Source organism: Pan troglodytes, chromosome 5 (assembly GCF_028858775.2).
Source record: "Pan troglodytes isolate AG18354 chromosome 5, NHGRI_mPanTro3-v2.0_pri, whole genome shotgun sequence".
NCBI lineage: Eukaryota > Metazoa > Chordata > Mammalia > Primates > Hominidae > Pan > Pan troglodytes.
In genome coordinates this window covers 49,978,112-50,110,936 of record NC_072403.2, presented here as the reverse complement: position 1 = coordinate 50,110,936, position 132,825 = coordinate 49,978,112, and the positions used below count along the sequence as shown (strand labels likewise).

The window sequence follows — 132,825 nt, the reverse complement described above, 5'->3', positions numbered from 1 at the left end:
TCAAGACCAGCCTGGCCAACACGGTGAAACCCCATCTCTACTAAAAATACAAAAATTAACCAGGGGTGCTGGCATGCGCCTATAGTCCCAGCTACTCAGGAGACTGAGGCAGAAGAATTGCTTGAACCTGGGAGACAGAGGTGGCCGTGAGCCGAGATCATGCCACTGCACTCTAGTCTGGGCAACGGAGTGAGACTCCATCTCAAAAAACAAACAAACAAAATTCTCACCACCACCCTGCAGGGGAGCAATTATTATAACCATTGTACAAACGAAGAAACTGGGGATCAGGATGGTTAAGCAACTCACCTAAAGCCTCACAGCGGATAAACAGCCTGATCTTCCTCTACATCTGCTCCTTCTCCTTCCCTAGGCTTTCCCATCTCTAAGTGGCAATTTATATCTTTCTAGTTACCCTGGCCAAAATCTTAGAAGTTATTCTTGACTCCTCTCTTCCTATTATAGATCACTACCCACATTAGCCAATCCTGATGGCTCTACTTTCAAAATCTTCAGAATCTCACCACTTGTCAGATACTAGTGTGATTTCCCTCATCGGAACATCCATCATCTCTTGCCAGAATCATTGAAGTATCCACCTAACTGATGTTCCTGTTTCTCTTTTCTACACAGTGGCCTGAATGATGCTTATAAAACATGAGCTGAATCTGATCCTTTCCCTGCTCAAATTATCCAATGGCTCACATCTCACTCAGAGTTAAAGCCAAAGGTTCTGACTTTTCAGCCCAGGATTTCAAGACCAGCCAGGGCAACATAGTGAGACTCTGTCTCTACAAAAAAATAAAAAATAAAAAAATTAGCTGAGCATGGCAATGCACACCCGTAGTCCCAGCTACTCAGGAGGCTAGGGTGGGAACATTGCTTGAGCCCAGGAGTTCAAGGTTGCAGTGAGCTATGTTCATGCCACTGCACAGCAGCCTGGGTGACAGAGTAAGACCCTGCCTCAAAAAAGAAATAAAAATTTATTTAGAATTTAATTTTGGGAAGTTGTAAAAAATGTCAAAATCTTTAAAACTCTTGATTAAATAGGATCGCTTGTCATTATGAAACAATACTAGAGACCGGGTGCAGTGGCTCACGCCTGTAATGCCAGCACTTTGGGAGGCCAAGGCGGGCAGACCACCTGAGGTCAGAAGTTCGAGCAGCCTGACCAATATGATGAAACCCCCTGTCTACTAAAAATACAAAAATTAGCTGGGCATGGTGGCACGTGCCTGTAATCCCAGCTACTTGGGAAGCTGAGACAGGAGAATCGCTTGAGCCCAGGAGGTGGAGGTTGCAGTGAGTGGAGATCGCGCCATTGCACTCCAGCCTGGGTGACACAGCGAGACTCCGTCTGAAAAAAAAAAGGTAAAGAAAAACCTTTTGCAATCTCTTTTATTTTATTTTATTTTATTTTATTTTATTTTATTTTATTCTTTTCTTTTCTTTTTTTGTTGCCCACGCTGGAGTGCAATGGCGTGATCTCAGCTCACTACAACCTCTGCTTCCCACGTTCAAGTGATTCTCCTGCCTCAGCCTCCCGAATAGCTGGGACTACAGGCATGCGCCACCACGCCCAGCTAATTTTTGTATTGTTTTTAAGTAGAGGGGGTTTCATCATGTTGGCCAGAATGGTCTTAATCTCTTGACCTCGTGATCCACCCACCTCCACCTCCCAAAGTGCTGGTATTACAGGCGTGAGCCACGGCGCACAGCCAGCAATCTCTTTTCAAGAGCTGACAAAAGCTCCTAGAAAACCTTGTCATTTATTGATTTATTCATTTATTTTTATTTTTATTTAGAAACAGGGTCTTATCCTGTTTCCTAGGCTAGAGTACAATCACAGCTCACCACAGCCTCGACCTTCTGGGCCCAAGCCATCCTCCCACCTCAGTCTCCGCAGTAGCTGGAACTACAGGTGCATGCGTGCCCAGTCAAGTTGTTTTTTTTTTTTTTTTTTGGAGAGACAAGTTCTCACTATGTTGCTCAGGCTGGTCTTGAACTCCTGGCCTCAGGTGATCCTCCTGCCTCAGCTTCCCAAATGGATGAGATTACCGGCATGAGCCACCAAGCCCAAATTCTAGCTTTGCATAAGCGTATTTTTTTATATTAAGGCTAATTTGTAAAACCTTTTAAACAAATTCATTAAATTTTAGTCAGTTTGACTATACAAAATTCTCTTTCTCCCAATGTTCTATATCCATTCAGGTTTTTTTGTTTCATTTTATTTTAATTGATAAATAATTGTTTATATTTGTGGGATACAAAGTGATATTTCAATACATGTATACATTATGGAATAATCAGATCAGAATAATCGGCTTATATGTCACCTCAAATATTTATTATTTCTTCGTGGTGACAGTACTTTATTTTTTAAAATTTTTATTTATTTATTTATTTATTTATTTTTTGAGACAGGGTCTTAACTCTGTCACCCAGGCTGGAGTGCAGTGGCATGATCATGGATCACTACAGCCTCAGCCTCCTGGGTTCAGCTGATCCTTCCACCTCAGCCTTCCCAGTAGCCGGGACTACAGGCACACGCTACCACGCCCAGCTAATTTTTGTATTTTTAGTAGAGACATGTTTGGCCATGTTGCCCAGGCTGGTCTTGAACTCCTGAGCTCAAGTGACCCTCCCGCCTCAGCCTCTCAAAGTGCTGGAATTACAGGCATGATCCACCATACCCAGTAGACAACATTTTAAATCCTCTCTTTTAGCCAGGCATAGTGCTACATGCCTATAGTCTCAGCTACTTGGGAAACCGAGGCAGGAGGATTGCCTAAACCCAGGTGTTCAAATCTAGCCCAGCCAACATAGCAAAATCCTGTCTCTAAAAAGAAATTCTAGATTAGGCACGATGGCTCGCACGGGTAATCCCAGTACTTCGGGGGGAGGAGGTGGCAGATCACTTGAGGTCAGGAGTTCGAGACCAGCCTGGCCAACATGGCAAAACCCTTTCTCTACTAAACACACACACACACACACACACACACACACACACACACACACACACACACACACACAAAACCTAGCTGGACATGGTGGCGTGTGCCTGTAATCCCAGCTACGCAGGAGGCTCAGACACAAAAATTGCTTGAACCTGGGAGGCAGAAGTTGCAGTAAGCAGAGATCACACCACTGCACTCTAGCCTGGGCGACACAGTGAGACTTCGTGTCCAAAAAAAAAAAAAAAAAAGAAAAGAAATAATGTATTTTAGTTATCTTGAAATATATAATACATTGTATTAACTATAGTCACCTTGCTGTGCAGTAGAACACCAGAATTATTTCTCCTATCTAGCTATAGCTTTGCTCTCATTGAGCAATGCCTTCCCTTTCCCCATGCACCTCCCCATTTCCTTCTTTCATTCTGAAACAACCTTAAATAACCTCCAAACTAGACAAAATTAATATTTTCCTTTACCCCCCAAAAATTCTTATACCTTATAAGTTTCCTAACCGAAATATGCATTAGTTTTCTTGTATATTTTGCATACAAACTTGTTTCCCTTATTATTTCTAGTTTTAACTACACATATTAATTAAAATTCTTAACCCTTAGTAACCTTAATTTCTAGCGAAAACTAGGAAGTAAGCAGTTACAAACTGTTACAGCAGCATTCGTAGAATGACAAATCTATAAATACATCATTTTATAATTTCTAGAAGTATGTGCTTTTATTTACTTGTTTGTTTATTTATTTATTTAGACAGGGTCTTGCTGTATTGCCCAGTGGAGCCATCATAGCTCACTGCAACCTCAAACTCCTGGGCCCAAGTGATCCTCCCACCTTGACCTCATGAGTAACTAGTACTACTACGGGGTCTTGCTCTGTCGCCCAGGCTGGAATGCAGTGACATGATTATAGCTTACTGGAGCCTCAAACTCCTGGCCTCACGTGATCTTCCTGCTTCAGCCTCCCAAAGTGCTGGGATTACAGGCGTGAGCCACTGTACCCTGCCCCATAGTACAATTTTGAAGTGGCAAAGGACATATTTACTAACAGACCCAACTATCTCTAGTTCCTTTATAATAAGAAGACAAAAGTAGATAAACTTATGTTCAGCAATTAATGTTTCAGTATTTTATCTTGTTGGGAAATGATCTAGATATACAATGAATAGCCATCACTTAATTTAACCTAGTATAACTTTAAGAGAGTAAGTTACCGAAGAGATTTGGGAAATTATTTTTAAACAGACATATTATAAAACATAATTATTGGCCAGGCATGGTGGCTCACCTGTAATTCCAGCATTTTGGGAGGCTGAGGTAGGAAGATCGCTTGAGGCCCCCAGGCCTTGGAGACCACCCTGGGCAACATAGGGAGACCCTGTCTCTACAAAAATAAAAATAAAACCATCAGCCAGGAGTGGTGGTGCACATCTGTTACTCAGGCGGCTGAGACAGGAGGATCACTTCAGCCTGGAAGTTCGAGATTGCAGTGAGCTATTATCAAGCCACAGCACTCCAGCCTGGGTGATAGAGGAGATCCTGTCTCCAAAATGACGAAAACAAAACAAAACAAAACATGATTACTGTTAAAAGGTATATATATTGGCCGGGCGCGGTGGCTTACGCCTGTAATCCCAGCACTTTGGGAGGCCAAGGCGGGCAGATCACAAGGTCAGGAGATCGAGACCATCCCTGCTAACACGGTGAAACCCCATCTCTACTAAAAATACAAAAAATTAGCTGGGCGTGGTGGCAGGTGCCTGTAGTCCCAGCTACTCGGGAGGCTGAGGCAGGAGAATGGCGTGAACCAGGAGGCGGAGGTTCCAGTGAGCCGAGATCGTGCCACTGCACTCCAGCCTGGATGACAGAGCGACACTCCTTCTCAAATAAATAAACAAATAAATAAATAATAAAAATATATATATATATACTTTTTTGTTTTTGACACGGAGTCTTGCTCTGTTGCCCAGGCTGGAGTGCAATGGCGCGATCTTGGCTCACTGCAACCTCCACCTCCCAGGTTCAAGCGATTCTCCTGCCTCAGCCTCCTGAGTAGCTGGGATTACAGGCACCTGCCACCACGCCCAGCTAATTTTTGTATTTTTAGTAGAGACAGGGTTTCACCATGTTGGCCAGGATGGTCTCAATTTCTTGACCTTGTGATCCCCCTGCCTTGGCCTCCCAAAGTGATGGGATTACAGGCACAAGCCACCGCAGCCTGCCAAAAGGTATATTTTAAAACTTTTATCCTACTTACATATATTTAAGTCACTTGTTCTTAACAATTATGCTTGGGCAACAATTATGCATGAAAATCTTATGAAACATTAGACAAAGCTAGCCATCATCAAGTTGTTTCCCTGATAACTGTTTTACAGCACATGAATGTTGAGCAAATATCATGAAAGCAAAAACCTACAAGTTAAATACATGGGATTTTGGCCGGGCGTGGTGCCTGCAATCCCAGCACTTTGGGAGGCTGAGGCTGGTGAATCAATAGCTATCCATGGCTCCGAGAATGAATCTGGGGACTATTTGCCTGTTATCAGAGATCAATCTTTTGGGGGTCCCTGAGTCCTTTAAAAGCAGGAAGCCAGGTACAGTGGCTCACACCTGTAATCCCAGCACTTTGGGAGGCTGAGGCAGGAAGATGGCTTGAGCTTAGGAGTTCAAGACCAGCCTGGGCAACATAACCAAACCCTCTCTCTACCAAAAATACAAAAATTAGCTGGGTGTGGCAGCGTGCGCCTGTAGTCCCAGCTACTCAGGAGGCTGAGGCAGGAGGATCACCTGAGCCCTGGAGGCAGAGGTTGCAGTGAGCTGAGCTCATGCCACTGCACTCCTGCCTGGGTGACAGAGCAAGACCCTGTCTCAAAAAAAGAGAGTGAGAGAGAGCAGGAGAGCCTAAAGTTTAGTGACTGAGTGGGAAGAGGGATTAGTTCATAGGGCCTATTCCTAGGTGATCTGCCACTGTGTAGAGAGGTGCTGTGTCTTCTGAACTGGTGAAAGGGCAGACACAGCATGGGGAGCATAAAGGTGAGTGGGGAGTCCCCTGAAGTGGGCAGAGCTTGACTGCAGAGTTCTGGCAATGGGAGCCTTAAGGAACAGCAAAGTGATCCTTGCCACTCACCCTAGGTGCTTCTGCCAAAGTAACTCAACCTATATGTCCCAGGCCTGGAGACCAGTGCTCTCTGTAATTCTTTCAGGGAAAGGGAAGTTAAAACAGGCACCTAGTGTTTAAGGAATTTTCTGGGGAAGCTGGAGGAGCTTGGGGAGTTTAAGGAATTTGCTGAGGAAGTGAGGCCAGATTTTGAGGAGGGCAGTTTAGGGGGTCTAGAGATCCGAGAGATCTTCTGGAGGGCCAGGGCCAGGGAGTTGGGGGTAAACAGGAGTATAAGAAGGTAGAGAAGGGGATTTATGGTGGATTTGGATTTCAACTTAGTTCTAACTGATTTCTGTGTTCTTGTTTTTTGATCTCATTAAGGGAGTTCCCAAGGTTAGCCTTTATACCTCTTTTCAATTTGATCTTCCCATGGGTATTAATAAGACAGTTGTTTAGGAGGAGAGCTGTAAATGTTTTTTTCTTTCTTTCTTTTTTTTTTGAGACAAGATCTCACTCTGTTGCCCAAGCTGGCATGCAGCGGTGTGATCAAAGCTCACTGCACCCTTGACCTCCTGGGCTCCAGCGATCCTCCCAGGCTTAAGCGATCCTCCTGCTTCCGCCTCCAAAGTAGCTGTGACCACAGGCATACGCCACCATGCCTGGATAATTTTTGTATTTTTTGTAGAGATGAGGTTTTGCCATGTTGCCCAGGCTGGTCTTGAATTCCTGGGCTCAAGCAATCCACCTGTCTCGCCCTCCCAAAGTGCTGGGATTACAGGTGTAAGCCACTGCACTTGATCAATTTTTTTTTCTCAAATAGTGCCAATTTGTTTATTCCAGAAGTGACTCGAACCAATAAGCTTTTTCATTTAAAGCCCCAGAGGAAACGTTCCAGGCTTAGAATAAATCTTTACTGACCGGGCACAGTGGCTCATGCCTGTAATCCCAACACTTTGGGAGGCTGAAGTGGGCGGATCACCTGAGGTCGGGAGTTCGAGACCAGCCTGACCAACATGGAGAAACCTCGCTCTACTAAAAATACAAAATTAGCTGGGCGTGGTGGTGCATGCCTGTAATCCCAGCTACTCAGGGGGCTGAGGCAGGAGAATCGCTTGAACCCGGGAGGTGGAGGTTACAGTGCACCGAGATCATGCCATTGCACTCCAGCCTGGGCAACAAGAGTGAAACTCCTAAAAAAAAAAAAATCTTTCCTGTGGGTACAAATAGCATTCCCGATGTGGATGCAGAAGTTGCAGCCCTATGATCCAAAAAGTTCAGTCCCAGAGACAGCCAAAGAAAGCAAAGACCACCAGGCACGGTGGCTCATGCCTGTAATCCCAGCATTTTGGGAGGCCGAGGCGGGTGGATCACGAGGTCAGGAGATCGAGACCATCCTGGCTAACACGGTGAAACCCCATCTCTACTAAAAATACAAAAAAATTAGCCAGGCGTGGTGGTGGGTGTGAGGCTGAGGCAGGAGAATGGCGTGAACCTGGGAGGCGGAGCTTGCAGTGAGCGGAGATCGCACCACTGCACTCCAGCCTGGGAGACCGCGAGACTCCGTCTCAAAAAAAAAAAGTAAAGACCTTCCCTGTCACAGGCAGTTAAGGATAGTGTTTGTGAAAATGAAATCTTGGTTTGCCAAGGAATGTGGGACGACTGTAGTCATTAACCTGCTAATCTGCTCATCTTTGACAGCAGTTGTCCTCTCTCTGGGCAGGCATTAATTGGAGGGGACTTTCCCAGCACTAACCAAGCAATGGAGGTTGAGAGGTCATAGGCCCCTTATAGACTGGGACCTCTTATTAAGACAAACACCTCGAGAGCTGGCAAGGCCACACGGAGAGAATGCTCCTGTCACTTCATGTCTCGGGCTCCCAGCCTGTTAGACTGGCTGCCTGATGCAAGCCAACACTTGCACCCCTGGCTGGCAGAGACCACAGAGAATACCCTCACTGGTCACAAAGCCAAGCCATCAAGACATAAAACAAGACAAAAGGAGACCCTCATTCCATGATTCTCCTCCTTATGACAAAGGACACAAAAGATAGAGGCAAAAAACAAACAAACAAAAATGACTATCCCCAGGAGGCAAGGGATCAGAAACAAGTACTAGACCAAAAAATAAAAGAAAAAACCCCAAACCCTAGTGTGCTACACAAGAACACACAAATGTTTTATCTTGTTAATCTAAATTCAGAAAGGGGAAAAACAGGCCAGGTGCAGTGGCTCACGCCTGTAGCCCCAACACTTTGGGAGGCCGAGGCAGGTGGATCATTTGAGGCCAGGAGTTTTAGACCAGCCTGGCCAACACGGCAAAACCCCGTCTCTACTAAAAAAATACAAAAATTAGCTGGACGTTGTGGCGGGCGCCTGTAATCCCAGCTACCCGAGGCTGAGACACAAGAATCACCTGAACCCAGGAGGCGGCAGTTGCAGTGAGCCAAGATTGAGCCACTGCACTCTAGCCTGGGTGACAGAGTGAGACTCTATCTCAAAAAATAAAATAAAATAAAAAATAAGTAAATAAAGAGAAGAAACAAAACCAAAGACACATTTACCAATCTCACTTTGACCATACCCTGCAGGCAGAGATCTAGGAGCCTAATATGATAAGAATCTTACCTGGAATCCTGCATTGTGGCAGTACTGGAGCTAGCAGGTCCCAGACAGTAAGGTCCCTTTGTAACAGAGCCTATATTACTAAAAAAGAAACAACAACAACAACAACAACAACAACAACAACAAAAATGAGGTATTCTTTTTTTTTTTTTTTTTTTGAGAAAGGGTCTGGCTCTGTCTCTCAGACTGGAGTGCAGTGGTGTGATCTTAGCTCATTGCAACCTCTGCCTCCCAGGCTCAAGTGATCCTCCCACCTCAGCCTCCCAAGTAGCTGAGACTACAGGCATGCACCAGTACGCCTGGCTAAATTTTTTCTTTTCTTTTTTTTTGAGAAGAAGTCTTGCTCTGTTGCCCTGGCTGGAGTGAAGTGGAGCGATCTCAGCTCACTGCAACCTCCACCTCCTGGGTTTAAGCAATTCTCCTGCCTCAGCCTCCCAAGTAGCTGGGATTACAGGCGCCCGCCACCATGCCCGGCTAATTTCTGTATTTTTAGTAGAGATGGGGTTTCACCATGTTGGTCAGGCTGGTCTTGAACTCCTGACCTCGTGATCCACGCACCTTGGCCTCTCAAAGCGCTGGGATTACAGGCATGAGCCACCGCCCCCAGCTGCTAATTTTTGTATTTATTTATTTATTTATTTATTTGGTAGAGATAGGGTTTTTCCATGTTGCCCAGGCTGGTCTCAAACTCTTAGGTTCAAGCGATCCACCATCCTCAGCCTCCCAAAGTGCTGGGATTATAGATGTGAACCACTGCTATTTTCCTTTTTCTTTGTCCTTTTCCTCTTCCAATGGATAATTGCTTATACATAGTCATTTTGGTAGAGGTTAGTCACTAATAATTGATTAACTTCATACCCTGACCCTGGGGGGTTGCCCGCAAGACTAATGAATTTTTTTTTTTTTTTCAAAGAACGATGATCTCTAGGTCATGCAGACCTCCTTGAAGGCATCCAGAAAGTTTGATCGACCTGGGGCTGTTAGCAGCTTTGATCACCGGGGAATATCACCTCCCACAACCTACCTTACTTATAAAAGCCCCCAGTTATGTTCAAAGGCAGGTCAGATTTGAAAGTTTGTCTCTCCCATGCTCACCCGTTGGCCAAATCAAATAAACCATTCTCTCTTCTGAAGCACTGATGTGTCACTGTTTGGCTTCCTGCACATCAGGTACTCAAACTGAGTTTTGGGGTTCTACAACTATAGAAGAGAAAAAAATATTGCTTCTTGGTACCCTTCTAAGTTCTTTGGCAGGTCTATGAATTAAATTGACATAGACAGATTTACAGGAGAAAAACATTTTTAATTTCATATGTATGCACAGGAGTCCCACAAAAATATAAGACCCCAAGAAACAACCCAAAAATTAAGGCTTATGTACTATCCTGAGCTACACAATAGGGGTTTGGGGCCTCTAGGGGTGATGGAGACATAGGAGGGTCGGGGGAGGAAATGGGTGGTGAATAAAGGGTGCCTTGCTATGTAGATACAAGTCTCTCAGGTGATAAAAATTGTCTGGAGTAAATCTCTTCCTGATATAGATACCCTCTCCCGTGAAAATTTCCTTGTTAAATGTAGATTTCCTTTATAAAAGAACAGCTTTTCAGAGCAACTCCCATGTCTGCAGTTTCTTAAAATAACCAGCTTGAAATAATCAATATCCCAAAGAGGTATATTTTGGGGTGGCATAGTCTAGTCACTGGCAGTTCTGTTTTGGAGTGGTGTGTCCTGAGCCCCTACTCAGGCTCAAGCACCTACGAAAAGGGTCTTTATCCAGAAATCTACGTGGCTTCATCTGTGACCTCCTTCAAATCTTTGCTCAAATATTACCCAACCATCCTATTTAAATGTACTCCACCCCACCTCCAGCTGCCCTGCCATCCTTTCCTCTACTATCTTTACCTCTCTGCTAAATCATTGTCAGACATGCTATATATTTTACTTCCTTATCATGTTGGTTATCTGCCTCCCTTACTAAAACGTAAGTTCCACCAGGCGCAGTGACTCACTCCTGTAAACCCAGCACTTTGGGAGACCGAGGCGGGTGGATCACCTGAGGTCAGGAGTTTGAGACACCAGCTGGGCCAACACGGAAACGCAGTCTCTATTAAAAATACAAAAAATTAGCCGGGCATGGCGGTGCATGCCTGTAATCCCAGCTACTCAGGAGGCTGAGGCAGAAGAATCTCTTGAACCTGGGAGGCAGAGGTTGCAGCGTGCCGAGATCATGCCACTGCACTCCAGCCTGGGCGACAGAGCGAGACTGTCTCAAAAATAAATAAATAAATAAATAAAAATAAATAAATAAAACATAAGTTCCTTGAGAGAAGGGACTTGAGAGTAGGAACTATTTTGTTGTGGCCCAGTGCTTGGCAATAAATACTAGTAAAAAATGTTGTAAGAAATGTGAAAGGAAAAGAGACCCCAAACTCACAAAGGGAAAAGTTAAGCTTGGGAACTGAGTCACACAAAAACTGCCTTATTTTGGTTCCTAAACAGACAGCTGCAGCAATGGAAGGCCGCATATTTCCCCAGGTGACCTTTCTCACAAATTGCTCAGGAGGAATTCCTTGTGGGCTCCAAAGTCCTCACCCTAAAGCCAAGTTCTGTTGAATCTCACCAGTAATGGACTGTTCCTCTTTTCCCTCCTGCCGCTCTTTCCCCTTTAAGAATGGAAATCCTGAAACTCTCTTTGGAAAAAGGACAGGCCACAGAGCCTTCTGTAACTTTTGTCTCTTTTTCCCAGGCTTATCGTCAACCTTGGCAAAATAAACCGCTAAGTTGATGGAGATCTGTCTCACACACTTTTTTTTTTTGGTTTATGGAACAAATAAATGAAGGTTCTGTGGCAGGATCCAAACCCAGGTTTGCTTGCCCCAGAGTCTGTGCAGCTGGGTTCCAGGGCTCCACTGATCTAAACACACTCCCAGGATGTGTGTGAGAACCCCTGGGCTGCACAGACAGCTGGAGAGAGTCTCGAGGGGAGGAACGGCAGGCCCTGATGGCTCCCTCTGAGAACCACAAAAGTGCGTACTCCACGGGGAACCGTGGAGGCCCCACCAAGCACTGGCCCACATCTGTGGTTGCTGTGACCTTGGCTAAGTCACATCCCACTCCTCCCAGCCTCAGTTTCCATAGCTGTGGGATCTTCCAGCGGTGAGATCCTTGGACCCTGGGGTGAGGCCCAGATACTCCTACCCCACCGCTGCCTCTTGTAAACAGAGTGAGAGATTCCTGGGGACTGGGATGATGAGGCAGGTAAAGGAAACTAGCTATTGTCTCTGGGAACAATGGGGAACTCCAGAGGGGTTTGGGCAGGGAGGTGGGGGAGGGGCAGTGGCTGGCTCCAAGGAATGGATCCAGTCTTAGTTTACTCTCTAACCCCTGACCCTTCCTGGGATTAACTGCCCTCTCCACCACCTTCCCATCCTCACCTCCATTAGCTCCACCCCACCTCCCTTGCCTGCCCCAGACATTTTCTCCAAGGCGGGAACACTAAAGCTGCTGTGGATTTCCTCAGCATTCCTGGAAAAATAACCATCCTCGTCAGCAACAAAGCCGCCAGGGAGCGGTTTCTTCCAGTTCCCAGTTTAGCCTTGTGTCATGGATCCTTCCTGTACTGCCCTGACCTCTGCCTCCCATGCTCTGCAGGCAACTTTGAGGAAACTGACCAAATCTCCTGTTTCCTTAAGGTCAATTGAAAAAAAAAAAAAAAAGAGAGTATCTGGATACCAACCTGTGAAGGTGAGGACTGTGGGCTGGCACTAAGTGGCCCCTGGGATCTGCCTTTGTGGTCCACTCCCCAGATGCCCAGGGCCATCCAGAAACATTCTGGATGATGCCCATACACAGGCATCAGTTAATCGGGCCAGAGATGACAACATACATTGCGTGCCAACTGTGTGAAGGCCCGTGCAAGGCTCTGGGTCAATGGTGAAGAGGACAGACACACCAAGAGCCACCAGAGTGACAGACAGCAGATGGGGAAAGCAGGAATGATAGCAAGAGTTGCACTAGAGCTAATGGGTTCTTGCCAGACCCATGGGCACCGAGAGTCCTACCTTCCCACCCCTTCTGCATGTCTCCACCCAGGCGCTCAAGAGCATGCTGCGACAGGCCACTGCCTCCGCATGACTTGCATTAAAAACACGTGTCTGGGTCCCAGCTCGTGAAGTTGGCTGGAGGTGCTTCTGAGTTGGTCGCTCTGGAACCACATGCTGGCTCTGGGACCCTCTCTCAGGGCCCCTCTGGATGCCAGAGCAGGCTGTATATTGCACAGCGGGAGTTGAGAGTGGCACCTTCCGGAGCTGTGCTATGGGGTGGTCCCCCTCCCTAAAATGGGAATTATAATAATACCTACAGCTGACCAGATAAAGAGATGAGGAGAATGTGAGGCTCAGAGTTTGGCTACTAGGTAGGTGTCTCATAAATATTAGTTTCCTTCCTTCCACCCTTATGTCAGAGGCCAGCGGAGAACTTGCTGCTCCTTGGAGGCCTGATGCAAGGCACCCTGCTGCTCGTGGGCAGCACTTAGATCAGAGGCTGGGGCTCTGTTAATGCTTGAAGAATCAAGGGAGGCCTGCGGAGGCTGTGGCCCCTCGCTCTGTCATGTTTCACTGGCCTGTTGTCCTCTGGGAAATCAGCACTGGTGTGGGACCCTTCCTGTTTGTGGGAGGTTGAGGACAGCTCTGATCCCTAAACAAGGAGTTCTGACAAGGAGCCAGGGAGGCCTCATCAAGGGCAGGGAGTGTCAAGGGGTGATGTTACCAAGGAGCAGGTGGGGAGACCTTGGGGCCAGGAACCAGAGCCAGCCAGGTATAGGCAGTGTGGGTGGGGAATGGGCAGAGTTCTAGCCCAGGAACTGGGAGCTCAGCCCTGTCATAATCATAGTGCCTTTCTGCCTGGGACAACAGGCCAGAAACCACCTACCTGAGTGAGGAGCTAGGGCCTGAATGTGACCACTGAAAGAAGAGGTGATGCGCTTTGGAGAGATGGTCCTTTATCCATGACCATCATTCCTCTGCCCACCAATTCCAGGCAATGATAGACCCATGCACAGGCGACCGGGCAGTGGGACACACACTGGATATGCCGTAAGACATGAGCAAAATGGGCCAGGGAGTTGGAGGTTGCCTGAAAGAGTAGCTAGCACAGACAGATGGGATTCCCCAATCCACAAGAACAGTTGTTCTGGCCAGGGAGGAGGAGGTGGCCCAGGAAAGGAGCTTGTATAGAATACAGCCATTGTCCCCACTGCAACAGCTGTTGCCCACTGCCCCCCACCCCCCACTCAGCTGACAGGACCCTGAGGGTGGGAGGTGGGGGCCCTACCCTCTCTGGCAATGCCTCAGAGGGAACAGTCAGTTGTTGGGGCAGGAGACAGCTGTTTCCTGGACTGTGAGAGGGATGAGGGTGGACAGAGGAGCTTGAGGAGAAGGTAAGGAAGGACATGCCTAGCATATCTGATGTGGGGAGGGAAAGCAGCAAAAACCACAATGCCACAGGGAAAAAAATCTAATAAAAACCTGGTGGCCAGGCGCGATGGCTCACGCCTGTAATCCCAGCACTTTGGGTGGCTGAGGCAGATGGATCACCTGAGGTCAGGAATTCGAGACCAGCCTGACCAACAAGGTAAAACACCATCTCTACTAAAAATGCAAAAATTAGCCAGGTGTGGTGGCAGGCGCCTGTAGTCCCAGCTACTTGGGAGGCTGAGACAGGAGAATTGCTTGAACCCGGGAGGTAGAAGTTGCAGTGAGCCCAGATCGTGCCACTGCACTCCAACCTGGGTGACAGAGCGAGACTCTGTCTAAAAATAAAAAAATAAATAAAATAAAAAAAACTAGGCAAGACCTCAGTGGAGACACAAATTTTTTATGGAGAAACCAAAAAAGAAGACCTAAATATTCGAATATTTGAGTGAATGAGGCAAGGTAATGGTCAGTAAAGTATTATGTTATAATTTTTTTTTTTTTTAAGAGGTAGGCTCTTCCTCTGTCTCCCAGGCCTGGAGTGCAGTGGCACAATCATAGCTCACTGTAGCCTTGACCTCCTAAGTTCAAGCAATCCTCCCACATCAATCTCCTGAGTAGCTGGGACTACAGGAACAGGCTACCATGAGCCACTGTGCCTGGCTATAATTGTTATAAAGATGTTAGTTCTGACCGGGCACGGTGGCTCATGCCTGTAATCCCAACACTTTAGGAGGCCAAGACGCTTGGATTGCTTGAGCCCAGAAGTTTGAGACCAGCCTGGGTAACATGGCAAAACCCAGTCTCTACCAAAAAATACAAAAATTAGCCAGACATGATGGCTTACTCCTACAGTCTCAGCTACTTGGGAGGCTGAGGTGGGAGGATGGCTTGAGCCCGGGAGATTGAGGCTGCAGTGAACAGTGATCATGCCACTGGACTCCAGCCTGGGTGGCAGAGAGAGACTGTCTCAAAAAAAAAAAAAATTAGTTCTCCCCCAAATTAATTTAGAAATTCAATGCAACTCTGACCAAGAATCCACCAATCTGTGTTTTTTGTCTTTCTGGAAGCTGATTATAAAATTTATATGGGAGTCTCAAAAAAGAATAAAATAAAATTTATATGGGAAAAAAAGACCAAGAATAACCAAGTTAATGCTGAAGAAGAAAAAGAAGAGGGGGGCCAGGCGCGGGGGCTCACGCCTGTAATCCCAGCACTTTGGGAGGCCGAGGCAGGCAGTTCACTTGAGCCTAGGAGTTCGAGATCAGCCTGGGCAACATGATGAAACTGTCTGTACTAAAAATACAAAAGAAAATTAGGGGGCACAGTGGCACACACCTGTAGTCCCAGCTACTCAGGAGGCTGAGGTGGGAGGATCACCTGAGCCTGGGAAGTCTAGACTACAGTGAACCATGATAGCACCACTGTACTCCAACCTGGGTGACTGGAGTGAGATCCTGTCTCTAAAATAAATAATGAAAGAAAGATAACAAAAATAAGAGGGCACTAGCCCTATAGATACCAATCTGGCCAATCTGGTAATATGGGAATGAAAACAGTGTGGCAAAATGCAAGAATAGACACAGTGACTAAGGAACAGAATAGAGAGATTAGAAACAGATCCAAGAACATGTAGGGGAGAGGGGGAATTGCTGGTCAGTGAGGGGACAAAAATGGTCAGAAATAGGGCTGGAACAGTTGGCCATCCCCAAAAGGAAAAATAAGATTTGATCCTCTGGCACATCAATTACAAAAATAAATTCTGGGCCGGGCGTGGTTACTCACGCCTGTAATCCCAGTACGTCTGGAGGCCAAGGACAGATCACTTGAGGTCAGGAGTTTGAGACCAGCCTGACCAACATGGAAAAACCCTGTCTCTCCTAAAAATACAAAAATTAGCTGAGCATGGTGGTGCACGCCTGTAATCCAGCCTGGGCGACAGACCAAAACTTAAAAAAAAAAAAAAAAAAATTCTGGTGGCATTAGAGATCTAAATGTATAAAGTCAAACTATAAAATATAGGCACTGGTGCCTGTAATCCCAGCTACTGGGGAGGCTGAGGTGGGAGAACTGCTTGAACCTGGAAGGTGGAGGTTGCAGTGAGCTGAGATTGCGCCACTGCACTCCAGCCTGGGCAACAGAGCAAGACTGTCAAAAAAATAAATAAGTAAATAAATTAAATTAAATATAGGCACAGATCTTTAGGAATTTGGGATAGGCCGGGCACGGTGGCTCACGCCTGTAATCCCAGCACTTTGGGAGGCTGAGGCGGGTGGATCACGAGGTCAGGAGATCGAGACCATCCTGGCTAACACGGTGAAACCCCATCTCTACTAAAAATATAAAAAATTAGCCGGGCGTGGTAGTGGCGGGCACCTGTAGTCCCAGCTACTCGGGAGGCTGAGGCAGGAGAATGGCATGAACCCAGGAGGCGGAGGTTGCAGTGAGCCGAGATCGCGCCACTGCACTCCAGCCTGGGTGACAGAGCGAGACTCTATCTCAAAAAAAAAAAAAAAAAAAAAAAGAGGAATTTGGGATAGTAGAGAATTATGTGTTGTATAGATTCTTACAAACTTTTTGTTATGGCAATTTTTTAAATTATGAGAATAGTATAATAAACTCCTATGCATGAGCCACCTAGCTTCAATAGTAAGTTGAGATCTTTTGATACTACAAAAGATACTACAAAGTGAAAAGACAATCCCCCGCAGGCTGGAAGGAGATATTTGCAGTCCATATAATTGAAAAATATTTAGTATCAATTACAAGTAACATACTTTTATAATCAATAGGGCCAGGAGTGGTAGTTCACCCCTGTAATCCCAGCATTTTGGGAGGGTGATGCAGGAGGATCACTTGATCCCAGGAGTTCAAGGCCAACCTGGGCAACATAGTGAGGCCCTGTCTTTATTAAAACATAATATAATATAATCAATAAGAAAATGACAGAAAAAGAAACAAAGGATCAGAGGTGGCAATCTCCTGAAACATGAGTAAGTAATCCATAAATGTGAAAAGCTAGTTATCCCTGACAATGCAGAACTGCAAACTATACCCAGAAAGAGTTACCACATCATACTCCTGAGAAGTGGCAAGTCATAGGGTATTGGAAGGAGAGGTGGTGCTTTTTTGTTGTTTGTTTTTTTGAGACGGAGTCTCACTCTGTCCCCCAGGCTGGAGTGCAGTGGCATGATCTCAGCTCACTGCAACCTCCGCCTCCTGGGTTCAAGCGACTCTTCTGCCTCAGCCTCCGGAGGAGCTGGCATTACAGGCGTCTGCCACCACACCCAGCTAATTTTTGTATTTTTAGTAGAGATGGGGTTTCACCATGTTGGTCAGGCTGGTCTCGAACTCCTGACCTCAAATGATCCGCCTGCCTCGGCCTCCCAAAGTGCTGGAATTACAGGCGTGAGTCGCCGTGCCCAGCCTGTTTGTTTGTTTTTGAGATGAAGTCTTGCTCTGTCCCCCAGGCTGGAGTACAGTGACTCGATCTCGGCTCACTGCAGCCTCTGCTTCCTGGGTTCAAGTTATTCTCCTGCCTCATCCTCTGGTGTAGCTGGGATTACTGGCTAATTTTTGTATTTTTAGTAGAGATGGCATTTTGCCATGTTGGTCAGGCTGGTCTTGAACTCCTGACCTCAGGTGATTTGCCCTCCTCAGCCTCCCAACATGCTGGGGTTACAGGCATGAGCCACCATGCCCAACCTGTTTGTTTGTTTTGACACGGAGTTTTGCTCTTCTTACCCAGGTTGGAATGCAATAGCGCCATCTCAGCTCACTGCAACCTCCGCCTCCCAGGTTCAAGCGATTCTTCTGCCTCAGCCTCCTGAGCAGCTGGGATTACAGGCATGTGCCACCACATCCGGCTAATTTTGTATTTTTAATAGAGACAGGGTTTCTCCATTTTGGTCAGGCTGGTCTTGAACTCCTGACCTCAAATGATCCGCCCACCTCAGCCTCCCAAAGTGTTGGGATTACAGGCATGAACCACTGCGCCCGTCCTGTTTGTTTGGAGACCGAGCCTTACTCTGTAGCCCAGGCTGGAGTACAGTGACGCAAATTCCGCCTCCCGGGTGCAAGTGATTCTTGTGCCTCAGCCTTCTGAGTAGCAGGGATTACAGGTGTGCATCGCCACGCCCAGCTAATTTTTGTACTTTTAATAGAGATGGGCTTTCACCCTGTTGGCCAGGCTGGTCTCAAACTCCTGACCTCAGGTGATCCGCCAGCCTCAGCCTCCCAAAGTGCTGGCATTACAGGTGTGAGCCACTGCTCCCAGCCTAGAGAAAGAGTTTATAACACAATGATTTCAGAGGGCAATTTGGCACTATCTGATAAACCTGGAATTGCATGTTTATTATTTCCCTGGAACCCAGCAATTCTAAACTGTAGGGGTGGCTCTAGAGAAACTCCCATAGATGTGATACGGAGACATGTACAAGGATGTCCAGGCTGGGAGTGATGGCTCTTGCCTATAATCCTAGCACTTTGAGAGGCCGAGGCAGGAGTTTGAGACTAGCCTGGCCAACATAGTGAAACCCTGTCTCTACTAAAAATACTAAAATTAGTTGGATATGGTGGCAGGTGCCCGTAATTCCAGCTACTCAGGAGGCTGAGGCAGGGGAATCGCTTGAACCTGGGAGGCAGAAGTTGTAGTGAGCTGAGATCATGCCACTGCACTCCCGGCCTGGGCAACAGAGTGAGACTCTGTCTCAAAAAAAAGGAAAAAAAGAAACCAAAATTGTCCCTTCATGTTCTTTATAATAACAAAAAAAATGAGAAACAACGTAAGTGTCCATGAATAGGAGAATAGAAAAGTAAATTTAGATTTATTCATAAAACAGAATACAGCAGATAAAATGAAAGTACTATCTCATGTATCAAAAGGGATAAGTATCAAAAACATGATACATAACGTGAGTAAAATAAAACCAAATGGCAAAAGGATATGGGCCAAATTACATATTTGTAAGAATTTATGATACATGAACAATAATATATATTTTTGTGGGTGCATATCCATGTAGTAAAAGTAGAAACATAGCCAGGTATAGTGGCTCATGCCAGTAATCCCAACATTTTGGGAGGCTGAGGTGGGAGGATCACTTAAGCCTGGAAAGTTGAGGCTGCAGTGAGCCACAATCATGCCATTGCACTTCAGTCTGGGTGACAGAGTGAGACCCTGTCTCTCACGCACATAAAAAAAAAATTACAGCATAGATGGGAAAGACAGAATTTCAGGAGAGTGGTTCCCTTTCAGGGAGAACGGGCAGAGACGGCGATGTTCCACAGGGACAGGAGGAGACTATAGCTGTTTCAGTAATGTGTTATTCCTTTAAAAAAGAAAGAAAGTGGCCAGGCGTGGTAGCTTGTGCCTGTAATCCCAGCACTTTGGGAGGCAGAGGTGGGCAGATCACTTGAGGTCAAGAGTTGGAGACCAGCCTGGCCAACATGGCAAAACCCCATCTCTACTAAAATTACAAAAATTAGCTGGGCTTGGTGGTGCGCACCTGTAATCCCAGCTACTCGGGAGGCTGAGGCAGGAGAATTGCTTGAACCCAAGAGGCGGAGGAGGTTGCAATGAGCTGAGCTTGTGCCACTGCACTCCAGCCTGAGCGACAGAGCAAGACTCTGTCTCAAAAATAATAATAATAAATAAATAAATAAAAAGAAAATGGAAAGAAATAAGACAAACTGTTAATACTTTAATCTTGGTGGCGAATATACGGCAGTATTCTGTTTATTATTTGCTATCCTCTGTATTTTATTATTATTCTGCACACCATCTATGTAACATGGTGTGAAACATGTACTGGTCTCCCTAACCACTGCAGTCTTTCTCTAGATCTCCCAAACTCTCTTCCATCTTTTTCCCTCCCTTTCCTTCCCGACCTCCCTCAAGTTTCTGGCTCCCCAGAAGTCGAGGCAGTGTGGCCTGGCAGTTAGGGAGTGCGGTGCTGGCAGGCAGGCCTCTTGCTTCCAGCTGTCCCCGAGCATCCTCCTTTCTGTCCTCAGTGTCTCCTTGGGTGTCTAGAGCTGACCCCTTTCCACCCTGCCTTTCCTCTCCAGCCCCCATAGGCAGGAGTTGGCTCTTTGTGCCAGGGATGAGGGATCCTGCTGGAGGTGAGGCTGCCATCAAGGGAGTGGAACAGGATGGGCAAAGAGGGAGGCTGGGGGTGACCTTGCCACGCCACGCCATGCCATGGCAATCCTGGGAGTGCAGCCTGCCCCCTGCATCATGGCCCAGAAGGACTGCAGGTGCCCAGCAGAGCTCTGCTTATCACTCTCCTCCTGCTCCTTGAAAATCCAGTGGATGCCCCTGCCCAGGCTAGCCTATTTTCTTCCCCCCTTGCCCCATCTTCCTCTTAATAAGAGAGTTCTGGAAATATGAGGGAAGGGACTAGAGACTTCATTCTAAGAGTGATGAGGACCTGGAATGGTGGGTTTGGGGAAAATACATTTTTCAATACCACTAAAGGCAAGTCCATACCAATTATGACAACAGATGTCGTTAAACTTCTCTGTGTTTAGTTCACCTGATGAGTATTCTATTTGGATCTGATAACATATATATCAAAGAACAGAAAATATTGGAATAGTTCTTTTTAAAGAGCTGCTACATTTTGAACATATCTCCAAGAAAGTGGGTACCTGCACAAAACTCTACCTATGGAAATTACTTTTTTTTTTTGGAGACGGAGTTTTGCTCTTGTCTCCCAGGCTGGAGTGCAAGGGCACGATCTCAGTTCACGGCAGCCTCTGCCTCCTGGGTTCAAGTGATTCTCTTGCCTCAGCCTTCCGAGTAGCTGGGATTACAGGTGTGTGCCACCACGCCCGGCTAACTTTGTATTTTTAGTAGAGACAGGTTTTCACCATGTTTTGGCCAGACCAGTCTCGAACTCCTGACCTCAGGTGATCCACCAGCCTTGGCCTCCCAAAGTGCTGGGATTACAGGCATGAGTCACCGCGCCTGGCCAGAAATTACTGTTAGAGTTAGAATCATGCTAGAAGAGAGCGGCTGTGTGATTGGATTCATTTTAGGTGGAGAGGGCAGCTCTGAGACCAAATAATAGTAATAGTATTATTTCATAGAAAGACAATATGGGGTGATAGTTAAGCAAATGGACTCTGGAGCTATGCTGCCCACGTGCAAATCCCAGCTCCTCTACTGCCAGTGTGGAATCTTAGGCAAATAAGTCATTAGCCATTCTGTGCCTCAGTTCACTTTTCTGTGAAATGGAGCCAATTTGTTAGGATTAAGGGCATAATACAGGTTGAATGTTAGAATGGTACCTGGTATAGAAAACATGTCAGGTGCAGTGGCTCACACCTGTAATCCCAGCACTTTGGAATTACACCCAGCCTGGGTGACAGAGCGAGACTCTATATGGAAAAAAAAAGAAAAAGAAAACATAACAATGTAAATATTCAATGACTAGTAGCACTCTTTGTTATATCCCATAGCTCATATTCATTTATCCTATTATTATTTACAAGTATATGGTTCAATTGGCCCTTATAATTTTCCCCTGAGTGTTCTCTTCCTTGACAGATGAGTAAACTGAAGTTCAGAGAAGGCCTCGGTGACAGAAAAGGGTGGTAGGAAGACAGTCAAGGTAAAAAAGTTTGCGCATCAGACCTGGGAGGGTTCCAATTCCAGCTGGGGCACTTTGGCCCTTAAGAGGCATCCTGGATGGAGAGCTTTGAAGTTCAAAATAGGAAGCGGTCACGTTAGCTGGGACCGCCATTGGTTGCTTTAGTCAACACACTCTTGTGCAGGCTCTCGAAGTACATCAGAGAAAAAGACAGTCCTGCTCTCAAGATATGGTCAGTAGGAGAGGCAGGAGGAAACAGGAAATTACAAGACAGAAAAAGAAATGGCCTGCACCTTAGGAGTCCAGGACACTTGGCCAATGTGTGAAAAGTGAGAGCTGGCTTCCTGGAGGGTGGAGCTTTAACCCGAGGCCTGGAGGAGTGGCCAGAGAGAGAGGAGGGCTTCCAAGAAGAAAAGAGGGGGTGTCCTGGGAATGAAGAATGGGTAGAATGTGACAAACAGCCCCTCTATCCATGCTGTAGGGAGGGGGTTAGGGTCCAGGTGAGGAAGAATAGGAGCAGACGGGAGCCAGACAGTGGGGTGAATTCAGGAAATGCTTAGCGGACCTGAGGCGTCAGCCAGCCACAATGCTCAGGCGAGTCCTGGACGTCCTTCCTGGCTGTGTCACTTACAGAAACAGGGAAACCAGGACCCTTTTGGGCAATGAGGTGATGATCCAGGTTCCCAACAGGATTCTGAAGCCCTGTGAAACCTAGCGTTTGACGTCTCTGGAGGGAGTGGATGGGGGGCAAGAGAAAAGTGGGTGGGGGAAGGGGGGTCAAGGAGAGAATGAAGCTGTTGTGGGGATGAGCAGGATGGGAACTTGGAGATTCCCACGTCAGCACCTCATTCACCTTCCTTGGAAGACAGAATAAGCTCAGAGAGCTGTCCAACAGGTAGGAAAGTGCAGTTACAGACTCCCACAGGGATGGAGTCAGTTTAAGACAATTATTTTGTAATTACTTTGTAAATAAACACACACACACACACACACACACACACGCAAGCGCGCACACACACACACACAGAGGCACTGATAAAGAGCAAGAAGAGGCCGGGTGCGGTGGCTCACACTTGTAATCCCAGCACTTTGGGAGGCTGAGGTGGGCAGATCACCTGAGGTCAGGAGTTCAAGACCAGCCTGGCCAACATGGAGAAACCCCGTCTCTACTAAAAAATGCAAAAATTAGCCGGGCATGGTGGCACGTGCCTGTAATACCAGCTACTCGGGAGGCTGAGATAGGAGAATCGCTTGAACCCAGGAGACAAAGCCTGCAGTGAGCCAAGATCCCGCAACTACATTCCAGCCTAGGAGACAGAGTGAGACTCTGTCTCAAAAAAAAAAAAAATTATAAGAAAAAACAAAAACGGGCTGCGCACAGTGGCTCACGCCTGTAATCCCAGCACTTTGGGAGGCTGGGGGGAGCTGATCACCTGAGGTCAGGAGTTTGAGACCAGGCTGGCCAAGGTGGTGAAACCCCATCTCTACTAAAAATATAAAAGCCAGCCAGGCGTGGTGGTGGGCACCTGTAATCCCAGCTACTTGGGAGGCTGAGGCAGGAGAATCGCTTGAACATGGGAGGCAGAGGTTGCAGTGAGCCTAGATCACACTATTGCACTCCAGCTTGGGCAACAGGAGCAAAACTTTGTCTCGAAAAAGAAAAAGAAAAAGAAAAAGAAAAAGAAAAAAAATGTCCAGTACAAAAATGGGCAAGGACAAGAGGCTCAGGCAGGAGGATCACTTGAGCCCAGGCGTTCCAGGCTATAGTGCCTGATGACCCCCCCTGTAAATAGCTGCCATACTCCAGCCTGGCAACATAGTGAGACCTTTAAAAAAAATATATATATATATATATATAAAAAATATGTAACTCTATATTCTTTGGGAACATATATATAACATATATGTTACATATAATATTATCTATATTTAATATATAACATACGTTATATATACACATATATGTAACATATATACCATATGTTATATATAATATATATTTCATATATATAACATATATGTTCCCAAAGAATATAAAGAGATAGTTCATAGAAAATAAAATGCAAGCAAAAGCAAAAAATGAACAGTTGCTCAATCTCATTTGCTGTAAGAGAAATGCAAATTATGGCTATGCTGAGATACCATTTTTCTTCTACCAGATTAGAAATATGTAAAAACTTGCCCACACACGGTGTTTATGAGTCTGTAGGGGAAAACGGCAGTCTGTTATCTTGCTTGTGGGAGTACAAATTAGTATTACCCTTATAGAGGGGAATTTCCTTTTTTTCAGAATTACTGATATACATACTCTTTAGCCCAATAATCCTACTTTTAGAAATTTATTGTATAAAAATATTTTACTGGGATAAAATAACATGTATAGTGTTATTTATTGCAGCACTATTTATAATAATGAAAGATTGGAAAAAACTGTCAACAAAGAACGGCTAAATAATGAGACTTTAATCCAGTGCAATACTATGCAGCTATAAAAAAAATAAGGAAGCTCTCGGCCAGGCACGGTGGCTTATGCCTGTAATCCTAGCACTTTGGGAGGCCGAGGCGAGCAGATCACTTGAGGTCAGGAGTTCAAGACCATTCCTGGCCAGCATGGTGAAACCCAGTCTCTACCAAAAATATAAAAAATTAGCCGGGCATGGTGGCGGGTGCCTGTAATCCCAGCTACTCGGGAGGCTGAGGCAGGATAATCGCTTGAACCCGGGAGGTGGAGGTTGCAGTGAACCGAGATGGCGCCATTGCACTCCAGCCTGGGCAACAAGAGCAAAACTCCAACTCAAAAAAAAAAAAAAAAAAGGAAGCTCTCTATATACTAATAGAAAAATATCTCCAAGATATATATTTTAAAATTGCTTTTAAAAATAAGCTAGCTATTGGGCTAGGCACAGTTGCTCATGCCTGTAATCTCAATACTTCGGGAGGTCAAGGCAAGAAGATCATTTGAGCCCAGGAGTTTGAGACCAGCCTGGGCAACATAGTGAGACTGTCTTTACAAAAAATTAAAAAAAAAAAAAAAAGCTGGCCATGTTGGCGTGCACCCATAGTCCCAGCTACATGGCAGAGTGAGGCAGAAAGATCACCTGAGCCCAGGAGTTCAAGGCTGCAGTGAGCCATGATTGTACCACTGCACTGCAGCCTGGGCGACAGAGGGAGACCCTGTGCCTAAACAAAACAAACAAAAAGCAACCACAAAAAAACAAAAGAAGCTAATGAGCTCATCCTGCTTTACTTTTTCTTCACTCAGCATCTTCTCAGGCTCTACAGCTGTGGCTGGGTGGCATCTAGTCTGCTGCTTCTGTTGCATGGCATTCCATGGTTTTCAAGCACATTTGGGACCCAATTTTCTCAGAGACCAGAGGATGAAGCTGCGAAGATATTCTGAGGGAGAAGAGAAGTGGGGTTGAGGCTGTTTCTCTGATGTAGCCTCATTCTTTGCAGTAAAAATGAAGGCTGTAGTGAGAGGTCTGGGGGAAATCAGGGCAGTGGGTGTGGAGAATGGCAGTCAGTCATCAGGAGAAGAAATCTAGCTTGCCACGTGGCCTCCATCGAGGTCAACCAGCATGAATCAGGAGGATGCAGGCAGCATGGTTTAGTGCCCATTCCCAGCAAAACTCAGCCACCTGGTTTTATGAGCAGAGGACTAAAAGGGACTAGAAAGTATGGGCTGCCTGCCTGTGGTTACAGGTCCCTTGGAGACAGCAAGGACATAGTGGGAATGGCCTCCCAGGGCACTAAGGCTGAGCTGGGATGGAGTTGCAGTGAAGTTGGATGGAAATGGAGCCTGAAGGGACTAGAAGAATGGTGTGCCTCATTTTCCAAATGTTAAATAACATTGTATATAGCCATTGCTAATAATATTTAATGCAAGCAAATGGTAAACACTAATGTCAAGGACTATTGTAAATCTAATATGCATCTTGCTTATTCAACTGTATGTCATAACCCTCATGCCATTTGTGTTATTTAGTTCAATGGCTTGATATTTTATTGTGTGTAACATCTAATGTGTATTTATTTATTTATTTTTGAGACAGAGTCTCCCTCTGTTGCCCAGGCTGGAATGCAGTGGTTTGATCAGAGTTCTCTGCAGCCTTGAACTCCTGGGCTCAAGCAATTTTCCTGCCTCAGCCTCCCGAGTAACTAGGACTACAGGCATGACCCACACCACTCCTGGCTATAACATGTTCACAATTGAAAATTTGTTTTTTTTATTTTTTTACTATTATAGATAATATCAAAGTTTTTTAAAAAAAGAATGATATGCCTAAGTGCTTCACTTTCATTATCGCAGTTGTCCATACAACAGCCCTCTGAGATAGGAATTGTCACCTCTAATTGACAGATTCAAAAGGACACTCTGTTAGAAAGGTAAAATAATTTGCCCAAAGACACATAGCTCGTGAATCTTCACCTTAAGCCACTATGCAAATTGTTGGGAAAAGAAAATAACTTTTATTTGGTGAGGTGGCAGGTGCCTGTAATCCAGCTTCTTGGGAGACTGAGGCCTGGGAATCGCTTGAACCCGGGAGGCGGAGGTTGCAGTGAGCTGAGATCGCGCCACTGAACTCCAGCCTGGGCGACAGAGAGAGACTCTGTCTCAAAAAAATAAAAATAAATAAAATAAAAATAACTTTTATCTGAGGAATGCAAATCCTTTTAATTATCAGACCCAGAGAGACAGTAACATGACACACAATTGCACCCTATACCCTGCACTCCCCTTTAAGTTATGTATTCATCTCTTGAAACTGCTTGCTATTTCTACAAGTAGCTATAAATTATCCTAATAATGGGACACCAGACACTATAGCCAATAACTAATCAATGTTATTTCTGAAAACCAGTGAGAATTCCTAACAAATTACTTTGTATCATTCCACTCACTGTCCTCCTTTTTTACCTTTCTTTTCTTTTCTTTTCTTTTTTGTTTTTTGAGACGGAGTCTCACGCTCTCACCCTGGCTGGAGTGCAATGGCGCAATCTCGGCTCACTGCAACCTCCATCTCCCGGGTTCAAGCAATTCTCCTGCCTCAGCCTCCCAAGTAGCTGGGATTACAGGTGCCCACCACCACACCTGGCTAATTTTTTGTATTTTTAGTAGAGACGGGGTTTCGCCATGTTGGGCAGGTTAGAACTCCTGACCTCGTGATCGGCCTGCCTCGGCCTCCCAAGGTGCTGGGATTACATGCATGAGCCACTATGCCCAGCCCTTTTTTACCTTTAAAAATGCATTTTGGGCCAGGCGCAGTGGCTCATGACTTTAATCTCAGCACTTTGGGAGGCTCGGGGGGGTGGGCGGTGGGGCAGATCACTTGAGGTCAGTAGTTTGAGGCTAACCTGGCCAACATGGTGAAACCCTGTGTCTACTAAAAATACAAAAATTAGCCATGCATGGTGATGTGCACCTGTAGTCCCAGCTACTCAGGAGGCTGAGGCAGGAGGATCACCTGAGCCCGGGAGGCAGAGGTTATAGTAAGCCAAAACTGTGCCACTGCACTCCAGCCGGGTGACAAAGAGAGGCCCTGACAGACACACACACACACACACACACACACACACACACACACACACACACACCCCAAAACAAAACAAAACAAAAACCTTTTTGTTTTTTCAGACAAGGCCTCGCTCCGTCACCCAGGCAGGAGTGCAGTGGCATGATCACATTTCACTGCAGCCTCGACCTCTTGGACTCAAGTGATCCTCCCACTTCAGCTCCCCACACAGCTGGGACCACAGGTGTGCGCCACCAGTCCTGGCTAACTTTTTCTTTTCTTTTTTTGAGATAGTCTCACTCTGTCACCCAGGCTGGAGTGCAGTGGCACAATCTCAGCTCACTGCAACCTCCGCCTCCCGGGTTCAAGCGATTCTTATGCCTCAGCCTCCCGAGTAGCTGAGACTACAGCCGTGTGCCACCACGCCTGGCTATTTTTTGTATTTTTAGTAGAGATGGGGTTTCACCATGTTGGCCAGGCTGGTCTTGAATTTCTGGCCTCAAGTGATCTGCCCACCTCAGCCTCACAAAGTGCTGGGGTTATAGGTGTGAGCCACTGTACCCAGCCTAAAAATCCACTTGTAACTGCTGCTAATCGGGATGTATATTCAGAATAATTTGAATCTATTCTCCAGGGTTACAATCCTTAAGTTTAGCCCAAATAAACTCTCTACTTATGTGAAGTTTGCTTCATTTTATGTTTACAGAGTGTTCGTGAGTAACCAGCTTTGTTACAAACCGGAAGGGATAGTCCTGATTTGAGAGTTTTCTGCTTCCTTTCCATCCTGGCTTGAAGTTGGCAGCATTTCACCCTAGGCCATGGAACAAGAGGTGGGGTCAGCATCTTCCTAGGGTTCCCAGAACCAATCGGGACTGCCCGGGACCTCTCAGAGTCTCAAAGGACCTGCTAGGTTTTTGTTTTTAAAAGATGGAGTCTCCCTGTGTTGCCCAGGCTGGTCTCAAACTCCTCAGCCTCCCGAGTAGCTGGGATTACAGGCATGCGCCACCATGCCCAGCATGGACCTGTTAGCTTGAGGCTCTCACTGACCTCTCCCTGCTGTCTCTGGGGACTTTTGCTCATCACTCAGAGAAGCTCTGTGGAGAGCAGGTGGTGGCTGCCATCTCTTAGAGAGAGAGGGAGGACGACAAGTGGGAGAACAGTCTTTCAAAGAGGCTCCAAAGAGAGTGTGACCTATTCTTTCAGGCAGGACTGGAGACGGAGAGGAAGCAGGGAGGGCTGACAGGACAGGAAACGATTCCTCTGAAGGCGGTGTGGGGTGGTGATAATGGAGGGAAGGCGGCTTTATATCCAGGCAGACTAGCTTTAGTCTTTGAAGTCACAAAGAAGGCAGGGGCCAGGGCTGGTGCAGACAATCAGTCACCAGATTAAGGAAGATCAGAATCCCACCTGCCTCACTAAGCACACAAGGGCTGGGTTTAGTGCATGTGGAAGGAAGCTAGCGACCCCAGGAAGCTGCACAGGTACACAGAGACAGGAAGGGTTTAGCTTCATTGGGGATGACAGATCTCTAATCTAGGGGAAGTTGGCGGCGCTGTCTCTACCTGAGAGGCTGAGAAGCACATGTGCTTGGGCTCCAGTGTCCCTGCCAGAAACCAGAAGGGGAGGCTGTGGAGGGCTCTCGAAGGATAGGAGGAGAAGTGCAGTTTAGGGGCTGCTGTGAGTGGCCTGGGTGTTCTCACTACTGCAGGGGGCTGGGGCTGGGGTTGGGGTGTGGGCACCTGGGACAGAGACCCCGAGGTCAAAAACAGGTGGACCCAGAAATAAGTGTTTCTTCCATGCCTCCTGCAAGGACAGTAGCTTGACAGGCAACAAATTTCTTTTTTTTTTTTAATTTTCTTTTTAATTCTCAGCAAGGCAAGTTACTTCTATATAGAAGGGTGCGCCCTTATAGATGGAACAATGGTGAGCACACATTTGGACAAGGGAGGGGAAGGGGTTCTTATCCCTGATGCACGTGGCCCCTGCTGCTGTGTCGTTCCCCTATTGGCTAGGGTTAGACCGCACAGACTAAACTAATTCTGATTGACTAATTTAAAGAGACTGACAGGGTGAGTGCTTTGGTGGGAGTCAGGGCAGAGCAGGTAGCAGGTGATTGGAATAAGTTAGGGTGGAGCAGGTGATCGGAATGAGTCAGGGTGGAATAGGTAATTGAAAAGGTTGCTTTACGAGGAAGTGAAGTTTAAAAATAGAAGGCAAAGAATTGAACATACTGACATATTAATTCTTTGAAAAGAAATTTAGAACTCATATCTAACAATCCCTCCCCTTGTATTTCCTTACAGCTTTCTTTTCATACTTTTTTTTTTTTTTTTAACATGTCTTGGCTTAGTTGCTTTGCTTGATTTTCTAAAAGAAGAAGCTTCTCTGGATGAGGTGGAGGATAGTTAAGGGGGGTTTTAGTAAGTGGACAGGCAACAAATTTCTAACAATAATAATAATGATTTGAATCTGAACACCTTTAAGGCAGGAATGAGTTCACCTATTGCCACAGTCCTCAGCCTTCCCAGTCCCACACCAGGAGGATTTGTTCATTTATTTATTTAATTTGTTTTTGAGACAGAGTCTTGCTCTGTCACCCAGGCTGGAGTGAAGTGGTATGATCTTGTCTCACTGCAACCTCCACCCCCCAGGTTCAAGCAGTTCTCCTGCCTCAGCCTCCCAAGTAGCTGGGATTATAGGCGCGTGCCACTACGCCCAGCTAAGTTTTGTATTTTTAGCAGAGACAGCGTTTTGCCACGTTGGCCAGGGTGGTCTCAAACTCCTGACCTCAGGTGATCCACCTGCCTTGGCCTCCCAGAGTGCTGGGATTACAGGCGTGAGCCACCGCGCCCGGCAGGTTCGTTCATTTATGTGACCTGCTGGCTGCAGGTGTCAGATTTTTAACCTTTGAGGCTCCTGCAGTGCCACCTTTGGGGACCCCAGTTTGAAGCAGCAGATGAGAGTCCTGCCAGCCCTGGCTCAGCCCCCGTAGAGGCGCTCCACCATAGGGCACACCACACAGTTCTTCACAGGGAGGGACTTGTGTGCTTAGCATCTGGCACTGCCCATAAACGCCAACTATGGCCTCTAGTTATTGTGACAACTGCACATTTCTATATGCTCCCTATCACCCTTGGCTGAGAGCTACCCAATCCTTTGGTCCTGGGTAAGTGACTTCCACCCTCGCCAGTCTTTTCTTGGCATAAAAACACAGAGACATGGAAGCCAATGGCATGTGCTATTTATTAGAATAGTATCCACAGATGGGGAGGAAAACAGAGGCTGTGCCAGGATGGGTGGTCAGCAGGTAGGTGTGAGCAGGACAGCAAGCATGGAGGGTAAGAAACGGGCTACAAGTCCCTTCCGTATTCTTGGCCTCCCCAGCCAGGGGGACCCTGGGGAAGCATCAACTACTCTTTAGTAAAATATACTCTGAGAGAGCGATGGTGGGAGAAAGCCAGCCATCAGAAGCCGGGTTGGGGAAAAAAGAGAAAGCCTCTGAGCTGGGGGAGTGGGCACGGAGGTCCCACTGCTGCAGTAAACACGGCACCTGGGACCCAGGCACTGCCACCTGGAGCCCATTTCATCAGCAGAGACCGGAGAGCTGAGGGCTACAAGAAGCACCCCACCCTCCTGGGCTAGAACCTTGCTGCTGCTGCTGCTGGTAGAGATGACCAGGCTCCTACAGCGCCTCTATCCCCACATGGTCATCTGCAGCCACTGTGGAGACAGGAAGCAGATCCCAGGGTGGGAAGAGACGGGGGCAGGATGCTGGCCCAGGGACATCAGAGCTGGGTGGGGGTGGGGTTGAGGGGCAGGCAGGTGCAATCCTGCAGATTCCTTCCCACCCTTCTCCAAGTACCTGTTCCAGGTTCAAGCAAATATGGCCAGTATTCTTGGGGTCCATGGTTAGAAAGAATGCTGCGTTACAGAGGAAGCGGGGGAGAGGGGCTGAGTGCTAAGTCAGTGTTCCGAAAGAACCACTCCCAACTAGGTAGGAAGGGGCGACACCAGGTGTTCCTGGCTGTTCCCCACATAAATCCCCTAGCCAAGTGGGGAATTAATGATAGCAACTCACATAGCCTCACCAGAAGCCAGGCCCAGTTCTGATTGCCTTCCATAGACTAACTGGTTTAACCTGCACCTCAGTCCTTTGAGGGCAGTACTATTATTATCCACATTCTAAAGAGGAGGGAATGGAGGCACAGAAAGTTTAAGTGACTTGCTCAAGTCACCTCTGCCAGCAAGTGGCGGAGCTGGGCTTTGAACCCATTTCATGTGTGCCTTGTAAGGGGGAGGGGATCTGGAGCAGCACCCATCAGCGTGGGTGTTTGGGAAAGGGCCCGCGGCCCCTGGCCCAGGCTGGGGAGTGGGTAGATGCCTAACTCACTGAACATGGTCTTTAGCCTCAGGAAACAGCTGATGAAGCTGTCAAAGTCTATGATCAGGTCATCATCTGCATACCTGGCCACCAGGACCTGCATTACCTTGTTGTTCAGCTTGATGCCTGAGAGAGAGAGAGAGAAGTGGGGAGGGGAAAAGTCTGGGCCTCTGGACACTGCCATCCTCTTCCCTGCCCCAAGGCCCACTCCTGACCCTTGGCCACCTGCTTTCTCAATAGCCAGGCGCATCTCATAGGAGTTCAAGGTGCCTGAATGGTCCTGGTCACACTCTCTGAAGATGTCCTGAAGAGACAGACAGATATGGTAGGGCCACGTGCATGGCATGGTGGTTGAAATAATGAAATACTGAGGCCTGGCGTGGTGGCTCATGCCTGTAATCCCAGCACTTTGAAAGGCCGAGGCAGGCGGATCATCTGAGGTCAGGAGTTTGAGACCAGCCTGGCCAACATGACGAAACCCCGTCTCTAATAAAAATACAAAAATTAGCTGGGTGTGGTGGTGCATGCCTGTAATCCCAGCTAGTCAGGAGGCTGAGGCAGGAGGCGGAGGTTACAGTAAGCAGAGATCGCACCACTGCACTCCAGCCTGGGCGACAGAGTGAGATTCCGTCTCAAAAAAAAAAAAGAAAGAAATACTTTAGGACAGTTGGCTCACAGCAGTGGCCTAAGACCCCATGCCCCCCTCCAACCCTGGCCCACTCCTGATATTCCTATCATCTGGTGACCTAAGGGTTAATTCCAAGCATGGGTTGTCGGGGGGCACTGGTGCCCTGCCCAGCGCTCTTTGTGTGCATCCTTCATGACTAGATGATACCTGAGCTATACTTGTTATAAAATATTTTGACTGGGTAATATGCCACACACACACACACACACACAGACCCTTTTCGTGTGTGTGTGGTGTGGTTGTGTCTGTATGTGAGTGTATGTGTGTGTGTGAGTGTGGTGTGGTTGGGTGTGTGTGTGTGTGTGGTTAGGGCTTGGGTTCTAGCTTCCCCTCATTAGTTCCATCTCTCCTAAGACCCTCTTTTCCTCACCCCTGGAGGCTGCCCCTTTAGTGCCTCTTACCATCCATTTCTTGAGTTTTTTCCACAGGATCTTGAACTCTAGAAGCCCCAGCTTGCCAGAGCCATCTTTCTGGAAGGTGGTCAAGGACATCAGAGAAGGGAGTGAAGAAGGCATCCCAGGGGATAGGGAAGCAGCGGGGGTTCCTGAGGGGACACACAAGCCCTGGGGTTCCGGTACTGTAGCAGCCAGAAGAACTGGCATCTTCTGCTACCCCAGAGCCTAATCCCCATCAGGGAGGAGGATGTGGCTGGCCCAGGGTGGCCATCTCTGGGCCAGGCTTGTGGGCAGGGGACAGGGCCAAGAGAGCACTGGACAGGAGGATACATCCATGAGGTTGATCATGCAGCGGCAAGCATCCAGGCCAAAGCCCTTGGTCTTGAAGCTTTTGACTGTGAGGAAGGGAAGGGGTAGAAAGGAGAGACAGGGTAAATGAGGTATCGTGGGGGCACTGGGAGTGATCAAGAGGGGCACAAAATATGGGGGAGGGGTCGTGTGCAGCAGGAGCGGAAGACTCACATTTGATGGCTATCCTGTTGAGCAGCCTCTGGAGCTCATACACCCCTATCTCCTTGCCCTAGGAAGGGGAACTGTGAACCCCACTCGGGCCCCTCCAGCCCCTCATCCCCCTCCCGTCAGCCCTCCGCCCATGGCCTGCTCACCTCTCCTGCCACTATCTTAAACAAATGTAGGAAGTCCTGGTCCATGTCATCCTCAGAGACCTTTTCCTGGGGGCCGGGGAGCAGGAAAGGGACCTGGTCAGAAAACTTCTTTCACAGGCCCAGGAGCTTCCTTCCAACCCCCAGCCCTACAGTCTCCCCTCACCTCTTGGAGTTGCTCAGCATAGTTGACTTCATCCAATTCCCTGGGCAAAATGATTGAAAGCTCAAGAGTTACCAGGGGGAGGGAGGTGGGGGTTTCAGTGGGGTGCTCTGGGGGTCATGTCACATCTTTGAAGCAATATAGGGCAGCTCCATGGAATATGGGTTCTAGTTCTAGTTCTGGTTCTGCCACTAACTGGGACTTCACCTTCTCATGCCTCAGTTTCCCTGACTGTAAAATAGGGACAAAGTGAGGGAGGACCCGACAGCAGCTCCCTGAGCTTGATATCCTGCAGCTCTTGGGTGGCGGGCCTTGGAGCAGTGAGCTGCAGCCCCTTACCATGACTCGCTGTGCTTCTCGGTGAAGACCCGAAGCAGGAAGTCAGCATCTCTGTGTGGCTCAAAGGTGGAGGGAATAATGATATATTCCCCCGGAGGCAGCCGGAGTTGGCTGCTCACCTCCCGTGAGTTGGCAAAGATCTCTGAGAAGCCGTGGTCCTGATACTTCGTGAAGAATTCCTTCTTCAAGTGGACATCCTGAATGTTCTGAAACTATATGCATCCTGGAAGTGGGTACAGGACTGGCATGGGAGGTTAGGGAGGGAGGGTCCCCCAGGGTGAACAGCCTGGCCAGGCAGGGTTGGAGGTAGGTGCCACCACCAACTGACCTGGCCTGGACACCATCTAAGTGGCCTGCAACTCCAACAGGGTCTCTTCCTTTCCCGACCCCTACCAGCCCTGAAGAGGGCTGGAATCCTAACCCAGTGACCCCCAGAGCCTCTCGCCAAATTCCACCCTTTGCCAATCCACTTGCAGCCAGGGGTGGAGTGGGTATGTGTCCAGGAACAAGCCCCACATCTTTATCTTCTGTACCTCTTTTGGGACCTGGGAAGGGAAGAAAGAGGAGAGTCAGATCTCTAGGGTGGTGAAGGGCCTCAGGCCTTCAGAAGCCAAGTGGGATGTGTATAGTGTGTGTCTGTGTGTGTGTGTGTTGTTGGAGGGGTATTAAGGGCACTGGGATACTGGTGGTGGAGTGGGGCACGGGCTCTGACAGTTCAAAGGTCCTGGCATTAACAATCCCTCTGCTGCAGAGGTGGGAGGATTGCTTGAGCTGGAGGTCAAGGCTGCAGTGAGTCACGATCATGTCACTGCCCTCCAGCCTGGGCAATAGAGTGAGACCCTGTCTCAAAAAAAAAAAAATTCCTTCAGCTTTGGATAGGAAAGTACAGTTTATGCAAGGTAGATTTTTATCATTCCAGGTTAAGGGAAGGAAACAGAATCCCAAAGATGTGAGGTGATTTGTCCAACCTCAGATGGCTGAAAAGTGAAAGGGTTAGGATAAAAATCTAGGACAGTGTTTTGCTTTTCCGTGGAACACTCATATCCTGCAGGAAGTGAATAGAAGATTACTAAAATTGAGGATCGAGGACAAATAAGTTTGTAAAAATGTGAGTTAAACCAAGTTAAACAGGTTGCTCTATTGCAGAGGTGGCTTATCAGCACCTCAGTGTGCTTGTGTGCACCGGAGAGCTCAGGCTGCAGTAGTCTTTCCTGAGCTTTTTTAACCTTGAAGATATCTTTGAGACAGGGTCTCACTCTGTGCCCAGGCTGAAGAGCAGTGGTGTGATCATGGCTTGCCGCAGCTTCGACCTCCTGAGCTCAAGTGATCCTCTCACCTCAGCTTCTCGAGTAGCTGGGACCACAGGTGTGTGCCACCATGCCTGGCTAAATTTTTTTTTTTTTTTTTTTTTATCGAGACAGGGTCTTGCTGTGTTGCCCAGGCTGGTGTTAAATTCTCTGGGCATCCTCCAAGTGATCCTCCCACCTTGGCCTCTCAAAGTGCTGGGATAACAGGCATGAGCCACCTCCCCCAGCAAAAATGTTATCCTGAGGCACCAGTCTGTTAGCCTGGTGGACTAATGGCCCTAAGAGTAGGGCAAGGCTTGTGTCTGTTTTGCTCACTATTGAACCCCTGGAGACTGGACAGGGGCCTGGCACACAGTAGATGCTCCATAAATACTTGCTTATATAAGGGAATGCAAGTGAATGAACAACATTCTTTTGGAGAATGTGGAGAATTTTGCAAAGCATGGTTTGGCTTGGGAAATGCTTATCAGGGCTTTCTCTTGGCTCCTGGAGTGAGTACTGCTGGTGGGGCAGACAAGGGGGATGGATTGTCAGGCGGGGCGTGTGGAAAAGTCTCAGAGCGCCTGGGAATCAGGACACAGGCTTGGCCTCTGACCCTTGGATGTGTGAGCTTGGGCAAGTGACTTCATGTCTCTGGCCCGCAGGCTCCTTCCGCTTCCTTAAAGGCATTAGTAGTTAGTATTCCTAAGACCTTTGGAACAATGCCTGGCACAAAGGATAAAATCTGTGAAGAGAAAACTGCCGGCTCTGGCTTGAAAAGCACAAAGCACCATTCAAGAGTCAGGGCTCAGCCTGGGCAACATAGTGAGACCCTATCTTACAAAAAATTAAAAAAACTAGCAGGACAATCGCCTGTAGTCCTAGCTAGTCAGGAGGCTGAGGTGGAAGGATTGCTTGAGCCTGGGAGGTCAGGGCTGCTGTGAGCCGTAATCACGCCACTGCATTCCAACCTGGGCAACAGATTGAGATCCTGTCTTTAAAAAAAAAATCAGGGCTGTGAAGCCTGTTGGAGCCTGTCCCTCTCCCAGGCAGGAAGTGGCCCTGGGGAGAAAGGAGTGAGGCCAGGCAGCCGGGTGTGGTGGCTCACACCTGTAATTCCAACACTTTGGGAGGCCGAGACAGGCAGATTACCTGAGGTCATGAGTTCCAGACCAGCCTAGCCAACATGGTGAAACCCTGTCTCTACTAAAAATACAAAAATTAGCTGGGCATGGTGGTGCATGTCTGTAATCCAGCTACTGGGAAGGCTGAGGCACGAGAATCACTTGAACTGGGGAGGCGGAGGTTGCAGTGAATGGAGATTGTGCCACTGCACTCCAACCTGGGCAACAGAGTGAGACTCTGTCTCGAAAAAAAAAAAAGAAAGAAAGAAAGGAGTGAGGTCAGGTGAGGGAGAGTGAGTGGCCGGGGAGACCAGCCAGGCACCCACCGAGTAGAGGACAAAGCCAATGGTCTGCAGCTGGGCTCCCTGCTGCCGTGCATGCCGCCAGTTCTTCTGCATTAGGGCCACCAGGCAGGTGCAGACCACAACATTGCCCTCTGCGTCATCCTCTGGGTCATCCCCCTCAGGAAGAGAGATCTTAAACTGGGGGTTGGTCCAGAACGTGCCTGTGGCGGAAGTGGGTCAGCATGGTTATACGGGGGCTTCCCTTGGCCACGCCCTTCCCAGGGTGGACCGAGCTTCCCCAGCCACACTGGAGCTGTCTCCTCCACAGGGGCTGTGAAATCTGACTAACCCTTGACCTCATGGACCCTGACTCCGGTGACTCATGCCCCAGGTCTGGTTTCATGGTGAGCCGTGGCCCATCCTTCACTCCCTGCACACCCCCTCCCCTCTCACCCCCTCACCCACCAGGGTGGTTCCTGCAGCCCCCTGCGGAGCTGCCTCTGCGCCAGCTGCCCTCGTAGAAGGTGGTGTGCCAGTAGCTCTTGTAGTCCCCAGAGAGTGTATCAGGCGTGAGGTTGCAGATCTCCAGGAGCGTGAAGTTGTTCAGGAAATCTTGGTAGGACATCCTGTGGTGGGGTGGGGGTGGAGCCCGTCAGCAGCACACTTGCATCCTCAGTTCCCTCTCCCTGAACCACCCCCCACAACCACCCCAAGCCTCCCCATCCAAGGCACAGAGAGGAGCGGAGCAGGGAGATGAAGGACCAGGGCCTGGGGTGGTGGTAAGAAGCCCACCCCAAGCCACACTGACCAGAACTCCCCGTCCTCCGTCTTGTGCAGCAGCTGCATCTGGATGTCTGAGGCCACCTCTTCCCACTCCCTGGCACTGGAGCAGAGATGGGCGGTGGAAGGAGAGGGGCAGAGGTCACGTGGCACCTCTTTCCTCTCCAGGGGACTGCCTCTTCCCTGAATGTCTGCCTGCTGGGGTGCGGAGCTAGATGGAGAATCTAGAGGGAGGAGCTTTGCCCTGTTGTACAGGTTGTTCTCCTAGATGGGACACCAGTCGGTCCACCTGGCACCGCCTGCTGTATCCTCCGACCACCCCTCACCTGGGTTGGGGACACCTACCTGTCACTCCAAGCTCCATTCCACTCAATCCGGCCCCAGGGATTCCGGATCCGAATCAGTGTTTCCATTTTGCCTCTGTAGTGGACCTGGGTGGGCGGGGGTGGTTAAAGGTCAGAGTTATGGGGTCAGGGAGACGTTCTCCTCCTTCTCAGGGTCCTCGGGGTAGGGCGCATTTCTCAGGACTCACATCCTGAAGGCCAGTCACAGAGTAAGCGTGCCCTCTCACCAGCATCTTGTCAGTCATGGATTCCAGTTCACTATCACTGGTGACCTACAGAACAGAGAGGGAGGGAGAGCATGGAGGGCATGGAGGGCATGGAGGACCTGGACTGGGCACCCAAAGGAAGGGGCGAGCTCTCCAGGTTAATTTTTTTAAACTAAACTTTTAAATTATTATCATTATTTTGAAATAATTGCAGATTCACATGCAATTGTAACAAATAATACAGAGAAATCCCATGTATCCCATACTCAGGTTCCCCCAGTGGTAACATCTGGCAAAACTACAGGGAAATATCAAAACTAGACCGTTTTAAAAATTGTTATTATTATTATTTATTATTATTTGAGACAGAGCTTCGCTCTTGTTGCTCTTGGAGTGCAGTGGTGAGATCTCGGCTCACTGCAACCTCTGCCTCGCAGGTTCAAGTGATTCTCCTGCCTCAGACTCCCAAGTAGCTGGGATTACAGGCGCCCGCCACCACGCCTGGCTAATTTTTTGTATTTTTAGTATAGATGGGGTTTTACCATGTTGGCCAGGCTGGTCTTGAACTCCTGACCTCAGGTGATCCGCCCACCTCGGCCTCCCAAAGTGCTGGGATTACAAGCATGAGCCACCGCACCCGGCTTTATTATTATTTTTGAGACAGGGTCTCGCTGTGTCACCCAGGCTGGAGTGCAGTGGTGTGATCTCGGTTCACTGCAGCCTCAACCTCCCAGGTTCAAACGAGCCTCTCACCTCAGCCTCCTGAGTAGCTGGGACTACAGGCTCTTGCCACCATGCCCAGCTAATTTTTGTATTTTTAGTAGAGATTGGGTCTTGCCATGTTGCCCAGGCTTGTCTCAAACTTCTGAGCTCAAGCAATCTGTCCACCTCAGCCTCCCAAAGTGCTGGGATTGCAGGTGTGAGGCACCGTGCCCAGCCCAGAATGCTGATATGGATGCAATCTGTAAACCTTATACAGATTTCCCCAGTTTTACAAGAGCTCACTTTTGTGTGCTTTTGTATGCAATTCCATTATGTGTAGTTTCATGTAGCCACCACCACTGTCAAGATATAGAACATTTCTATCACCACAAGCATCCCTTGAGTCGCCCTTTTATAACCAAACCCATCTCTTCTCATGACTCCCCCTCCCTAAACCCTGGCAACCACTCATCTGTTCTTAATTTGTATTATTTTGTCATTTCAAGAATGTCATTTAAGGCCAGGCACAGTGGCTCACACCCGCAATCCCAGCACTTTGGGAGGCCAAGGCAGGCGGATCACCTGAGGTCAGGAGTTCAAGACCAGTCTGGCCAACATGGTGAAACCCCGTCTCTACTAAAAATACAAAACTTAGCCATGCATGGCAGCAGGTGCCTGCAATCCCAGCTACTCAGGAGGGTGAGGGAGGAAAATCTCTTGAACCCAGGAGGTGGATGTTGCAGTGAAACGAGATCGCATCACTGCACTCCAGCCTGGGTGACAGAGTGAGACTCTGTCTCAAAAAAAAAAAAAAGAATATCGTGAATCATGCAGTGTGTAACCACCTTTGGAGGGGATTGTCTTTTTTTTTTTCTTTTTTCTCAGCTAATTAATTTCTTTTTTTTTTTTTGGTAGAGATGAGGTCTCACTATATTTCTTAGGCTGGTCTTGAACACCTGGGTTCAAGCAATTCTCCCACCTCAGCCTCCCAAAGTGTTGGAATTACAGGCATGAGCCACTGCACCTGGCTAGGGTTGGCTTTTTTCATTCAGCATAATTCCCCTGAGATCTGTCCTAGTTTCTCTGAGTATCAATAGTTTGTTCTTTTTTATTGCTAAGTAGTATTCCACGGTGTGTAATAAACAGTTTGTTTAACCATTTACTCATTGAAGGACATCTAGGTTGTTTCCTGTTTCGGGGCTATAATGAATAAAGTTGCTGTAAACATTTGTGTACAAACATTTTTGGAGACATGTCTTCATTTCTCTGGGATAAATGCCAAGAATGCAGGGTCATATGTAGCACCCTGGGTTCATGTATTTTGTCGAGCAAATGTTGGTTGGGTGCCTATTGCATGCTGGGCTCCTTCCTAAGTTCCAGGGTCCAGCAGTGAATGAGACAAAGAAGGTCACTGCCCTCATGGAATGTGAGTACTATCTGGAGAAGATGGGCTATGAGTGAAAACATAGATAAGCAAGATAATTTCAGGTCACAATAAATGTTGGGGAGAAAGTAAAAACCAGATAGAAAGTAAACAGGGCTGGCCGGGCACCGTGGCTCATGCCTGTAATCCCAGCACTATGGGAGGCCGAGGTGGGTGGATCAGTTGAGGTCAGGAGTTCGAGACCAGCCTGGCCAACATGACAAAACCCCTTCTCTACTAAAAATACAAAAAACTACGCAGGCATGGTGGCACACGGCTGTAATCCCAGCTCCTTGGGAGGCTGAGGCAGGAGAATCACTTGAATCCAGGAGGTGGAGGTTGCAGTGAGCCGAGATCTTGCCACTGCACTCCAGCCTGGGAGACAGAATGAGACCCTGTCTCAAAAAAAAACAAAACAAAACAAAAAACAAAAAGAAAGTAAATAGGGTGGGGATGGCGACTTTAGACGGGGAGGTAGGGAAGGCTAGTCTGGGGAAAGGGCAGTTGAACTGAATGAGAAGGTGCTGGCCATGCAAATACTGGGGGAAGAGCCTTTTGGGTGACAGCAACAGCAGGTGCAAAGGCCCTGAGGTGAGACCATGCTTTGCTTACTTCAATGGAGCAACCCATGAGGGAGGATCGCTCCACGGCCTTCCTAAGGAGCCTGAGCAGGTTCTGAGGGGGCCTCTGGAGTTGGAAGCTCTGGGCCACGCCTCCTGTGAAGTCCTCAAGGCCCTCCATGGTACTGCCCCCTGACAATGCTTCATAGGACCCACTCAGCCTGTGGGCACAGAGAAGGCACTGTTGGGCTCTAGGATGGAGGTGAGGGGAGGGAGGGATGTCCTGCTACCCCCTCCCCTCCCCCTGATTCCAGCTGTCCAGACAGAGGCAAGGCAAGCCCCCTTCCTCAGCTCCCAGCACTCACTTGGCATACGCCTTCTCCAGCAGGGCACTCCAGAACTCACTGCGTTCGGTTGAGTGCACAAACACCAGCTTGTCATTCTTTGTGGGCAGCCGGTCATCTACCACCACGTTCACCCACTGTCCAAACTGCCAAATCTGTGGGTAGCAAACACACACCCCTTGCGTGGGAACCCTATCATCAGGCGCCTCCTAGTGGCCAGACCTGATGACACGCCAGTGTCAGAGGCTCCACTCTCCAGAATCACTGAATAGAGAGGGAAAGGCAACCCAAAGCCTGAGCCCGGCCCCGCCTCCTCTCCAGCTTCTGCCACGGTCTCCAGAGGGGAATTTGTCCACACGTTGCTAAGTCAAAGGGGCAGATTACAAAAATTATGTGACAGAGACTACCAGTGTCACACACACCCACACACACAGTGGAGAGGAAGAGAAGGAGAAGGGAGAAAGAGCCACAAATTGCTAACAACTATTTTCTTTGGGGACTTAAAAAATTAGCTTACATGATTTCTTTGGTGGGCAGATAGTTCTCTGATAATTAGCCCAAAACCCACCCTAATAAATGCTATTTTTCAAAAGGAAAGAAGGTAAACTTCAAAGCATATATGATTCTTCCCCCGCCCCCCACAAAGCCACAGTGGCTCTCACACTGTCCTTCACCTGAAAATGGAAGATGCCAGCATAGTTTTTCTTGAAGCTCTGTCCTCTGGGCACCACGCGGTATAGCAGTTTGGGGCAGGTGGTAAGGGAGCCGATGGCAGCCAGCAGCCAGCAGTCCCCTGGAAAGACAGGCAGGGCTTTGCCACCCCTGAGCAACCCCATATGTGTGGGTGGGCCTCAGAATCCAAGGCCTAGGGGAGCAGGAACTTGACCCTGTACCCCATTCTCACCCCCCCCGGCAGAGAGGCACCCTCCCTCAGCCCTCCCACTAAAGAGTGTTCAGGAAGGAGGTAAACAGGGAGAAACTGAAGGCAGAGAGACTCTAGTAAGGTGAGTTTCTGTACATTTTCTTTTTTGAGTCAGTGTCTTGCTGTGTCACCCAGGCTGGAGTGCAATAGCATGATCTCAGCTCACCGCAACCTCTGCCTCCTGGGTTCGAGCGATTCTCCCGTCTCAGCCTCCTGAGTAGCTGGGACCACAGGGGCCCGCCACCCCACCTGGCTAATTTTTGCATATTTAGTAGAGATGGGGTTTCACCATGTTGGCCACGCTGGTCTTAAACTCCTGGCCTCAAGAGATCTGCCAGCCTTGGCCTCCCAAAGTGTTGGGATTACAGGTGTGAGCCACAGTGCCTGGCTGTACCTTTTCTGTTATGTGAGAGCCACATGCTTTTGTTTTTCTTGAGTTTGGAAAAGAGGTACTTTTGGCCTCAGGCTCTAGGAACCTATTTTTTTTTTAAAGTAAATTTTTATATATAAGCAGAGACAGAGTCTCACTATGCTGCCTAGGCTGGTCTTGAACTCCTGAGCTCAAGCAATCCTCCTGCCTTGGCCTCCCAAGGTGCCAGGATTACAGGTATGAGCCACTGCACCTGACCAGTAACCTGCTTTCTTTGAGACAGAGCCAATACTCTCCACATTCTTCCAACAGATCCAGTCACCTTCCTGCACCCTGTGAGTAGACTGGTGTGGCTACGAAGTTCCCAAGAGGTCTCTCCCTCATGTCACCCACATTATATTGGGGACCCAGGGCTCAGTATGTGCCCCAGCAGGGTCCCTGGAGCTAGGCATTGAAGTGGGTATGAGGCAGTGTCCCTGGCCTGAAGTTCGGCTAAAGGGAATCCTATGGGAGATGAGCACTACAGACCTCCATTGCCACCTGTCTCCTGGGCATCTCAGCCCTTGCTGGGTGGGGTCCAGGGGCAGGGTGCTGGGCATCCTACGCCAGGCTGAGGTTGAGGGAGCAGAAAGTTTCTATGATTACCAATGGCCTCTTGGCTGCCTGGAGAGAGGAATATCAAGGGCGCTCCAATCCCCCTCACTGTTAGAGTGCCTCGGAGAAGTGAATTCCCTCCTCCAGCCCATTGTCCCTCCAGCCTACTGAGCCACAGCAGCCACAGCAGCGGCCCTGGGATCTAAGGTCTCCTTGGCCTCTGCTCTGCCCACACCTTGCCCTTTTTTCTGCCCCAAGGGGACAGAATTCGGTCTCAGAGAAAGCCCACCCTGGCTTTATCCCTAAAGAGGCAGCGAGGGATCTGGAAGAAACCCTTGAACGGGACCAGACTTAGGGAGAAAGATCTACCCTGGGGCTTTCTATGGGAGCCCTGTGAGAGTGGGCTGAGTAGACCCCGTTGCCCTCCTATTTGATACCCCAGATTGATCAGGTTCTAGCACCTGTAGTGGTTTCCACAAATTCTTTGACCATCCTCCCTTCCAAAGGTAGAGCCTAATTCCTCTCCTCCTGAGTGTGGACCAGATTCAGTGCTTGCTTCTAACAAATAGAATATGGTGGAAGTGATGATGTGCAACTCCTGAGACTAGGTCAGAAAAGGCATTATGGCTTCCTCCTTGTCCTCTCTCTTAGATAACTCGCTTTGGAAGAGCAAGCTACCACGTTGCGTGGACACTCAAGCAGCCCCATGGAGAAGCCTATGTGGTGAGGAACTGGGGCCTCCTGCCAACAGCCAGCAAGGACCTGAGAGCTCCTTCCATGTAAGTGCACCCTCCTAGGAGCAGACCCTCCAGCCCCAGGCGAGCCTTCAGATGATCACAGGTTGCAGACGTCTTGACTGTAACCTCCTGATAAACCCTGAACTAGACCCATCCAGTGATTCTGCTTCTGAATTTCTGACCCACAGAAACCGTGAGATAAGAAATTTTTTTTTTAAGTTGCTAAGTCCTAGGTAATTTATTATGTAATCAAATATAACTAATATTCCCCCCGCAAGACCCAGGCTGCAGCAGGCAGGGTCTGGCATCCAGACTTGGGAGGGGCAGGAAGAATGCACGGTGTTCTCACTGTCATCTCCTCAGAAGAGGAGGGACAGGGGAACAGAAGCAGGCTGTCTGACCTCAGGGCTCCCTGTTTCCAAGCTTCAAAAGACACCCTGGCACCCCTCCCCCAATCCTCTTGCCCAAGTGGAGACCAGCTTCCTGTGCCCCACTCACCGAGGATCCCCTGGCAGATGTCTGTTGGAGAAATCCCATCCATGATGAATAGAGGGTTGCTTATGATATCCTGCAGTGAAGGAATAAAGGTTTCAGGGGGCCCAGGACACCCCCTCCCCACCTTTCTCCCACTTTTGCTGGGGAATGATGCCCACCTTGAAGTTCCAGGGGAACAGATATGAGGGGCAGGGAGAGGGTACAGGACCAACTTGGCATAGCTGCAGCTTGTGATAGCAGAGGTTGGTGGGTGATTTCCTTAGGGTTACCTAGGAGGTTTGGCTTAAGCATATTCAGAACTGTCCCCAGCTCTGATGAAGGTGGGGCCTAGTGCCAGGGTCAGAATGGGGTAGTGGGGGGTTGAAGATTCTAAAAGTGATAGAGGGATCACTACAAGCTCCCTTCCATCCATGAGTCCATGCCTCCCTTCCAGTGCCCACCTTGGGCCGCTGCCAGGAGATGTTCTGCACATTTTTGGAGTTGGGGCCCAGGTCCTTGAAGCCCAGTGAGCTGGGTTCAGCAGGGAATAAGGGGTCCTCGAAGAGCTCCCCCTTTCTTAGACAGGCTGCTCGCAGCTCCTCAAAGCTCTGGTTACCAAAGTTCTGGGCGTTGTCGTGCTGGCCCACGCCCTTGGCCTTGAGCCGGCTGTGGTTTATGTGAGCCACCATTCCCGTATCAGTAAAAGTGGGCTCTGCTTAAGAAAAGAAAAGACAAATAACGCAATTAAAAAATGTAATAAGCTGGGCACAGTGGTTCACTCCTGTAATCTCAGCACTTTGGGAGGCTGAGGTGGGAGGATCTCTTCAGCCCAGGAGTTTGAGACCAGCCTGGGCAACATGGTGAGATCTCATCTCGACAAAAAAATTTTTTTTAATTAGCTGGGCATGGTGACGTGTGCCTGTAGTCCCAGCTACTCAGGAGGCTGAAATGGGAGGATCACCTGAGCCCTGGAGTTCGAGGCTGTGGCAGTTTGAGGCTGCAATGAGATGTGATGGCACATCAATCTGGGTGACAGAGCAAGACCTTGTCTCTAAAAAAAATAAATAAACAGGCTGGGTGTGGTGGCTCACACCTGTAATCCCAGCACTTTGGGAGGCCAAGGTGGGTGGATCACCTGAGGTCAGGAGTTCGAGACCAGCCTGCCCAACATGGCGAAACCCTGTCCCTACTAAAAATACAAAAAATTAGCCGGGTGTGGGGGCAAGATGCCTGTAATCCAGCTACTTGGGAGGCTGAGGCAGGAGAATCGCTTGAACCCAGGAGGCAGAGGTGCAGAGCTGAGATCATGCCACTGCACTCCAGCCTGGCCAACAAGAGCGAAACTCTGTCTCAAAAATAAATAAAAATAAATAAATAAATATCTTTTTTAAATGAAAGAAGACAGTCACAAAGAACCCCATATTGGCCTGGTGCAGTGGCTCATGCCTGTAATCCCAGCACTTTGGGAGAACAAGGTGGGTGGATCACGAGGTCAGGAGTTCGAGACCAGCCTGGCCAACATGGTGAAACCCCGTCTCTACTAAAAATACAAAAATTAGCTGGGCGTGGTGGCGGGCGCCTGTAATCCCAGCTATTCTGGAGGCTGAGGCAGGAGAATTGCTTGAACACAGGAGGCAGAGGTTGCAGTGAGCTGAGATGGTGCCACCGAACTCTAGCATGGGCGACAGAGTGAGGCTCCATCTGAAAAAAGAAAAAAAGAGAAAGAACCCCGTATTGCGTGATTCTATTTATATAAAATGTCTATAGAGAGAGACAGAACGTAGATTAGGGGTTGCCTGTTGCTTAAGGAGATAGGAGATTAGAAGTTGTTGGCTAAAGGGTATGGGGTTTCTTTGGGAGGATAATGAAAACAATCTAAAACTGGTTGTGGTGTTGGATGCATAACTGCGAATATACTAAAAGCCACGGAATTATACACTCTGTTTTTTGGGTTTTTTTCCATTTTTTTTTAAGAGGCAGAGTCTTGCCATGTTGGCTGGTCTTGTACTCCCACCACACCCAGCTGGAATTGTACTTTGGAATTATCCTTTGGTTTTTTTTTTTTTCGAAACAGAGTCTCACTCTGTTGCCCTGGCTGGAGTACAGTGGCTTGATCATGGCTTACTGCAGCCTTGACCTCCTGGGCTCAAATTATCTTCTCATCTCAGCCTCCTGAGTAGCTGGGACCACAGGTGTGTGCCACCACGCCTGTCTGATTTTTTAACTTCTAATTTTTGTAGAGACAGGATCTCACTATCTTGCCCAGACCGGTCTTGGACTTCTGGGTTCAAGCAGTCCTCCAGTCTTGGCCTCCCAAAGTGCTGGGATTACTGGCATGAGCCACTGCACCCAGCCAAATGGTACGCTTTAAATGGGTGAACTGTAGGGTATTTGAATTGTCTCTAAATAAAGCTGTTTTTCTTTTTTAATGGCCTCCAGACCATCTAAACAGATGCTGCTATTTTTTTTTTTTGAGATGGAGTCTCACTCTGTTGCTCAGCCTGGAGTGCAGAGGCACGATCTCGGCTCACTGCAACCTCTGCCTCCCAGGTTCAAGTGATTCTCCTGCCTCAGCCTCCCGAGTAGCTGGGATTACAGGTGCCCACTGCTACATCTGGCTAATTTTGTATTTTTAGTAGAGATAGGGTTTCACCATGTTAGCCAGGCTGGTCTCGAACTCCCGAACTCAGGTGATCCACCTGCCTCAGCCTCCCAAAGTGCTGGGATTACAGTCATGAGCCACCATGCCCGGCCTAGATGCTGCTCTTTTAAGGAGAGTGGAAATAATGGAGTGTAGAGAGCAGAGGGCAGAGGGAAGGGCTGCTGGTGTTGGGCTGGGTCAGGTAATGGCTGAGCGGGTGGCACTGGGCGAGTGTCAGGGTAAGAGTCGAGTCAGGCTGACTGATGGATCCCGGGCCTGCCAGGCGGCTTGGGACTCTGGACATCCTGCCCACACCTCCGCCCCCAGGGGGACTGCAAATTGCCAACATCCCTTCCTGAGGGTAGCCTCCCCTCCCCCCGCCACCATCCCCACACAACACGACTGACTTCCCCCACTAGCAGGCCCAGGGGAAGAGAAGAGAGTGAAGGAAGAGGAAGAAAAAGGGAGGCCACAGAGCCACGACGAGTCTGCAGTCCTACCCGCACATGAACCCCGAGGCTTATCCTCCTGTGATCCATCCAGGCTCTCTGCTGACTCCAGAAGACTCGGCCCTAGAATAAGAAAGAGAGTGGGAGGAGGGGAGGAAGGCTGTGGTCTAAAGTTAAACAGAGCCCAGCTGGGGCTGGGGTGTAGGAAGATTTTAGAATGAGGAAAAGAAGTGGGTTGGGGCGCAGCTACAGGGAGGGCAGCAGGGTTCTGGGGTTGTTTAGAGGTGAGACCCTGATTGAGCCCACAGAAGGGTGAGTCCCCCAGAAGCAAGAGCAGGAGGTCTCAGTTATTCCTCCTCCCCTGAGTGACAGAATCAGGAGACTAGTTATAACAGCAGAGCTGACAGCACTGAGCACCTTCTCTGTGCCAGGCACGCCAGCCCTACAAGGGGGTACCTGCAATACCCTGATTACTGGAAAAGGGAGCAGAGGCCCAGAGGCTAAGCAGCTTGCCCGAGGTCACAGAGTGAGGGTTGGGCACGGGGTGAAGTCCGTACTGCAGACCCTGGACCAAGCTAGCAACCTTCACTCTATGCTGAGCCTCCTGAAGGGAAGTGTTTCTCCTCAGCCTGAAGGCTGGCAGAACCCGCCCCATCTCTGTTAACAAAGGCATCGACAGACGATTTGTTGCTGAACTTATCCCCCTTCCTCTTGCCACTGCCCCAAGCAAACCCCTTCTCCTGTTCCACACGAGTACCTCCTTGGGATTTCCTCAGGTCCTATAATGACCCCCTGTTCTCCTGGTCCCCCAAGATCCCAACACACCGCATCCCACATCAAAACAGTCATGGAGTCCTTCATAAGAGCATCCCCTCCTAGGACCCTAATTTCTCATTGCTGCCATCACTGTCCGAGGCCAGGGCCTTCAGACAACCCCCAGACCTCAAATGGCCTCTTGTCTCCTGAAGACCCTCTCCAATTCATCACATATGCTCCCCCTACCACACACCACACCAACTCCCTTTGAGTGAGGTTTTGAACCCTTTACTGCTTCCGGAAACTTTCAGGACATCGCTTTGCCAGCAGGATAAGGCCAGCCCCCAGAGCCCCCTCCAGCCCTGGGCCCACTACTCCCAGTACAGACCCATCCCTTTGACCCCTCTTGAGTGTTCCAGACTTGGGGAGACCCTGTCTGTCCAAGCAGCTCTCCTGAGCTCTGTGCCCCAGGAGAGACAGTCCCTCCAGCAGCCTCCTCAACCTCATCCTCCCCTTCCCTCCACCTAGCCAGAGAGCTGGGGATCTTCCCAGACCCTGTCACTATGTCCCTTGCATTGTCTACTGCACCCTCTTAGCATCTCTCCTGTCCTCCTCCACACAGCCCGCGATAGGGGCTGCCCCTGTGCAGAGCCATATCCAGTGCAGTAAGCAAGGACTGGAAGCCAAGCATCCCCTCACAGGGAGGCCTCCCAAAACATCACTTTATCTCCCCATGCCTTGGCTTCTCCACCTGTGAGATGGGTGATATTCTAAAGTGTTTGCATTTGTTTCTGACACAAAACTCACTCAATAAATTAACCTTAAATAGCAAAAATCTAGGCCAGAAGAATGATTCCCTAACTGGCCCCTTTCTTCTAACATCCTCCTCCCCCGCTAGTTCTCCACAGTGTTAGCTGAGATTTTGAAAATGCAAACCTGGGGCAGCATGGTGGCTCACCTCTGTAATCTCAGCACTTTTGGAGGCTGAGGCAGGTGGATCACTTAAGGCTAGGAGTTCAAGACCAGCCTGGCCAACATGGTGAAACCTCGTGTCTACTAAAAATACAAAAATTAGCCGGGTGTGGTGGTGCACACCTGTGGTCCCAGCTACTCCTGTGGCTGAGGCAGGAGGTGGCTTGAACCTGGGAGGTGGAGGTTGCAGTGAGTTGAGAGAGCGCCACTGCACCCCAGCCTGGGTGGCAGAGTAAGACGGTGTCTCAAAAATAAATAAATAAATAAATAAAACATAACATAAAATAAAATGCAAACCTGATTATACATACTGCTCCCCCTCCCCAATACTTTAGATGTCTCTCCCTTGTTAGCATGACAAACCCAAACCAGGCTTCCACCTGCCATCTGGCCCCACCCCTTTCTGCACAGGTTACCCTCATTCCTCTTCCCATCCTTGTGCCTCTGCCTGCAATCATTCCTGATCCCATGCTCACACTGGGTCCACTGGGAAAAAGTCCTGTTCAGCCTCCCAGTGCCTGCTTGATGCTGCCTCCTCTGTGAAGCCTCCCCTGTGGTGTCCGCGCAGAACTTGGGCTGCACTAGCATCCTACACTTTTGTTAGGACACCCATCACTACCTGCCTTCCCTGAGTTGACCTGTCTGCCTCCTCTGTGAGGCTGTGAGCTCTCAAGAGGAGAGGGTGAGGCCACCTTGTATACTACTGAGTTTCAAAATGCTGGCTCAATAATGCTTGCAATGAATGAACAGATGCCTTGCTTGGTATTGTGGTTAATTGTTCATAGATGTTTTCTCTCTTCCACCCCTCCCCTACTCCCTATCCTGCAGCAACCCCAATATACTATATATTTTGTTTATTGTTTACCTCCCTCATGAGTGAAAGCCTGTGAGGGCAGGGATTTTTGTCTGTTTTGTTTGCTGCTGTATTCCTGCTGCTGTATTGAGTACATAGTAAGTGTTCAAATAGATACACTTTTTTGAGACAGAGTCTCACCCTGTTCCCCAGGCTGCAGTGCAGTGGCACAGTTATGGCTCACTGCAACCTCAAACTCCTGAGCTCAAGCAATCCTCCCCCCTCAGCCTCACGAGACCAGCAAGGGGAACATGGTGAGACCCCTGTGTCTACAAAATAAAAATTAAAAAAAATTAACTGGGCATGGTAGCATGTGCCTGTGGTCCCAGCTCCTTGGGAGGCTGAGGTGGGAGGATCACTTCAGGCTGGGAATTGGAAGCTGCAGTGAACCATAATCCTTCCACTGCACTCTAGCCTGGGTGACAAAGCGAGACCCCCCATCTCAAAAACAAACAAACAAAAAATAATAAGCTTGAGGAGACTCAGGATCCTGAATTTTGCTTCTCCATAGAGCCTGTAACTTGTGATGAGAAGATATTAGGAATCCTGCCTCAGTTATGAGTAGTGAGCACTTATATAGCATTTCTAAAAATAATAATAGCTAGCAGCATTTGAGGGCTCATGACAATAGAGCCTTCGGCTTGTGATGAGAAGATATTAGGAATCCTGCCTCAGTTATAAGTAGTGAGCCCTTATATAGCATTTCTAAAAATAATAATAGTTAGCAGCGTTTGAGGGCTCACTACATGCCTGGCACTATTCTAAACACCCGATGTGCATTAGCTGATTGAATCATCCCAACAACCCCACTGGTTAGGCTTACTCTTATAACTTCCCTGCTATAGACAGAGAAACTGAGGCAGAGAGAGGCTGAAATTCCTCAGACTCAGTGGGCATTAGAGTCAGGGCAGGCTGCTCTATGCTCTCAGCCATCAGGCTCGCTGCCTTGCTGGGAGGTCGCCATGGTGAGGAGCCATGGCTGTGCTGGAGAGGGATAAGTGAGTCAACTGGCCTCGGTGTGGCCCCTTTGTCCACTGTACTGCAACTTGTGTGTGGTCTTTGTGAAGTCACTTCCCCTGTGTGGAGCAGCTGACAGGGGGTGTTGAGGATGGATAAAGGTGTTGGAAAAGGGGTGGCTTGTCCCTTTTTAGCAGAGCTAATGCCCTAGGCTGCACTGGAGCCAGAGAATTAGCTGTGTGACCTTGGGCAAGTTGTTTGACCTCCCCGAGCCTTGGTTTCCTCACCTGTGTATAGAGGCTGCTGCATTCTACCTGCGAGGGTGTTTCAGGATTGAAGAATGCAACGTGTGAAAAAGACTGGAGTTTAGCAGGTGCTCAGAAAATGTTACTCACCTTCTCCCCACTGACCTAGTTTGTCAACTGGTATTTGTTGAGCTCCTTCTAGGATCACATGGCCCATGCTCTGTGTCACATATGTGTCCCTCCATCATAGGATTTAATGATACTAGTGATATTACTCCAATATTGGAGTCATGTGTGTGCTTGTCTGTCTTTGCCACTGGTTTGAGCTCCTGAGAGCAAACCCTAACTCGTGTTAGGCATGTTTTATGGAGAATTTATTCTGGGCTGGTACTGAGGGGTCAAAGTGAATGCACCCCCAACATGGAGCGTGGAAAAGACCCTCCCATGTGATTCCTCCCCCAGGTTCAGCTCCATGGGCCGCAAAGACAGGAGAAAGTGCCATGAAAAGGGGCCACCAGGTTGATGGGATCATCAGGGAGGTTCTGTGGGGGAATGACTATCCCCCTTTCCCTATTCTAAGCACATCCCATTCCCCTGAGGGTGGGGTGCACTTTGACGTCCTGGTTCTGGAAGCATCAGGGCTGGGAAGCAGGGAAGAGGGTGGGTAGAGCCAGAGTCTGGGAGTTCTCCTCGCTCTTTTCTCCCTCCATTTTCCTCAAACCCTGTCTCTTCTAACCCAAGCCCTCTGGGATTATCTTAGAAATGGTAATGGAAGCTCCCTCACCCCCTCGGGCTATGATTACAGGTGTGTGTGTGTGTGTGTGTGTGTGTGTGTGTGTATGTGTGTCTTTATTCAAACAGACTGTGAGGGGGGCTGCGGGGGCGGGGTTAAACAATGGAGCCCCTTTCAGATGAAGAGGGTTCCGAGGGAAGGGTGGAAAGCAGTCCTGAGAGGGGAGAGCTGAACACTTCTGTTTCAGCCCCTGATCCCTATCTGTGAAGCTGGCAGATCAGGATAACTATTCCCATCTGACCTGGGTGGAAGCCAGGGCCTCCACAGACAGATTGAGTCAGAAGTTCTCAACCCGGGGTGATTACGGCCCCCAGGGAACAGGTGGCAATGTCTAGAGGCAGTGGTGGTTGTCATAACTGGGGCAGGTCTCAGGGGAGCTACTGGCATCTAGTAAGTAGAGGCCAGGGATGCTGCTGGGCGCCCCTCAGTGTAGAGAAAAGTCTCCACAATAAAGAATTTTCCAGTTCAAAATGTCAAGAGAGCTGGGGTTGACAAACCTGGGTTGAGCGAATCATCTAAGGTCATTCACACGATAAGGCAAACCACTCCATGCCCTTCCACCGTGCAGTCACTCCAGGCAGCCTCTACCCTGGCTGCTCCGAGGACTGAGGGTGTTGAGCTCTCCTGGGGGCCTGGAAGGACCAGGGAAGATGCTGTTGTTTGAGAAGACTGAAAGAACATCAGAGGGCAGGCCAAGGCAATTCAGGTTCCATCTTAACTCCCTTGTCTCATTTCCCCAGAGCCCTCTGTCCCCTAGTCACCACCCAGCCCAACAAGCCATTTCTCACTGTCTGGCCCCCAAACCCTGCTTCGAAGCTGCATACCCAGTCCCCAGGGTGTGAGGTCATTACTCAGCTCTGACTTGCAGGAAGGACTGACACATCTATCCACACCACCACAGTTGTCATGGAAAATGTCTTTAAGTTGGGCACTGTGGCTCACGCCTGTAATCCCAGCACTTTGAGAGGCTGAGGTGGGCGGATCACCTGAAGTCAGGAGTTCAAGACCCGCCTGGCCAACATGGTGAAACCCCGTCTCTACTAAGAACACAAAAATGAGTTGAGTATGGTAGCACATGCCTGTAGTCCCAGCTATTCAGGAGGCTGAGGCAGGAGAATCGCTTGAACCCGGGAGGTGGAGGTTGCAGTGAGCCAAGGTTGGGCCACTGCACTCCAGCCTGGGCAATAGAGTGAGACTCCATCTCAAAACAAACAAACAAACAAAAACACCAAAAAAAAAAAAAAACGCAAAAGAAAATATCCCCTTAGAGAGGGCAAAAGATCCAAGCTGTCACATGGGCTAGGAGCGTGAGTAGGCTGAGACAGACAGACCAAGGCTGCCTGTGGGAAGCACAGACAGATGGCCAGAGCAACACAGTAGCTCCCCTTATCCCTAGGGGTACCTTCCAACACCCCCAGTGGACACCTGAAACTGTGGGTGGTACCAAACCCTGTATATATCAATACTATGTCTTTCCTTTATGTACATACCTATGATAAAGTTTAGCTTATAAATTAGGCACAGTAAGCAGTTAACCATAACAAGTAATAAAATATAACAAATACAACAATACAATAACGGTAATGTGAATGTGGTCTCTCTGTCTCAAAATATCCTGATGTTTTCAGACTGCAGTTGACAGCGGGTAACTGAAACTGCGTGGAAAGCAGGGGCTGCTGCATGTTAAAAGGCATGAATGGACAGGAAGCTTTCTGCTGCAGCTGCACATCCTGTCTCCTCCATCAGACTGAGAACCTATAGATCTTTTTTTTTGTTTTTTTGTTTTTTTTTGTTTGTTTGTTTTTTGGGTTTTTTTTTTTTGAGGCGGAGTCTCACTCTGTCGCCCAGGCTGGAGTGCAGTGGAGCGATCTTGGCTCACTGCAAGCTCCACCTTCTGGGTTCACGCTATTCTCCTGCCTCAGCCTCCCGAGTAGCTGGCACTACAGGCGCCCGCCACCATGCCTGGCTTATTTTTTGTATTTTTAGTAGACACAGGGTTTCACCGCGTTAGCCAAGATGGTCTCGATCTCCTGACTTCGTGATCTGCCCGCCACGGCCTCCCAAAAGTGCTGGGATTACAGGCGTGAGCCACTGCGCCCGGCCAGATCGTTTTTAACTAAATCTGTTTTATTTTATTGACAAAAAAAAGCATATATCTGTTGTATACGACATGGTGTTTTGAAATATGTATTCACTGTGGAATGGCTCAGTTGAGCTAATTAATATCTGCATTACTGCACATACTTGTTATTTGTTTGTGGTGAGAACACTTAAAATCTACTGTCAGTGATTTTCTTTTTTTTTTGAGATGGAGTCTCGCTGTGTCGCCCAGGCTTGGGGTGCGGTGGCACGATCTCGGTTCACTGCAACCTCCACTTGCTGGGTTCAAGAGATTCTCCTGCCTCAGCCTCCCGAATAGCTGGGATTACAGGCGCCTGCCACCACGCATGGCTAATTTTTGTATTTTAGTAGAGACATGGTTTCACTATGTTGGCCAGGCTGGTCTCGAACTCCTGACCTCAGATGATCCACCTGCCTTGGCCTCCCAGAGTGCTAGGATTACAGGCGTGAACCACTGTGCCTGGCCTCTCTCAGTGATTTTCTAAATGCATTGTTATTAGGGGACTATAGATTTAAGGACAGTTTGATTTCCGGCACTGGGAAAAAAACTAAGATGTTGTGTCAGGGAACTTTAAAAAAAAATAAATACTAATAAGTAATAATAATAAATAAATAAATTATATTTTGAGATGAGGTCTTGCTATGCTGACCAGGCTGGTCTTGAACTCCTGGGCTCAGGGCACTTCTGAAGAACAAGGACTGGGTTTGGGGTCACCAGCTAGGCCTAAACTTCCTAGGGTCAGGTAAACAGGGAGGGCCTGAGAAGCTGGGAGGCTGGGTCTAGGGGCCCATGGTCTCACGGTGCCCCAGGCTGAGGGTGAGGTACAGGGCTGACCTTCTGCTGGCCAAGGCTGGCTGCCCTCTGTGCACCCCAGCCCCACAGGAACAACTCAGTTCTGCCCAGCCCTCCCCTTCCCCCCAGCCCACTCTCCCCCGTCTCCTGGAGTCTGGTCCCAGGCTTGCCTCAGGTAGTCCTGCCCCTGCCACCCTGAGGAGCTCATCTTCCTGGGCTGAGGGACCTGCTTTTCCAGGCTTAGGAGAGGTTCTCTCTGTTCCCTAAAGTTCTCTTCTCTACGTGGGCTTTTTCACACAAACCCTTTTCCCCAGCAGCCATGACAGTGGGATGGCCGGCCCCTCTCCTCTCCCCAACTCCAACTGTCAGTGGAGAGGAGAAAGAGTTCCTGCCCGGCCTACCACCCAGTCTGACCACCAGTGGCCTATCCTTCCCCAAACAGTCTGAGAATGAGGCCCAGGTCCTGTCCTTAGGGAGCATCCAGTGTGATGGAAGAGTCACTGTCTGTACCCTCAAGGGGAACCCAGTCTGATGCGGGACACAGCTCCTCCCCTGGGGGGAGGCTCTAGCCTGCAGGAGGTACAGGAGTGGGGCAAGGCCCCATGAGTGCCTACCTGGGGAGTACAGCATGCTGGTGGCTAGCTCGGTGCTTGACAGTTGAAGGTTCTGGTGGGAGGGGGAGAAGAGACCCTCCCCCCAGAACTCTCTCATTGCAGTGGGATTCCTAGGTCAGCAGCCCGTTTAACAGCTGCCTTCCCTTTTCTCCTTCTCAGTAACCCAGCCCCTTACCCAGCTGAGGGCTACCCGCTTTAGGGACAGATGACCCAGCACCCCTGCCTTGCACAGCCTCCACCAGCCTGGCTGTCCTCACTGTATCACGGTCATCCCATCAGGGTAGGTCCCAATCCCTTTTTTTCAGCCCAAGGTTTCCGGGAAGGGGTTGTCCCTGACACACCAACCTGACCTTTACATCCAGAAAGGCTTCTCATTCCCAAAACCCCCTTTCTCACTGACCTGGCATTTTTCCTGTGTTGCTGTCTTCACATGGCACCCTCCTCTGTGTCTCTTCTTCTTATAAGGACACCAGTCATATGGGGCTAGGGTCCCATGCATTTCAGTATGACCTCATCTTAATTGAACGAATTACATCTGCAACCACCCTGTTTCCAAATGAGGTCACATTCTGAAGTACTGGGGGCCAGGACTTCAACATGCCTTTTTGGGGGACACGATTCCACCTGCAACACTCTCTTTGCCTAGCCCCAGTCTGGCATGGTTAGGCCACTGGTCTGACCACATGTCCTGCCTCTGCACTGGAAAGTGGGAATGCTCTGAGCTAAGAACTCTGCTCCAGAGTGCAGTCTTCTCTGGAGTGTATGATGGCTGAGGACAGGGACTGTCAAGGTCATCCCAGTGCCCCTCAGCCCTGCCTGGTGCTAATCAGGCACAGAACAGGTGTGAGAGCACCCAATGGGATCAGAGAACCTTGTTCCAAGCTCTGATACAGGAGCTGACCTTGGGCGAGCCCTCCCCCTTTCTCCTTTCTGGGACTCAATCTCCTCATCTACGAGAATATTAATTATGGTTTGTTATTATGTGCCAAACACTGGGCTAAGAACTTCCTACTTATTTAATCCTTAAAACAGCCAGAGGCCATGACATTGCTATTCCCATTTTATAGATGAGGAAAGTGAGGTCTAGAGGTATGATGCAACTTGCCCAGGGTCACACAGCTGTTAAGCGGTCGAGCCAGGATTTAAACTAATAACTTCAGATTTTTTTTTTTTTTTTTTTTTTTTGAGATGGAGTCTCGCTCTTTTGCCCAGGCTGGAGTGAAGTGGTGCAATCTCGGCTCACTGCAACCTCTGCCCCCCGGGTTCAAGCGATTCTCCTGCCTCAGCCTCTCAAGTAGCTGGGATTACAGGTGCCCACCACCATGCCCAGCTAATTTTTGTATTTTTAGTAGAGATGGGGTTTCGCCATGTTGGGCAGGCTGGTCTCGAACTCCTGACCTCAGGTGATCACTCGCTTCGGCCTCCCAAAGCGCTAGGATTATAGGCATAAGCCACTGTGCCCAGCCATAACTTTAGCTCTTATCCGTATCTTCTGCTGCCCCCAGCTGTGAAAGGAGGAAGTGGTCTTTGGGGATCCTGTGGTCTCCCCTGCCCACTCCTGATTCCACTATTGCACCTCTTGGATGCCTCTAATGTGATCTGCCTGGACATGAACTCTGTGACGAGGTGCCAGGGGTAGGGTGCAGGCGGGCACGGGTGTTCCTCTCTATTACAGCCTCCCACCCTGGGGAAGGGCTGTCCTCAGGACTCTTGCTCAGTGTGCTGCTTGGGCATTATCTGGAGTTTCACATTTGGAAATGCTGGAACCTGGTTTTGAACTTCAGGCCCTGCAGGAAAGGGAAGGCATGCTGGGCAGATGAGGAATGAGAGGGTCTCGGCTAACCAGAGGTGGGGGCTGAGGTCTGTCCAGGCCATGCTTTGCAGACAAGGGGGCTTGCCAGGCAAATGGCGGTGGTGTGCCTGCCCATCCATACAGAAAACAGGCTTCGGGAGCACCGGGAAGCCTTCACACAACCAAGGTGCTCCTTTCAAAGCCATGCCAATATTTGTCCAACCACCAGCAGGCACTCCCTTGGCCCCAAGACTTTGGGGACTCTACCTGGGAGCTCATGTTTCACAACTGCAGATCTGACATACATAGGCAGGCTGAGGCCAGGACCAAGGCCTCAACTTTCACCTCCACTGTCACTGGCCCATCCTCCACCCACAGCCCGCCCATAAACACTGACCCTCCAAGCTGTGTTTGCCGCAGCTCCCTGCAGCCTGGGGCTGGACCTTGGGCGCTCTTTGCTCCTGCTCCTTGCTGGCGCCTGGGCAATCTTTATCAGGGTTGCTGTGTTTGCTGTTCCTACTGTTGGTGGTTCCTGTTGACTTCTGTGGAACCTGGTTCTCCTCCTCCTCTGAGGTCTCTTTTCTTCCCTCTAAGAGTTCCTTTTTCTTCCTTTTCTTCAGGGTTGCAAAGTGATTTAGTGACAGAATAAGGACTGGAATGCAGGCCTCCTACAGTACATGCAGTACCTGCTGTGTGTACATGTGTGTGGGTGTGCACCACATGGCTCTGTGGGCCTTTGCAGGGTGAGCTACAGCAGTCACAGGACCTTTTTTCGAGAAGGTGATTTTTTTTTGTTTTTTTTTTGAGACAGGGTCTTGCCCTGTCGCCCAGGCTGGAGTGCAGTGGCATGATCTCAGCTCACTGCAGCCTCCACCTCCCAGGTTCAAGTGATTCTCATGCCTCAGCCTCCCAAGTAGCTGGGATTACAGGGGTGCACCACCATGCCCAGCTAATTTCTGTATTTTTTGTAGAGATGGGGTTTCATCATGTTGGCCAGGCTGGTCTCGAACTCCTGAACTCAAGTGATCCACCCACCTTGGCCTCCCAAAGTACTGGGATTACAGGCGTGAGCCACCGTGCCTGGCGAGAAGGTGAATTTGAGCTGGGTCTTGGAGAATGGGTAAGATTTGACTGGAGGGTGGGAGGGGGCTTCTCACTGAGGAGATCAGGCCCTCCTGGGGAAGGGACAGATGGGCTGGCGCCAGGCTTACTTTGAGGTGCTCAGAAGGGCCTTCGTCCTGGCCCAGCATGGACCCTGTGGCTTTGCACGACCTTTTCTCCCTGAATCTCTGTCCCATGTGTGTTGCTCAGGGACTCAGGGGAATGATCAGAGTGGGCGAGGCTGGTATGGTGGCCACCTGGGCACAGGGGCCCTTCCTGCCTCTGAGATATCCCTTAAGTCTCTCCCCAGCCCCACTCTCTCCTCTCAGTGACACAGAAATGAGACTCTGAACAAGTCCCTTGCCCAGCGTCATGCAGGGACCTCAAACAGGCCCTCCAGATAGGAGGGTGGGGACCTGGCCCAGGTGCCCAGGGCAGCACAAGTCAGACACCTGCCTCAGAGCTTTTCTTTGTTTTTATTTTAAAGGAAAAAAACAAACAAACAAAAAAAACAAAAAAACAAACCAAAAAAAACAGTGCAAAAACCCATTTTCCAGTGTCAGCCTTGCCCACCCCCACCCCCAGGCCACCCCAGCTCTGAGCCTGACTCTTCCTCCCACTCAGCACCCCCTCCCCTCTCATGCATCCCCTAGGGGCTGGAGGCTCCACTTCCCTGGAGGGCCAGATCCCAGGAGGAACTGTGGGGTGGAAAAAACGGAGGGGGGGGAACAGCCCCAGATCCACCTGCCCCCCAGGTCTCCAGCCACCGGCACCAGGTGCACCAGGTACTCCTCTTGGCTCTCATTAACCCTTTCCTGGTCATGCTACTAGCTGGGGAGGGGTGGGGGGTACTGATCTGGGGGAACTCCCTCTGCACCCCTCTTTGCCCCGGGGCCGGCTCGGGGCTCTCCTCACTGAGGTTGGGGGGCTCCCTCCCTCCCTCCATCATGGGGGAGAGCAGTGAAATCCCCAAGTTTAAATACCTTAATGAAAGCAGGGGCTGGGGAGGAAGGGGCTTTAGATCTAATAAATTATTAGCGTTTTAGTGTCCGTGGGAGTGGGGGTGGGGTGGGGCAGGATGTGGCCTCCAGGGCCCCTCCCTCCCCTTACTGGTGAATCTCATTCTCTATGAGGCTGTCCTCGCAAGACTGGAAGTCTGTGTCCGTGAGGGCGTCGGGTGGCATCAGCAACTCCTCATCTTGGGATGAGGATGATGGGGGCTCATCCCCTGAGCTCCCAGGAGCCCCATCCCCATCCCCGTCCACCTCTGAGTCCTGCAGCACCTGAGCGATGTATTTCTGAAGGAGGAGAGGAAATGGGGGCAAGGTGAACAGCTGCCCCTCATGGATTGTGGGAACACCAGGGCATGTAGGACAGCAGAGTGGGCAGGGCCCTGGGGGGCGGGGGCAGCCCTCCAGGGAGACCAGCTCTCTTCCCGCCCCCATGGGGTCTGGCACAGGTTCCCCTTTCTGCAGGACTAAGGGAACACTGGGCTTTGAGGCTGAGTCTGTCAGAGGCCCCTCCCACCCCTTGAGGGCACTCACCGCAGATTTGGGGACAGCAGCAGCAGTGGGGGGCCGTCCATTGCTTCTGGGGTCCACAGTATCTGTCTCTGTGTGCTCAATCTTGAGGGGCCCAGAATGAGTCAGGAAGTGGGGGCATGTCCTCAGCCCTGATCATGACCCCACGCCCGCTTGGCCCTGTTGGCGCTGCCCTCAGCCCTCGCCAGCCCTGTGGCCCTCTGCATTCCTCCCCTTGAGCTCCTGCCCGCAGCCATCCGCCTGCCACCCTTGCCCCACACCTTGTAGTTGTGGGCACTGAGGTATTTGAAGTGTCCAAAGCAGACGTGGCAGAGACAGATGACGATGGTGATGACCAGGACCACAAATGTGAACATAGACGTGGGAGCTAGGAACCCTGGTGTTGGGGGGCAAAGAATGGGGTTGCTATCTCCTGTGGGCCTCCCCACCCCAGCTTCTGATACCCTCTGAATGCAGTCCTCATTCTCCCAGGTGCTACAGACTGGCCCCAGCCTCTCCCAGGCCCCTTGCCTGCCACCCCCAGCCATGTGGCTTCTCCTGTGGCCTGCTCTGGCTGGAATCCACTCTGCTCGCCACCCCCCGTTCCCTGGGTAGGGATCCCTCACCCGTGCGCATGGTGGAAAAGAAGAGCAGCCAGAAGAGGCAGAGGATGGGCGCGGCCACCACCTGGTTCACAGCCCCTGAGTGGATCTTCTTGTCCAGCTTGGCCGGCAGGTAGGCGTAGTAGAGATTGTACCTGTCTACCAGGTGCTTCAGCAGCATGTACATGAGCCCTAAGGGAAGCCACATGGGCCCTGACCTCGGAACCAGTGCTGCCGAACCTTTTGTGTGTCTGTCACAGGTTGTTCTGGTCCTGAGAGTGCTGAAGGGTTGGCCCCCTCCTCCTGCCCGGGCCCCAGGACGGGATAGTGCCCCATGCCCCAGCGTGATCACAGAACTTCAGCTTCCTCCGCTACAACCCCTCATTCTGCACTCCTCATCAGGAATTCTACTATTGGAAATCTAGTCATTTGAATCAACAAGCATCTTCTTAAAACCCATATCATTTTTCTCTAACCCTGTCCCTAAACAGATACGTGTAAATTAAGGGACAAGTTCTATTTCCCCAGAGGCTGAGGGATAGGGAGTTTCTAATGAGGACAAGGAAGTTAGTTTGGGAACTTGGAGCCTTCAATAACCAGGGAGGGTTGGTTAAGGAGTTAGGATGTTATTAGGGAGGAAAGTAGAGGCTACCAGTAGGGGTGATGGTTAAAGAGAAACTTTGCTAAACTTCAAAAAGGAAGAGAGACCTGGCCAAGTCACATAGCTCAGATACAGCAGACTATCTCCATGAGTGGCAAGGACCCACCCTACCCTGGAATCCAAGTCTTTCCTGAGTTTACAGGGTGGTGTAAAAGTGTGCACATGGATGCCTGTGTGGGAGTGTGTGTGTGAACATGTCAGCACGTATGTGATCTGTGTCCAAGCACATCCCGCTGAGGGAAGGCACAGGTGTGGGTAAGTATGGCCATGTTGGTGTGACTTTGCCCTGGGGCCCACATGCCAGCTAGGTCTGGCCTGAGCTGATGGCTCTCCCCCTCCTCCCCATAGGCCAGGCCCCAGACTGAGCCAGGGACCGGGCGGGAGCCCCGAGGGGCCGGTCTCCCAGCCGGGCCCTGTCCACTCGGGGTGGCCTGCATTCCTAGAGTGGAGAGGGTGAAGTCCTGGGTCCCCCCGAGCAGGGCCCAGGTCCCGGCGCGGCGGTGCCTACCGAAGGGCACGATGATGGGGCAGGTGATACTGTAGGTCATGACCACCGTGAAGACGCACATCATCCAGGCGTAGGCTGCGCCAAACTGGAACTCGTAGGCCTGATGCTGGGGGGGAGACGGGCAGGAGGATGGCTCAGGGAGGCAGGGACTGACCAGAGGGGCAGGGAAGGAGGGAGGGGGAAGGGAGCCAGGACCTCTGGGGCCGGAAAAGAAGCCATGGGGAACAGGACCTAATGTCTAGGGTAGGGTAGGGCAGAGCAGATGGAGAGAGGGGCTATGGCCGAGAGGAGGGCCAGGGCGGTTGCAGTGATGGGGCACGAGAGGGGCCTTCAAGGGTCGGGGCCTGGCAGGTAGGGGGCAAGAGTTGGGTGGACTTGAGAGTGGGATGCCCAGAGCCCTCTTATTAAGACAGAGGGACCCTAGCGCTAGGGACCCAGATCTCCCCAACTCCCATCATAGAATGCTACTGTCAGAACTGGCAGGGGCCTTCAGGGTTACCTATGTCCACCCATGGCAGAATACGAAGGCCCCAGATATGGGAAGGGGATGGCCCGGATCCACCGTGAGTCAACTGTACTCCCCAAGTCTCAGCCCTCCTGTGCCCCTCAACCCTAGCGCGATGGCTGCTGTTTCTTGTTGGGCCACCAGGGGGCGCTGTGCGGGCCGCTGCTGCCCCAGGCGGCCGTACCCGCTTCACGTTGCGCCTCTCGGCGGCCGAGCGCGCCAGGCAGAGCCGGATCATGTACATGAGCAGGCCTGGGATGCGCAGCAGGTCCATGGCGTTGCCGATAAAGGCTGAGGCAATGACGTAGTTCACGAAGAAGGCGCCGTTGTCGGGCAGGAACACACACCTGCGGGCACCAGGTGCTCCAGCACTGCACCCTTGGGGTGACCCGGTGGCCGCCCGCCCACTGCCAGAACTACAGCACCCAACACCTCCACCACCAACATGCTTCTTCCATGTGGACACCTCCAGCTTAGCGCCCCAAGCACCTGTGCCCTGTTCCCCCCAGAGACATACAGAGTGGCAACAGACAGCTCCAAGAACTTGTGCCCCATAAAGACCCATGGAGAGAGTGCTCAAGACCACCTAAGGCTGCTAGAATGTTCAGGGGAGAACTGTCCAGGACCCCCAAAGACAACCCAGTGAGACCCTCAAAGAACCCAAAGGCTGACAGCCCCAGGAACACCCAGAAGATTCCCCCACTTAGACCATAACTCGAGTTACCCCCAGAGTGTGACATGAGCCTCAGATACCTCCACAAACAAGCTTTGAGACCCTCCCCCCGACATCTCTGGGGGAGCCCAGGAACCTTTATCAGTGCCTGAGATGCCCCAAGTGTGACTCAAAGATCACCACAGATGGCCTAGAGCAAAACCCCTAGAGTTTGTGCCCACAGCCATGGTGCATGACCTTCAATATATCCTCACATGATTCCCAGAGAAGATGCCCATACAGAACTCCACAGTTACATCTCTGAATAAAAGCCTGAAATTTTAGAGATGTTCCCAGAACTTGTATCGCTAAACATCCCAAAGTGTGAGTCCTTTAGCCTCCCCACCCACAGACACCCCCAGAGTTACAAGGTCAAGAGCCTCCTACACATACCCAAAAATATGGGCTCTAGAGACCTTCAGGGATACCCCTAGTAGCCTCCAAGACACTCCCTAAGTATCACCAAGACCTCCCTAGAGATGGTTCCCCAAACCTCCCAAGTGGAACTCCAGAGACGCCCACAGTTAGTCCCAGAATATGGGCACAAGACACCCCCATAGAAACTACCAGAATGTGGAGCCCCAAGCCCCAAATATACCTTGAGGGTGATCTTAGCATCCAAACAGGTTACCAGAGAGTGAACACCAACACAGACCCCAGGGACTTCTACCATGTATACACACCCAAGACACCTTGTGGGTGCCTTTGGGGTAACCCCGCCAGATCCTCTCTCTTCTGCCCCCTCCAGGAGTTGGAAGCTTTGTTGCACCCTCCCATGGGGCTGGCAATGTCTCTCAAGCATACCCACCCCTGCTGTCTGGTCTCTTTCCCTAGGGGCCCCAGTCACTCACTCAAACCGAATAGCTGCCTCAGCCAAGAATTTCTTATCAAAGAGCCAGCGGAAGAAGAGGTCCAGGCTGGAGGGAAGCAGAGGAGAGATGGGGTGGGAGCTGGAGTGGTGCAGAACACCAGGGGAGGGGAAGTCCCTCCTCTGTGAGCCACTGGGGAGACTCCCAGACATGGGGTGGGTAGCTCAGGAGGCCTGGGGGTGGCCAGGCTTCCCATCTTGGGCCCCTTGCTTTGTAGGGGAGGTAGGGAGGCTGAACTGCTCTCCTCTCCCTATCCTGCAGTCCCCCTACCCTGGCTCCTGACCCATCCTCCTCAACTCACCTGCTCAGTCCCAGCGAGGGTAGGAGCAGCACCATGAAGATGAGGAAAGTGTAGCACTTGTGCATGGTGGTCCTGTTCTCCCCAGAGCTGGAGGGAGGGGAGCAGGGAACGGTACAGGTCAAGTGAGCCCAGGCCCCAGACTTGCTCCCCCAACAAGGACAATGTCCAAGGAGTGTCCCCTGGGAAGGGTGGGCCTCCCAAGGTGAGGGTGCTGGGCACTACCCCTTCCCTACCAGCTGTGGGACTGCCCAGGGCCAGGAGCCTGAAGGGCAAAGTGCTGCCCAGTGAGGATGGGTCATTGAGGGCAGGCCACAGCGAGCTGTGGTGTGAGTGGAGGCACCTTACCGTGTCCAGTGGGCTTCAAAGAAGGCTGAGTAGTAGACGATGGTGGGAAGCAGGGCCGAGAAGCACCACAGCAGCAGGGTGGGGAAGAACTGGGTGATGATGGGGTTCTGCAGCAGGGCACAGGGGGGCGTCAGGCAGGGCAGTCTAGGGGGCCCAGGTGGCTTTGCTTATGTGCCTCCTCCCCAGCTGGGCCCTGGGCCTCACAACTCTCAGGGCTCCCATGTTGGAAGTCCAGAACATCCGGAGGGCTGGGGTGAGGGTGGGGGCCAGGGCCATATGTATAACCCCAGGGTGGATAATACTGATAGTCAGCATTTGCTGAACACCTACTATGTTCTAAGCACTGCTGATGTACTTTCCATGTCTTAATCCTCACAATAATGCTGTTACCCCATTTGACAGATGAGTAAACTGAGGCAAAAAAAAGATTCAATAGCTTCCCTAGCTAGCAAGCCATGAGGTAGGGATTTGAATCCATGCAGTCTGGGTCTTATCTATTATGGTATTATCACTCCAAGTGATTTGCAAACTGTCCTTCTTCAAACTCTGAGGTTCCAAAGAGGTATGCTCTATGCGTGGGAGGAGAGGTGAGGGGAGGCCAGGCAGACATGCATGCCACCCTACTGTCATCGGAGCAGCCCTGCTTTTCCACACTGGGTTTCACACCGATAAAGAGATCAGAATCCAAGTCCAAAGCCACTGATCTAGTCGAACCTTTCCATTTTTTCAGTTAGAAAGACTGAGGGGTGAGGGAAGGGGACTTCTCTGAGATCAGGACTAAATGCAGGCTCTCTCTCTTCCCTGGGTGTTTCTCCAGGTGTTGCACACCTGAGGGTGGCCTCTCTGAGGGGGAAGGTGGCAGGGAGCCCAAGGGAAGTGCACACAGGGGTTTTTGGGAGCTGGTTGGTGGCATGGGGTTGGAACAAGCAGAACGGGCTGGGCTGGGCAAGTGGAAGAGGGATCAGGGCCTGGTATCTGTGTGTTGTGACCCAGCGTGGAAAGTGACAGGGGCATGGGGCCTCACGTTGAGGTACTCCACAGGCTTGGTGACGTTGAACTTGTCCATGGTGGTGATGATGATGGCTGGAGTGGTGAGGAAGAAGAGGAGGATGAAGAGGACGACATTGATGACCAGGCAGCGCAGCCACCAGATGAAGCCTCGGATGGAGAGGTGCTCCCTGGCAAGGTGGGGAACCAGTCAGTCCAGGAACCAAGGGCAGGATTGGCCCCCAGTGACACCAAGACACTCCCTCTCCTCCGCCTACCTACTGAGCCCATCCCAGGCCCTGGAAAGCCTGCCCTGACACCTGTTTGCTCACCAGTAGATGTTCTGGGGGTCAGGGGCATAGGACACGGTCCAGTTGGAGATGTGCAGGGACTCGCTGCAGGATGAGGGGCGTGGCTCCCCACGGCAGGTACAGCCCTGGCATTTACACACGTTGAAGTCCTTCAGGATGCTAGAAAGATGGGCACTGGTTACCACAGGCCCACCTGGAGGCCACACTGCTGGCAGAAGGCCATGAGCACAGGGGTCAGGGAGCCCTGGAGGGCTGCTCAGGGCCGAGGGCCGAGGGCCGAGGGCCGAGTTGGGGACTCACATGGCGGTGATAGTCTCATTGTGGAAGGTGACAAAGGCCATGCCAAGAGGCTTCTCATTCACCTTCTCCTTCTCCCGCTTGTAGTCTTCCTTCAGCTTCTGCTCCAGCTTTGTGTAGTACTCAATGGCCTCCACCTTTGTGGGAGGGTTAGGGACAGGGCCTCTAGTTGGAAAGCCAGGCTGGGGCCTGCAGCATCCAGCCCACGCTGACTTGGGGCTTCCTACAAGCCAGGCACTGCTCCTCTAAGCATTTTTTTTTGGAAACAGGGTCTCGCTCTGATGCCCAGGCTGGAGTGTAGTGGTGGAATCTCAGCTCACTGGAGCCTCAAGCTCCCAGGCTAAAGTGACCCTCCCACCTCAGCCTCCCAAGTGGCTGGGACTACATGTGTGCAGCACCATGCCTGGCTAATTTTTGTATTTTTTGTAGAGATCAGGTTTTGCCATGTTTCCCAGGCTGGTCTCAAACTCCTGGCTCAAGTGATCCACCCGCTTCAGCCTCACAAAGTGCTGGGATTACAGGCATATGCCACCGCACCCAGCACCTCTAAGCTTTTTTATATGTATTACTCACTTTACCCTCACAACACTCTCATAAGGTGGGTACGTTAACCCCATGAGGAAACTGAGGCACTGAGCAGTAAGCAACTTGCTCAAGTCCCCAGAGTCAGTGGGTACAGCACAACATTGTCCTTTTGGCTGACATTTTCTAATTTGAGGTTTGAAAACCTGGTCACTGTAGGGACATTAGACAAACCCAACAGTGGGAACTGAGGCTTCAAGGATTCCAGGGACAGGTGGGGACTCACTGAGGGCAGGGCCCCAGCCTTGCCTGCCCAGGACCTGTCCAACTTCTCCCGACTCAACAGCCAGCCCGCTTCTCCCAACTCAATAGCCAGCCCGCGTCATACCTGCTCACAGCCTCGCACCACACAGCAGCAGAGGTGGCCACAGGGCTTGGGGTTGATCATGGTGGGCACGTTCTCCTTGCTCTGGAGGTTTGTGAAGTACAGCTTTCCCCGCTCGGCCTTCTTCCTGTGGGACCCAGATGCCTGGTCACCTACATCTGGGGCTGGGGCTGGCTCAGCTTGGGGGTCATCTAGCTCACTCCCCAAGGACAGGAGCTGTCTTGTTCTTGTTTAGGATACATGCTTCAGATGTGGCCACATCCCAAGGTCTCCCCACCCATCCCTAGAGGGCCAGAAGTTCTTCCTGCAGGCTGACCTAAATTTCTCATACTGTAGCCAAAGAAGGGCATGTCCTCAGATGCAGTGGGGACCATGGGCCCCCCTTCCCCTCACAACAAACTCTAACCTCCAGGCCTTGCTCTTTCCAGAGCTGAATTAACAGGCACTCCAACGAGTTGAATTAAAATCAAATGCCCTAGGAAAAAATCTAGAAGGGGAGCCTGTGTGGTAGCCAAGATGTCCTCCACAATGGCAGGGGGCCCTTGGTGTCACCCTCCTCTGCCCCCAGTCCCTTACCTCTCTGCATCGAGGAACATTAGGCGAGCCACGTTGTAACACGGGCGGGCTTCGAGAACTGTGCAGTTGGGGTAGGCTTCCCTGAAACACAGTCCATGTATCATCTTGTGCAGGGACCCCACCCACTTGCCCCTGACTTTCATCCATGACCCCATCACCTTCAAGAAACACATCTCTGGCTGGACTTGGTGGCTCACGTCTGTAATCCCAGCACTTTGGGGGGCTGAGGCGGGAGGATCACCTGAGGCCAGGAGTTCGAAACCAGCCTGGCCAACATGGTGAAACCCTGTCTCTACTAAAAATACAAAAATTAGCTGGGCGTGGTGGCACATGCCTGTAGTCCCAGCTACTCAGGAGGCTGAGGCAGAAGAATTGCTCGAATCCGGGAGGTGGAGGTTGCAGTGAGCCAAGATCGTGCCACTGCACTCCAGACTGGGCGACAGAGCGAGACTCCATCTCAAAAAAAAAGACAAAAAAACCCACATCTCCAATTCAAGCTGCCTTTTTCTTAGTCTACAAAACTGAGAGTTCCCCAAGAATAAAGCTTTGGAGTTCCTCCTCATGCTTATCTGAGTGGGGAAGTGGGAGCAGAAGGCCTGAGCACTGTGCGACTGCAGGCTGGGCTAACAAACCAGGATGTGTAGGGACATACTGCATGCAGGTAGGGAAGCCAGGGCTATGGTCTGATTCCTGTCCAGGGCTGTGACCTTTAGGTTGAAAGAAACTGCATCTAGTCATAGGCTATATACTTCCTTAATCCTGTTCCCAGAAGACCTGGTCACAGCCCAACACTTAGCCTTGACCACAGACTGACCTCGACCAACCCATAACCAAGTCTACAAAATGATCTCTAACTTTGGCCCAAGACAGACAAGAGATTGATCCTGACCCCTGACCAGGGTGAGACTGACCTGTAACCCTGGCCAAAGACTGACCCTTAAGCCCACCCTGGCCAAAGACTGACCCCAGACCTGTTACCCAGACCCAAGACTGACCTCCTAACCCTGACCCCAGATTCATCCTTACCTTGACTTAAGACTGACCAGAGAGAAACTGGCACTGACTCACTAGTACCTGGTACCCGGCAGGGCTTGAAGAATGCTTGCTGAGTGAAGGAATAGTTCATTTTTTTGTTTGTTTGTTTGTTTCAAATATTCTGAGATGGGGTCTTGTTGTATTGCCCAGGCTGGTCTTGAACTCCTGGGTTCAAGTGATCATCCTGCCTCAGCTTCCCAAAGTGTGGGCATTACACTAGTGAGCCACCATGGCTGGCGGGAATAGTTTCTTTTTGTTTTTTGTTTTGGTTTTGTTTTGTTTTTGAGACGGAGTCTCACTCTGTCACCCGGGCTAGAATGCAGTGGTGTGATCTGGGCTCACTACAACCTTCGCTTCCCAGGTTCAAGTGATTCTCGCTTCAGCCTTCTGAGTAGCTGGGATTACAGGTGTGTGCCACCACACCCGGCTAATTTTTTTTTTTTTTTTGTATTTTTAGTAGAGATAGGGTTTCAACATGTTGGCCAGGCTGGTCTCGAACTCCTGACCTCAGGTGATTGGCCTGCCCTGGCCTCCCAAAGTGCTGGGATTATAGGCATGAGCCACCATACCTAGCCTAATAGATTTTTTTTTTTTTTTTGAGGCGGAGTCTTGCTCTGTCGCCCAGGCTGGAGTGTAGTGGTGCAATCTCAGCTCACTGTAACCTCCACCTCTTGGGTTCAAGTGATTCCCCTGTCTCAGCCTCTCCAGTAGCTGGGATTATAGGCACATGCCACCACGCCTGGCTAATTTTTATGTTTTTAGTAGAGATGGGGTTTCACCATCTTGGCCAGGCTGGTCCTGAACTCCTGACCTTGTGATTCACCCACCTCGGCTCCCCAAAGTGCTGGGATTACAGGTTTGAGCCACCGCACCTGGCCAGTAGTTCGTTTTTAAATCTGATCACGCACTGTTCTTTGATCCTAATCCTTAATCTAGACTGAGTCCCCATATTTTTATATTTTATTAAAATATTTAGGTTGAACACAGTGGCTCATGCCTGTAATCCCAAAACTTTGAGAGGCTGAGACAGGAGGATTGCTTGAGGCCAGGAGTTCATGACCAGCCTGGGCAACATAGTGAGACCCCATCTCTAAAAAAAGAAAAAAAAATTAGCCAGGTGTGGTGGTGAGTGCCTGTAGTTCCAGCTACTCGGGAGTCTGAGGCAGGAGGATCGATTCAGCCCAGGAGGTCAAGGCTGCAGTGAGCTATGACCACACCCCTGTATTGCAGCACTCCAGCCAGGGAGACAGAGTGAGACTCTGTCTCAAAAAAAATTGTTTTTTTTAAAATGAAAGACCACCAAGTATTGAATGCATGAGTTACTGTTCTAAAGTATTAAGATAGTCCTCATAAACCCATGAGAATTTAGAAACTTAAATCTGGGATAGGGTCCTTGAAATGTACTTCCCAGGAGGCTAGAGACCTTTCCTCTGATATTGTTCCTCAAACCATTTGAGGTTTCCCCTTTGGAAGGGTGAGCTCTCATTCTCACTAAACTCATCTCTAATCCTCTAAATCCAACCACACAGGCCCGTTGATTTGCATGCAAGATATTTCCTAATTGTGCTGAGACAGTCTTCCAATCCAGACAGACTGCAGACTTGGACCACAAGCCCTGCCTAATCCTGACAATGAGCTCAAGGGCTGTCTCTTAGTCCTCACCATATACCCAGCCCTGTCCCAACAGCTTGTATATAGCAGGTGTTCAATACACATGTGGTAAATGAGCGGATCAATGAAATGGCTACTCCATAATGCTCATCCCAGTGATTCAAAAAACTCCAATTAGGACTAGAGTCTCCCTTACCCCTGCTTATAGGCTGACCTCTCCTAAACAAAACTATAGACCAACCCCTGAAACACAACTAGGATCTTCAGCTTCCCAAGGGCATTGATCAGGTCTGATTATACTCTGTCTCCCAGGCATGAAGCACATAGTAGGTATACGATAAATGTGGGCTGAATGAATAGACAGTTGACTAGTAGGGTTCACTCAGATCTCTGTTCAAATGCCACCCTGTCAGAGTCCCTCCCTGTCTATCCCATCAGAAATAGCAACCCTTCCCAACCCCTCTTACCCTGCCTGCTTCCCTGCTGTGGTTTTCTTAGCACCTACCCCTTCTTGACACAGTCTCTATTACTAGTTCATCTGGTCCCTGTCCACCCCTCCCCATTAAAATGAAAGCAAATGAGGGCAGGTCTTCTGTTGTTTACTGCTATACCCCCAGCTCCTCCCCAAGCAGGCACATAGCAGGTGCTCACTAGATATTTGTATCAAAAAACAAAAACAAAAACAAACACCAGATTTCAATACAAGCTGACAACTGATTCCAGCTGGATGGTAATATTAAGATGTCACCTAATTCATTGTTACAAAAGATGGTATGAGAAAAAAAAAAAGATGTCACTAATTCTGAGTACACACTGTCCTTAATCCTGACCCAGAGTGCCCTTTAATGCTGATGACAGCTTGAACCTCAGATAGGACCCCAAATAGTTCTCTCATACTGACAAGAATGATCTAATTTTGACTGCTGTTTTATAGCCTGTATAAGGGCTGGGCTTGTTTCTAATTTATTTGTGCCTGGCACATAGAAGGTTGTCAATAATTGCATGTAGTATGAAAGAGTATCCATCTACTAATGCTGATCACACACCAGTCCTTAATCTTCTAACACAGGCTCTGGAATCTGACCCTGACCAGATAGATGTTCACTCTCAATCCTGCCCAAACACTATCTCTGATTGGATCACACACTGGCCTGACCCAGGACAATGAGTGAACTCTTCTAGCCAACTGACAGGTCTGGACCTCAGATTAAACCTTGATTCTTTACTTTCTTTCTTTTTTGAGACAGGGTCTTGCCCTATTACCCAGGCTGGAGTACAGTGGTGCAATCAGTTCACCACAGCATTAGCCTCTTGGGCTCAAGCCATCCTCCCACCTCAGTCACCTGAGTAGTTGGGACTATTGGTGCATGCTACCATGTCTGGCTAATTTTTATATTTTTTGTAGAGATGGAGTTTCAACATGTTGTCCAGGCTGGTCTTGAACTCCCGGGCTCAAGCAATCTTCTCAAGGGGATTACAGGCATGAGCCACCACACCTGGCCTAAACCCTGATTCTGATGGTAGACTGAGCCCAAATCTCAACCTCAGTCTGGGCCATGATCCAGACCACCAACGTCCTTTATCATGACCACTGGCCAGCTCCTGATTCTGACCACAGACTGACCTCAGAGCAATCTCTGATCAGACCCTGGACTAGCTCCTAAAGCCGATTGCCATACTATGAACCCCCTGAGAACTCAATGATTTTTTTTTCTTTTTTTGAGACAGAGTCTCGCTCTGCCGCCCAGGCTGAAGTGCAGTGGCACGATCTCGGCTCACTGCAACCTCTGCCTCCTGGGTTCAAGCGATTCTTCTGCCTCAGCCTCCTGAGTAGCTGAGACTACTGGTACGCGCCACCATGCCTGGCTAATTTTTGTAGTTTCAGTAGAGACGAGGTTTCACCAGTAGAGATGGGCTTTCACCATATTGGCCAGGCTGGTCTCAAACTCCCGGCCCTCAGTGATTTTTTTTTTTTTTTTTTTTTTTTAAGACATGGGGTCTGACTATACTGACCAGGCTGGTCTTGAACTCCTGGCCTCAAGTAATTCTCCCATCTTGGGCCTCCCAAAGTGTTGGGATTACAGGTGTGAGCCACCGTGCCTGGCCTCTTCTATTTTTTATTTTTTGAAACATTTGAAACAGAGTCTTGCTCTGTCACCCAGGCTGGAGTGCAGTGGTGCACAGGGCTCACTGCAGCCTCGACCTCCTGGGTTCAAGCGATCCTCCCACCTCAGCCTCCCAAGTAGCTGGGACTACAGGCGCACGCCACCACACCTGGCTAAGTTTGTATTTTTTGGTAGAGATGGGGTCTTGCTATGTTGCCCAGGCTGGTCTTCAACTCCTGGGCTCAAGTGATCTGCCCACTTTGGCCTCCCAAAGTGCTGGGATTACAGCCATGAGCCACCATGCCTGGCCTCATTCATTTTTTACAGTCCCAAAGCCCACCACAGTAACTTATGACTAACAGCACTTGAGAAAGTTTGCTGAGTGAACAGATGCCTGTGTGAGAGTAGCCCTAATCCTGTGGTATACAGACTGTCCCTACACACCCCCATGGAGGGGCCCTTCACTGATTCCCCACCCTATGAGCTGCACCCCAAGGTGCATCCCTAGCCATGGGGTGACCAGGTAAGTTCCCTAGTTTTTCTCTAGTTTCTGGCCATCAGTCTGCTCTACCCACCCCAAAACATAATTCTAGAGCTGAAAAAGCCTCAGAGAATACACAGTTCAAGTTCTCCTGGACTCCTTGGAATCCACTGGAAACCAAGGAGCTTCTCCCTGTCATGGCTGCACACAAACTCCAGAATGCTGCTTTTAATTTTGAAGAAGATATGTACTCCAATGGACCTGGGTCAACAACCTATGACCCAGTCTGAGCCAGGAGGAGGTTTGGGGGTAGGGGGTTTGAATGACTCACTCTTCAGGTTTTTGTCTTATTTTTCCTGTTCTTAAAGGGGCCTATCACCCGACCCAAGTGCTAAACCACCCTGGAATTGGACATTTCTTCCTGGATCTAATCTCTATCCCACCCACGGCAGAGCTCCAGGCTAGGGTATAAGGATGTTCTTAGAGTTCAAAGGCAGAGAAGGCTCTGCAGCAGGGCTTGAGGGTAGGGGGAAGCGTGGCTTACTCACTCAAAATGCTTCTTGATCTTTTCTGACTCTGCATATTTGGAGATTCCATTGATGAAGAGGGTCCGCTTCACCTGGGTGACAGGGGAGTGGGTTTGCCTTCTGAGGCTTGACCCCAGTGGAGCCAGGGGATGTGAGGGGTGGGGGGCACTAGAGAAAGAGGCTTTGTTTTGAGTGGGTAGAGAAGTAGGTGAGCAGAGGGGAGCAGATGGGGTGGGAGGAGGCCTTAGTTATGGATAAGCCAGGTCCCAGGGAAAGCAGGGAAGTGTTTCTAACAGAAATCAGGCAGTGAGCCTAACAAAAGAGCTACGCCGTCCCATGCTCTTGAGGGGTTATAGAGGCAGAAGGGGGTACTACTTTCAGCTCCTTAGACCCTGAGGACCCAGCACAGTGGCTGGCATGGAGTAGGTGTCTGGTTCTGGCTTGATGAGTGCATGTAGAAGGGGAAGGAATATTACTATCCTAGGATCAGCCACTGCTATTTCCCCAAGTGCTGAGCACAGCACAGCTGTTTCTGTGCATTCCCCACAACCTTGGGGGAGGTACTGTTGTTATTCCATTTTACAGATGAGAAAATCATGGCTTGGGAGGTTATGTAACTTCAGGATGGGAGCTCCTGAGCTGCTGTGCCAGCATTCAAACCTAGCTGACACCTCTTGGGGCTGAGACAAAAGAGGCCTGCAGGGAAGGGAAGGGAAGGGAAGAGGCTGGGGATGGGGCAGGACCTGGGCTCTGCTCCACGCACCAGATCATCCTCCTTGTAGCGCATCTTGGAGGTGTGTCTACGCATGCTGTAGACGGTGAGCAGCAGATACAGGAAGGCGAAGGAGGTGTGCAGCCATAGCAGGTTGTTCCTGGGAGAAGCAGAGAGGATACATGGGAGCCACTGGGGCTAGGACACACTCAGAGGAGACACCTTAGCCTGTCAGTGTTAAACCCTTGATACAGACAGGGCCCTCTACTGCCACCAGCCTTCTGGCACTGACTCCTCACAAGGCAGGCCCACATCCCACATCCCCTAGACACCAAGATTCTTCGATTCCAATGAAAATATCCCTGATAGGTCACCTTTCTACGCCCTACCCACTGGTTACAGTGTCTCCAACTGCCCCAGCTGGCCCTCCCTGGTTCCTGAGATTTCACCCTCCTCTTCTGTATCCTCTTCATCCTTGGGGGATCCTCAGCAGGCATTTCCCTCTTCTGTCTCCAACCCAAGCCCTCAGGGACCCACAGCCATTCCTGTAGCCTCTGCTCCCATCAACGCAGCTGCCTTTCCTCCCTGTCCCACATCATGGCCCAGACTCTGGTCGTAGACCTTGGCCTGGCCGACCAGCTTCGCATCTTACCCTGATTTCAAGTTGGCAATGGTGGTTCTCCCAAAGCTGTAGGCATTGTTCTCTGCGGGGTGGGAAGAGGGAGAGGATGATGGTGGGGTCAGGGCACATCCCCTCCAGCCCCATCCTCTCTCCACCCTAGCCGTCCTGGCCCTCACTGACCCAGCAGGTCCCCTGAGAAGTTGACAGGCAGCACGATGCCTACGGAGAGGACGCCCACAACCACCAGCAGCCCGATGATGTGCCGCTGAAAGGACAGGTAGTGCACGGCATCGCCCCCACATTTGTCCCGGATCTCATCATCCCTGCAGCCGTACGGGTTGGACAAAGGAATTAGGTTAGGACCAGGGCAAGAAGGGGGCTGCAACTTGCCTGCCCTCACCCACTCCCACCCCAAACCCACCCTAGCTCCAGCTGATCTGGCAGTAGTATAGGGCTGAAATGGGACTTCTTGGTCCCCTATTTTCTGTGAAGGGAGAGGGGAGAAAGGGAGAAGAGAGGGGGAGGGAGAAAAAGGAGAAATGCATGGAGAAGGGGAGGGATGAAGGCAGAGGGCTAGAAGGAAAAAATAGGTGAAAGAAGAGACTGCAGAGACAGGAAGGGGAAGAAGAAAAATGAGGAATGCAGAGAAAAGGGAAGAAAAAAGAGAAATATCTGAGGAGGGAGGAAGACGAGAGAGGAGGAGGACCAGCAGGAGGAGGAGTGGTGAAAGAGGCAGAAGTGAAGGAAGGACGGGAGGAGGGGCAGCAGCACCTCATGGGTGTGGCTGAGCCTGGCGTAGTGAAGCCCGGGTACCCTTGGGGGAGGCCTGGGGGAGGCCTGGGGGAGTGGGTGGCGGCAGTGCTGACCTGTCCCGGCTTCCTGCCTTTCTCAGCGCTCACTGCCTGCCTGCTGGACTCTGGCTGGATCTCCTGAGTTCTGCCTGCTGGACACAGGCTCTGCCTGCAGCTGGCTGGCTGCTCCCAGCCTACTGCTGCCCCCACCCACTGGCTGCACAGAGGCTGAGGCAGGGGCTCCACCCCCTCCCTCAAGGTGGGACGGGGCAGGGAGAGAAGCGGGGGGGGGGGGGGGGGGCCGGCAGGGGGTCACAGAGGAGATTATGGGGTCAAGTGAGTGTTCAGGGTACAGCAGAGGCTCAGGCACCCGAGGCTTGGCCTTTGAGAGCAGGGAGGAGGGTGCTGTGCTGGCGAGGAGTGCTAAGGCCCTGAAAGCTGCTGGCTTCTGAATTTTGTAGGGAGATGCCAGGTTCTGAAGTTTCTCTCTTTCTTTAGAGCTTGAAGATGGTCCACTTACTTTATCCTGAAGATGGCTGTCAGCCAGGAACAGAAACCCTGGGGGAACAGAGGGCTGTCAGCGGGAGTCCCCAGCCCACCAACCCGAACCTCTCTTCTCCCTCAAGTCCCACCCATTCTCATAATTACCTCCAGGCATAGCTTCCACACCCCTCACTAAAAAAAAAATCCTTATACCCTCAGAACTAGCTTATACCCAAAAAGGGAGAGAGAGAGGGAAGGTCTCAGCCCTCAAAGAAAAAAGACCAACACTAAACAGGGTTATCTGTGAATCCTCACGTCCAGATCTACAGATTTCTGCAAATACCCTGTGGCTGTGTGGGCCAGGGTGGGATGGGTGGGGCTTGGGGTTCTAAGGTTAGCAGGACCTCCAGACCTCCGGCTAATAAGTTTGCAACATGGCTGCCAAAAGCAGAGAAGAGGGCCTTGCTGCCTGAATTCTAGCTATTTATCCTCTAGTCTACCCTAGAAGGACAAAAGCCCAGGGTCACTATGAGCTGCAAGGTATCTCCCCACCTCCGGCCAGGTGCGGTGGCTCACGCCTGTAATCCCAGCACTTTCGGAGGCCAAGGCAGGCAGATCACCTGAGGTCAGGAGTTCGAGATCAGCCTGGCCAACATGGTGACACCCCATCTCTTACTAAAAATACAAAAATTAGCTGGGTGTGGTGGTGCGCGCCTGTAATCCCAGTTACTTGGGAGGCTGAGACTGGAAAATTGCTTGAACCCAGGAGGCGGAGGTTGCAGTGAGCCGAGATCACACCACTGCACCCTAGCCTGGGCGACAGAGCAAGACTCTGTCTCAGGGAAAAATTAAAAAAAAAAAAAAAAAAAAAAAGATACCTCTCCCCTCCACCCTCCAGGCATGTAAAGGCAGAGAATGGGGATATTCAGGGGAGGGCTGCGCAGAGGGCACCCTGCCCCAAACTCCATCCAGCAGAAGGTCCAGACATAACACAGGATGGGGTAGAAAGGTGCCTTTCGGCTGTGATTCAGGACCATGCTACCTGTTGCCAACATCACCTGAGTCTGGGGACCATCTGGACACCTCTGGCTAGCAGATGTGACAACTTTGCCACCTACCAGTATGAGTCCAACTCAGGAAGCTGAAGGCCATCTTCTGCTGGGACTGCTGGAAGAGCTGCCACCCCTAGGACTTGCAGCCCAAGAGGGACTGACCAGGGCCACACCATGTCTGAGGATTCGAGTTCTGACTAGGCTCCTTACCCTCATGGAATTAATGATGGAGAGCCAGGCAGGTAACACCTGTGTGTTAGGTCTGATATGAAAGGGGTCTGTAGTCTGCTATGAATTGCCATTCATATGCCTTGTTGAAACGGACCACTGCCACTCAGCTCCAATCCACAAGCAGGTCAACCGGCCCCACACGGCCAGGGGCCACCCACCTGCAACCTCCGAGCAACATGACAGATTCTGTTTTTCTAGGCAGGGCTGGAGGGCTTATTATTTCTTTTTTTGTTTGTTTTGAGATGGAGTCTCGCTCTGTCGCCCAGGTTAGAGTGCAGTGGCGCCATCTCAGCTCACTGCAAGCTCCGCCTCCCGCGTTCACGCCGTTCTCCTGCCTCAGCCTTCCAAGTAGCTGGGACTACAGGCGCCCACCACCACGCCTGGCTAATTTTTTGTATTTTTAGTAGAGACGGGGTTTCACCGTGTTAGCCAGGATGGTCTCATCTACTGACCTTGTGATCCTCCCGCCTCGGCCTCCCAAAGTGCTGGGATTACAGGCGTGAGCCAAGGGCTTATTATTATTTCTAAAACCATGACTACGGAAAAAAGGTGGCCTTAGGATTAATCAGCAGAAGTGGGCACAAAACTCTTTATGGCAAACAAAGTTGGGAATTCATGAATGTTAGGGCTGTGCTAGTTTGGAGACTGTGACATAGAGGACAGCAGCCAGGAGTTCAGGGCCTGGGGGGTCATCCTGTGGCTCCTTGGTTGAATCACTTTCTTTGCTGAGGAGGAGGCCAAACCAGCATCCCTGACTCCACATCACTGAAAGTGAGGGACTTCTCAGCCCATGTGCCCTGGGGGTGGGGTGGGGGACTAAGAAGTTTGGGGGGAGGGCACTCACATTGTCCCTTTGGTCAAAGTCAACGGAGCTGGAGACAGAGGTGAGACGCTCATACCGGTCATGGCTGTCCCCGTGCATAGCTGAAGCCACACTGGGGGTGAGGGAGATGAGAGATCAGAGAGCCTGGTGAGTCTGAGCCCCCCGGAAGCTGGGCTGAGTGCTCCAGAGCTCCAGGGCTACAGAAGGCACAGAAGGCACAGGAAGCGCAGAGGCTGAAGCAGAGAGGAATGACTGCCCTCTACCCTGCTTCCTCAAATATGCCTCTTCCTTTCAGGGGGACTCAGGGTGGGAGCGGAGGTGGGCACTGATGGTGGGCAGTGGGGACTTGAGGGAGGAGGTAATCTTCATCATCTCCCTAAGGAGGCTGAAGCGAGAATGCCAGAGGGCCCTGCAGTTCCAGAGTTGACTGGCAGAGGCCGGGGGCGGGCAACGGAGCCAACATTATGCAAAGAGCAATGAGGAGGTGGAGGAAAGGATGGACCAGGAGAACCTGGAAGGGCTGGGGAGACTGGAAGGTCTCCTGGGTGGGACCCTACCCTCCGCTCCCCTCCCTCTTCCCTGACTCCAACAGCTGTTACAACTCCAACTCCAATCCTATAGACAGAGATGACAAAGTGACAAAAAAGCCCAGACTGGGGGGCTCCTTGGGCAGCCCTCCTCCCAGGCCTCCAGAAGAGGTGGGCAGGGAACCCTGGAATATGAAGAACTAGCTGTTAGCGGACAAGAAGCTGCTGGTGACACCCAATCTTGTCTCTACATGATTGTGCTGAGGATTTCCTGGAGGACAGCCCCTCCCCTCCAGCCAACAAGGGCTGCATAGGCAGGGGCACACAGGGAGGGACTTCTCCCAGGCAGGGAGCCAGAGGGAGAGATGAAGGGGAGGTGAGGCAGAGACAAGCTGGGGAGCCCCCTGCTCTGCAAAGCACACCGCCTGCGTTAATCCGAAACATGAGCCTGCAGAGGAGAAAACTGCAAAAAGAAACCAGCAACTTGGCAGGAAGAGAAGAGAAGCGTGAGAGAAGAAAAGGGAAAGCTGGTTTAGTGGGAATGAGGGGGCTGGTGCCCCACATACTATTCCTGTTCCACTCGGTCCCTCTCCTGCCGCCGAAGCCTGGGGACAGAGAACAGACAGGGTTAGCAGGGGTGGGGGAGAGTCCCTGGGGACAGGTGAGGAACAGGGGCCCAACTTAGGGCCCTCATGCCCCCATTGGGGCTAGTCCCTTCTCATCCCCCCGGCAAAGGGGAATGAGAGAGGGCTGGCTCCTTCCTATTCCTGAGGAGTGTGGAACAAGATGTGTGTGTGGAGAGCTAGAGGGAGGGTCCCAGACCCTTACCTGTCTGCATCTGTCACCAAGGCCAGCCGCCCATAGTCCCAGGCCACCTTCCGGAGGATAGAGAATAAGAACAGCAGTGCCTGAGGGAAGAGGGGGCAGTTGGCAAGTGCAGAGGCTGTCCACCTGCTGGACTAGGGGGCAGAAGCAGAGGGTCCAAAATCTTGTCTAAGAAGGGGATGACCCTGGCTTGGGTGAATGGTCAAAGGCGAGGCTTGGGCTGGATGATGGGGACTCCTCCTGCTTAAGCCTGGGAAACCAGGGGCAGGTGGGAGAGTGGTTAGAGCTGGAAGTGTTTGCCAGGTGTGTACAGGGCATGGATGCCAAGGTAAGGGGTGGCAGCAGGCACTCACAAGGAAGCACATGAAGTCGAGAGCCAGCACGGTGGGGACGCCCCCAAAGGGCAGGCCCTGCAGGACAGTGCTGCGGATGCGGGCGCTGTAGCAGTAGTCCTTGGGGTTGCTGTTGTTGAGGGCCGTGGTGCCCAGTGTGGCCAGCAGAAAGGGCAGCATGGCTGCTACTGCCGCATGGTCCTCCTGGGCAGAGGGTGGAGCAGTCAGCTGGGCTTGCCCCCATCCCCTTCATGGCCCAGTAGGGTGGGCGTGGGGAGGGGGCAGTGAGGACAGATCACCAGGCTGCCTGGGTGGATGGAAGCTCTGGCCTCTGGAGATAAGGGCCTAGGGAGGGGAGAATTGAGTCACATGGATTTACCTTCACTGGCTCTCTGGCCATGACCCCACCCTGGGTCTGGGGAACTCAGTCTAGATGCCAGGCCTGGACTGGGGAGGCTGGTTTCATTAAGCTGGAAGGTATCTGTGATTTTCTGACATCTATCTAAATCCCTCCCTGCCACCGCCACCCCCACACTCTCATTCTCTCTGTCTTAGGGCAGGGGGCGGAGCTGAGTCTGGGAAGACAGGGAGGGGTCTTAGGCCTGAGGACTCAAGGGTAAGATGAGGGGTCTCCACGTCAGGGGAGAATGGGTCAGGAGCCAGCTGCCTCATCCTGATCTTTTCTTTCTATGCCTATTAGAAAAAATGGCATGATTTCATTTGGTTAGAGTTTTGAACTCAATATAACTGGCTTAGGTTCGACGATGGGTCAGAGTAGGAAGTCAAGTAAATAGTAGGACTTCTGGGTTTGAGTTACCTGCCTGGCCCTAGCCACTCCTGCTTATTCTCATTTCTCTTCCCCATACCGTTCTCCTCTCTCCAGTTATTTGCACAGGGATCGCCTGACTGTTATGAGCACTACAACTCCCAGAGTGCCATGCTCCTGCCTCTGAAGCAGGGAAGGCTGGGAAAGCTATGCCCTACGGCAAGCTTTTCCACTGGCAAAGGAGGGGAGAGTGGGTGGGGGCCTCTTAGCCTGCCTGGGCAGCCAAGGTGCTGCCTGGTTCCCTGCAACTGGCCGGCTGCATTGATGCTCAGAGTGGATGGGGTGGGCAGGAGGAGAAAAGGGACAGCCAGCCTGAGTGCCTGGGTTCTCAAAGTGCTTGGGGACAGAGCAGAGTGGGGCCCTGGGGAGGATCCCAGGATAGCGGAGAAGTGTGGCCTCAGCAGATGCAGCACTGCCCCACCCATTTTACTGGGGGGTCCCTGGGGGACCCTTCTGCTGACAACACTGAAGCTCTGCCTCGGGGGCGGGCTGTGGAGCGGGGGAGGAGGTCCTCAGGGAAGAAAAAGGAAAACCAAAGAGAACAACAAAACTAGAAACAGTGACTGCAACTTCGGGAGCAGCGTCCCTTAGCCCCCAGGGGGACTCAGAGGGGTTCACCTGCCTCTTCCTAACACTTCAACCACAGGGCAAGAGGCAGAAGCCCTCAGATGGAGGGGAGGATGGAGTTGTTTATGTGTTTCACTTGGTCCCAGGGAGTCTCTGCAAAGCCTGGATTACGAAGACTAAAGGAGTGTGTGCTGGTGTGTTATGCCTCTCCCTTTTCCAGTCCAAGCTGCCTTTAAAAACACACTAATTTAGTAATTGTATCAGGTACCATTTGTCCAGTGCCCTCAGTTTCAAGAATAATATATTACATGATTTCATTTAATCCTCGACGATCCTGAATTGAGTGTCATTGACATTTTAGGGTGGGGGCACAGGGCCTCAGAGGTTAAGTAACTTTCCCAAGGTCACACTGCTAATAAAATGAGGGACCTAGGACTCAAACCTAGCTCACCTTCTTTCTAAAGCTAGAATGATTTTCAGGGCACCACGGTGCTTTTCTGATGTTCCTAGAACAGGACTCGGCAGACCATGGAAGCTTTATAAATGCTCATTAAATGTTCTCAGGCCAGAGAACTTGTGGGTGCTGTGGAAATGTGTGTGTCCAGGTATGTAAATGTGTGTTGATGTGTGGACCTGTGTCCAGGAGGAGCTAGGTGACTGCATGGCAGTCCACGGAAATGAAGGGAGTTGTTGGCTTCGAAGTGGGGGTGTGAACATGGGTGTGTCTGGGAGCCTGGGTATGTAAACATAAGATGCACAGAACCCTGGGGCACTATGGGAGGTTAAAGGTAGGTATAGGTATCTTGGGTTGGGGGGACTCTAACTAGTTCCCCTTTCTCAATTCTCAACTCCAATGTACTCCAGCAATCTCAACACTCTATTCCCACCCCTTGCCTGTTTCTCTCTCTGAATTCCAAGGCTCCATCAGATCAGAATGAAATGAGAACAAGCCCTGGAGTACCATTCCTATCAACTCCTGTCTTCTCCACACCAAAGAAAGGTAGAGCATTTTGGAAGCTTCTACATGAAGTGGCCCCAGCAGGGTGGACAGGATCTAGCTAGATGGTTAGTAACTGAAATCACCATGCTCCTCTGCTGTCCGCCTCCTTAGGGTCACAAAGTACTCTCCCCTCCACAACAGCATTAATCTTCCCACCTGCATGGGAGGAAGGCAGGGCACACTCACATCACTATCCCCATTTTACAGGGAGGAAGCAGGAACCCAGTAGGGGAAGCAACTTGCACAGTGACAGGACAGGTAAGGGGTGGAGCCTGGGCTGGCAGCTCTGCCAGTTGACAGGGCTGCTCCAAGCTTTTAATTGTGGGGGTGGGGTTGCTGGGTTGAGTTTCATCAAGGGCAGCTGCTCTCAAAGCCAGCACTGGGCTGAGCAACTGAGAAGAGGGAAGACATTGAGGCAGAATACCTTGGGGATGGGAGGTGGCAGTTCTTCCACTCCACGAGGTGCCTGCACCAGCTATATCCCAGTTTCTCTAGTCTGATATTGAGGTTTTGGTTGAGGTGTGTCCAGAGAGTGATGGAGCATTTTATTTCTAGATAACTTTTTTATTTTACCATTAAGGAGTGTGTGCATGGTGGGGGTTGGAGAGCTATAACTTATAAGCTTTTTTTGGGGGGGGTTGTTGTGTATTTTTTTGAGACGGAGTCTCGCTCTGTCACCAGAGTGGAGTGCAGTGGCGCGATCTTGGCTCACTGCAACCTCTGCCTCCTGGGTTCAAGGGATTCTCCTGCCTCAGCCTCCTGAGTAGCTGGGACTACAGACACATGCCACCACGCCCAGCTAATTTTTGTATTTTCAGTAGAGACAGGGTTTCACCATGTTGGCCAGGATGGTCTCGATCTCTTGACCTCATGATCTGCCCACCTCGGCCTCCCAAAGTGCTGGGATTACAGGAGTGACATAAGCTTTTTCAGTGGAGTTACTGGGCAAGATTTAAGTTAGGGCTTTGGATCAAAGCAAGGCCATGTGGTCTGAGGGGAGGAGGGGAAGATGGAAGCGAGCTCTGTTACTACGAAACCTGAGTCTCAGTCTTCCAATCTGTAACAAAGAGATACAAATATCCTTACTCTACCCCTACCCACTTCAGAGAGAAAGGCAAGAATATATCCACAAGTGAGCATAAAAGTAGTAGTAGGTGCCAGGCACGGTGGCTCACACCTGTAATCCCAGCATTTTGGGAGGCCGAGCTGGGCAGATCACAGGGTCAGGAGTTCGAGACCAGCCTGGCCAATACAGTGAAACTCTGTCTCTACTAAAAAAATACAAAATTTAGCTGGGAGTGGTGGCATGCGTCTGTAGTCCCAGCTACTCGGGAGGCTGAGGCAGAAGAATCACTTGAACCCAGGAGGCAGAGGTTGCAGTGACCCGAGATCACGCCACTGCACTCCAGCCTGGGCGACAGAGTGAGACTCCATCTCAAAAAAAAAAGTAGTAGTAGGCAGGGTGGGGTGGCTCACCCCTGTAATCTCAGCACTTTTGAAGGCCAAGTGGGGAAGATACCTTGTGCCTAGGAGTTGGAGGCTGCAGTCAGCCATGATCATGCCACTGCACTCCAGCCTGGGCAACAGAGCAAAACCTTGTCTCGAGGGAAAAAAAAAAAAAAAAAAAGCCAGGCATGGTGGCTCACACCTGTAATCCCAGCACTTTGGGAGGCTGTGGTGGGAGAATCACGTCAGCCCAGGAGTTCGAGACCAGCTTGGGCAACATAGCAAAACCCTGTCTCTACAAAAGACACCCCCCACCACCAAAATTTAGCTGGGCATGCTGGTGCATGTCTGTAGTCCCAGCTACTCCGGAAGCTGAGGTGCGAAGATCACCTGAGCCCAGGGAGTTCCAGGCTGCAGTGAGCCAAGATCATGCCACTGCACTCCATCCTGGGCGACAGACAGAGACCGTGTCTAAAAAAAAAAAGGAAAGAAAAAAGAAAAACAGAAAAAGAAAAAAAAGTAGTAAAATAATACATGTATTAAATGTTTATTTAACTCTTCTTTTGTGCCAAGCACTGTTCTAAGCACTTTACAAATGTAACTCATTTGCTCCCCATCACAACCCCAGGAGGACACTGAGGTACAGAGAGAGTATATGAGCTGCTCAAGGTCACACAGCCAGTCTGTGGTAGACCCAGATAAGGACCCAGGCTGCCTGGCTCGAGTGTATGCTCTTAACCACTGCACTTTGCAGAGTTATCTGCAAACAAGAGCCACTTCCACCAGGGAGCCGGAGGCAGTCAGTTACCACTCTGGAGAAATGCCATACCCTATTTCTACCTGCTTGCCTTTCCTCTTGCTTGTAGCTTCCCTCCACTCAGGCCTTGGGTTTGTGATTTCAGGTTCTGAGGCAGGCATAGGGGACAGGCACCATAGTCTGGTGGTTAAAAGCACAGACTCTAGGATGTGACAGACCAGGCTTCTAACCTGGGAAAATTACTTAGTCACCCTGGGCCTCAGTTTCTTCCTTTGTAAAATGGGACAAGTCATCCTGGGCCTCAGTTTCTTCATTTGTAAAATGGGACAATAATCCAGTTGTGTTGTTGTTCTGGGGATTAAACAAGATGACTTATGTAAAGCTCTTAATATAGTTCAAGGCATATAATGGGCTCTAGGAATTAGTTATTGTTATTAATAAGGTATGGAATAAAAGGGGTTGGTTTAGAGAAAGAAAATTGGTAAAAACAAAAATAAGATAAAAACACAGAATGTAACATGATAGAAATATAACAGAGCCCCTCAGTCAGGTTGGGCTTCTTATTTAGACCTAAGGGTTTACACTGTGTTAGGGACTCTGCCACTGAGTGACAGGGAATATTCTCACTCTTTGAACATACCCCATTCATCTGTGGTAGCCTGGGAGGTGGAGGCATGGGAGAGTAATGGGTCAGAAGTTCAGAGATGATAACCCATTATTGATCAATTACCAGGAAGGATGCCAAGCTCTTTACTTCTGTTACCTTGTTTGATTCCCATGATAAAACTTGTAAGGAGGTGGTAGTAACCACACTTTTTTTCTTTTTCTTTTTTTTTGAGACAGTCTTGCTCTGTCACCCAGGCTGGAGTGAAGTGCCACAATCTCGGCTCACTGCAACCCCCGCCTCCCAGGTTTAAGCCATTCTCCTGCCTCAGCCTCCTGAGTAGCTGGGATTACAGGTGTGTGCCACCATGCCTGGCTAATTTTTGCATTTTTAGTGGCGATGGGGTTTCACCATGTTGGCCAGGCTGGTCTCGAACTCCTGACCTCAAGTGATCTGTCTGCCTCAGTCTCCCAAAGTGCTGGAATTATAGGCATAAACACTTTTTAATGAAAACTGAGGTTCAGACAGGTTAAGTAACTTGTCAAGGTCACACAGCTGAAGAATAGTAGAGCTAGAATTTGAACCCAGGTCTCTAAGACTCTACTATACTTGGAGGGAACTTGAATGATGTCCAAGGGGGTTCTTAGTTACCCACTGCCTGCCTTTTGCCTTGCCATGTCCCCATCCACCCACAGGCCAAGACTGCACTGAGTGAGCCAACAGCAGGCCCCAGCATGTGCCACCTGGGGCATGCCAAGGCCTGGACCCTCTGGTGCCCTGGAGGACAATCATGCTGCCAGCACACCCCCACTTGAAGCCTGGCTGACACTCCCACTCCCCACCTCACCCTGGCCTGGGAGGCAGGATGGGCCCCTCTTCAGCAGGTGTTGGGCACAGCCTCATTGCTCCCCGGCTGCTGCAGACTGGTAATGGGTAGGCAAGCCCCAGCCCCCCAGGGCAGTGGAGTGCTCAGGCTTGCCCCGAGCGGCCAGACCTCTGCCCAGGGGACCCAGGCAGGGGGCAGCACAGCGCCCCAAGGGCAGCCAGCCCCTCTGACCTCTCCTCCCCACTTCCCAAGCGTCCTTTCCTTTTCTGGGGAACAAGGTGCCAAGCTTTGGGACTGTCCGCCTTAGGCGGTCAAGACAGCCAGGAGGGACAAAGCGGCGCCCCCTCCCCGCAACAGGGCCTTTGCCCCACTCTCGGTTTCGCGTCTGAATCTCTTCCCCACCGCACCCTCCAACGCAGGCCCGGGCGGCTCATGAATGAACTGCACTGTGTGGGGCGCAAGGAGAGGACACGCTCCCGGGGCCGGCCGCCTCTCCAGCCCGCCGACCAGTCAGTCCCCAGAGCCGGGGGCAGCGGCCGGCCTCGTGCCAGCACCTGCGAACCCTGCCCTTGCCCGAGCCCGAGCCCCTACCCCGGGCCGGCTTCGGGTGTACTCGCCCCCGGGAGCAGCAGAAAAAATAAAAGGGACACAAGGCATCGGACTTGGCGACCCCGGGGTCCAAAACTCGGGGGCGGGGGTGGCTAGTTCCCCAAACGGCGGCGGACAGGCGGGGCGCAGCTGGCACCCCCGAGGGTCGCGCAGGGGACGCGCACCTGCACCGGGCAGGTGGGAGAAGAGTGTCACTCGGGGGCCGGGGGCGGGGGTCCCACCCTTTGGGATCTCCCCGGGGCTGGGGAGAGCCGGCGGCGCGTATCTGGACCTCCGGCAGGGGTTGGAGGACTCACATTTGCCTCGGGATGGTGCGGGGTTGGGGGCAGCGCGCGCCACCCCTGGGTCCCGCGGGCCCGGGCACCTCTGGGTCCCGCAGGAGGTTGAAGGGAGGGGACGCGCAGCTGAGTCCAGGTTTTTTCTTTGGGTGGTGGTGGGATCTTCGAAGAAAAGAGCGAGGGCTGGGTAAGGGTCGCGTACTCACCCCCAGGCGCAGACTCGGCTCCGGCTCGGAGCCCCGGGTTGGGGCGGGGCGGGGCTGGGGGAGGGGGAGGGGGAGTCGCTGGGCGGCTCGAGCTCCGGGCTCCTGCGGCGGCCGCGGCAGTGTATGGGGGAGGGGGAGCGGGAGGAGGGAGGGGGAGGGGGCGGAGCCCCGCAGGTCCCGCCCCGCACGCCGGCGCACGCAAGGCGCGCGCGCACTCTCAGATCGCGTCCGCCGGGCTGGGCCTAGCGCGCAGGCGCTAGGGAGAGGCCGCGTGGGGCGAAGGCGGCGCTTGGCTGGTGGGGCCCGCGGCGGGATTTTCCCGGGCGGCGAGAGCGGTATGGTGGGGGGCAGGGGTGGGCGTTAAGTCCTCATTCCCTCCTTCTCCTCTTCCTTTCTCTCCAGTAGGGGAGGCCCACTCCCCGGGGTGAGTGAGGAGAGGCCAGAGTGGGAGGCAGAGCGTCAGTGGGAGGGGTCCCGACGGGGAGGGGAGGCCCCTTACCCGGATCATCCTCCCTTCCGCTCTCCGTGGGCTGCTTCTGCGACCCCCAAGTCCGTGGCCGGCGCTCACCTGCTTTACCCGGGTTGCGGCGTCGACTTGGGGAGGGCGGGCTGCGTTCAGCCGTCGCTGGTCACTCCGGAGCGTCTCCTCCGGCTTCTCCGCTTTCCACGCTCCCCTCCCCTTTCCCAACTTGGGTCTGGAGATGAGTTAGCCAGACGCCTCTGTGGTGTGAGGATTGAGTTTTTGCTTTCACTCTGTCAACGCTGATGAGTGCGCCCTCCCCCAGGCCAGGGGGTTCCCTGGTTTCTTATTTCACCAGAGACTGCATCTACCAGTGATTAAGACTGGAAAGATGAAGGGAGAGACTGAGACTCTTTCTATATATCACCCACACAAATAGATCATAAAGGCACAACGGGCACCAACCTGGTCATTTAATTTCTGGTTCCTGGAGGGGACAAAAAGGAAGTATTGCTTTCCACAGCCGACGATAAATGAACTTTGCCACCGTAAGAGACGGACGGGACTGAATTTATAAAGAGGTTAAAAGGGCATATGACAGACACCTCAGGCTACTTGGGAAACTCTGGGAGTTTGGGAGATAATTAACTCTCAGGGCTGGTGGTGGTGGGGAACTGCCACTGCTGAACAGAAGGACACTGCCCACCTGGGGGGTTTGGATCTTGTAGTTGGTCAGCGTCTCTGCTGTATGCTGGATTTTCAAGAGTGCATTAGTAGCTTGTGGAATGCAACTGTAAGGTTTGATTTATTGCAGTGTTTTTCAAACTGAATCCTATTGGTGAGTTGGAAATCAGTTTAGTAGATCACGGCCACTTAAAATGAAATAGAAAATATCAGAGGGTGTTGCACTTAGGGTACTGTTTCTTGACACTTCAGGTGTACACACACGTGTGAGTGTATTAGGTGTTCTACAGTGTGTTTCTGTAGGTCGCAGTGAGAAAAATTTGAAAAGCGTTGTCTCCTGTGCCCTTCTATTTGCCCTCTTGCCTTTCTTTGCCTGAGTTTTCAGTCACTTAAAATTGTCTGTGAGGATGCAGTTAGCATGCCAGGAATATACAGTAAAGAGCAAGGTGGATCTTCTTCACGGAGGTTACTGTGTGAGACGAAAGACAGTTCACTATTCATCACTGGAAATACTGTACGTGCTACTGAAAAACAAGGATTTTATTGAGGTAAGAAGTTGGTTGGCTTCATTAGGAAGGGCAGTTTTTCAACTGTGACAGAAAGGAAGATGGAGATGAAGCCCGTTTTTGGTAAAGTGCTTGGTGGGAAGGGTCTTTGTGGGTTTGGATTCTGGGAGTTGTGAAATTGGTGTAATCTATTGCTTGTGTGGAACAATAAAATTCTCTTTGAGGTCAAATAGCATTATAATGGATATCTGAAAAATGGAAGTGGGAGCCATAGTTGTCTGGTTTTTGGATTTCTGAGGATCACTAGAAGGCTTTTTTTTTTTTTTTTTTTTTTTTTTTTTGTGACAGTCTCTCTTGCCCATGCTGGGGAGATCTGGGTGCAGCAGTGCGATCTCAGCTCACTGCAGCTTCTCCTGGGATCTAGCAATTCTTATGCCTCAGCCTCCCGAGTAGCTGGGACTGCAGGCGCGAGCCACCACTCCTGGCTAATTTTTGTATTTTTAGTAGAGATAGGGTTTCACCATGTTGCCCAGGCTGGTCTCCAGCCCCTGACCTCAATCGATCTACGCAACTCAGCCTCTCAAAGTGCTGGGATTACAGGCGTGAGCCACCTTGCCCAGCCAGAAGGCATTTTTTATATGTTTTTATTTTTTACAAAAAGTATAGTTATGAATCTGAGCATGTGGATTCCTGAACTATTTCTGCCTGTGCCTAATTAGGGTCAGCACCTAATCCTCAAGGAGTGTGTGAGCCATCAAGTGACACTTTCCAGGGCAAGCATTTCAGAAAGCCTGACATGAGAATTAAGTGCCTTGTGGAATCCTTGAAGAACAGTGGCCAAAATATTTTATTATTGCTCCTGAATATTAAAGATAAAATGTTTCCCTTGGGGCGGGGTGGATAACAACAACAAAATTTCCCTGGAGTCCACTTTTCAGGTGGTTGGGCACTGAGCATGGTTATTTAGACTCTCCTTAGCTCCTAGTCTTCAGTGTTGCAAGAATTCTTTAAAACCTATTTTGCTCCATTTATGTCTTTGGGATTATCATGCCTGGGCACACCTAAGGTGGATTTTCCTACTGTCAGGTTACTTGGATAGTTCTTAGGGCTGTAGGGGGGGTCTCGAAAAGCAGGATATGGTTTAGCCTTCTATTTTATAGGCTCATGGTTTGTCTGGGTTGTAGCTTACCCTGGTATGATTTTACATGTGTATTTACAGTGACAACTAGTATGCAAGAGAAGACTGCAGTTCAGATCTCAGAAATGTTGTTCTGGGTCAGGTAATATGCTGAATATTTAAAAAGGTCATAGTAAAGTAGCTTACCATTCACCAGTGAAACAACTCAGAGTAGGAGAGCCCTCTGTTAAAAACTCAAAAAATCTTTTATGTGTTAGAAAAGAGAGGAAGTAATTTACCATGTCCACTCTAAACTGAAAACACTTTCAGGGCTGTGATCTTAAAGAGGCACCTATGGTGCTGCCCTGAGAATCAGGGAACAAGCTTGCTCTTCCTGGCCAGGATCTGGTAAACAAACTATTTATCCTGCAGATCTAGTCTGTACTGGATAATTCAGAGAAGGATTGTCCACATTAAAATGATCCCTTACATGAGTGAAGCTAAAGCACTTCCATTTCCAGACCTCTTTGCTTTTCCCAATATGATCTCTGCTTGACAGAGAGTCGTTGAGACCTGGACAAGTGATTCCAGGGCCACAGACTTGGTGTGAGAGAAGGGGAGGATGGAGTGAAAGAGATATATGCTTTCCATCAGCAGCACCCTCCCACCCCCATTCTTTAACTTTTTCACACTACTCTCCTGCCTATCTGACATCTTAATAAACCTGGAGCCCACCTAAACCTAGCCCAATGGAGGTACTAATAGGAAGGGAATTATGTATATGATTCAGTAGAATTTTACTTTGACTTGTGCAGTTTTTCCTGAGTTTGACCAGATGAAGAATATTACAAATTTATATCTGGATTATAGATGTTTGTACACTTGTGAGGTAGGGATGGGAGGGGGAGCAAAACTGGAGTAGATAAAATATACAAATCTACACATTGAAAAACCATCTTGAATAATTGAGAATTGTCAGATCTATCTAAGTACTACTGCTTACTTTTTTTTTGAGGCAGGGTCTTGCTCTGTCACCCAGTCTGTAGTGTTGTGCTGAAATTATGGCTCACTGCAATCCCCAACCCCTGAGCTCCAGTGTTCCTCCTCACTCAGCCTCCCAAAGTGGTGTAATTACAGGTGTGAACCACCACGCCCTAATTTAAATACTTTTGCAACAAGGTGGGGCATAAGTTATATAAACAAATATAGGACAAGAACCCTAGACATGTTTTCCCTTTGTGAAATGGGGTTGAGAAATGGGGTTTTCTGAGTGGTAGCTGTGGTGGAAACAGCCGATCATGCTATTGAGGGATACTTTACTTATTGATAGTGCTGCTGTGAGAACTCACATCTTGGCAGACCACTCAAAATCAGCTTTAGCTTTGGTCCGAGGCTGTCCTGAGTGTAGTGCAGATATTTAATGAAGAGATGGCTTTTTGTTTCCTGAGTTTTTTAAAGATTATGTTGCAGCCTTGCCAAAGGAGAAGGTGTACTTGCCCTGCATGTGGAACATTTATTTGTATCCATGAAGCTTATTAGTGGCTAAAGCAGCATCTTCACTGTGCAAGTATTGCGCAGTGTTTAATAAAAACAGCCTTGGGCTCTGGTCTGGGCCTTGTTGCCTTGTAACCTTGGACGAGTCAACCAACAAATCTTAGCATTTCTGTCTTCGTTTCTCCAACTCTGTGGAGCCTGCAGAACTATTTAAAATCCTTAGCAGATTCAGCCCCCTTGCAGACTGTTGGTCTTTCCTGTTTGTCTTTGTTTCCATTGGGTGCTAGGACTGAAATCTTCAAAGAAAGTGATCTGTGTGAAAGTACTTTGAGAATTATAACATGCTATTGTGGCTATTGTGTGAGGTTACAAAACCACGCACACACCAAACTTCCTAAAAGGAAATAGTTGGGCAGCAAAAACAGTAATGAGTCTGTAAGCAACAAATGAAAGTACTTACTGGTCCAGAATGATTGAGGAGAAACCTGAGATGGGAGGGGTTGTGTTTGCATGACAGGACAGAGGGTCCCAAGAATTCCTTTTTGTTTTTGATTTATTAGAGCTGCCAGGCCTTTGCTTTTCCTACTTTGATTAAGAAGGACATTTATATCCTCACACTGACAGAGTTTGTCCTTTTTGTGTCTGGGCTTTCCATTTGATTTCTCAGTGTCTCTTTTCCCGTCCGTTACATACTAGCAGAACCTCCTTTAAAGGCTCATTTGTGATTGTGCTGAACTTTTTGTTTTCTCCTTTTTCTGTCATATCTAAGTACTACTTAGAGGCCATTTTCTTTGAAAGGTCTTTAAAATGTAACCGGCCAGGCACCTAAAGATTGAAATTGTTTAGGTAGAAACAATGTGTAATTATATATAGATCTGTGATACTAATTATATTTTGCTGATCCTCAAAACTTAAAGTAATGGTACTTTCCAGCTTTCCACAAAGCATCAGAGGTACAGGGTCTTTGTGTCTGCCCTTCCAACTCAGAGTAGCTAAAAATGAGCTCTCTGGCAGGGCGCGGTGGCTCATGCCTGTAATCCCAGCACTTTAGGAGGCCGAGGCAGGCGGATCACGAGGTCAGGAGATCAAGACCATCCTGGCTAACACAGTGAAACCCCCGTCTCTACTAAAAATACAAAAAATTAGCTGGGCTTGGTGGCGGGCGCCTGTAGTCCCAGCTACTTGGGAGGCTGAGGCAGGAGAATGGTGTGAACCCGGGAGGCAGAGCTTGCAGTGAGCTGAGATGGCGCCACTGTACTCCAGCCAGGGCGACAGAGCAAGACTCCGTCTCCAAAAAAAGGCGGGGGGGAAAGAGCTCTCTGTGCCTATGAGGCTCTCCCAAGTCACTGGGAGCCTGGGTGAAGGGCACAAGAAAAACCACCAACCCCACTGAAATGGAGCCTCTCTGGAGCTGGAGGTTGAATTATAAATCAGTTCTTTTTTTTTTTTTTTTGAGACAGAGTCTTACTCTATTGCCTAGGCTGGGGTGCAGTGGTGTGATCTCGGCTCACTGCAACCTCCACCTCCCAGGTTCAAGAGATTCTCCTGCCTCAGCCGGGCTGTAGCTGGGACTACAGGCACGTGCCACCACGCCCCACTAATTTTTGTATTTTTGGTAGAGATGGGGTTTCACTATGTTGGTCAGGCTGGTCTGAAACTCCTGACCTCAGGGGATCCGCCCGCCTTGGCCTCCCAAAGTGTTGGGATTATAGGCGTGAGCCACTATGCCCAGTCATAAATCAGTTCTGTTCACCTAACAGAGAGTCACTAAGCTGTAGGTGTGCTAGGCACAGTTCTGGGCACTGAGTGTCTGGCACTGAGCAGAGCAAGGGCTGGTCCCTGCTCTCACAGAGCATACATTCCAATGGGATCTGTAGGGCGATGGCAATTCCCCCGTATTCCGTTGAAATCCATAGTCCTCCCTTGCCTCTACAACTGAAGGGAGATCTTAAAGCAAGATGGAAAATTAGCATGGCTTAGATTGTATGAATTTCTTTTTTCTTTTCCTTCCACCCACCCTCTCTTCCCACCCCCCACCCCAGCTCTTTTTAAGGAGAAGTTGTGATTCATATTCTAAAACAGGAGGGTAATACTTAGTGCTGACCAGGAAGTGGCATGAAATGCCATCTCTGGCGCCAAAGTTTTCCAAATACCTGTCCTCCTCTAAGTGAGAGTGTTGTAGAGAAGGAACTGTCATTGAAGTCAGTCTCCTGTGGACAAGATCCAGAGTGACATTGCTTGTAAAACAACCATTATATATAGACTAGGTCTGAAGTGATTCAGGGTCTGTGTCCATAGGGTGGATTTATGCTAGGAAATAATATCAGGGTCCATCAAAGTTGCTTTGAAGTAAATTGCTGCCTCCATTGCTCTTCCCTGATCTGAAACAGTTATTTTAGTGGTGGGATCAGGCATTTTCCATAGTGGGCAGTGTAGGCACCAGGCCCAGGAGGTGAGTCCAGGGGGCCTGGAAACAAAGCACGGGCTAATCCTCCATGATTAGCACCATCATTCTCTTACAGCATGTTTGCCTGACATGTCCTGATTCCAAAAATACAGATAAGAGCTCTGCCGTTTCTGGATTTCCCTCCGTCAGAGCCATGGGGGATCTGTCTTTCTCCTGGCTACCTCATTTATTTTATTCAACAAGTATTTATTGCACTCCTACTGTTATCAGGACTGGCTGGGGTCTTTTGCTAGGGTGGAAGAGGAGGGTATAACAGTTTGTTTTTTTGGAGGGATAAGGGACATATATACAATAAGTGAATATTTGATTCTTTTGTGCTTTCAAGTTCATAGGAATGCTAACTGCTGGCCATTTGATGTCTGAGTCCTTTGGGTTTAGGTCTAGAGGTCAATATCAGATCCACTAAAAAGCTAGTGAAAAGTCACTGAATTGGGAAGTGCTTCCTGGAGACATGAATATATCACTCTTGGGTTTGAGGGCAGTACAGGTAATCCTTTCCATCGAAGTCTGTGTGGCTCCTGAATTCCTGTAGCACGTTCAGATGCCATGTTGTCAGAATATCTGGTTTCTGAATTTTGGATAGTGAGTGGGAAGAAATAGAATGTTAAAGGACATCGGCCTTATCTCAAAGTATACAAATTTACTCATTATGGGTGTTTGGATAGTGAATATTGGTTCAGTGAGAGTTGCACTGGCACAAGGATGTCCCAGTGTTCAGGAGGGGTAGCAATTGATGCTGCCGTTTGACACAAGACTTTGTGGAGGAGATGCTTGTGGAGCTGGGTCACATTTGTCTGGGCAGAGATGAGTGTTGGTTGTGGAGATGGCTTGTGAGCAAGGTGCAGAGAGGAGGCCTGAGTTTGTGTTTGTGCACTGACAGCCTTACAGAGTGTAGGGAGGTGCTTTGTGATGATACCTGAGTCAGGAAAGTTCTGGGAAGCCCTTAAGTGCTTCTGCAGTTCTTGGACTAATGTCAGTGTTCTTGAGGAAGCAGTGCGGTGTTGAGAGGCAGGGAGTTGCACTTCTCGGGAGAGGGAATGTGGGTGGTGCTGGGTTAATCTTGAGGGTTCTGTGGAGTCGTTCAGGACACTCTTCTCTCTCAGGGAGCCAAGGGCCTGCCAGCATCAGATGGGAACAGCTTGGCAGGGATTTGAGTTAACTGCAGCCTGGACCAGAAGGACTCTGCTTTTCAGAAGTTTTGTTTTGTTGTTTTTTGCCAGTTTTTAGTTATTGCTCTGAGTATTGATCTCTTCTTGCCTCCTACACTACAAATTGTCTTCAAAACTTAGATTAAAGTGAATAATTTTCACCTGATATGTGTCTACATTTCAGTTGATTCAGCAAGCACTGAATTGGCTGTGAGTAAAATGTGCATGTGACGTCAGTATTCTTTTTTTTTTTTGAGACGGAGTCTCACTGTATTGCTCAGGCTGGAGTGCAGTGGCCCAACCTTGGCTCACTGCAACCTTTGCCTCATGGGTTCAAGCGATTCTCCTGTCTCAGCCTCCTGAGTACCTGGGACTACAGGCGGCCTCCACCATGCCCGGCTTATTTTTGTATTTTTAGTAGAGAAGGGTTTCACCATGTTGGCCAGGCTGGTCTCAAACTCCTGACCTTGGCCTCAAGTGATCCGCCTGCCTTGGCCTCCCAAAGTGCTGGGATTACAGGCATGAGCCACCGCGCCCAGCTGACGTCAGTATTCTTGATGGAACAGGAATGATTTAATAGTTGTAAAATATTAATATTTAAATTAAAGTTGCCATGTTTACTCTGTTGAGTAAGAGCATGGGTTTAGGAAGCCCACAACTGGGGTTCATATTTCAGCCTAGTCATTCCTAGCCATGTGACCTTGGGCAAGTTATTTAACCTCTCTGGGCTTTATTTCCTTGTGTATAACAATGAGGCTAATAATAATTGTACCCATTTCATAGGGTTTTTTGAGGTTTATTTTATTTATTTATTTTTGAGACGGAGTTTTGCCCTTGTTGCCCAGGCTGGAGTGCAATGATGCGATCTCGGCTCACCGCAACTTCCACCTCCTGGATTCAAGCGATTCTCCTGCCTCAGCTTCCTGAGTAGCTGGGATTACAGACATGTGCCACCACGCCTGGCTAATTTTGTATTTTTAGTAGAGACAGGGTTTCTCTATGTTAGTCAGACTGACCTCAAACTCCCGACCTCAGGTGATCTGCCCACCTCGGCCTCCCCAAGTGCTGGGATTACAGGCGTGAGCCACCGTGCCCGGCCATGAGGTTTAAATGAGATAGTTAATGTAAGACACTTAGCCTGCTGTGTGACACATTGTAACCATTTGATAAGTGTTCATAAACAAAGAACACAGAAAGAGGCCAAATGACCCTTAAAGCTGCTTGACACCCAGGGCTCTCCTGTGAAATGAGCTTTGGTATAGCAGAGCAAGGCTGCAGAGTGCGGTTGGAACACTCTTGGACTGAACCTGGATCCAGTTCTGTTTCTGCCCTTGACTAATTGTGGGACTCTACACAAGTCACTTAATCTGCCTGTATATCAATTTTCTAATCTTTAAAATGATATATGACATCATGATGATGATAGCTAATAGGTAATGAGTGCCAGGCACTGTGCTAAGGTGCTTTGCATGGCTTATCTAATTGAATCCTCATAACTACCTTGGGGGCAGATACTATTAGTATCCCTGTGTTACAGATGGTAAACCAAAGCTCAACAGTTTGGTTACTTGTCCAGGGTCATCTCACCAGTAAAAGTAAAGCTAGTCTCATTTGGTAGTCTGTGATTCTCTGTGTGTCAGATGTTAGTAGTTGCATACATTAGCTGCCTTCTTTTGCATTTGATTTTTCTAATCATAATTACATTTTGGCTGATGCTTCATGGGTTGTCTTAAGGAAAACATTTGGGAGTAAGTTTGGGATTTGAGGCTAAATTATAGTTAATAAGCATTTAAAGGCCAGGTGTGGTGGGTGGCTCACACCCATAATCCCAGCACTTTACAGGGCTGAGGCGGGAGGATTGCATGAACTCAGGAGTTCAAGGCCAGCCTGGGCAACATAGTGAGACCATCATCTCTACAAAAAAAAAAAAAAAAAACCACACAAAAAATTAGCCAGGCGTCCTGGTGCGTGTCTGTGGTCCTGACTACTTGGGAGGCTGAGGTGGGAGGATCACCTGAGTTTGGGGAGTTCGGGACTGCAGTGAGCTGCAGGTGCACCACTACATTCCAGCATGGGTGACAGAGCAAGACCTGTCTCAAGGAAAGAAAAGAAAGTATGGAGTGTCTAGGTATTCCTGGGGAGGAGTGGATTCCCCTGCCCCACCCTAACATTCTTATTAAATAAAATCTTATCTGAGGTGGTTTGAACTTGTGCATAGCAAAGCTGTGTGTAAATACTACAATGTAGAGGCTTTTCTCGGCAGACCTCTTGAATGGGCACCTCTGCTGCCAAACGTTTGGGTGGAAAAACAGGTGTGTTTTGCAGCTGGCTACAGGCCTTTCTGAAGCATGCTCTGAAGTGATGTTCAGGTGTTTCAGGGCACTGGCAGCCTCCATATTTGTTAGTGCTAGGGAGCAACAGGGTTGAGATTCTGAAAACTGGAGTCACAAGTCTTGGGTTGGTGTTTGCTCTTTTAGGTAACTCTTCAAGTTGGTTTCCCAAAGCCCACTTTCAGCTGTAGTATGGTGTAGGTCAGTTTTCCATGTTACAGTGTTGTTTGGGAGACTGACCCAAATAAAGACTTTGGTCTTTGACTTGGCAAGAGCAGCCTTTGGCTTTGCTTTGCTGGCCTTGAGCTGTACAGGTGTTCTGGCCTTTACATTTGGGGGAAAGGTGATGTAGTGATAGACAACTTGGGTGGCTGCTTAGATAATTTACTTTCTTTTAGGGAGTTAAAGTGCTGGTTTCAGAAGGCATATGAATATCAAAAAGGGCAATAGTGTGCAGTTTTTCCTCTATGGAGGACTCGAGAAGAAGTCCCTGGCTGGGTTTATAACCAAGGGCTCATATTTTCCTCCTGCCTGTGGAAGTGATATAATAAGGAAGGCATTCTCTGTGCTGTTGTATTTTTTTATAGCAGAAGCTGTTGTGGGCCATTCTCCCTCTCCAACCCCAGAGTTAGAATGTGAATCAGCAAAATCGGAGCTACAGCTCTGTCTAATCATCTGTGTATCCTTTAACCACTAAGATTTATATTTTGTGACTAATGATCTTGTGCTGGAAGTGCCATCTCCCACACAAGTCCCCAAAGAAAACTGGCTTTAAGGGCTCTGACTTAGAAACCAATTTTTCCCCCCTCTCGTTTTTCCTGCAGGATCTATCTTGGGATCCCATGGCTTTCTTTACTGGGCTCTGGGGCCCCTTCACCTGTGTAAGCAGAGCGCTGAGCCATCGCTGTTTCAGGTAACTTTTCCCATTAAGTTCTTAAAACTGTGTCTTTGTGTAAGCTTCCTATCAGGGCTGGGTATTATGGTGACTAGAACAGGAGTAAAAACTCAGGGAGGTGGGCATGGGGTTGGGGAAAGCTAAAGTGATCAGGCTGAGCTGGCCTGGTTGGTCTGGTCACAGGATGGGGGATAGGTAAAGAGGTGATGTTGCTGTTAGAAGTGTGACGGGGAATGGCATATGGTGGAAGCTTTTACTCTTCAGTCCTTGCAAGACTCTTACAGTGAATCTGACATCTCTCAACCCTATCATTCCCCTAGAGCATTAAAATCCTTTTAAAAACGGAATTTTTTAAATTACAAAAATAATACATGCTTATTACCAAGAACTTGAGCATGATAGAAGTGTGACACCCTCCCCTCCTTGTAGATGCTAAGCCAGGAGAGCACAGGAGGCACACTCGTTGGCAGACATGCCTCCTGGCCCCGTCATGCCCTCATCCCACAGGCATTTCCTGAGCACCGCGCCTGGGGTTGGCCATACAGAGATGAAAGAGAGTTGCTTTCTGTCCTGAAAGAATTCTCACTGTCAGCCACAGGAGCAAACTTGAAAATAAGTAACTCTAAGAAAATGTGATAGAATATTATAATAGAGGATTGTACAGTGCTTTGGAAGGCTTCATATAGGAGCTGCTAGTGGAGGAAGAGGAGGAGAAAGAGTGGAGGCAGTCTTTCAAAAGGGAGGTGGGGGCAGATCCTGTCTAGGCCTCCAGGGAGAATTGGGAGGCAGGGTGTGCTTGGGGAAGTGGTTCCTGGTTCTCCTGCCCAGAGTGGTAGGATGTGTAGCCTTAGAAGGTAGGTAAATTGGGACAAGGTTGTTGACAGTGTAGATGGTGGGGAGTAGCATCACTTTTATGTTCTAAAGAGAGCTCTTTGTTGGCAAAGTGAAGTGCAAAGGGAACCAACTAGGACACTAATGTCACAGTCTTGGTGTAGGAAAGTGAGCTGCTAAATGAAGGAAGTTGTTGGCGGGATTGGAGAGAAAGGACATAGGTGCTTAGGGGGTGATATTAACAGGACTTGGTGGCCAGTTCATGTTGGTGGAGAGAGGTTTATGGCTTGGCTTCTGGTGCTGCTGGAGAAGCCATTATCTAGATAAGAAGTGTAGCAGCAGGAGGAGGTTTGCAAGGGGAGGCAGTGAGATCAGTTTGGGACCTACTGAGTTTGCAGTATCTATAGAGCATGTTGTAGGGAGTTGAGGAGAGTGGAAATATATAGAACTAGAATATAGAGGAGAGGCGGGGCTGGAGATGGAATTTACTAGTTGGCAGCAATGCTAATGGGTAAGATTGCCCAGAGTAGGCATAAAAAACGAGAGAAGAGGTCCTAGGATTACCCTGCGGAAACACCAGCATCAGGTGCTAGCATCAGGAAAATAGGAATCCCACTGTAATCTGCATGCTTAATAATACCTTGTCTGTCTTCAATAAGTACTCTCTAAAATTTTTTTTTCTAATGAGAAAAAATGTATTAAAACAGAAGATTGTTACCTTGACTTATTACCAGTTTCTGGTATGTTGTGTCAGAGAATTCCCTTAGTAAACTTACCCATATCTTCTAGTTCCGAGCAACATGTAAATAAGAAAATTAGGGGACCGGGCGCGGTGGCTCAACGCCTGTAATCTCAGCACTTTGGGAGGCTGAGGCGGGCGGATCACGAGGTCAGGAGATCGAGACCATCCTGGCTAACACGGTGAAACCCTGTCTCTACTAAAAAATACAAAAAATTAGCTGGGCATGGCAGCAGGCGCATGTATTCCTAGCTACTTGGGAGGCTGAGGCAGGAGAATGGTGTGAACCCGGGAGGTGGAGCTTGCAGTGAGCTGAGATGGCGCCACCGCACTCTAGCCTGGGCGACAGAGCGAGACTCCATCTCAAAAAAAAATAAAATTAGGGAATGGTGTATTCTGGGGAAGCAGGTTTTTCAGGATAGGCAGTGGGTGAGGCCTAGCCCATAAGGGATTCCTTTAAGTCCTCAGAGTCCTTTTGGAAAGCAAAGGCTTTAAGTTATGGCTGCTGTGAAGTTCATTGTCACAGAAAAATTGGGTTCTCTTTAAAACCCATCCAAATCGAGACCTTGACACAACAGCAGAAGCTCTCAATTGTGAGGAAACTGTTGTGGGTACAGATAAGTCTTCACAAAGTCCTGACTTTCTGTTGCTGCTCCTGGACAGCACTCTGCTCTGTGTGTGTTGCTGACATGTACATTCTCCCTAGCCTTGACCTCTCAGAGGCCTGTGCACCCTGACCATGAGAGATACAGACTGCAGACTTTTTTTTTCCTCCCACCAGCACCACTGGGAGTCTGAGTGCGATTCAGAAGATGACGCGGGTACGAGTGGTGGACAACAGTGCCCTGGGGAACAGCCCATACCATCGGGCTCCTCGCTGCATCCATGTCTATAAGAAGAATGGAGTGGGCAAGGTGGGCGACCAGATACTACTGGCCATCAAGGGACAGAAGAAAAAGGCGCTCATTGTGGGGCACTGCATGCCTGGCCCCCGAATGACCCCCAGATTCGACTCCAACAACGTGGTCCTCATTGAGGACAATGGGAACCCTGTGGGGACTCGAATTAAGACACCCATCCCCACCAGCCTGCGCAAGCGGGAAGGCGAGTATTCCAAGGTGCTGGCCATTGCTCAGAACTTTGTGTGAGTTGAGCCCAGGCCTCTGGTTGCAGGACTCGTGAATGGAGCAGTTCTGAGAACCACACTTTTGCTAAGGGAGCTTGGGAGCCACATGGCTGCTCCCTTCACACTGGGTAACAGTGTAGTATCCTGTGAGAGAATAAATGTATTCATTTATGTGTTTTTCCAGAGCTTTCTGGGATGTGGGAAAATAAATTACACTGAAGCAGTTGAAAGGTGGCTTACCCAAGTCTGGCCACACGGGGTAGCATTCTTTACATGGAGCAGCCTTGGTGCCAGGGTCTGAGCCCTTGCTTTTCTGGTTTGGACCCTGTAAGTTCATCCAGGACTGTCAGGCCCTGGAAAACTGAGGTACACACCAAATGCCAATTTATAAATGTACCGTGGCTCTAACCAAAAGATATTTGTTTTTATTTTTCTCATCCAAAATATCCTCTTCCTGTATTAGTGGGCTTGAGGCTTTAAATGGTTATAAAGATGACCGGGTTAGCATGGAATAAGAGCAGAGAGGCTGATTTAATCTAGTGAACATTTCTTTTAGGCAGCAGTAAAGCCCAGACAGTAATCCTTTCTTTATTCTGGATAGTCTGCCGGAACACTCCTCTGTGCCCAGTAGCAGAGCTTCCTTCCTGGACTGCTGGAGAAATGGATACATTCTTACATTTTGCAGATGACATAATCTTGGGCCTGTGCAAGTGATTCAGTGACAGTTATCTTTCGTTCATCTGTTGGTCTGCATGGGAAGATTTAGAGGCTCCCTTAGTTTCTTTAGTGGAACCTCATCAACTTATTTGTAAATTCTTTTTTTTTTTTTTTCGTTTTTGAGACGGAGTCTCGCTCTGTCACCCAGGCTGGAGTGCAGTGGCACGATCTTGGCTCACTGCAACCTCCGCCTCCCGGGTTCAAGCAATTCTCCTGCCTCAGCCTCCTGAGTAGCTGGGATTACAGGCATGCAGCACCACACCCGGCTGATTTTTGTATTTTTAGTAGAGACAGGGTTTCACCATGTTGGTCAGGCTGTTCTTGAACTCCTGACCTTGTGATCCGCCTGCCTGGGCTTCCCAAAGTGCTGGGATTACAGGTGTGACCCACTGTGCCCGGCCCTTTTTTATTTATTCATTTAGAATACCTTAGGTAGTTAACTCATTAAATGAGTAACTAATCACAGTGGCTTCTGAGAGTCAGAGTAGGATAATAATTAGGAACACAGGCTCTTGTAGCCAGACTGTAAGGGTTTGAATCCTGACTCTACCACTTAATGACTGTAGGCAAATTATTTTACTTTTCTGTGGCTCAGTTTCCTTATCTGTAAAAGGGGGATGTAATAATGGTCCTTCTTGATAGAATTGATGTGAAGATTAAATGAGTTTGTACCTGTAAGTGCTTAGAATGATAACCTGGCAATAATAAGCACTCAGGTTGGGCATGGTGGCCCATGCTTGTAGTCTCAGCTCCTCAGGAAGCTGAAGTAGGAGGAGCACTTGAGCCCAAGAGTTGAATCCAGCGTTAGCAACATGGCAAGACCTGTCTCTTTAAAAAAAAAACACACAAAACACTCAATAGATACTTTTAGAAATAGGAATTAGCTATTTCCTATTGTCACGACTGCATGGGTCAGCACTGAAAAAACAAAGGTGAGTAAAAACAGGTGTGGCCCCTGCCTTCCTGGAGCTTATAGAGTCCCAGGGGAAACCAACATGAATCAATTCCTCAAACAAGTGCAAAGTCCCAAGTGTAGCAAGGGTCTGTGATAAAGGAGCTAAGAGTTTTTCAATGGGATCAGAGGCAGCTCCCTGAGGAAGGATTGCATCAGCTGCAGTCCGAATAGGTACAGTGATAGAAGTCAGTAGTGGTTACCTGGGGGGTAGGGAAGGTGCAGACTGGAAAGGGGAAAGAGGGAAACTTCTGGGTCTCAGGAATGTTCTAAATCTAGATCTGTGTGGGAGTTCCATGAAGATAGACATCTGTAAATACTTACTGAGCTGTATACTTTAGTGCACTTCACTCACAGTGAAATAAATGAATAGGCATTAGCTAGGTGAGAGAAGAGGAGGAGATGTTGCCGGTAGAAGGAAGGGCATGTGCACAAACCCTGTGACAGGAGGGAATGGGATAAATGCCAGGTCTAGAAGAAAAAGCCAGTGTGGCTGGAGCCACAAGAGGGAACATGGTGTGGGTTGAAGCCAAAAGAGGAGTGGGGCCTTACGAGCCCTCGGAAGATTTTCCTCATACTGGGGGCACTGGGATGTTGTTGGAGAGTAATTTAGCAAGTGGGATAAAGCTGGTGGGAGGGGAGACATGGTTAGATTTGCTCTGCAGAGAGCTCCTCAGGGAGGCCAGAATGGATGAGTGTGTGCTTTGCAATAGACTATATGCGAGGTGATAATATGGACCGGGATGGTGGTGGAGGGCAGTGGGCATCTTTAGGAGGTGGAGTTGACTTGGTAATGGGTTAGTAATGGGGAATACTAATGGAGAAAGGCCAGGGATGGGTCTGAGGTTTCCGGCTTCTATGCCTGGATGGTTGGTTGTGTTGAACTTGGAGCTAGGCTGGAGGATTAGGGAAGAAGAGCAGTTGTGGGCAAGCTGAATGGAGGCGCCTTTGAGACATTGAAGAGATGTTGAGTAGGTAGCTGGATATAAATCTCTTAAATTGGAATAACACTGAGGACACTGAGTTTCAGAGGTAAGAGGTGATTTCTCAAGGTTCTACAATTATGAAGTGGTACAGCTGGTCTCAGAGCTGGATCCTGTGACTTCCAACCCAGGGTCCTCCCACAACATCATTGGGTCTTCCTTTCGTAATTGATGAGTCTACTCCATCTTGACCTGATTCTTACTAGCTGTGATTCTAGAGGCTGATGTTCTGATTTTCCTGAGTTCTGTGGGCACACCTTGGAGCCCGTTGCCCACCGAGCGTTGACTGCAATGAGGCAGAGGCTCTTAGTTTTACATCTTCCATTGGAGGAGCACATCGCTCCCCAGGGCTCCTCTGACTAAGCCTGATTCAAGGTACTCTGGGTATTTTAGGAGCTAATATCCTTTCCTTCTGGCCCTCTGGAAGGACATGCTCTGCTGCAGTGGTTGGATGTGGCCAAAGAGGAGGAATCATCGAAACCAGGGCCTGCTTTGCCAGTGTTGGTTCTCTCCAGTGGCAGGAGCTGGTGCTCAGCAGGTTCTGAATGTCCCTGCTTTCTGTGCTACTTCCTAAAGGCTGTGGGAGGTAGAGAACCCTGGCCTGAGGCAAAGGGAGGGTGGAATTGTTCTTAGCCTGGCACCACTTGCTCAAGGGCTGGACCTTTGCTCTCACTGGGGCAGCTTGACCCAAGCTGCCTTCTGGCTTCTCAGGTGGCTTGCTTTCTGGGGTCAGCCTCACTTCTTCCTCTGCCCTTAGTCAGCAGGAATTGTCTTCCTTTCACGTGCTTGCAGGGTGCTGCCTCCCGTCACCTGCCTCCCTGCTGTTGAGGTTCACCAGAGTCATTCAGATGACTCTCCTCTGTCCTCGCTGTCCCCTCCTCTGGTCTTCCTGGACTTAAACCCTCTCCCCAAGGTGTTCTGTGCTGACCGCTGGAAGGCTGTGGTTTCAACAAAGACTGTGGCCAGGGCCTGTGACGCAGGCCCTCGCAGCACAGCCCAGAATAGCCTCGGCTTTGCTGCTTTTCCAGCTGCCCTATCACTTTGCAGGCTGGAATCTAATTTGCTGTCCACCCTCTCCCTCCAGTCTCTCAGCCAGTGCTGCTTTCTTTGCCCATAAAATATTTATAATCACAGATTATGTTTCCCTGTGAATATAAACTTGCTTTTGTTGTTTTCTGTGCCCTTAAGAATCTGCCCCTGACATATTCTCTGGGTTCATGGACTTCATCACACTTTCTTTGCTGAAGTGGCTGGCTCTGCTCGTGATCCTACTGCCTCTGCTAGATAACTGCTGAAGAAATGTGAGAAAAGAGCTCTAGGTTAGTTACTGTAGTCAGAGACCTGGGTTCCAGATGGAACCCTGCTGCTAACTAGCCACAGCCTCTGGAGGAGTTGGGAGCTTATTGCTTGAGGGCTTGGTGCTCAGGACCTCTGGCCAGTGGGTGTGACTCCTAAGGACCAGCCACATTGAGGGATGTGCTCTTGGCTGTTGATGAGGTGAGGGGGGACCTGACCAAAGCATGTGCAGAGAGGCCTTGCCACCATCGGCACTCCTGAAGCTAGTCACCTCTGGCACAGAAGTCCAGTCCACTTTCTGTGTGCCTTTGGGAAGTAGCACAGAAAGCAGGGAAATTAAGAGCCATTAAGTACCAGCTGCTGCAGCTGCGGAGAAGCACTCACCACTGAGTTTCTCCCCTGAAATTCTCAAGCCCAGCCTTGCACTTAGGAGGGCAGCAGCCACTGTGAGGCAGAATTCACTGGAGGCGTGCCTCCTCCTGTGTCAAGAGTGTGGAGGAGGGCCAGGGCTGGGGTCAATCCGGGGGTGAGATCCTACTGTGCAGGTGGGAGCCCAAGGCTGTTCCGCTCCAACCTCGCCGTGCGCAGCCTCCTCAGTGTCCTTGTTCAGGCCTCTCATTGCCTTTCTTGGCCTCTTCTCATGGTCTTTCATTTTCTTTCTCAGTGGCTGAGAAATCTTGTTTTTGACAAAAATTGTATGATACTGGACTCAAATGCTTAACTGAAATTCAAATCTGTACCAGCAGCTGCATGCCTTTTCTTCCTCTAATTTTGTAATTCATACTTAAAATCATGGGACTTCTGTTTCATTCTTTCCCACCGGGAGAATGGTAACGGATCACAATTCAGTTCTTTCCAGCATTTTCGACACCTTCTTGCTGAATTATTTTGCCAAATATTAGTAATTTTCTGAATTATTTGGGCTTCCTGAGCTGAAAGTGGTGATGAGTTTGCTTCTCAACTTTCAGTATAAAGATGGTGATTCCCAGCTAGATTTGGGAACAGTAATCTGTTGTCATTTGCTTGATATTATGGCAGGCTGTTTCATAAGACATGCTGCAGGCATTTTTTAAATGAAAATTAAACTTATTTTATTTTGGGAGTTTCACAAGAACTCTTGAATAATTGTGATACCTTTGGATATTATGAAACCTTGATTGGCAACTGATTTGAGGCCAAGTGTTTACATGCTCAGTAGAGACAGTTCTTGGCCGATCTGGACTGATGATCCAGTGTGTGATCACAGCTGCTCTCCCTGCTCCCCACTGAGCTCCCTGTTGATTGGCACCACTTCTCAGGGGGCTGCCCAGCACAGGAAGAGGAGAGAAAGAGAGACCTTTGGGTGCTGGCCTTCTCAAGGGATACTATACCTGGCCTCCAGTGGGTTTCCCAGGCAGGGAGTGGGCTGTGCTGCCCCATCCCCACAGGCTAACCCAGTGCCCTTCCTGGCTGGCCATGGCTGATGTCTGCAAAGAGGCAGGTGCACATGGGTCAGGGAGCAGGGCTTTCATTTGTCCGTGTGTCTACTAGCATCCTGTCAACCAACTGCATTAACTCATCAGTTATGCAGCCAGGTCTGGTAAAAGGTTTGCAGGTAAAGAAGGATGAAATCCTTGTCTGAAATTAGGTTTCAAGGTTATCTCTGGATTTTGTTTCTCCAGGCTGGGTCCCCATAATTGAGGGCAAGGCTTTGTTGGAGTTAACTCACCTATAGCTTCAGAACAGTTTATTTCAAAACAAAGCTGAAGTGGATTCCCACCATTGTGGTTTGGACCATTCATGATGACCATGTCGACTTGGGGAGCTGAGGAGCCACCCACATTTCACATATGAGAGTAACAGATTTGGGACTAGAACTTGAGTTTTCTCATGCCCAGTCCAGCTCTTTTCACTGCATCTGACTGTGACATAAGACACCGTTTCACTCTGTTGCCCAGGCTGGAGTGCAATGGTGTGATCTCAGGTCACTGCAACCTCCACCTCCCGGGTTCAAGCGATTCTCCTGCCTCAGCCTCCCAAGTAGTTGGGATTACAGGTGCCCACCACCATGCCCAGCTAATTTTTGTGTTATTAGTAGAGATGGGGTTTCTTTTTTTTTTTTTGAGATGGAGTTTTGCTCTTTCGCCCAGGCTGGAGTGCAGTGGCACTATCTTGGCTCACTGCAAGCTCCGTCCCCCAGGTTCACACCATTCTCCTGCCTCAGCCTCCTGAGTAGCTGGGACTACAAGTGCCCGTCACCACGCCCAGCTAATTTTTTGTGTTTTTTTAGTAGAGACGGGGTTTCACCGTGTTAGCCAGGATGGTCTCGATCTCCTGACCTTGTGATCCACCCGCCTCGGCCTCCCAAAGTGCTGGGATTACAGGCGTGAGCCACCGTGCCTGGCTGAGATGGGGTTTCAACATGTTGGTCAGGCTGGTCTCAGACTCCTGATCTCAAGTGATCTGCCTACCTTGGCCTCCCAAAATGCTGGGATTACAGGCGTGAGCCACCACGCCTGGCCCGAAAAATACTTTTGAATGGGGCCATACCTGTCCCGCCTGAGGGGCAGGAAGCAGCATTGCTTGTGAGGAGTTGAGAGAATTTCAGCTGCGCTGAGGAGCAGGACTTCCCAAGGCATGTGGACCAGGTGGTTGGAGAATGTGGTGCTGCTGGGTCAGAGGGAGGCAGGATGCTTGTGAGCTGTGGTCTGAAACCTCTCCGACCCCTGCATTCCTCACTGGGTCTGAAAGCTTCAGAGCCCACCTCGCTGCTTTTTCTTCTGAGTAGGTGCTTCCTCACTGGGATCCATGTGATTTCTGAACCCCCCTGGCAGACCTCTACCTCTGTGCAGCACTTTCCAGTTTGCAGTGCCTTCACCTTTTAGTCCTAGAAAGTTTCTTCCAGCCTAGAACTTCTGTGACTCCAGGCCTTGGTAACAACTCTGAGTAGTAGGTAGGGCTGGTGTCCCTGTTTTAAAGATAGGAAACAGTAAGTAAGTGGTAGAGTTGGGCCAGTGTTTTCCTTCCTCTGTGGGGCCCAGGCTGAGCCTTGTTGGTCCTCAGCATAGCACTTCTTACAGCACTTTGAAACTGGGCAAGCCCATGGGCTCAGGAGCAGTCTCTGTCTTGTTCATAGTTCTATCGCTGATGCTTAGTAGATGCACAAAAATATGAGAGCTGAAAAGTTAAAATTTGTATTCTCAATTTAGGAGTCTGCATATAGACATCTAGTATAGGGGTTGGTAAAAATTAAGACATTATGGAGTGTCTACAAGGACCCATGGTGGACAGAGTTGCCTATCTCCACATAGATCCTTATCCCAAGGGCTTCACCCACACTGGCCAGATGCCCAGTGTTTCCTGTTTCCCCATTAAACTCCGGTTTATGACTCCAGTTTAAGATATTCTATGATGTCTATAACCGCTTAAGCTGGCATGTATTTTTACTTTTCATGTTTAGGGGGAAAAAAAAGCTGTACAAGAGATAAGGCAGTGGTTCTCAGCTGGGGACATTTGGCAATGTCTGGAGATAGTGTTGGTTGTCACAACTGGGGGCAGCATCTAGTGGGTAGAGTCCAGGGATGCTGCTGGCCATGCTACAATGTGCAGGACTGCCCGCACAACAAAGAACTCCCTGGCCCCAAGTGTTGACAGTCTTAAGGGTGAGACTAGGTGGGACCTGTTGTGTATAAGGAGGACAGAGAGCATCTGGGAGTCATAGTGAGCCAATGGTTCATAAATAGTGGTGTAGAATTACAGGAATGAAGCCACATTGCAATCCATGGAGATATGCACTTGATCACTGTTTATCTGCCGATTGCCATGATTTGGGCCCTAAAGCTGGAGTAGGTGTTGGAAAATGTAGAAAGGCTGCAGTTTACTGAAGGGTTGAGGCCAGCAGTCAAGGCCATTGGAGGACTGGGGCCATTTGGCTCACAGAGTGAGGTGGGGAGAACTGGTCCACATGATTGCATGTGCAGTGCTCTGGGTGGGGGGTTGAGGCCAAAGCTTTAGCTTGGGCTCCACCACTGGCTCGCATCTCAGGTCACTTTAGCTGGTCACATTTCTCAGAGCTTTGGTTTCTGCCTCTGCCCTTACCTCTCAGGACTGTCTTAGCAGTGGCACCAGCAACCTTCTTGCCTTACAAATCTTACAACTTTGGAGTCACTTTTGGGTTTGTCCTACTTTTCTCTTTTCTTTTTTTTTTTTTTTTTTGCAGACGGTGTTTCACTCTTGTTGCCCAGGCTGGAATGCAGTGGCACGATCTCGGCTCACCACAACCTCCACCTCCCGGGTTCAAGTGATTCCCCTGCCTCAGCCTCCCGAGTAGCTGGGATTACAGGCATGCGCCACCACACCCGGCTAATTTTGTATTTTTAGTAGAGACGGGGTTTCTCCATGTTGGTCAGGCTGCTCTCAAACTCCAGACCTCAGGTGATCCACCTGCCTTGGCCTCCCAAAGTGCTAGGATTACAGGCGTGAGCCACCGCGCCTGGCCTCATTTTTGTTTTTTACGAAGTCCTGTCCATTCTCCTACAGCAGCAGTGCTGTTCCTTTTCCTTCTGGAACTTCACATTTCAATCCAGGGCTCTGACCTGGTCTTGGCATGCTGCCAACTTCTTGCGACAATCTGGCTGCCCACCGGAGGCAGCTCTTGGAGGTAGAAACCACATCTCTTTCAGCCTTGGTCTGTGGCACATGGTAGTAGGAACAGACAAGAGAAACCAATTTATTGAGGGCTTGCTTTATGCCAGTTTTGTGCTGGACACTTTGCATATTCCCTTCCAAGTCTTCACAATGATGCTGTGTGATTATTGTGTCTGATTCATGCGTGAGAAAACCCAGGCTGAGAAGAGTTAAGGGACTTGTAGTCAAGTGGCAGGCTGAGATTTGAAGTCAGGACCACCTGACCGCATTTCTTCTGCTTTTTCTGCTGCACTGACCTGTGGTGGAAATATTTCTTGGTAATGTGCCTTCCCTCAGCTATTAAAATAGTTTTCCGGAAGCATCTGTTGGATGACCACTGTGGATACTTGTAGTTACTTCCAGTTGCCTCTTAGGTCACCACCTTCCGGCCCAAGCTGAGGTCAGTGCTTCCTGCTGGAGGTTGGCTCCTGGCCTTATTTAACACCACTGTTTCCTGTCACTCCACAGCTTGGTCATCTACTCTGCCAAGGAAATGGGCCAGTCTTCATTCTCTGCACTTGGCCAACTGGGGGCTTCCTGGGTCTTGGCTCACCCTGGAGCTGTTAACACCCATTTCCAAGTGGGTTCTTAATGTTTGCTGAGTGAGTTATCAAGTGAAGAAAGAGCGTGGGTTCTTCCCCATCCCCACAAAGGGCCATCACTCACCTCCAGACCCAGTTCCTCATCTGGAAAACCCAAGCTAAGGAAGTCCCTTGCAGCCTGGCGGAGGAACTCTGCTCACTCGGTGCTCTCAACCTGGAGGCGGGGGTTTGTCCCACTTGGAGACCTCGACTTTGCTCATTGCTTCTCCAACCCTGTCGGTACTGTTGCTGCCTTTACACCGGCATAAGCCATGCTGACCCCACAGGTGAGCCTTGGCACATCTTTGGCCTGGAATGTTGTTTTCTCCTTGGAGAAGTGGTCGGTCTGTGGAACCCTGCTCAGGGTGTCTCATCAGTGAAGTTCTGTTCAATTGACATTGAGCCCTGGGTTGGACATCTTAATCTGTCCCTCGGGGTCCCTCTCACCCTTTTCCACCCTGCCCTGTGCCCCAGGAGGCTGACCTGTATGGACTGCATCAGCGGGCTCCCATTCCTGCAGGGCTGACCACACTCTTCAGTCATATGTCACAGCCCCTCAGGCAGTGCTCTACACTCTTGGGGCCTTGGCGTCAGGGCACTGCAGCACCCACTGTACTGGTTCACACCTTTGTAAACAGTCCCTTTGTTAAATTCTCCTCACGTTATCCCAATTCAAGTGGCCCCCTGTTGCCTGCTTGGACGCTGACTGATGCAAACATTTACTGTGTGTGCCCAGATGGGCAAAATATGGATCTTGCCCTGGAGAAGCTCTCGGAAGGGAGACAGATCCATGAGCAGTTTCTGCCTCCTGCAGCAGGTGACAGGAGCCCATGTGCTGTGGCAACACTGACCCAGGAGGGTCAGAAAGGCTTCCTGAGGAGATGCCCAGAGCCTGGAAGCTGGACAGTCAGAGTTAGTCAAGTGACAGGCTGAAGTGGGAATACCCTTTCATCCCAGCCAAAACCAGAGGTGTGATGCCGGATGGGATGTGCCGGGACCTACCAGCTGTTTGAGGTACCTAGAGGGTTGCAGTGGGGCTGAGGTAGCTGACGGGCCAGGCCAGGGAAGGCTACATAGGTTGCACTAGGTGCTGGGACTTTAACCCTGTCACTGCCCTGCTTTAACTGGCCAGTGGCTCCCCATCCCAGCTGGACATTTATTAAGATCACTCAGCTGCTGTGCAAAGAACCCCTCTAAAAGGGATGGTATGAGGGGCCAGGAAGGGAGCAGGGAATTCAGTAAATTCAAGAGATGGCCAGGCGCGGTGGCTCACACCTGTAATTCCTGCACTTTGGGAGGCCGAGGCAGGTAGATCATCTGAGGTCAGGAGTTTGAGACCAGTCTGGCCAGCGTGGCGAAACTATCTCTACCAAAAATACGAAAATTAGCTGGGCGTGGTGGCATGCACCTGTAATCCTGGCTACTCGGGAGGCTGAGACAGGAGAATCGCTTAAACCCGGGAGGCGGAGGTTGAGTGAGCTGAGATCGTGCCACTGCACTCCAGCCTGGGTGACAGAGCAAGACTTCGTCTCAAAAAAAAAAAAAAAAAAAAAAAGAAACACAAAACAAAACAACATAATACTCTGGTAAGGCAAGGCAGAGATGGAGGACAGGAGTTAAGAAAGATTTGAGGGAAAATAGCTATTTAGTAGGTAGAAGTAGCTTGGCATAGAGAAAGGACCATGCTGGGAAACAGGGCAGGGAGTTCAGAAATTCAAGTTAGCACAACAAAATTATCTTGGGATAGGTTATTGAGAGGTGGGCTTTGTATTCAGAGGAACTTCATAGTGAAGGAGAATGGGGTAGGGGGTTGGGGGTGAGCACAGGGCAAGCTGCAGGCTGTTCCTGTGGAGGGGAGCTGGGCCAGCTCAGCTGCTGACTGGTGGAGGCCTGGGCTGAGGCAGGGAGGGGAGATGCCTGCAGCAGCCAATGCACAGCTGGGGGTCTGGTGAGACTGTGTGTGATCTGGGCTACAGGGCTTTCTCTCCTGCTGGCCTGTGCTGCCTCTCGCCCTGCCCTTGTGCTCTGGAGCTGCCCCTCCTCTGAGCCATGTCCAAGAAATAAAGCGCATCCATGCCTCCCTGCACCTGCAGTCTTAAACCTGTTGGGCTACTCAATTGATAAACTTCCCCTGAGGTGGAATAGGCAGGATCTGGTGAAAGTTTGGAGGTGGATGGAGGTGAGGGTACCTTCTAGGGCTCTGACTTGGTGGAATGGATGGGGCTCTTTATGGAGTTCAGGATCTTAGCAGGGGAGAGAGGAGAAGGGAGGGAATTCTTTTCTGCTTGTTTAGTTGCAAGTGTTTTGTTGACAGTACGGTACACCAAACATAAGGTCAGGGGTGAGAATAGAGGGAGAGAGACTTGAGAGGCTTCAGAAATGCACGGTGCTTCTAATCATGAGGTCACCCAACGACAGGCTGGGGAGAGAGGCGCAGTAAGCCAGGGTGGAGCGCTGGAGAAGCCGATGTTTAGGAGGCAGGTGGGCAGGAAGAAGCTGGGTGGGGAGTCAAGAAGACAGTCAAGGAGATGGGAGGAGGACTGGGGAAGTGGAGTCCTGGAAGCCAGGGAGGCGATGTTCCAAGAGGAAGTGGTCAACCTCAACAGATGAAGTGAGGCCTGTGGAGGGACAGGTGGAGTGGCTACAGGCCGTCACTGGTGAAGCAGTGGGGTCAGGCAGCCTGTGGTGGGGTGAGAAGGGGGAAGTGCAGGTGACTTCTGCAAGAAGCTTGGCTGAGAAGGGAAGGAGAGAGATGGGCTGTAACTGGAGGTCGACATAAGGATTTTAGGATGGGAGACACCTGAGCAACTCTTCTTGTAGACAGGTGGTTCTCCCCTTGTTTCGAGGGGGTCTTTGGTAAGAATATGTTGGCACAGTAAGTTACTAAGAGATCAATATCATCAGCAAGAGAAGGCCCACTAGTATGGTCTGCATTTTACCCTGAAGGCTGTCCGGTGACGCCCAGACCCAGGGAATTGGGATCAGGCTGCCTGATGGAGAGCCTAGGCTCTGCATGGAGACCCCTGGGGGGACCCCTGGGGCTTATCTGACTTGGACGAAGGTTGATTTGATGGGGAAAGTAAACAACTATTTGATGCCATCCCTGGACGCTATTTCTGACCATCTACTAGAGGCTTTGTGCCCTTCAGATACTGTGAATGCTGTCAGGGGCTTACAGCAGCAGTGATCACATTCACTAAACACTTCCTAGCCCAGTCCTAAGCATTTTATGTGCCCAGTATAATCTTATCTTCCCAGCGGCCTCATGAGGTAGGTTCTGTCAGCATCACTGGGTTTCGCCCTGTGCTACAGGCACAGGAACCAAAGCTCAGAGAGGTGGGGTAACTTGTCTAAGGTCCCAGGCCTGGGAAACGGTGACGCTGGGCTGCCTAACCGCGCTGCAGTGCCACTGCACCATAGTTGGTGGTGGTTTGTGAGTGGAAGTCGGGGTGGGGGTCAGTGGTGACTGATAGAAGGAGACCCCAGCAGAGCAGGAAGCAGGAGAATCTGAGCAAGCGAAAGGGCACCTCATTCCCTGAGCCTGGTGGGGGGACTGGGTGCTCAGAGAGGTAAGCTTGTATGTTAGTTGGGAAAGGGGGGTTGTCTACTGGGAGTGAGGGGAAGGGTGGGAGGGGAAAGATGGGGCCAGCGCCAGAGGGAAGGTGAGGATGGAGAAAGGGTTATCAGTGTACTGAAGGCGATATGCCCCGTGATCTCCCCCGACAGAGAAGAGTTCTGTCCAGCATTGCTTGGTGGCCAAGTGAGGGAGGAGAGAAGGTGGCTGGAGATATTTTGGGTCTGAGTCGGCAGGGTAGGGGATGTGGCCCCTCTCAAAGGGTTTGCTGCCCAGGACAGGGTCAACTATGCCTTTCTCCACAATTTCTGGTCTTGAGCACAGCTCTTCCTGGGTGCCCTGTACAGGGCTCTACTCAGTGAAGTGCCACCGACTCCAGGGGTGTGTCGTGTCTGACCTTGGTGGAGGGCAAGGAATGTGTCTTTTTGTATCCCCAGTGCCTAGAACAATGCTGGCACCTGGAAATATTGCTTGAACCTAACTGTCTTGTTTTTGTCTTCCTGTGAGTTCAAGGACAGGAGCAGTGCTTAACACACAGTAGGTAATGGAATATTTGTTCCAGCAGCCTGGACACTCAAGGGGAGAAGCCAGGGCTGCTGCTGCCTCTCTGGAAACCCTGTCTTCCCTTTGGTTTCTGCCTCTCCCAACCCACGTGTACACACATACACATGCCAACACATACACACTCAGACACAGGCTCATACTCAGACATGCATACTCATTCACACACTTACATATATGAGCACACAACACATGCACACTTGCATGCACACACTATTTCAGTCAGAGCTGCTCCTGCAGAGTCTCTCCAGTCCCAGGGCCTGTCCTGCAGCCTCCTAGTGGCACTGCTGTGGTATGACCTGGAGAGCCTGGACAAGGACTCTTCTCAGTGTATTCACTCCTAATTTGTCCATGACAGATTTAGGCTCAGAGCTCAAGGGGGTTGCAGACTCTGGGTGAGCCTTTGTCCCTGCCCTTGAGAAGGTCCCAGTTGCCTAAAGCTCTTGGCCAGAACTTAAGGAAACCAAGGGCACAGGTGCATAGCAGTACCTACTGTGCCTGCTAGATGCTTGGTGCAAGGGATTTTGTTTACTCCTTACAACAACTCTATGAAGCAGGTTTTACTCACCTCAGTTTGTATTGTGGAAACTGAAGCTTGGTTGTTAATTAATTGCCCCAAATTGCATAGTAATGGATGGAGCCAGGATTTAGGCCTGGGTCTGACTCCAGAGGTCCTTTCTTTCAGCACTAGATGGAATCCTTGTTGACAGAACAAGGGGGAGAAGAGGCTTTATGTTGCCCAGCTTGTCCTTTTGAGCACATAACATCGTATATGAGCCAGAACATAAAGGTATGAAAGTTAATACAGGTCGGTACTTCTTAGCTTTTATGGGCCCTTCGAAAACCTGAAACTTGCTAAGGGTTGTGGACCCTTTCCCCAGATAGTGCATATATGCAGAGGCATACATAGGTTACTCTGGGTACAATTTCAGGGATTTGAGGTCCCCCTGAAACCTCCAGTGGTTCCCAAGTTGAGAACCCCTGTGAGAGGTGTTTGCTAACAATGTGACAGATGAGAAGAGATGACTGTCCATGCCCTGCACAGAGCACATACCACAGTGCCCAGAGAGGTCTGTACATACTCCTTTCAGCCTGTTTTTAATAGAATTGGAAACAATCTGAATAGCCATCAGTAGGGGCCTGGGTAAATAAGCAAAGTCCATGTGTGCCATGGAGTAGCACACAACTGTTCCAAGAAAGGATGGTGTAGGTATAGATAGATGTAGCTCTCCAGGACATATTGTTGAATGGAAAAAAGCCTGTTGAAGAGTGATATACCTCACACATTATTGTGGGTTTTTTTTTTTTTTTTTTTTTTTTTAAGACAGGGTCTCACTCTGTCACCCAGGCTGGAGTGCAGTGTGCAATCTCAGCTCACTTCTACCTCCATACGCTGGGTTCAAGGTGTCTCAACCTCCTGCATAGCTGGGATCACAGGCCACCATGCCCAGATAATTTTTGTATTTTTAGTAGAGACGCGTTTTCGCCATGTTGACCAGGCCGGTCCTGAACTCCTGGTCTCAACTGATTCACCCGCCTTGTTCTCCCAAAGTGCTGGGATTACAAGCATGAACCACTGTGCCCGGCCCCACACACATTATTTATGTAAAATCACTTAACAACATTATTTCCTACAAATACAGAAAAATTTATGGGACTGGGTGCAGTGGCTCACACCTATAATCCCAGCACTTTGGGAGGCTGAGGTGGGTGGTCACTCGAGACCAGGAGTTCGAGACCAGCCTGGCCAACATGGTGAAACCCCGTCTCTACTAAAAATACAAAAATTAGCTGGGCTTGGTGGTGTGCACCTGTAATCCCAGCCACTTGGGAGGCTGAGCATGAAGATCACCTGAACCTGGGAGGCAGAGGTTGTGGTGAGCTGTGATATCACACCACTACATTCCCTGCACTCCAGCCAGGGCACCAGAGCAAGATACCCTGTCTCAAAAAAAAAAAAAAAAAAAAAAAGGCAAAAAAGCACAAGAATGATACCCAAGACAGTGCTAATAGTGGGAGTTCCTTTGGGGAGGAGGGAGGTAGAAGGTTCCTGGTCAAAGGTGACACAGCTCTGTAGTGCTTTAATTTTTTAATAAAGAGACTATATCTCTCTACTATTTGTGTACTTAAAATCACAAATAATTTTAAAATGCAATGCACATACCATGTGTATGGGGGAATGAGGGCAAGAGGAAGGGATTCTGAAGGAGGTGGTGTGGGGTAGAGCTTTTATATCAGACAAGCCTGTATTCCAGTCCTGACCTTGACAATTACCTGCCAATGACTTCAGGCAAGTCACCTTACTCTCTGAGTCTCAGCCTCCTCATTTGAGAAGTGGGGATGACAATGTCTGCCTTCCAGGGCTCTTGTGTGGATATGGAGTAGGCCATAGAATTATTGGCACATAGTAGGTGCTCAGCATATCAATCATAGCCATTATTGTTATTTCAAATTTCAGCCAAAAATAATCACTTGAGCTTTTAGTAGGTGACAGTTGGATTAAGGACATTGGGACTATATCTGGTTCAATCAGGGATGACTTCCTGGGGGAGGAGGAGCTTGAGCTGCTTAAATATATGTGGGAAGTGGGGCAGCATTGAGTTAGAGAGAGGGCTGTGTGCAGAGGCCAGGGAGGGATTATGCCTGTGTGCCTATTATTAGTAATGATATTACTTATTTCCATATTATAGACAAAGAGGGAGAGTCCAAGTAACTTGTCCACAGACACATAGCTAGTAAGTGTAGGGTGTTCACATGGAAGGGATGGGCAGAGGAAGAGAAATGGGAAAATGCAGGAAACCTGGATAGTTCTGTGGGAGGAGAAGGGAGAAAAAGAATGGGCTTTGTAATCAGGCTCCTGAAGAGAGGGATGTGGGGGATTTAACAGGCCAGCCATTGCCCTTTACTTAAAAAAAAAAATGCCCAGGGGAGATGTAGGACCTTAAGGTCTTACCTTTGCAAGACGCTCTTGACAGAGGCCACTGGCTCTCCATCTCCCTTGGGCCCAAGCAGAAAGGATTGGGGCCCCTCCCCACAGGAAGGGGTGCTAGGCTGATTAGTCCTAGGAGGCTGGGCGTCTTTTCCCCAGGAACCCTCCAAGAACTGGGTGGGTTGAGAGCTGGCTGGCAGTACTGTGCCAAATGAAGTCGCTGCATGCCCTGTAACCTGGCAATTCCGCTTCTTAGGTTTTCAGGCCGAGCTGTAACGGTTCCTGTCAAGGACGGTTATGGCAGGGTTGCTGGGGTGTTGGAGGGAACTCGGGTGCCTGTCGCCCTCAGAGTGGGTAAATAAATGTGGAAGGTGCCCACCAGAAACTAAATGTGCCCACAGCAACATGAATGAGGTTTAAAAATACAGTGCTGAGCAAAAACAATTAAGAAATATATCTATAATGTGTGTGTGTGTGTTATTTATATATATATATATATATATACATTACTAATTGTGAAACTAAAAAATACATGCACTTGTTTTGCAAGGACACATACAAATGGTTGGCTATGGGTTAGGATGAGGAATGAGAATAAAGATGAGATAAATGCAGAGTGTGGTGAAATCCAGTTCCTCTGCAGGTGGAAAGGGTGGCCAAGCGGTCAACCCACATTTCTGTGCACATTGTGCCATCTAGTGGGCAAAGGGGCTTTCAGCTGCCCTGGTCCTGGAGCTGGTGCAACTATGGCACCATGACATCCTGGGCAGGTGCTGTCTCAGCTGGGACCCCGGAGCAGAGGTGAGAGGTGAGCACTGCCTGTCAAGTGGGGGCCAGGCACAGTCTGCTGTAGGCCTGGCCAGTGGGGCTGGTAGCCATTTCTGTTGCAGCAGGGAGGAGGGTTCAGACAGGCCTGCCTGCCTCCAGGAGCTGTCTGATGTCAGGGCTGGCTCTTCACCGCCTGCTATGGCAGGCAGGCAGGTGGTTCCTGAGGAGGGAGTGGCTGAGACTCTGATGCCAGATTTTCACATGTAGCCCTCCCTTCTGGCAGGAAAGAGAGCATCTGGCAGGATCATTGTGAAAGCAAAGAGGAGAGAGGAGAGCAGGTAGAGACACTCAGAGTCTAGAGAGAGCAATGACTACCTTGAGGCGGAGTACAGAGGACAGACCCTGGCACCAGACTGCCAGGGTTCACATCCCTTGGGCAAGTCCCCTGTGCATCAGTTTCCCCTCCTTGGAATGTAATAGTACCTACCTTGTAGGGATGAAGTGAGTCAAAATAAAGCACTTAAAACAGGTCCCCTTTCTGGGTCAGGGCTGTGTAAGTGTTGTCCACTCTCAGTATCTGAGGTTCACCCAACTCCTGTAAAGCCAGCACCCTGCTCTCATCCTTCATGAGAGTCATGGGGCATGAACAGAATGCCCTGGGCTGATGGGGGTCACTGCAGCAGGGCCTGGGGCTATAGGCTAGGAAGGGACTCCAGCCATGGACCCAGGCCAAACTGCGGAGGGAGGTGGGGTGAAGCAGGGCGGGGCCTGGGGCTGGGGACACTGCATTCTTTTTTTGTTTTTTGAGACGGAGTTTCGCTCTCGTCACCCAGATTGGAGTGCAATGGCGCCATCTCGGCTCACGGCAACCTCCGCCTCCTGGGTTCAAGCGATTTTCCTGCCTCAGCCTCCCGAGTAGCTGGGATTACGGGCTCCTGCCACCACGCCCAGCTAATTTTTTGTATTTTTAGTAGAGACAGGGTTTCACCATGCTGGCCAGGCTGGTCTCGAACTCCTGACCTCAGGTGATCCGCCAGCCTCGGCCTCCCAAAGTACTGGGATTTTACAGGCATGAGCCACCATGCCCAGCTGGACACCCCATTCTTGGGGTCTGTAAAAATACTTTCTTGGCCGGGTATGGTAGCTCATTCCTGTAATCCTAGCACTTTGGGAGGCTAAGGAGGGTGGGTCACCTGAGATCAGGAGTTCGAGACCAGCTGGCCAACATGGTGAAAACCTGTCTCTACTAAAAATACAAAAATTAGCTGGGTGTGGTGGCACACGCCCGTAGTCTCAGCTACTCAGGAGGCTGAGGCAGGAAAATCGCTTGAACCCGGGAGGCAGAGGTTGCAGTGAGCCAAGATCGCGCCATTGCACTCCAGCCTGGGCAACAAGAGTGAAACTCCGTCTCAGTCTTGGTTACCTCTGGGGCTTGACGGGCCCTGTCCTGCCCCACCTCTCTCTGCAGCCTCTGGCCATTTATTTTAGCTGCCCCTCCCCACACACCAGCCTCTCCAGGCTCCTGCATCACAGTCATCTTTATAAAGCACAGTACAGCTCAGCCTGTTGAAGAACCTGCCTTGGCTCCTCGTTGCCCAGAAATTCAATGTAGACATCCTTGGTAGGCATTCAGGGTCCCTTCTGGTCTGGCCCACCCTGCCTTCCACGCCCATCTCCCGCCAGTTCTACTCTCAGCAACTCCATTGCCTCTCAGCTCCCACCAGGCCTCATGTTCCACATCCCTGGCCTTGCTCAAGTTATTCTCCTTGTTTTGAGCGCTCGTCCTCCCCACTTTTCCACCTGGCAAAATCCTCCTCATTCTTAGGGACCCAGTTAGTTCCTCCATGAAGACTTCCCCGGCAAACTGTGTCCCCCCACCCCAGGCTTCTGTCATAAACCACTTGTCGTTAATCACTTAACAGTTATCACATTTTGTCACAGCCAGCCAGTTCCTGTTCAGTGAGTAGAGGAAAGAAAACATAGACTTTGTTACCAGACTGTATGATGGAATCTCAGCTTGGCTACTCACCAGCTCTGCGACCCTGGGCAAGTTACTTAACCTCTGAGCTTCGGTTTTCTCATCTACTAAATGGGGATAATGCTCATATTTAACCCGGATTCCTCACCAGGCCTGCAAAGCCTTGCCTGCCTCCTATCTCCTGTTGCTCTCCACATCTCACCCACATCAACGTCCCTGCCCCTCCTTGAACATTCTCAGTCCTTTCTTGCATCCCTGCCTTTGCACCTGCCCTTCTCTACCTGGAATGTTTCCTTCTTATTCCATTCTCCACCTCATTTCCAATGTCACCTCCTCAGAGAGGCCCTCTGCAACCACCTTCTCTAAATCCCCCGCCTGGTTTTGCTTCATCTTACTTTCTGTTTATTTTCTTCTAGGGCTTATCCCAACCTGAAATTTCCCTACTTTCTGGCTTGGTTGTCAGCTCCGTGAGTGTGGGGCTCTTTTCTCTGGGAACTCAGAAGATGAACAGACTTGATATGTGTTAGTCCTGGCCTCTCCTCTTCTTCCAAGCCACACTTGATCATCTGTGAGCCCCTTCAGGGCAGGGCATCATGTCCTCCTCATTTTTGCTTTCTTGACCCTGAGCAGTATACCTGGTCCATAGTGAACACTTAGCCTGTATTTGCTGCCTGCCTGCCTGTCATTGTCTTCCCCAACCTTTTCCCTTAGCAGCCCTTGGTGATCTCCTGATGGTTTCTAACACATGCCGCAGGTTACATGTGGGGCTGAGCCTGATATCTCCCAGAGTGGGAATGCCCAGGGGTGGCCTCATGTTTCTGCCACTTACTTTGCTTTCCAGCCCAAGACAGGATTTTGAGTGGAGAGTTTGGGGTATATTACTGGCTGTAGCATTAGGGACCTTGGCCACGCCCTTCGCATTACCCTGCGTGGTAGGACAATACCTAGAATGGTCTGGTCAAACCCGAGAGACTTAGAGAAGGTCAAGAGGACACAGCGATGCTCATAGGCCCCTCTCAGTGGGGAGATTGGGCTGTGACTTGTTCAGGCGGAGTGGGGTCCACACAGTCTGATGAAGCTTCATTTGGTTCCGAGGAAAATTGCTCTCTGAACACAGACCATCCCTTCTTTTTTTTTTTTTTTTTGAGATGGAGTTTTGCTCTTGTTGCCCAGGTTGGAGTGCAGTGGCATGATCTCGGCTCACCGCAACCTCTGCCTCCTGGGTTCAAGTGATTCTCCTGCCTCGGCCTCCCGAGTAGCTGGGATTACAGGCATGTGCCACCATGGCTGGCTAATTTTTTGTAATTTTAGTAGAGACGGGGTTTCTCCGTGTTGGTCAGGCTGGTCTTGAACTCCTGATCTCAGGTGACCCACCCTCCTTGGCCTCCCAAAGTGCTGGGGTTATAGGTGTGAGCCACTGCGCCCGGACTCCATCCCTTCTTAAGCTGACCCAGAGGTCTGGTAATTGGGTGAGTGTGATGGCTCAATGTTACCCACCTCCTCTGGCATCAGGATGTAGGGACCAGTCCATTGGTATGCAGAGGTTGTGGTACCCAGCCTGGCATCAGCGATGCTGGGAAGAGGGAATGCTGTTGCCTGTCTGCTACTGTGGGAATGACAGAGAGGGCTGCAAGGAGTGGCCTGGCAGGGATGGACCCCAGGGCCCGTGCCTTCCTCGTGCTCACTGAGCAAATGAAGCAGGATTCACTCCCTGCTGGGAGAGGGAGATTAGGGTTAGGGAGCACAGTGTTGTGCTCTCAGATTTGAGGATTTATCAATAAAATTTCAAAAAGTCATTTTGGGAACTGGCATAAAGGTTCATGGCATCTTATTTTGTCAAGTAAGGACAAAGGATAGGTAAAAAATTAGTTTCCTACTATTGTATCCTAAAAAATGAATATTTTAATACCAAAAATTGAAAACAAGAATAGTTCTTCCCTAGAAAGGCCGAACAGCATTCTTATGCTGACATTTTGAGCTATGGACAGGGGAGAACAAGGTCAGAAACCAGCTCCTGGGAATTGTTGGGTTAGGAGTTTGGAGAGCATATGCGTGTGAAGGGAGATAGTGTTGAAGCAGGTTGCTGGCCTGGTGGCGTGATTGGAGGGAAAGGGCCTGAATATTTCCTGGATTAGTCCAGAATATTTCCTGGATTAGTTTAGAAATTCTTCAGTCCCCTCTATCACTTAGGCTTTCTGTGGATTAACTCGTTTTCTCTTTGAAAGTGTAAACATCCCATGGGCAGGGTCCATCAGAGAACCTCGACAAGTGCTGCTCTGTGCACAGCCTCCCGGGAGGGTGTCTGTACAGGTGAAATCTGGCTGGGATAAATGTCAAGGGCATGTGTGGGGAAAGGAGAGGGAGGAAAGAAACCAACCCTTGCTGGTCCTTACTGTGTTCCTGCACTACGCTTAGGGCTTTTTCATGAGTTAACAAAGAGCTGCTGCTTATCTCCATTTTACAGATGAGAAAACTGAGGCCCAGAAAGACTCAGTGATTTGCCCAAGGTCACACAGCCAGTGGTGGAACCAGCATTTACATTCAGGCCTGTGTGAACTCAAGTTCAGAGCTTTTATTTCTCCAGCAGGCCAAGGCACAAAAAATTTTAAAAACAACTTGAGTCCCATCTTCCTGTTGGCATAGTGTCTGGCAGACATCTTTTTGATTCGTTCTGTCCATCTGGAAACACTGTGGCTGACTCTGTGTTGGCAGCTCCCAGGCCCTTGGAGGGGAGGTTCAAAACTCACATTTTTTTTTAACTTAAGAGAATTCTGGCAGAGTACACATAAAAGTTGCCATTTTAACCATTTTAAAATGTTTTATTTATTTAGGAGACAGTCTCACTCTGTCGCCCAGGCTGCAGTGTAGTGGTGCAATCTCGGCTCACTGCAACCTCTGCCTCCTGTGTTCAAGTGATTCTCCTGTCTCAGCCTCGCAAGTAGCTGGGATTACAGGTGTGTGCCAACACACCTGCCTAATTTTTTGTGTTTTTAGTAGAGATGGGGTCTCACCATGTTGCCCAGGCTGGTCACAAACTCCTGAGCTCAGGCAGTCCGCCCACCTTGGCCTCCCAAAGTGCTGGGATTACAGGCGTGAGCCCTGCACCTGGCCTTAAAAAGTGTATAATTTAGCAGCATTTAGTACATTGAAAATGCTGTGCAGGCTGGGCACGGTGGCTCATGCCTGTAATCCCAACACTTTGGGAGGCTGAGGCGGGCGGATTGCTTGAGCCCAGGAGTTCAAAACCAGCCTGGGCAACATGGGGAGACCCTGTATCTGCAAAAAAAAAAAAAAAAAAAAAACACAAAAATGAGTTCTTGTGATGGTGTGCCCATGTAGTTAGCTACTTGGGAGGCTGAGGTGGGAGGACTGCTTGAGCTCAGGAGGTTGAGGCTGTGGTGAGCGGAGATCATGCCACTGTACTCCAATCTGGGTGACAGAGTGAGACCCTATCTCAAAAAAAAAAGAAAAGAAAAAAAAAGAAAATGCTTCTTGACTGTCACCACTCCCCAGTTCCACACCGCTCCTCAGTCCCTGACTTCTAGCCCCTGGCAGCCAGCAATCTGCATTCTGTCTCTAAAAATCTCCCCATTCTGAACATTTCCTATAAATGGGATTGTACACTATATGGCCTTTTGTGTCTGGCTTCTTCTACTCAGCATAATGTTTTCAAGGTTCATCCATGTTGTAGCATGTGTCGGTATTTTGTTTCTTTTTATGAGACTGAATAATAATCCATTGTATGGATATACCACATTTTGTTTATCCATTCATCAGTGGTGGACATAGGGGTTGTTTCCACTGTTGGGGTTGTGAATAGTGCTGCTGTGAACATTCTTGGGCAAGCTTTTGTCTGAACAAGTGTATTTAATTTGTTTTAGTCTATACTAAGAGTGGAATTTCAGGGTCCTGTTGTGCTTCTGTGTTTAGCTTAAGGTGGAACTGCCAAACTTCCACGGCAGCTGTACCCTTTTACATTCCCACTAGCAATGTGTGAGGGATCTCATTTCTCCACATCTTCACCAACACTTATGTTTCATTAAAGATTTTTTATTATAACCACCCTAGTGGATGTGAAATGATAGCTCATTGTGGTTTTTATTTGCATTTCTTAATGACATCAGTCATCTTTGCCCTTCGCTCTTTGGGGGGTCACAGGAAGGCCTCTCTATGCCATGCCTCCATGCCTCAGAGTCATCTGTCTAGGGGTGGTGTGAGGGTTAAATGAGAAAATCATGTGAAGAACTCAGCATCTACGCCAGGCACATAGTAGGGGCTCTTAAGACCAACTCAGGCAGTCCCAGGCCTGCCCCTGTCAGCTGGTAGGGAGGCTGGCCGCTCAAAGGACCTCCCGGCTCTGACCAACGTGTAAGTTAGAGCTGCTCCCACGGCCTGGCAGTCCCCTCTGCCCACTCTGCCTCCACTGTCCTGGACTTCCTGGGGAACTGTGATCTTTCAGAGGCTGGGATGACATTTATGGAAGGTGGCAGGTCCCCTCCACCCCTTTTCCATTTTCATGGACCCTCCTGGCCCCTGGGTGCCTTCCCTTCTAGGTGGTCTCTCAGCACTGCCCTCTGCTACTGGAGCATGATGGGAAGTGCCTGGAAATCTATCCCCTCCATGGTGGCCCTTAGCCAATGACTGAGGTGCAGGAGAGTGAGGTCCCAGCTCCCTTGCCTGGGGCGAGGACAACCCTGAGGTGTAATTTACACTCCCAAGTTCCCCTGCGAGATCAGGCAGAAGTCACCCTCTGCAGAATTTTGCCTGAATCTGCACCCTTCTTGGCCTCTTACTTTCTTGTCTTGCTCCCCGAGTCCCTCTCCAGTTTCCCTGGGAGCACTCCCAAATCATTTAGCTATGAATCCTCATCTCAGGATCTGCTTCTGGGGAACCTGATCTAAGACATGGAGCACCTACTGTGTGCCAAGCCCATGGCAAATGCTCAAATAGACAAAGATAAATAAGATGCAGTTCCTTCCCCCAAAAGAGCGCATGACTTGGTTGGGGTGGTCCTGATCACAGTAGTAATGCTAATAGCCCATGCTGTGCACCTTCTATGTGCCAGGCCCTAGGCTGAATGCTTTACATACATTAGTTCATTTAAACTTTCTAGCTTTTCCGGTTCTAGGTGCTTTAGCAGCTGCGGCTTAAGGTGCAGACATGGCAACGTTCAAGAACCACAACACACACAACCAGTCCCCAAAATGGCACAGAAATGGCATCAGGAAACCCCGATCACAAAGATACAAATGTCTTAATGGGGTGGACCCCAAGTTCCTAAGGAGCATGCACCTTGCCAAGAAGCACAACAAGAAGGGCCTAAAAAAGATGCAGGCCAACAATGCCGAGGCCATGAGGGCACGTGCTGAGGCTATCAAGGTCCTCGAAAGCCCAAGGAGGTTAAGCCCAAGATCCCGAAGAGTGTCAGCCGCAAGCTCGATTGACTTGCCTACATTGCCCTCCCCAAGCTTGGGAAGCGTGCTCGTGCCTGCATTGCCAAGGGGCTCAGGCTGTGCCGGCCAAAGGCCAAGGCCAAGGACCAAACCAAGGCCCAGGCTGCAGCTCCAGCTTCAGTTCCAGCTCAGGCTCCCAAAGCTGCCCAGGCCCCTACAAAGGTTTCAGAGTAGAGATCTCTGTCCGCCAACATGAGGACAGAAGGACTAGTATGACGCCCCTGGGCTGCCATCTGCATGGGGCTGGTGTCCTCCTCTGCCATTTGTACAAATAAACCTGAGGCAGGAAAACAAAAAAAAAAAAAGCAAAACAAAAAACAAACTTCTAACAACTTTGCAAGGAGATGCTATTATCACCCCACTTTACGGATGGGAAAACTGAGGCCCAGAGAGGTGAACTAATCTGTGGTCCAGGGTTTTACAGCTTGGAAGTGGCAGCACCCACCCTGAGACCTGTGCTCTTATCCACTCCTCTTTCAGCATGTTTCAGCTGGGAGCGGATGCCCCAGCTGCTTGCATTCAGTAGATGAAAGAGATTCTCCAGGGCCTTGCTGTGACTGGTTGTAAGGGTGTTTCATGACTACTTTGTTGCTGATCTTGGATAACTTTCTTTTGTTTTTTTGAGACAGGGTCTCACTCTGTTGCCTAGGCTGGAGTGGCTGGAGTACAGTGGCACAATCTCGGCTCACTGCAACCTCTGCCTCCCTGGCTCAAGCAATCCTCCCACCTCAGCCTCCTGAGTAGCTGGGACCACAAGTGTGCCACGATGCCCTGCTAATTTTTTTTGTATATATATTTTTGAGCCACTGCACTTGGCCCAGATCTTGGTTAACTTTTTATGAGTGATTTAAATGAAGAAGGAGGCTGGGCACGGTGGCTCATGCCTGTAATCCCAGCACTTTGGGAGGCGGAGGCAGGCGGATTGCTTGAGGCCAGGAGTTTGAGACCAGCCTGAGCAACATGGAGAAACCCCATCTTTACAAAAAATACAAAAATTAGCCAGGTGCAGTGGCATGCACCTGTAGTCCCAGCTACTCAGAAGGCTGAGGCAGGAGAACCACTTGATCCCAGGAGTCGGAGGTTGCAGTAAGCCAAGATTGTGGCATTGCACTCCAACCTGGGTGATGGGAGTGACACCCTATCTCAACAACAACAACAAAAAAGAAGAAGAGAAAATAATGAGTTAAAAACCCATCCCTCTGATAGCGTTATTCCCGCTTACCTTCTGCTCTGCTTTCCCGAGTAAGAGACAAGGTGGGAGTGCTGCCCGGGTACTAGCACTGCCACCCCTGGGTGAAGCTCCCATCCCAGGTGTTGTGGTATAAACAGGGTATCAGCTGTTATACCCCAGGGGGAATCAGAAGCGCTGGCTCAGGAGAAGCCAGGCCATGCTGTCTGAGAGTGTGCTGGGGTGGGTAAGAGCACAAACTCAAGGCAGGCTGGCTGGGGCCAAATCCTAGCTCTGCTGTGTGCAAGCTGAGTGACTTTGGGAAAGTTACTTACCCTCTCTTTGCCTAGGTTTCCCCATCTGTAAAATGAAGACAATAATAGCATTGGCCTCTTAGGGTTGTTGTGAGAATTAAATGAGATAATATACCTAAAGCAGAACACTGCCTTGTACACAGTAGGAGGTATACAAATGTTGACTATTATTATTGTTAATTAAAGGAAAGGCCAGGCAAGGCTAAGACTCCTGACTTAGGAGTCACCCAGCAGTCTCCTGGTAGAGTCCCTGAGTCTGGGTGCACTCTCCCAGACTGATGTACCTGGATACCTCTGTGTTCCGGGAGGGCAGGATAGAGGCTTCTGCCTCCTTCTTCCCCAGCCCTGTCCTTCCTGGCTTGCATCTGGCCCACGCAGGCTTCCTGGTGCTCTCCTGAGTCAGAGGCTCCTGGAATGGGAGTTGGGGCTGGAGGGCAGGGTCTCAGGGACACGGCCTCAGACTCTGAAAGAAGACATGCTGTCCACTGGCCTGAAGGCCTCATGGTGGGGGATGGGAGTGGCAGCTGGCACGGTGCCCTGCTCCCGTGAAGAACCCAGTTTTGCCACTAGCTGGCTGTATGACCCTGGCCAGCTCCCTCCCCTGGTCCTGGCAGCTCTGTCTGAGTGCACACTGAGCATTGCCTCATTTAATCTGCAAACTTGCCTGGTGATTCCAGTCCTCATCATACAGACGTGGAGGCAGAGGCGGTGAGAGGAGCAGCCACAATAAGAGCAGGAGGACTTTCTCACTGATAATGACCCAGGACTTGGATCCAGGCAGGTGTGGTTCAGGTGAGGTGCCTCAGGCCACGTGCAAGGTGGAGCTGGAACCAGAACCCGGTCTGCTCAGATGTGGCTCCAGTGCCTGACCCTTGGCTTCAGTGATAAGGCCAGGTCCGAGGCTGAGCATTTGTCAGGACCCCCATGGCTGTGTCCTATAATGTGGCCCCTGGCCAGCCGAGGCAGGCTAAGAAGATGCAGGGCAGGGGTTGTGTGTCCCCTGGCAGACTGGGTGGGGTTCCCTGAGGTCAGGGGCTAGTCCCCTCACATGGGAGAGTTTCTTACTGGGAAGTTTTTCTTTTTGAAGTTTTTATTATGGAAACTCTGAAACACATGCACAAATAGAGAATAAGGTATAATGAACCCCACGCACTCATTCCCAGACTCAGCAGCTATCAATTTATCACCAAGCTGGTTTCATCCACCTACTTGCCCCCTCTCCCCTGCCACCACACCTAGATTTTGAAGCACATTTATAACATTATATCATTTCACAGATTTTTCTAAATGTGTGTCTAAAGATAAAGACTCTCCTTAAAGAAAAAAAAAATCACCTGAATTCCAGGAATTTTTTTTTAAAAAGTTGAGACAGGGTCTTACTCTGTCACACAGGCTGGAGTGCAGTGGTGTGATCATAGCTCACTGCAGCCTGGACCTCCTGGGCTCAAATCAACCTCCTGCCTCAGCCTCCTGAGTAACTGAGACTACAGATGCAAGCCACCATATCCAGCTAATTAAAAAAAAATGTTTTTAGAGATGGGGGTCTCAATATGCTGGCCAGGCTGGGCTTGAGCTCCTGGCCTCAAGCAATCCTCTTGCCTTCGCCCCCAAAAGTGCTGGGATTACAGGCATGAGCCACTGCGCCTGACCTCCCAGGAACTTTTGTAAGAGTGAGGACTTGCTTCCCATTTTCTCCTGGCACCCAGCTCAGGGCAGAATCACTGCTCTAGTTTGAGGTCTGTCCTCTTCCACTTCCAGGGCATAAAAGGGGCCCAAGGTGGGCGCGACCCTGCATGTACAGCAGCTTGACTTTGGCCAAGAGCCTCCTCTGCTGTGGAGGGTGTGGGGAGGGGCAAGCTCTGAGGTTAGGCCCAGATCTGACCCTCATGGAAGCGGCTCCTGGCTCCACCTGAGCCTGCGCTGAGGACCTTGGGGACTGTTCCTCCCTGTGGACCTCAGATGTGGTCCTCAGTGTGGACCGGGGGTGTGGCTAGTGTTACTCAGGCCATGGCAGGCTCACTGGCATCACTGACCTTTCTCGTTTGGTGTTTATTCCTTTCCTCCCTTCCTCACACCCTTCTTTTGTTTCCCCATTTTACTGTCTTTGATGCCTTTGTTTGTATGGTTCCTGCAGGTGGGCATTACTCTTTTGTAAGCACGTATTTTTCTTTTTACTTTGATAAATGTCATTGTGTTATAGATCTCATTGAGTCAACACTGTATAAAATCTAGCCTTGAGCTGGGCATGGTGATGTACACCTGTAGTTCCAGCTACTTGAGAGGCTGAGGCGGGAGGATCACTTAAGCCTAGGAGTTGGAGGCTGCAGTGAGCTATGATTATGCTACTGCACTCCAGCCTGGGTGACGGAGTGCAGTCAGTCAGTCAATCAATCAATCAATCAAAATAAAATCTAGCCTTGTTGCTTCCAACTGCTACATGGAACCCTATGATGTGCAGCCACACATTTTCCTGTCCACCCACTCTATGAATGAGCTGCCAAATTCCCCTAGTACATGCCCTGTGGGGATGGGGCTGTCACTCACATCCCCACCAATGCTGGGCTTTATCCAGCTTTCGAATTTTTCCCATCTACCAGAGGTAGAGTGATGTATAATGATTTTCAGCATCTTTTCTTTTCTTTTTTTTTTTTTGAGACAGGATCTCACTCTGTCACCCAGGCTGGAGTGCTATGGTGTGATCATAGCTCACTGCAGCCTTCAACTTCTGCTCAAGTGATCCTCCCACCTCAGTCTCCTCAGTAGTTAGGACTACAGGCACACACTACCCTACCTTGCCCAGCTAATTTTAACATTTTTTTAAAGAGGCAGATTCTCACTATGTTGCCCAGTCTGGTCTCGAACTCCTGGCCTCAATTGTTTAATTGTCTGTTTACCTCTCATGTCCATTTCTGGGGTAGGGTTGCTGTCCTCTTGCTGCTCTGCAGCTGTTTCTTATATTGTCTAGTCTGGATATGGCTCCTTGGGCGGTTTGAGGTGGTGAGCATTGCCGTCATTGTGACATCTTCAGAGCCCTTTGAAATATGACTCCTCTCCTTCTTGCTGGCCTTTCCAGCCCCTTTGTGAGTGGATGGCACAGGGGAGGCCCTTCTCACTGTCTCTGCCCTTTTGGTAAATGCCACGTGTCTGGGACAGGGTACAGCTTGCAACAGGAACTTGCTCTTAGCATAGGGCTCAGGCATGGGGCAGGGATAGGCCAGGGCAGGATGGCTATGCCCCAGGGCCCTGTGCCTACTCCTGGGGCCCTTGCCCTGGCAGGTCTCAGCCCAGCATGGTCAGGATTCCTTCATTCCATGCACAAAAGCACTGGGCTGGGTCATGGTGTTGGATCTGAGGCCTCAAACTTGACTAGGACCCTGTCTCTGGCCTCAGAACCTTGAAGCTCAGCATGGGGAAATAACAGGTCCACGAACCAGGGTGGGGGCCAAGTCAAAGCCTCAAAAGAGGCCCCAGGCCCTGGCAGCTGGTCTGGCACGTCCCGGCATGGCCAGCCTGAAGCGTACGAGCCTGTCCTGGCAGAACACAGCTTGGCCATCTGGCAGGACAGCCATCACCGGTTAGGGTGGGCTTTCCAGAGGAGGTGTCTTCGGTCTGGGCTTTAGAGGAAGCATGAGAGTTCTCCAGGCCTCAGCAAGGTCTTAGTCAAAGCCCTGGATGGGAACAGGAGCAGAGTCTTGCATCTCTATTCCCAGGGAATGTGGTTTCTAGGTCTTTGGCCCCTGGCTTCTCTTTCTGAGCAGGAGCAGGGAAAAGGAAGTTGACTTGGGCTTAGCAGGCCTACCTCTATCCTCACTCTCTGAGTTACCTTGGGCAAGTCTCTTCTCCTCTGTGGCCCTTGGCCCCCTCATCTGAATGATGCAGGCATGGGGTGGAGAAAAGCTCCCCAGGACCCTCACAATTTCTCTGGAAAGACCCCAGCAGGGCAGCAGTGGCTGTCTTTACCTCTTCACCCTGTCATACCCTTCAAAGACAAGAGTGACAAGGACAGAGGCTGCCCTGGTCCCTGGCCCCAGCCCCTCTGCTGCCTCTCACCCATGTGGACCCCCTTTCTAACAGCCCACAGGGTAGGCTGTGGCTCACTTCTCAGGGTTTTCTCTCAGAGCCTCTGTACTTTCCAAAGAACAGCTACCGTGAATTGAGCAGGCTCTGTGTGCCGGACACAACGCTTAGCATTTTACACCGAGGACCTCGTTTTCTTCTCACAATCTGTGAGCTGGGTGCTATTAGTATGCCCATTTTGCAGATGACATGGAGGGGCTCAGAGAGGGTAAGCCACCTGCCCAGCGTCACCCAGCTTATAAGTGGCAGGGCCAGGATCCAAACCCAGTGCTGCCTGCTCTAGAGCCCATTTCCTAATCTCTTCCCAGGTCACACGGGTCTTCTCTTTCTTAAATTCCAACTACCCAGTTAGCACTCCTCGGCCAAGCCCTCTCCTTGCGTCTCTATTACCTCCACCCTTCCCAGATTCACCCCCTTTCCTGCTGGAGCCCTGCTGGCCCCACCTCAGCCTCTGCTTGTTTCTCTGCATCTCCTCGGAGTATGCCCACTCTCCCCAGGACTCCAGCAGGGGCTGGGTGCCCACAGGAAGCTGGGGGGCTCCCTGAGGCTTCTCATTAAACCCTACCTTGCATGGACACTGACTCCGCAGAGGGTTTGGGTGGGGTCTCACATCCCTCACATCACGGAGAGTTATCATCCTTCCTGAGGTTGAACAGGGTCAGCTATGGAGCAAGTCACCCTCTAGAGCCCAGCAGGCCTGAGGTTCTGGGCCCTGGCAGCTGGTCTGGCACGTGCCTGACGTGGCCAGCCTGAAGGGTACGTGTCTGTCCTGCTGGAAGCTGCTGGGTTATCAGAGGGGAATGAAGGGGGTGGGACACATCTCCTGGGACGTGCAGGGACTCATGCATGCATGTGTGTACGTGCGTGTGTGTCTGCATGTGCAGCTGTGCCAGCCAAGGGCATTGTGAGCCTGGCCCCAAGGAGGAGTGGGGGGTTCTGTGGGCAACACTTGACACCCGTGCATTTAGCAAAATCAGCACAGCACTGAGACCAGCAGGCCTCTGATCCATCTTCACTGTTATTATTTTTATAATTAGGGGCCAAAATCAAATTTTCATTCCCCCGGGGGAAATCCTGTTTCCACACGAAACCCAAGCTGGTGGAGGGCTGGGAGTGGGTGTGTAAAATGAATCTGGGGCTGGGAGCTTAGCTGCCTGGGCCAAGTCCTGGCCCTACCTTTCTTCCAGCTGCAAGACCATTTCACCTGCTCAGCCTCAGCTTCCCATCTGCCAGTGAGGGCCAACCTGTCTGGAATGGTGGCTGAGTCTGAAATGAACATCACCTGGTGATGTGCAAGCCAGGTGAGAATGCCACCGTGCAACATAAAGGTGGGCGGCCGTTGCTGATCAGCACCTTTTACTTCCACTTAGCACCATGTTAGGCCCAGGAGAGGAAATAGATGGACCCTTGACTCTATTTGGTAAGGATTTAGTCTGTGCCTTGAGAATGGATTGGGTTGCCTGGGCTGCAGAGATGTAGAAGATAGTTGGGCAAGGTTCATTGGATGGATGACTGAATGACTAAATATATGAAGAGATGCCTGTTTCTGCAGTGTTGAGAAGTTCAATGCCTCCCAACTGGGAGGCACGAGGGACTGGACCAGATGACCTTAAATTTTTTTTTTTAATATTAAAAAAATACACAGAGAGACAAGGTTTTGCTATGTTGCCCAGGCTGGTCTTCGACTCCTGGCCTTGAGCAATCCTCCAGCCTCAGTTTCACCAAAGTGTTGAGACGACAGGTGTGAGCCACCATGCTCATCCCAGATGACATTTGAAGCGGCTTTCCACTGAAGGTCCTTCCCAGGTTCTGTGACTTGAGCTGAGTTCTGCCCCCTTTCCAAGAGCCCCTGCTTATCCCCAGGCCTCCCTGTGATTGGTGCTGGGTTGGGCACAGGACCTTTTTGTCCCACATGGTCCTGCCCACAACGGTTCCCAGGTTAAGGTATGGGGAGAGCCCATGGCCAGGAGAACTGAGGCCCATGCGGGACCTACATGATGAGTCAGAGTGAGGCTGGGGGAGAGGACAGCCTTCGAGAGCCAAGGCTGTGTTGTGGGAGGGAAGTATTGCCAGCTTTTTGGGGGTTAGCCGGGAAGGCTTCCTGGAATTGGCGTTGATTCTCAACGTGGGAGCCACTAGGTTGGCCCCTAGTCCCAGCCGTCACAAGCTTGTGTGGACTAGTATGCATCTGCCTTCTGCTTACCTTGCCATGTCTAGCCCATGACCCTGGAGGGCAAGAGGGAGGGGTGTCCTGCTGCGGGGCAGAGGGATTCTGGCCTAGGTGTGTGTGGGAACTCCTGAGGCTGCAGGCTTCAGTTTTTGCCGGCTCACTGAAGCAGTCTCTGGGGAAGCCGGGGCTTCTGGGAGTGGTTCTGGTGCTGTGTGGTCTTGGCTAGTTCTCATCTCTTGGAACATTTCCTCCCCTGCAAAATGAGTGGCTGGCAAAGGTGATCATCCAAATCCCCCTGCACTGGGATTCATGGCAGGAGTCTGCAGGGGGACAC

The 132,825-nt window shown here is 50.1% G+C and overlaps 3 protein-coding genes and 1 pseudogene across 18 annotated transcripts; 2 read left to right on the top strand and 2 right to left on the bottom strand.

The window, feature by feature from the left end:
* Positions 1–30,490: 30,490 nt before the first annotated feature.
* On the bottom strand, positions 30,491–55,413 carry CAPN11 (calpain 11). Of its 9 annotated transcripts, none has more exons than XR_010157463.1 (23): positions 55,239–55,413; positions 47,186–47,257; positions 44,506–44,759; positions 44,069–44,138; positions 41,622–41,740; positions 40,969–41,102; positions 40,656–40,824; positions 37,901–37,984; positions 37,714–37,799; positions 37,397–37,471; positions 37,054–37,214; positions 36,631–36,809; positions 34,428–34,439; positions 33,895–34,106; positions 33,559–33,598; positions 33,396–33,461; positions 33,253–33,310; positions 33,061–33,125; positions 32,737–32,805; positions 31,873–31,951; positions 31,345–31,773; positions 31,129–31,187; positions 30,491–30,986 (listed from the first exon to the last, which is right to left on the bottom strand). XR_010157463.1 is itself a non-coding variant. In XM_063811932.1 (23 exons), exons 1-22 carry the CDS (start codon positions 55,333–55,335, stop codon positions 31,176–31,178), a joined length of 2,166 nt encoding a protein of 721 aa, XP_063668002.1. In that variant the 5' UTR covers positions 55,336–55,413; the 3' UTR covers positions 30,491–30,986; positions 31,129–31,175.
* Positions 55,414–58,588: 3,175 nt separating this feature from the next.
* TMEM63B (transmembrane protein 63B) lies at positions 58,589–87,281 on the bottom strand. Of its 6 annotated transcripts, XM_054685857.2 has the most exons (25): positions 87,008–87,244; positions 86,321–86,464; positions 79,411–79,593; positions 79,061–79,140; positions 78,799–78,837; positions 77,727–77,817; positions 75,637–75,674; positions 74,506–74,648; positions 74,356–74,407; positions 73,755–73,863; positions 73,013–73,083; positions 67,233–67,313; positions 66,660–66,783; positions 65,753–65,886; positions 65,474–65,611; positions 65,179–65,332; positions 64,155–64,261; positions 63,810–63,896; positions 63,491–63,556; positions 62,112–62,274; positions 61,423–61,528; positions 60,278–60,445; positions 59,933–60,048; positions 59,676–59,756; positions 58,589–59,429 (listed from the first exon to the last, which is right to left on the bottom strand). In XM_054685857.2, exons 1-25 carry the CDS (start codon positions 87,014–87,016, stop codon positions 59,238–59,240), a joined length of 2,676 nt encoding a protein of 891 aa, XP_054541832.1. In that variant the 5' UTR covers positions 87,017–87,244; the 3' UTR covers positions 58,589–59,237. The 6 variants fall into 6 exon arrangements, with proteins under 6 accessions (XP_054541832.1, XP_016811092.3, XP_016811090.3 ...); XM_016955603.4 differs by lacking the exon at positions 86,321–86,464 and having other exon boundaries at positions 87,077–87,281; XM_016955601.4 differs by lacking the exon at positions 86,321–86,464 and having other exon boundaries at positions 87,008–87,252.
* Positions 86,688–100,476, top strand: MRPL14 (mitochondrial ribosomal protein L14). 3 transcript variants are annotated; one of them, XM_518503.9, is made up of 3 exons: positions 86,688–86,843; positions 97,539–97,627; positions 99,961–100,476. In XM_518503.9, the coding sequence occupies exons 2-3, from the start codon at positions 97,557–97,559 to the stop codon at positions 100,325–100,327; spliced, it is 438 nt and encodes a 145-aa protein (XP_518503.1). In that variant the 5' UTR covers positions 86,688–86,843; positions 97,539–97,556; the 3' UTR covers positions 100,328–100,476. The 3 variants fall into 3 exon arrangements, with proteins under 3 accessions (XP_518503.1, XP_001140913.1, XP_016811096.1); XM_001140913.7 differs by having other exon boundaries at positions 86,769–86,932; XM_016955607.4 differs by lacking the exon at positions 86,688–86,843 and adding an exon at positions 88,010–88,200.
* A 23,903-nt stretch (positions 100,477–124,379) lies between these two features.
* LOC134810300 (large ribosomal subunit protein eL29-like) lies at positions 124,380–125,023 on the top strand (annotated as a pseudogene).
* Positions 125,024–132,825: the final 7,802 nt, after the last annotated feature.

Excerpts from the sequence above, each read along its gene's own strand:
- CAPN11 (XM_063811929.1), bottom strand. The coding sequence starts at position 55,335 with ATGAGAGAGTTCTGGGGGGAGGGTCTCTTCTCCCCCTCCCACCAGAAC. Across the intron at positions 41,741-44,068 it reads CATCTGCCAGGGGATCCTCG|GGGACTGCTGGCTGCTGGCT; the intron begins GTGAGTGGGGCA and ends CTGTCTTTCCAG. Across the intron at positions 36,810-37,053 it reads GGGCTGCAGGAACCACCCTG|GCACGTTCTGGACCAACCCC; the intron begins GTGGGTGAGGGG and ends CTTCCGCCACAG.
- TMEM63B (XM_054685857.2), bottom strand. Across the intron at positions 79,594-86,320 it reads CGCACCATCCCGAGGCAAAT|GAGGACCATGCGGCAGTAGC; the intron begins GTGAGTCCTCCA and ends CCCTCTGCCCAG. Across the intron at positions 62,275-63,490 it reads GAGGCAGCTATTCGGTTTGA|GTGTGTGTTCCTGCCCGACA; the intron begins GTGAGTGACTGG and ends TGGTGCCCGCAG.
- MRPL14 (XM_016955607.4), top strand. The coding sequence starts at position 88,060 with ATGCAGTTAGCATGCCAGGAATATACAGTAAAGAGCAAGGTGGATCTT. Across the intron at positions 88,201-97,538 it reads AAAACAAGGATTTTATTGAG|GATCTATCTTGGGATCCCAT; the intron begins GTAAGAAGTTGG and ends TTTTTCCTGCAG. Across the intron at positions 97,628-99,960 it reads CTGAGCCATCGCTGTTTCAG|CACCACTGGGAGTCTGAGTG; the intron begins GTAACTTTTCCC and ends TCCTCCCACCAG.